This window comes from Bufo bufo, chromosome 3 (genome assembly GCF_905171765.1).
Source record: "Bufo bufo chromosome 3, aBufBuf1.1, whole genome shotgun sequence".
In the NCBI taxonomy this organism is placed as follows: Eukaryota; Metazoa; Chordata; class Amphibia; order Anura; family Bufonidae; genus Bufo; species Bufo bufo.
This window is the reverse complement of record NC_053391.1, coordinates 354,020,776-354,164,954: the sequence shown is the minus strand read 5'-3', so window position 1 is coordinate 354,164,954 and position 144,179 is coordinate 354,020,776. Positions and strand designations below refer to the sequence as shown.

Below are 144,179 nucleotides of genomic sequence, written 5' to 3'. Positions count from 1 at the left end.
TTTTAATTTCCTTTTTATTTATTTGATCTAACAGTATGTCAGACAGAGAAGTGCCAGGCCCTGCACAGGGGAGTGGCAGAGGCCTAAATGTTTTTGGCGCAAGCACTGGTTGCAGCAGAGTAAGGGGGCGTGGCAGCAGGAGTCGCAGCGAGAGGCCTGAGCTCCCGGTGTTATCGGTCATCCACTTCGTCCCAAGTGACATCAGACACCCCCAGCCAAGAGTCAGTGGGTACCCTTAGTTGGCATGGCCCGGGAGCAGGCCCTGTGCTCTCACCTTCCCTCAACCTGCCTCTATCCTTTTCTCTTCCCTCAGCCAGAGAAGTATTATATGCTGTGCGCTCAGCTCCACTATACAGCGAGGACGAGCTACTAGAGGACAGTCAGCAGCTACGGGCCAGCCAAGATGTGGAGGAGACATCCGCCGCTTCCTCCAGTAGGCGGGCAAGTAGTGATGAGGAGAGTGGCGTGGTGGCTGGTGTTGCGAGCGGTGAGGCTCCTGACCCAGAGACAGTTGAGGAGGATATCAGTGACATGCAAACAGTACTCGATGATGATGATGTAGTTGATCACACTTGGGAGCCGGATGAATTAGGGGCTTCATCATCATCGGGAGAAGAGGGTATCAGCTTGCCCGTGAGGCAGCGGCAGAGTCAGCAAGTTGCTAGCGTGGCCGGGTGTCAGCAGGGTGGTAGCAGTGGGAGGTCGGGAGCCAAACGTGCCCAGGTAGACCACCTGCTTTGCAGGAGTCTACCTGCCCGGAAAGTAGTGGTGCAGGGGTTCACGGAAGCCGCAGCAGTAGCAGTCAGTAAGTGCAGAGTGTTGGGTGTAAAATCACCTACTCGGTGGTGTGGCAGTTTTTTATTAAGCTGCCGGAGGAGCTGAACATGGCCATTTGTAGAATCTGTGGGCAGAAGGTGAATCGTGGCCAGGGTGCCAATGTTGGCACCACGGCCTTGCGTCAACATATTCAGCGTCACAATAAAGTGGTCTGGGAGAACCGTGGCTCCGATGTTGTGGTCCAGCCTGCCGCAGAAACCGCTGCATCACCCAGTGGCATGCTCCCGGTTTCAGGCAGCCAAGGCTACACCACCTCAGCTGAAGGGAGCTGTCTGTTCTTCCCATCATCTGCTGGTCCTGACGCTCCTGCTCCTCCTCTTACTCCCTGTTAGTCATTCCATCAGCAATCGATCACCGAAGTGATTGCCAAGAGACAACAGTATGCGTCCACTCATCCAACGGTGCAGAAGCTGAATGTTCTCCTGGCCAAGTTGTTGGTGCTGCAGTCCCTTCCTTTCCAAGTGGTGGGTGGACTCTGCACCTTTCAGAGAACTGATGGGTTGTGCCGAGCCTAGGTGGAGAGTCCCAAGCCGTCATTTCTTTGCTAAAAAGGCAGTACCAGCCCTGCACACATATGTAGAATAGTGTTGATCGAGCACCATAGTGCCCGAAGGCTCGGGCTGAACATATCGAGATGCTCGGGTGCTCAGTATAATGGAAGTTAATGGGAGAACCCGAGCATTAAACCAGGCACCCCCTGCTCTGAAGAGGGGAGGGTGCCTGGTTCAAAGGAAAAAATCAGAAATTGATGGAAACACCACCGAAATGGTTCGGGAATACCATGGGGAGGATGTCTGAATGCATCTTGGACTCCCAGGTTGCTGCTGGGAATGATGTTGTCTGACTAGTACGCCACTTTTACAGATTGACAATAATACGCAGAAAACCGAAGATAAAATCTATTTTGGAGGAAAAATTGCTAGGAAACATTCTTTCCTGTATATTAACTTGTATAAAAAGTGCAAGTGCTGCCAAAAATTACAAGGAAGAGGCACTCCGATACAACCTGTATATCTCATAAAGGAGGGCCTCATTCACATTGTGGTACAATTGTTCAGGTAGTGGGACTACTACACTCATAATGCCTATGCACTAAGTGAAATTACAAGGAACCGGCACTACAATACACCCTTTGTTACACATAAAGGAGGTCATCATACACAGCCTTGAAAAATTATGATTGATGGCCTGCTGGTGACCCTCAAAAACATTTGAAGCAAGGGCCTGCTGATATGACCATCTAAAACATTATGGGCGAGGGTCTGCTGCCGCTTTGGTGACTCTAGATAACCTGGGCCCGATCGCACATCCGCTTGATGGCGACAATCCATTCGGATGCCTGCCCTATCAACTTTCGATGTTATTTTCAGCGAGAACCACGGTGACCATGGGTAACGGGGAATCAGGGTTTGATTCCGGAGAGGGAGCGTGAGAAAAAGCTACGGCTACCACTTCCAAGCAAGGCAGCATGTGTGCAAATTACCTATTAGGTATAATTAGGTGAGGGCCTGCTGGTGAGCTGACCCTGTAAAACATTGTAGATGAGGGCCTGCTGGTGAGCTGACCCTCTAAAAAATTATATGCGAAGGCCTGCAGCTGAGCTGACCCTGTAAAACATTGTAGGTGAGGGTCTGCTGGTGAGCTGACCCTCGTAAAAAATTATATGCGAGGTCCTGCTGGTGGGCTGACCCTGTAAAACATTCTAGGTGAGGGCCTGCTGGTAAGATGACCCTTTTAAAAATGATATGCAAGGGCCTGCTGGTGAGCTGACCCTGTAAAACATTGTAGGTGAGGGCCTGCTGGTGAGCTGACCTGGAGAGCACCCGACAGTTATAAGGAGGGTGATGAGGGACTGATGGTTCCCCCTTCCCTTTCCCAGGTGGTAAGTGGGCCCATATTGGGTATGTGTTTCTGGAGGGATATACGGGAGATGGGAAGGAATGGGTTAAGGGGAATGGTGGTGTGGCTATGGAGGAGGAAGGGGAGGTGGCAGTTGCAGGGGTTAAATACGCCCCCCTCTGCGCCTGCCTCTTCCTCTGTTCGGTGAAGGCAAGCTGGTAGGTCTGCGAGCTGCCTGTCCCCCAAGAGATATGGCTGCAAGAGACGCTCAATTGCGTGAAGCGCTCTTGGTTAGGTTTAGTGAGGAAGGGGAAGGCTGGCTGCGCTCTTTTCTGAGCGGCCTTAGCGCTCCCGCTTCCTCCGTCCCTCATGCGCCTGTGTTGATGGATGCTGCACCGCTTGTGGCCGTTTCACCCCCCATTGCCTTATGCGACGCGCCGGCTGAGCGGCGTTCAGGACGTACTCACCGGCCTCCGGCTTGCTTGGGACATTCACCCCCCTCCTCCCTGGGCATTACGTCAGCCGCTGCGGTAGTGCGCAGGCGCGCTGCCTCTGTTCGGCGGCCGGGTTTAGACTCGCGCCGTCGGAATGTAGCTCCGCCCCTTCCGCTTCCGCCTGCTTTACCGCCCCAGATACAGAGTCCAGCGGCGATTCAGGCGGCTGGGGTGTTCAGTATGGGTGCTAATAATAGTGCACAGGATGAGGGGGATAGCCCAATGACCCCTCTGGATTCTCAGTTGGCCCCTCAGTTACCTTCTCCCCCCCCCCCTTCGGTGGTGTCTTTGCAAGGGGATATGGGGCATGCTTTGACTGGGGGGACGGGGTCAGGTCAGAATGTGGCTATGCTGCCAGCCCCTATGGTGGGTAATTTTCCTATTATGGGTACTCCGCATTTGCCCCCTCCCCTCCCATTAACTCAGCCACTTGCTGTTTCCTCCACCCAGGTTCGCTCAGGGAGGTGTCATTGTCCCCCTCCTCATCGGTTGATGGCAGGAGCAGGGGTCGGCGGGATCGACGTAGTCGCCGTCCGCGGCATGGGTCCCGGTCGTCTAGGCATAGTAGGCGGTCCAGATCCTCTCGGTGGCGCTCCCCGTCGTCTTCAGATGGGTCATCGGGCGCATCAGGGTAGTCTGCACGCACACCGCGTTCCCGACGGGATAGGCTGGTCCTGGTTGAAGTGTCCAGGGCCGCTAGCCTGGTGAATTTGGTGGTTCACAGGGATGTTGTGCCTGTACCTGCGATGGCTGCGCCAGTACCTTCTCTTGCCGGTGAGTACCAATTTGCTGGGGCATGGGGAAATAGTGGGGCTAATGCCGGGCTGGAAGTATTACTAAAATCCTTACTAGAAAGATTGCCAGCCTCATTGTCACCTGCAGCTTCAGTGGCTGTGGCACTGGTAGCCGGGCCAGTTTCTGGGGAAATAGTGTCCCCCTCGGAAAGGCCCTCCCCTCCGGTGTTGGCGGGTGTGCACAAGGATTCCTTTTTCTGTGGGGTTAGCCCTCTGGGTTCGCATTTAGAAGAAACAGTGAGGGAAAAGATTTGGTCTAACCAATATGTGGACATTTGGTCCCTGATATCGGTGGACCAACACACGGTGGATAAAGAAAAACGTTTTTTAGATAAGCCGTATGATAGGAGGATGAAAGTGTCCAGGACCATGAACAATTGGTTACAAGCGTTCGCAGTCTTGGGTTGCGTTATGGGCCAGCGTCATCCTGAGCGCTGTGCTGAGTTGTTCATATACCTGGACACTATATATAGTGCTTATAAGGCTCATGGGGGCAGTGCGTGGTGGAGGTATGACGAGGAGTTTAGGAGGCGTTTAGCGCTGCAGCCGGAGTTGGGATGGGGGGTTAAGGCTACAGATGCATGGCTTCGTCTGATGGTGTCGCAGCGTCCTCCTTCCTTTCCAGGGGGGGCCGCTGGTGTCGGGGCCTCCACAGCTCAGGGATCAGTGGCCGTTAGGCGACCAGGCGCGTGCTGGTTGTTCAATGAAGGTTTTTGCAAATATGCCGGTTTGTGCATGAATGCTCAGCTTGCGGGGGCCCTCACGCAGCAGGTAGATGTAACAAGTCCAAGGTTAGGCCCGGAAGAATCCCTCCTGTTTTTGAACAAAAGGACGCCAGTCAGCGTAGTAGAGATGGCACCGTGGCTAGACAGGTACCCCAATAGGGAGGCTGCGGTGACCCTTCGCAAAGGTTTTTCTGAGGGTTTCTTCATACCATTTATTCTTAATAGGTCCCCGGTTTACTCTGATAACCTTAAATCTGTCAGAGAAAATCCGGAAGTTTTAGAGGCGAAGTTGCGGAAGGAAGTGTCCGCAGGTAGGATGGCTTGGTTTGCTAATTTGAGGGTTTCACCGTGGGGTGTGGTTCCCAAAAAAGAACAGGGAAAATTCCGTCTCATACATCATTTGTCTCATCCTCGGGGTATGTCTGTGAATGATGCTATCCTTCATGAGGAAGCGTCGGTGACATATGTATCTTTTGATAGGGCGGTGGCGTTGGTGAGGACTGCGGGGCAAGGTGCCCTTATGGCGAAATCGGATATTGAATCTGCGTTTAGGCTTTTGCCCATCCACCCTGACTGTTTTCATTTGCTTGGCGGTTGCTTTAAGGGCCTTTTTTTACTATGACATGTGTTTGCCTATGGGGTGCTCCATTTCGTGCCATTATTTCAAGATGTTCAGCTCTTTCTTGGAATGGGTGGTTCGGATGGAGTCTGGGTTGTCGTCAGTGATTCACTATCTTGACGACTTCCTTTTTGTAGGTTCACAGGAGGTTGACAGCTGTCGGTTCCTGCTGGCCACATTTTTGGAGGTAATGGCACGTTTTGGAGTTCCTATTTCTGTGCAAAAGACGGAGGGTCCGGTGACTTGTCTTTCCTTTTTAGGGATTGAAATTGATTCGGTAGCCATGGTGTTTCGTCTTCCTTCGGACAAATTGAATACCCTGGCGGGCTTGATTGAGGGGTTTTTGGTGGTAAAAAAGGTGACCTTACGGCAGCTCCAGTCCCTCCTGGGTTTGCTCTGCTTTGCGTGTCGGGTCATGCCTATGGGTCGGGTTTTTTCGCGGCGCCTATCCTTGGCTACGCGGGGGAGCCGGTCCCCTCGGCATCGCATTCGGCTCACGAAGTCATTAAAGGCTGACCTGAGGGTGTGGAGTTCCTTTTTGGGTTCTTATAATGGACATACTTGCTTTATTACTGAGATGGTATTGAACTCTGAGTTGGAATTGTGGTCTGATGCGGCAGGCTCTTGTGGTTTTGGGACAATACTGGGTAAGGAGTGGTGTGCGTCTTCCTGGCCGCAAGAGTGGCGGGTTGTGGGCCTTATCAAGAATCTTACTCTGTTGGAGCTTTTCCCTATAGTAGTGGCGGTGGAGATTTGGGGAGGACGTTTAGCGAACCGGCATGTTTGTTTTTGGTCGGATAATTTAAGTACTGTTCAATGTATTAACTGTTTGTCTTCTTCCTCCCTCCCGGTGTTGGCGTTGCTACGACATTTGGTTCTTCGTTGCTTGGAGCGGAACATCTATTTCAGGGCCAGGCATGTTCCCGGAGTGAACAATCGGATCGCTGATGCTCTTTCTCGCTTTAATTGGCAGGTGTTTCGGGAGTTGCATCCGGAGGCGGTATCGGATGGGCTGGAATGCCCTCAGTTCCTGTGGCAAGTAGTAGCCAACAGCTGATGTCACTCGTGAGTGCGTCAGTGTTACCAGCGACATGGCAGGCGCATGGTAAGGCCTGGGCTGACTGGTTAGCAGTGTGTGGGGTAAGGAATGTTGCTGAGAGGGATGATATACGTTTGGAGGTGACTGTGGAATGTCTGTTGAGAATGAGGTCTATGGGGGTCTCTGCCCATGTTGCGCGGCGACGTCTATCCGGGGTGGCGTTTTACTTCAAATTATGTGGTTGGACGGATGTGACAAAAAATTTTGTGGTGAAACAGGCTATGAAAGGATGGCAGAGGGAATATGTGGTGAGGGATAATAGACGGCCTGTTCCTTTCGCTTTGCTTTGCAAGATGATTGAATGTTGTGGGACTGTTTGTTCATCTGATTTTGAGAGTGCTATGGTGGCGGCTAGTTTTTGCTTAGCCTTTTTTGCGGCCCTGAGGGTGGGTGAGCTGGTTGCTCCATCAAGTTCTAAGGCTGGGGGTTTGTTGCAATCGGATGTTGTGTTGGCGAATAATGCTCTCAGAGTACATATAAAAAGGTCAAAAACTGATCAATTGGGTAATGGAGTGTGGTTGCCGATATTACCGGTTTCGGGATTAGCTTGCCCAGTCAGGTTGGTTGGTGAGTATATGGCCGTCAGAAAAAGGGGAGTGAATTTTCTTGCGCATGCGGATGGGTCCCCATTTACGAAATTTCAGTTTTCTTCAGTTTTGCGCAAATGCTTGGAGCAGGCGGGGGTTGTTCCTAGTGAGTTTGGTACTCATTCTTTTCGTATAGGGGCGGCTACTGAAGCGGCGAGAGCGGGTTTGGCTGAATCTGAAGTGATGCGTATTGGTAGGTGGCGACAATACAAAGATTAACAAACATTGTAACTGAAGGAACGGTGAAAAGGGGCGTCGTTCTCTTCTCTCAGGATAATGGAAGGGAACAGGGGCGCTGACCTGGTGCAGCGTATCAATAAACCAGGATAGTGCATAAGTGCAAATTGTCCATAACATGACAGTAGAAAAATGTAGAACAATTAAAAAAGTTCTTGGAGGCTCAAGGAACAAATATGAGTCCGTACCCAGGTTTGCAAAGGTTAAACAGGGGTTTCCCGTGAGGGGCTACCTGGGCCCATGATGTAGTCCTCAAACCTCACAGGTGGGTGTCCCCTGGTAGAACGAGTGGACCTCATTAGTGGCAGGGATTCCTCCAGCCTGGACTCAGGAAGGTCAGAGGAGCTCACCGCCTCTGGAACTTCTTCAGGAGCTCTCTGGGGTAAAATGTCCTGAGATGGAGGACTAACAGGAACGGGAGCAGGAACCAGTAAATTTAACCAAGGCGTGAGGGCCCAGTGGAGCGGCTCTTTATCATGGATCAAGTTCTCCACAGCCTGCAAAGGGGCCATAGGTGGAGCCGGCAATTCTTCCTCAGAAGGCTCAGGCTCCATCTCCTCCGCCGCTGGTTCTCCTTCTATACAGGGCTTGAGGCGGTTCCTGTGAACGACTTGGGGACCTTTTCCTTCTCTGGAGACCTGGTAAATGTGGGCTGCAGCATTGGGTATGGCAGTAATAAGGTAGGGAATCCTTTCCCATTTGCTGTCCAACTTGCTGGTCCGGTGGTTGTTTTTCAACCATACCTTGTCTCCCAGAGCCAGGGGTCCCGCATGGGCAGTCTGGTCATAGTCCTTCTGCTGCCTTTCTCGAACAATCTCCATCCGTTCCTGGACAATCTCCTTAGCATTGAGGAGACGCCTTTGATGTTCCACTACCCAATCTGTCCTGGGCAGTGGGTTGATTACATCCGGTACTTGCACACCCAGGGAGTGATCCGCAGGCAATCTCCCTTGTCGGCCAAACATCAAATAGAACGGGGTGTAACCGGTGGAACAATGGATGGTGTTGTTGTAAGTGTACATGAGCTGCGGCAACAGAGTAGGCCAATCACCCCTCGTCTCAGGGGGTACTGCTCTCATCATTTCAATGAGAGTCTTATTCATTTTTTCGCAGAGTCCGTTACCTTGCGGATGATAGGCGGTGGTCCGGACTTTCTGGCAGTTGTGCAGCAGGCACATCTCATGGAACAGCTGTGACTCAAACGCAGACCCTTGGTCGGTGAGAATCCTTTCTGGGCAGCCGTAGGGCAACAGGAAATGCTTCCAGAACGCCTCCGCTGTGGTCTTGGCTGTCAGGTCTTTCACAGGCACTGCTACGACAAACTTGGTGAAGTGATCAATTATAGTCATGGCATATGTATACCCAGAGCGACTCGGCTCCAACTTCACATGATCAATCGCGACAAGTTCTAAAGGAGCTGTACTTACAATAGGATGGAGAGGCGCCCTCTGGTCATGGCGTTCAGTCCGCCCCACAGCACAGGCAGTGCATTCTCGGCACCATTTTTCGATATCCTCTCTCATCCCAATCCAATAGAATCTTCTCCGTATGGTGGCCTCAGTCTTTTGCACACCGAAGTGTCCGGACTGGTTGTGGTACATGTCCAGTACCAGGCTGGCATCCCGACGTGGCAGGAGAATTTGGTAAACTCTATCACAGGACACTGTATCCAGACTCCTTCTGAGCAACAGGCCTCTTTGAAGAAATAGTTGGTGGCGATGTCTCCACAGTCTCACTAGTTCTGGGTCTGCACTCTTCCTGCGGATTCTCTCAGGGATTTTCCCACTGGAAAGGAAGTCGAGCAGTTCACCGAGGACTCTACTTTCGGACTGGAGCTTAATCCATCTTTCTTGATCGCCTCTGGACTCAGGATCATCTGAGGAGGGAGGATCAGCAGCAGGGAGATTTTCAGTACGGATATTATCCTGCTGGGCAAATTTATTGTAGAACGCGGGCATTTCCACTTCTTCCCAGGCATCTTTTAGCTCATCTGGGGCCTCTGTAGTGGGAAGCCGCGACAGGGCATCAGCATTATCATTGGAGCGGCCTGCCGGGTACTTCACAGTAAAGTCATAGTTGGCTAGGCGAGAGGCCCATCTTTGCTCCAGTGCACCTAACTTGGCCGTGTTCAGATGCGCCAGGGGATTATTGTCCGTGAAGGCAACAAATGGTGTGGCAGCGAGATAGTCTTTGAACTTTTCAGTCACAGCCCACACTAAGGCAAGAAACTCCAGCTTGAAAGAACTGTAATTCTGGTCATTCTTTTCAGCTCCCTTCAGGGATCTGCTGGCGTAGGCAATTACCCTTTCTTTGTTGTCTTGCACCTGAGCCAACACGGCCCCCAGGTCTCTTTTACTGGCATCCGTGTAGAGGAGGAATGACTTCTGATAATCTGGGTAACCCAGAACAGGGGGTTCAGTCAACTTCTTCTTTAGGAGTTGAAAGGCAATTTCTCGTTCCTGGTTCCATTCAACAGGAATAGGAGTTTTCGGGCTCTTCTTTGGATGCCCCTTCAAAAGTTCCTGGATGGGATCCGCAATTTGTGCGAAATGCGGGATGAAACGCCTGTAGTACCCTGCAAAACTGAGAAAGCTTCTCACCTCTTTCACGGTCATCGGAGTAGGCCAGTTGCGGACAGCAGCAAGTTTATCAGGATCAGGCTGTATTCCTTCGGCACTGACAACGTGCCCAAGGTATTTGACCGCTGGTTTCAGCAGGTGGCACTTGGATGGCTTGATTTTGAGGCCATATTTAGCAAGAACTTGAAACACCTCACCCAGGTGCTTTAAATGGTCCTCATACATCTTGGAGTATACAATGACGTCATCCAGATATAAGAGTACAGTCTCAAAATTCCTATGGCCTAAACAACGTTCCATCAGCCTCTGGAATGTTCCTGGAGCGTTACACAGTCCAAATGGCATTTAATTGAATTCAAACAGGCCCATAGGTGTAGTCAAAGCAGTCTTTTCTCAATCTTCTGGGGCCATGGGTACTTGCCAGTACCCACTGGTTAAGTCCAAGGTGGAGAAATAGGCTGATGACCCCAGGGCAGTCAAGGACTCTTCAATGCGTGGCAATGGATATGCATCTTTGTGGGTGATTTGATTAATTTTTCTGTAATCCACGCAGAACCTTATGCTGCCATCTTTTTTTCGGACAAGTACTAGGGGCGCAGCCCAGGGACTGTGACTGTCCCGGATTATATTAGAGTCTTTCATCTCTTTTATCATCTCTTTCACAGACTGATAGGTAGTAGGCGGTATGGGTCTGTGCCTCTCCTTAATAGGAGGATGAGAGCCAGTGGGTATGGTGTGTTTGATTACACTGACCTCTCCATAGTCCGTGGAGTGCTTGCTGAAAGCCTGGTGGTGCTCCTTCACCAGCTTCAGGACTCCCTCTATTTGCTCTTTTGGGGTGGATTCGTTCCCCACATGTAGTTCTTCCCACCAGGATGTCGTAGGGGTGCTGCTGCTCTGTGTGGTCTGGAACGCCTCCGTGGCAGGCAGACGGATCACATCCTGGAAAGACACTTGAAAAAGCTGAGCAACGGGGCAGTGTTTAAGGAGAGTAACGGGATGATCACCAAAGTTAATTAAGCGGACAGGCACTTTACCTTGAGACACGGTCACCAGGCTCTTGGCTGTCCGTATGAAGGGATGATTTTCAAAGGGAATAGGTTCCACTAGGGCTTGATAGTCCTGGCCCTGGATCCCCAACACAGCACGGCACCACAGGATGATCTGGGAATTTGGAGGCAGAATTACCAGCCAGTTATCCCGGATCCGGACAGTGGAAATTTCTCCTTTCTTGTTGGCGAACCTTTGCTGAGCACACAGCACACTAGTAGTCTTTTGAATAACCCTTCTGGAAGCAGGTGAGGCTGAAGATATAGTTTGATTCAATGCTTCAAGCACTTCGGGGTAACAATTTTTTAGAACGTTAGTCCCTAAGATTACAGGGTGTCCTCCTTTATATCCTGCTTGTACCACAATCACGCCTTGCTGTGGCAGGGTGGCATCTCCCACCTGCAGGGTAGGTTCCCAATACCCATGCACTTTCACGGGCTTACCGTTGCTGGCAATGATATCAAGCCAGGACTCTGGTGGCTGGGTGAGGAGACTTGGATCCCAGAATTTGTCAAAGGCAGGCCGTTGAATGGTGGTGACCTGTGACCCAGTGTCCAACAGGGCTTCAAAGGGTATCCCGTTGATACATATATTAATTTTCGGACGGGATCCTACATACTTAGGCATCCAGCTTGGATCCTTTGGACCTACTGTTCTACCTCCCGAGGGGCGGTCCTCTGCCTCAGGGGTTGCCCGGTTTAACTGCCAGCACATTGATTCAGTATGTCCATATTTTTTACAATCATGGCAGACAGGCTGCTTTCTACTTCTGGACCGGTAACTCGGTCGCCCATCAGGTTCTTTTGGATATACATCCATATAGGCAGGTGGGAGCCTTGGAGGAAAAGGGCCTTCATCCTCTAGCAACAGTGGTCTCTCCCACTCCGCTATCTTCTTACACACCTTCTCTAAGCTGAGAGTAAGATGGTTCACTTGCTCCATTAGCGCTGCCACTACATCTGTGACTGGAGCCTGGGTGGCCTGACTGACTTCTGCAGGCCCCACATTAACAGTCTTTGGCTGACAAGCCTGAGGTTCAGGGAAGGCTGCTGGCCCTGGAGCAGGGTTCTGGCCTAGTATACTGATGGCCAATTCCTTAAAATCCAAAAATGTACAATGGGGGTGTTGAGCTGACAACATCCGTAGCAGGCCCTTTAAATGCTCAGTACTTATGCCCGCAATGAATTGCTCTCTAAGAGTCCGGTCCTGATCCTCAGCTTCTTTGGGATCCACTTGGACTACAGCTCTCAGTGTCTCTTGTAAGGACAGGGCAAAATCGCGGAGCGACTCTCCAGGCTGCTGTTTTCTGCTGAAGAAACGCATTTTAACTTCTGACACCGTTCTGGCCTCAAATGTGGTGCCCAAGCGATCAAAAATCTGTTCCAGGCTACTCTTCTCAGAGCAGGGCCACGACATGACTTCCCTGCGGGCGGCCCCTTCTAACTGATCTAAAAGGATCTCCATTTGCTGTTCGGCAGTTATGGGATAAAGCCGGAACAAGGCCAGTATCTGTTCCCTAAAGTCCTTTAACTTGTGGGCTTCCCCTGAATAACGTGGGAACCAGGGGGCCCCAAAATAGTACGGCATAGTTAGCGGCATCAGCATTGGCGGTGCCGCGGCGGCAGGGGCCCTAGGGTCGGCTGTGGATACTTCAGAAGGCACGACTGGGGCCACCTGTCCGATTTCCTCAGGTGTGGACATGGCGTTGCTAGGTGGGTATGGCCCTTTAAATGTAGCAGAGCGGACCGGAGCGGCAATGATAATAACTTTTTTTTTTTTCACAGAAAAGTCTTTTGTCACTAATGGGGCTCCCTCCGGTGCCCTGGCAAGGGTCGGGAATGTTCCGGTAAGGTAAACAGAAGAGCCGGCAACAGTTCAAAGTCTGTACTTACTCTGGTGATGCTCGCTCCAAGTCTCGCGAGATGCGTGGCTACGGGCGTTGAGCGTCCTGCGTACAGCGTCAGCAGGTGGGCGCGGCCTCTCGTAGCTCCGGGACTCAGGTAGGCGGCACCTTTTCCTCCAGACAGGGCGGCGTTCTTCCTCCTTGCTGGCCGGGCGATGACTCCGCCTCGTTCTTTTCGCGCCAAGCGGTTCACCAGGCGCACTTGCAATCCACCTCAGGTTTAAGTGGCAAAATCGCTGTCTATTCACTGACAGCAAGCGGTGGCTCAAATAAGCAGCAAACAGTCCAGAAAATATTATCTTCACACCGCTAATTAGCACAGTTCTTTGGCCCAGCACTTTTTTAATAAAACAATAGGGCTTAGTCACTTTAAGGCAATTTTCAGCACACAGTTTTATATCCGCAATGTGTCGGTGGGTAATAATTCAATTAAGAATTATTAATTATGGTCATAAAAATAATTTATCATAAAAAAAATTAAATTTATAAAATTTGTCATAAATTTTTAAAATCATGACCTGGTGAATTGTAGACAACCTAATTGATACAATTCACATCTGAGTCCGACTATTTCCTCAGATAAATAAGTTCTTTTTGACGTGAGATGACGTTAATGATAAAATGTAGTTCTGCATTATACAATAATACACAGGTATTATAAAAATATGCAGATTTATTGGTTACAAGGTTATAAACATATATAAGTAAATAAACACAATGATACATGCAAATGAATATATATATAGCATTAATATAAAGCATTACAAGCTTAACAATACATGTGAGTGGAAATAACTTGTCACATTATAACCAAGCTGTTATTAGGTTAGGATATCAAAATATGAACAGAAGTTATATACATTACTTCTGTTCAGAGAAAACCTCATGATATCAGGATGGGCATGTCTAATCCTAGACATCATTATAGAATGCTAAATACATTCCGCCCCCCTCTAACCAACTACACATCACATGGCTTCAGGCATGGGCAAATCCATCCAAGGATATAATTTAGAAGAGATAACTGTATCCTTCCGCCCCATCCTGGACTGTTTTCACATATATAACTTTGGTAAGACTATTAAGACAAATAACAGGGATCTAGGATCTTAAATGGAAAGGATTTGAAATAAATCTTTCCTGTGGGAATCCATCGCTTAGCTTGGCGAAGAATGTTCTATCAATATATATATATAAGCAATTATTTAATGCTTTGCTAGATTATGAGTCTAGATTCTTCTGCAGGTAGAATGAAGCCTCACAATATCCTAAGACTACATCTCAATATGGAGATGATCAATTAATTTAATTATTTATTTATTCGCCAATCTAGATGGTATAATTTCACCCACACTATCAAATTAGTCTTAATAAAATGAAATATCATTTTCTGTGTCTCTTACCAAGTCCTAGTAGGAATCTCACTTCTGCTCCTAGGAAAGCTGGGTGGTCCATCATAGCACATCTCATTATGGCTTTCATCTTGATAGACCTCAACTTCTCCTCTCCTTCCTTCTTTCTCTCTCTCTCTCTCCCCTCCTGTGTATGGCTTATGATCACAAACTTATCAGTTAGACACACCTTCCTAATTTGGAACTTTCCAATCATTGTCGGATGGGCGTGACCATTGATAAAATGTGACATCATAACCCTACCCAGAATGCATTTTTGCTACTGTTGTAATGTCACCTACTGATACATAGGTGGCACTGCTGTATAAGCTATCTGCATCATAGTATAAAGGGTTAACTTATATAAGTCTGAATATACATTTTGACCTTAGAAGCTTTAATTCAAAGCCATAGGGATTAATTCTGACACTTGTAGCAATTAGAGACAGACCTCTTGGCGTCTCTCTGAACGTCTCTCACACTTAATTTATGGATCGTAAATGTCCTTGTTTTCTCACAGAGATATCAGTACCTCCTCTGTCATACCAAAGATGTGATTAATTGTTACAAAACACACATCTTCACAGACACTCGTTTTGAGACAGATATTCTGCTAATGAGAAATATATATATAATATACTGGATACATGTTGTCTTCGTAACATATAACAATATAATATAAACAAATATATATATGTCCTACTGATTGTCTTATGCTAAGGACTAACTAAGGCTCAATAAATGAATACACACATATTATATATTTTGCTTCATTAATAAATGCCTAATTGTATAGGTAATTATCACCAGCTGCATAGAGCTCATCTTTTCTCCCGTCATAAATTTAAAAGTAGACAAGGAGAGGCCTCTTCTCAGACTGGTATATTCATGAGAAGAATAACACTGAAGTAGAAACCTTTGTGTGACCTTAATTTGGCCTACTCAAGACATACAAAATTGCAACTATAGTCGAGCATGGCTCTTAAAGGCAATGAACATCCATTTTGACAATAATGAATTGGATATGAATGCATTTACCTATGAAAAGGCACAACAAATGGCGCAGGAATGTTCGCAATCCTGTTCGTGACGCCAATTTATGCAGCACGCCAGACCTGCAGGGTATAGCGAAGTGAGGTCACGGTTATGGGCAATCGAGGGTTGCTCACTGTTTTGGAGAACCCTGGGCAGGCATGCGGCAGTGAAGGAGAGGTAGACACAGTTCCTCTGGGGCACACTCGGTATGTATGGACCAGGCCTGATGGTGGATGAGGTGCCCTGGATGTTACAGGTATTTTGAGTGCCTGGGGCAAGGTCCCTTTTGGATTCGTGACGCCAGTGCCTGTAACGGTGGCACACCGATTTATAGTTGGAATAACTGAGGTACACAGGTGGTATAGTGAACCAAACGTTGCTTTACTTAACAGTCCAACTTTGTACATGCAGATGGTAATACAGTCCTTTAGATCAAGTACTTCACAAGCAGGCTTTATTCCACGAGCTGGCAGGTATTGATTATGCAAGATACTCAGAGGGTAAATCCACAACACACTCAGAATCAGGTTGTACCTTTCCTCAGAAATAGCGTACACTGTTCCTTTCTAGAACTCCTGTCTGGTTTCAATCCCAAGGCCCAGATGCCTAAATGGTGGCTTAAATCCTTGGTATATATATCTTCCTCTCGTATTAAATCCTTGCTTTGCTCCCTAAAGCATCTGCCCATCAGTGTTACTTATCTTTGCTTGTAATATCCTGACTTGTCTTGATAATGACTGTAGGTTTCTCCCAGGAGGTTCTGTCCTGCAACTGGGGTGTCTCTACTGAGCTAATCCTAGCCTCAGGAGCTTCAGGTGGACGAAGTAACTCCTCTAGTCCGCTGGAATGAACTAACTTCCCCTGTCTGGGCCTACCTATCTATATATCTAGGGCTCTCTAGCTCCCTCTAACGTCTGGGAGGCTAAACTGCACCCTGACAGGCCTGACACCAGTTAACACAGGGAAAATGCATACATATGACATTAAATGCAATTAAGACACATTAACCCCTTTTATGCAGTGCCCACCTTTACCTAGTGGGACACTACATAAACAACACATTTAAAGTGCCTTTATGTTCAGCCACTTTCCTCTGGTAGAGTAGAGAAGTCATGGTCAATCCAGGCCTTGTTCATTTTTATAAGAGTCAACCTGTCAGCATTTTCAGTTGATAGGCGGATACGCTTATCTGTTTTAATGCCACCAGCAGCACTAAATACCCGCTCAGACAAAACGCTGGTGGCAGGGCAAGCCAGCACCTCCAAGGTGTAGAGAGCCAGTTCGTGCCACATGTCCAGTTTGGACACCCAGTAGTTGTAAGGCACTGAGGGATCATTGAGGACGCTGACACGGTCTGCTATCAACTCCTTCACCATCTTCCAAAAATTTTCCCTCCTTGTGACACTAGGCCGTGCATCAGGGTGAGGGTGCTGGCGGGGTGTCATGAAACTGTCCCAGGCTTTGGAGAGTGTTGACCTGCCTCTGTTGGAACTGCTATGTGTTCCCCTGGTCTCCCCTTCTCAGTTGGCGAAGGAACTACGGACTCTGCCGCCAGCGTTGTCAGATGGAAATTTCTAGAGCAATTTTTCAACAAGGATCTTCTGGTATTGCACCGTTTTGCTCATCCTGTCCACCAGAGGAATGAGAGATGAAAAGTTTTCTTTGTAGCGGGGGTCGAGAAGGGTGAACAACCAGTAATCCGTGTCGTCTAAAATGCGTATAACGAGCGGGTCGCTGGAAAGGCAGCCTAACATGAAGTCAGCCATGTGTCCCAGAGTACCAACAGCCAAGACTTTGCTGTCATCATTAGGAGGATCACTCTCAATCTCCTCATTCTATTCCTTCTCTTCTGCCCACCCACGCTGAACAGATGGAATTAAACTTCCATGGGTACTACCCTCTGTAGCGGAGGCAACCATCTCCTGCTCCTCCCCCTGCTCCAATTTACGCTGAGAAGACGAACTGAGGGTGGTCTGGCTATCACCCTGTGTAATGTCTTCCCCCATTTCCACCTCTTCCACATGCAAAGTGTCGTCCTTAATTGTTAGCAGCGAGCGTTTGAGTAGACACAGAAGTGGGATGGTTACGCTAATAATAGCGTTATCGCCGCTCACCATCTGAATTGATTCCTCAAAGTTTCTTAAAACCTCACAGAGGTCAGACAACCATGCCCACTCCTCGCTTGTGAATAGCAGAAGCTGACTGGAAAGGTGATGACCATGTTGCAGCTGGTATTCCACTACTGCCCTCTGCTGCTCACAAAGCCTGGCGAACATATGGAACGTGGAGTTCGAGCGCGTGCTCATGTTGCACAACAGCCGGTGAGCTGGCAATTTCAAGCTCTGCTGCAGCATTGACAGACCGGCTGAAGCTGTCGATTACTTGCGGAAATGTGCACACACGCGGCACACTTTCACCAGTAGCTCAGGCAAATTGAGGTAGGTTTTGAGAAACCGCTGAACCACTAAGTTTAAGACGTGGGCTAGGCATGGGATGTGTCTGAGCTTGCTGTGCTCCAAAGCCGCCACCAAGTTACAGCCATTATCAGACACAACCATGCCTGGTTCTAGGTTGAGTGGCAAGAGCCACAGCTCAGTCTGGTCTCCTATCCCCTGCCACAGCTCTATGGCAGTGTGCTGTTTGACCCCTAAGCATATCAGCTTCAGCACGGCCTGTTGCCGCTTCCCCACTGCAGTGCTGCACTGCTTCCAGCTACCGACTGATGACTGACTGGTGCTTCACGCGGATAATAAGGAGGTGGAAGTGGAGGAGGAGGCGGAGGAGGAGAAGTGGGGGTTGGAGCCACTAACGTAGGTGCTGGCGGAATCCCTGATCGACGTATGGGCCCGCAATCCTTGACGTCGGTAGCACCTGTGCCATCCCAGGGTACGACTCACTCCCGGCCTCAACATCAGGGAAATGTAGCATCCCTGGCCAAATGCACTTGTCCATGTGTCCGTGGTTAAGTGGACCTTCCCAGTAACTGCATTGGTCAGGGCACGTGTGATGCTACGGGACACATGTTGGTGTAAGGTGGGCATGGCACACCTTGAAAAATAGTGGCGGCTGGGGACTGCGTAACGTGGGACGGCCACCGACATCAGGCGTGCTATGGCCTGTGGGTGGGTGACTGGGTATTTGCACTTGCATTCAAATGCCTGGGGTAAGGACATTTGTACGGTGCGCTGGGATGCAGAAGTGGATGTGGTCGCTGATGGTGCTTGCGAAGGTCCAGGTGCAGGGCGGGAGGCATGTGTCTTGGACAGGTGATTGGCCAGCATGTAACACCGGGGAAGCGGAGGCAGTGGTGTGACCCGCAGACACAGATTGTGGACCCAGGCTTTCGGCCCACCTATTACGGTGCTTTGATGCCATGTGGCGGACCATGCTGGTGGTGGTGAGGTTGCTAGTGTTCACGCCCCTGCTCACTTTTGTATGGCACAGGTTGCAAATTACAATTCTTTTGTTGTCTGCACATTTTTCTCAAAAAAGCGCCAGACTGCGGAACACCTACCCCTTGGCAAGCTAGATTTCCGCAAGGGAGTGCTCCGTGGAACAGTTGCGGACCTGTTTGGTGTGGCCCGCCTTCTCCTTTTTGCCACCCCACCGCCTCTTCCAGCCTGTTGAGATACTGCAGATCCCTCCCCCTCTGTATTGCTGTCCTCGCTTGGCTTTCCACCTTCCCAGGTTGGATTAGTGACTTCATCGTCCACCACCATCTCTTCCACTTCCTCACTCTGCTCATCCTCCTGACTTGTTGACCTAACCACAACCTCAGTCATTGACAACTGTGTCTCATCCTCTTCCTCAACCTCTTGAGACAGTAATTGCCGTTGAGATATTGGCAACTGTGTCTGATCATCATCCACCTCATTAAACAGTAATTTCCGTTTCCCACCGTCATCTTCTTGTGACTGTGGATGCTCAAGAATTTGGGAATCAGGGCACAAGATCTGCCCCTCCTCAAGCGTGCTTGGCGAGAGGGCCAAATCAAGGAATGGCGAGGAAAAGAGGTCCTCGGAATATCCGAGTGTGGGATCACTTGTTTGGCAAGACTCTCCATGGTGGGAGGATAGAGTATCAAGACTGGACTTGGTGGAAGACAGGGTGGTGCTTAACTGACTAGAAGCATTATATGCACTGGTCTGACTTCAAGAGTGGTGTCCTGCGCCGCCCTGCAAACTGGGATATGAAGCTAGGTATCGTGTTTTTCTTGTGCTCTAGCAGCAGGCACAGTTTCAACGTACACAGGGCCACGACCCCTGCGTGCATCAGTAGCATCACAGCCAATTCCCTGTCCCTTACTGCTCGCCTTATTAATTTTAAATGTGATATATGCTTGAAAGCTCGTCACACAGAGAGTAGTGTAGGATTTGGAAGTGTATGCGCAAAAAAATAAAAAAAGGTATTTGGGATGTGGAAACATCACACAGGAGATATTCCGCAGATAATGTCAATGCTGTCACCACCGGCTAATAAAAAATTAAAGGGAATGTTACAGGTATTTGGGATGAGGAAATGTTATACATGAGAGGTATCACCGGTAATGTCACTGTCCAAAGCGTCTACGTAAAAAGTACACTGTATGTCACAGATAAAAATTTTAGCCGCACACTTTACACTGGAGATGTGGCACTGGTAATGTCACTGTCCGCAGCGGACACCGTCTATTGAAAAAGTACACTGGATGTCAGATTTTTTTGGATGCTCACACTTTACACAGGAGATGTGGCGCAGCTAATGTCACTGTCCGCTGCAGACCCAGTCTATTAAAATAGTACACTTGATGTCACAGATATTTTTTGGATGCTCACACTTTACACTGGAGATGTAGCGCAGCTAATCTCACTGTCTGCAGCGGACACCATCTATTGAAAAAGTACACTGGATGTCACAGATATTTTTTGGATGCGCAGACTTTACACTGGAGATGTGGTGCAGCTAATCTCACTGTCTGCAGCAGACACTGTCTATTGAAAAAGTACACTGGATGTCACAGATATTTTTTGGATGTGCACACTTTACACAGGAGACGTGGCACGGATAATTTAACTGTCCGCAGCAGACACCGTCTATGGAAAAAGTATACTGGATGTCACTGATATTTTAGGGAGGCGCACACTTTACACAGGAGATGTGGCATGGAAAATTTAACTGTCTGCAGCGGCCTATTAGACGCTATTTAGCGCAGGATGCGCTAAAAATATATATTGCTGCTGTCACACACAATAGTCCTTAAAAGGACTTTTGGGCCTCTGAAAAGTTTTTCTAATAAAAATCTTCCAAAAACACTGCCTACACTTTGTCCCTTCCTATGCACAGCTCTCCCTAAGACTGATCAATTTAGCGCAGGTTGCGCTACAAACATATATTGGTGCTGCCACACACAATAGTCCTTAAAAGGACTTTTGGGTCTCTAAAAAGTTTTGTAATAAAAAATCTTCTAATAACACTCCCTACACTGTCTTTCCCTTCCTATGCTCAGCTCTCCCTGACTAAGACTGAGCCGAACACGTGTCATCGGGTGCTTTATAGCACCCGATGACGCTTTCCGGCCAGCCAACCACTGTAATGCCAGTAGCCAACATGGCTACAGTATTACAGTGCGTGCCAGTACCTCCCTGTACGTTTATTGGCTGCATAGCAACCAAGAAACGTGCAGGGAGGAGACTCGAGCATTGCGCTCGAGCACATGCGGTACTCGGTGCTCGATCATCACTAATGTAGAACAGAAAGTGGGCCAGTCCTTGAGACTGTCGGTGTCTGCCAAAGTGCACAGCAGCGCCGACATGTGGAGCTATAACTACGGTCAGGGACAATACATATCCTTTACAGCCCACTGGGTGAATGTTGTCGGGTATATAAAGCAAATGCTTTATATAAATATAAAAAAAATAATAATTAACGGATCAAAAGAAAAATTATGCAAACGATATTGACCCGTGAGATGGACATAAACATCTCAAAAGAGTTCAATTGAGAACCTGATTATTTTGTGCAATCAGTAAAACAGGGTACAAGCGTCTATGCAAAAATATAAATGGTTTATTATACAATAATTTAAAATACAATCAAAAATTAATCAACGAAAATTTAAATAATATACAATGACATGCAGTACCCAGAATTCACCACTATATGGTGCCAACAAAACACTACTCAACCAACACAAGAATATTATGCAATACGGATTTAAAATTGTGAGAGATATACAATCAATGGATTATGCGAAAAACTCAATCAAGAAGATGACAGATACGAGCCCTTGCTGTCACGGCGGACGGGATCTCAGATACACAGATAAACCAACAAACCAGTTTCTAGACGAGAAGCAGGGGAAGGGTCACCTCCTAGCAAATCCCTGACTTCTCTCCCTACACTGCTAAGCCCACATTCAGACCTTGATAGTAGGAATAATGTGTCCTCGTGCCTGGGCTAAAATACCCTAGAATCCCTGAGATGGTGAAAAGAGGAATAGGAGCAGCCTGCTCCCTCAGAACCTGGAGGGGACAGATGACACACAAACAACCTAGACAGCAAACAAAAACAGAAACCACACTTATCTTATCTGAGCTGGAACAGACAATCCTTCCTTCCTTGCTTCCAAGGCCAGGCTGATTTCTATAACCCGCACAGAACACTGGGATTGAGTGATATTTAAACCAATGACCCCACCCAGTGCACCTGAAGGGAGGCAGATCCAGCACGACTCCAACACAAAACAAAAAACTAAACACGTGCTGCTATTCTGGCCGACCTCCGCACATAGTCAGAGCAGGGCATGACACTTGCTCTGCCCAAAAATGACGACCAACCTCAGATATGGGGTAGTATTGCCACAAAACTTATAAATTATTGGCTTGATATCAAACTAGGGAATATAAACAGAGAGTTTCTCCAATATTATCCCCTTTATTCAGTTATATGCATCGTAACTGAAATCAGAGAAAATATTGATGTAGCAACTAACGTTACACGTCTGCAAATGAGCGGGTATCTGGCTAAGTATCAAGCCAATTAATTTATATCAATACTACATAAAACAAAAATATACATTACCCAAGGGTCAAGTGATGTGCAGAGTCTTGGGGCAGTCAGCTCTCAAGAGTTTTTCCGATAATGCAAATGTTTCTCCAGAGATTTTCCTTTCTTTCTTTCTTTGTTTTTTTCTTTCTGTCCCTTTTTTTTTTTTCCTTTTTGGTATCTGGTTTTTTAACCCAAAACTTATCAGATGAACACACCCTCCTAGTTTGGAACTTTCCAATCATTGTTGGATGGGTGTGTGCATTGATAAGGAGCGTGACTTCATAATACTACCCAGAATGTTTGAGGTATACTTTGAGGAACATCTAGACAATTCTCACACTGTGGAATTCATGTTCAGATAAGAAATACAATAAGGCCTCTAAATCTGCAGGTGCGGTGTATCTTCTAACTGTCTAAATGTATAATATATTGTTACAATAACACTAGCTTTTTGAAGGACACAGTAATCTTCCCATGGACTTACTTCGGCCTACATGAAAATCCATACAAAATAGTGAATATAAATCAACATTGCTCTTAAAGGCAATGAATATCTATCATAATTAGAATAAGTAGATATAACTGTTTACACTCATGAAAAGGCACAACAATGTGGTTCCTGCACAGCCACACCAGCAACTTGGCTAGGTGACGCCGCTTCTGCCTCCACATTCTCAAGCCATTATTCCTGCGACAATGTCCGACTCTGCCTCCTCATCCTCCACCGTGTCCTCAGCCTCCACAGCAGGGACAATTCACAGTGCTCCTCCAGCATACCATATGTGCAGGGCACGGCGGTTTCACGCTGTTCTGCACCTCGTTTGCCTGGGCAAACGGAGTCACACAGGGGAGGAACTGCTCCGTGTCCTTCATCAAGAAATCCTGGCTTTCCCCGCGACAACTCAAAATCAGAACCATCGTGACTGACAACAGGAAGAATATGGTGTTGGCGCTGCATTAAGGAGGGCTGAGCCATGCGCCCTGCAGGGCACACGTGTTCAATCTGGTTGTCAAGCGGTTCCTGAAGTCTTCCACCCATCTGCAAGACATCCTAAAAATGGCCAGGAAATTTTGCATGCACTTCAGCCACTTGCACACCACAAAGCACACCCTCCTTGAGCTGCAGCGGCAGAAGGGCATCCCCCAACATAGGCTGATATGCGACGTTTCCACCCGTTGGAATGCCACCCTCCATATGTTTGACCGACTATACGAACAGAGAAAGGCCATAAACGATTTCTTGATGATCCAAGCGGACAGGAGTACCCCCCTGTGTAACTTCGATGTCAGCCAGTGGCAGCTCATGCGTGACACCTGCTGTTTGCTCAGGCCCTTTGAGGAGGCCATGTTATTTGTCAGTCGCCAGGACTACGGGATGAACAACGTCATTCCACTGCTTCATGCCCTGGAACAGATGCTGGTAAATCTGGCTGGTCAGGGGACTGGAGAAGTGGCACCTAGATCTCAAGGCCACATTAGCTCTGTGGGGGCTGAACTGGAGGAGGAGGAGGAGGAGGACATTGGAGCATATGCAATGTGTAGCGAAATGGGTGGTTTTTCTACATAGGTGACAGGAGAGGAGGAGCAGGAGCAGCCAGAGGAGCTACAGGGTGATGAGGAAGATGAGGCAGAGGACCCAGACACACCGTGGCAGTATGCAGTGGAGATGGAAGCAGGGAGTCCCTCCAAGTCACTTGCACAAATGGCCCGATGCATGCTCACTTGCTTGCGTAGTGAATGGTAGCGAATTGTCAGCATTTGGCAGAGGGATGACTTCTAGCTCTCCACCTTGTTTGATCCTCGCTACCATTCCAAAATGAAGGCCTTTTTTACACCCACTGAGAGGGAAGACAAACTGAACTACTATAAAGACATCCTATGTAGTCAGTTGGCCGCTACCTATCTGCGCCATCGTCCATCCTCTCGCATGTCTGACCGGGGGTGCCCTCTGCGCTCCCGTTTCTCTGCCATGGCTGCTGTGGCAGGGTGGGGGGGGGAGGAGAAGTTCCAGCTCCATCAGCAGCAACATGAGTCTAGAGTTGCTGATGAGCAGCTTTCTTCACCCGCCTAGTAAAGAAACTACTCACCAGCAGCAGCAGCTAGACCTGGAGCATGACCGGAACCAGCAGGTGGTGGCATGCTTGGACAGCACCCTGCCACCCCTCATTGAAGATCCGCTGGACTACTGGGCAGCCAAGCTGTATTTTTGGCTGCAACTGGCAGAGTTTGCCCTGGAAAAGCTGTCCTGCCCATCAGAGAGGGTGTTTAGTGCGGTGGGGCCATAGTTACCCCAAGAAGAACTCCCCTGTCCACCCAAAATGTAGAGAGACTGAATTTTGTCAAGATGAATCAGGCGTGGATAAGCCAGGATTTCCACCAACCAATGCCTGATGCATCAGACTGGATCATCCATGGTGCCACACCAACACTTTGACAAAAGAGACCGGTTTCTTCTGACTACCTGCCTCAGCTACTATTCTGATGCTGCCACCCGTCTGATGCCACACATCTGATGCCAAGTGCTCATTCTTTCACCCACCATCTTCAGCTGGTACTGGTAATGCCACCCACCTCCCCACTCTGTCAACGGCTCACTCTGTGGTCTACTGAAGCTGCTGTCAACTCACCACTCATGTCTTCTGATGCTGCTGCTGCCACCTTCACACTCTGTCATGGTGCCATCCTGTGGCCTACTCCTGCTGCTGCCGCCACAGTCATTGTGCCACCCTGTGGCCTCCCCCAGACGCTACCGCCACCTCCACACTCTGTCATTGTGCCACTCTGTGGCCTCCTACTTATGCTGCTGCCACCTCCAGACTCTGTCATTGGGCCATTCTGTGGTCTCCTCATGCTGCTTCCACCGCACCACTATGTCATAGGGCCACTCTATGGCCTCCTCATTCTGTTCCCACCCTCCCTAGTACAAGACTGGGCCACTATTTTGCCTTTCGGCCTGGCTGACATCATCATTTATTTGACCCTTCTTCTGATCTGTCATCTCTAGTTATAGTCAACAGCAATGAAGAGCAATGTTTGGTAATGCTTTCTAAGCTAAGCCATGACAAATGATTTGTTTGTTTTTCTCACACTGCTTTGTTCATTATAATATGGAGTCTTTTAGAAAAGTAAAATATCTCACCTTCAAACCTTTTCCTTTCTGCACAATATCTGCACCAGTTCAACTTGTGACATTTTCTGTCTTTAGCTTTTTTATACTATAAAGTTCTTTAACCTCTTAGTAACCAGCTTGTTTGGGGCCTTAGACAGCAAGTAAATTTTTTTCTTTTTTTGTCACGTTCCAAGAGCTATAACTTTTTTTTCTTTTTCAGTCAATATAGTCATATAAGGGCTTGTTTTTTGCGGGACAAGGTATAGTTTTTAATGGCACCATTTGGGGGGACATATAGCTTACTGATTACTGGTAACTTACTGTTAACTTTTATTAACTATTTTTTGAGGGAGTGGGAAAAAAAACAGTAATGCTGCCATTGAGACCCATAACTTTATAATTTATTGTTCTACAGAGCTACATGAGGGCTTGATTTTTGCGGGACAACTTGTAGTTTTCATTGGTATCATTTTGGGATACATAGCATACTTACATACTTTGATCTCTTTTTATACCATTTATTTTTGTGGCAATATGAAAAAATATAGCTATTTTGGAATTATTTGTTTATTCACTTTTTTGGTGTTCACCATATGGGATAAATTACATGAAAATTGTATAGCGCAGGTCATTAAGGAAACGGCGATACCAAATATGTGGTGAAGATTTTATTTTTGTAATTTTTCCATCTAAATGCTTTTTTTTTTTAATGGAAAAAGGTGTATTTTTTTAACTTGGAGATTTTCTTTTATTTGATAACACTTCATTTAACTTTAATCGGCGATCTTTTGATCACTTCTATAATACCCTGTACTGCTTATGCAGTAAATCGTATTATACTGTCAGTGCTATACTGCCAGTCACCAGCAGGCTGTATATATTGTATATCCTGATATGGATATACTGCAGGCAGTCCTGGGGCCTTCATTAGGCCCCAGGCTGCCATGCAACTACATCGGTACCCCATGATCTATGCTACTTAGATGCTATGGTCAGTATTGACTTCAGCATCTAAGGGGTTAAATGGCCCGGATCAGTGCTTCTGTCAATCTCGACCATTAAAGCAAGAGCCCAGCTCTCATGTGAGGGCTAAGCCCCCGATTTCCACTGTAGAAAGGCGGAGGCCTAGCCTAAGCCCCTTAAGCTAGGACTCTGCCCACTACTGGTGGTTACTAAAGGGTCAAATAATTTTGATAGATTTCAACAAAATGACCATGGAAATGTGTAGTGAAGACCACTGGTAGACGGGTGAAGTTAACCACCTCAGCCCCTATAGCTTAAACACCCTTAAAGACACTTTTTACACTTCTGACCTACACTACTTTCACCGTTTATTGCTCGGTCATGCAACTTACCACCCAAATGAATTTTACCTCCTTTTCTTCTTACTAATAGAGCTTTCATTTGGTGGTATTTCATTGCTGCTGACATTTTTACTTTTTTTGTTATTAATCGAAATTTAACGATTTTTCTGCAAAAAAATGACATTTTTCACTTTCAGTTGTAAAATTTTGCAAAAAAAACGACATCCATATATAAATTTTTCTCTAAATTTATTGTTCTACATGTCTTTGATAAAAAAAAAATGTTTGGGTAAAAAAAAAATGGTTTGGGTAAAAGTTATAGCGTTTACAAACTATGGTACAAAAATGTGAATTTCCGCTTTTTGAAGCAGCTCTGACTTTCTGAGCACCTGTCATGTTTCCTGAGGTTCTACAATGCCCAGACAGTACAAACACCCCACAAATGACCCCATTTCGGGAAGTAGACACCCTAAGGTATTCGCTGATGGGCATAGTGAGTTCTTAGAACTTTTTATTTTTTGTCACAAGTTAGTGGAAAATGATGATTTTTTTTTTTTTTTTTTCTTACAAAGTCTCATATTCCACTAACTTGTGACAAAAAATAAAAACTTCTATGAACTCACTATGCCCATCAGCGAATACCTTGGGGTGTCTTCTTTCCAAAATGGGGTCACTTTTGGGGTAGTTATACTGCCCTGGCATTCTAGGGGCCCAAATGTGTGGGAAGTAGTTTGAAATCAAAATGTGTAAAAAATGACCGGTGAAATCCGAAAGGTGCTCTTTGGAATGTGGGCCCCTTTGCCCACCTAGGCTGCAAAAAAGTGTCACACATGTGGTATCTCCATACTCAGGAGAAGTTGGGCAATGTGTTTTGGGGTGTCATTTTACATATACCCATGCTGGGTGAGATAAATTTCTTGGTCAAACACCAACTTTGTATAAAAAAATGGGAAAAGTTGTCTTTTGCCAAGATATTTCTCTCACCCAGCATGGGTATATGTAAAATGACACCCCAAAACACATTGCTCAACTTCTCCTGAGTACAGCGATACCAGATGTGACACTTTTTTGCAGCCCAGGTGGGCAAAGGGGCCCAGGAAGTTTTTTTCCAGGGGCCCTAATGTGTGGTAAGTAGGTAAATGACCTGTGAAATCCTAAAGGTGCTCTTTGGAATGTGGGCCCCTTTGCCCACCTAGGCTGCAAAATAGTGTCACACATGTGGTATCGCCGTATTCAGGAGAAGTTGGGCAATGTGTTTTGGGGTGTCTTTTTACATATACTCATGCTGGGTGAGAGAAATATCTCGGCAAAATACAACTTTTCCCATTTTTTATACAAAGTTGGCATTTGACCAAGATATTTATCTCACCCAGCATGGGTATATGTAAAATGACACCCCAAAACACATTGCCCAACTTCTCCTGAGTACGGCGATACCAGATGTGTGACACTTTTTTGCAGCCTAGATGCGCAAAGGGGCCCACATTCATTTTATGAGGGCATTTTTAGACATTTGGATCCCAGACTTCTTCTCACGCTTTAGGGCCCCTAGAATGCCAGGGCAGTATAAATACCCCACATGTGACCCCATTTTGGAAAGAAGACACCCCAAGGTATTCAATGAGGGGCATGGCGAGTTCATAGAAATATTTTTTTTTTGGCACAAGTTAGCGGAAATTGATATTTTTTTTTTCTCACAAAGTCTCCCTTTCCGCTAACTTGGGACAAAAATTTCAATCTTTCATGGACTCAATATGCCCCTCACGGAATACCTTGGGGTGTCTTCTTTCCGAAATGGGGTCACATGTGGGGTATTTATACTGCCCTGGCATTCTAGGGGCCCTAAAGCGTGAGAAGAAGTCTGGAATATAAATGTCTAAAAAATTTTACGCATTTGGATTCCGTGAGGGGTATGGTGAGTTCATGTGAGATTTTATTTTTTGACACAAGTTAGTGGAATATGAGACTGTAAGAAAAAAAATAAAAATTTCCGCTAACTTGGGCCAAAAAAATGTCTGAATGGAGCCTTACAGGGGGGTGATCAATGACAGGGGGGTGATTAATGACAGGGGGGTGATTAATGACAGGGGGGTGATCAATGACAGGGGGGTGATCAGGGAGTCTATATGGGGTGATCACCCCCCTGTCATTGATCACCCCCCTATAAGGCTCCATTCAGATGTCCGTATGTGTTTTGCGGATCCGATCCATGCATCAGTGGATCCGTAAAAATCCCACGGACATCTAAATGCAGCCTGACAGGGGGGTGATCAATGACAGGGGGGTGATCAATGACAGGGGCGTGATCAGGAAGTCTATATGGGGTGATCACCACCCTGTCATTGATCACCCCCCTATAAGGCTCCATTCAGATGTCTGTATGTGTTTTGCGTATCCGATCCATGCATCAGTGGATCCGTAAAAATCATACGGACATCTGAATGCATCCTGACAGGGGGGTGATCAATGACAGGGGGGTGATCAATGACAGGGGGTGATCAGGGAGTCTATATGGGGTGATCACCCCCCTGTAAGGCTCCATTCAGATGTCCGTATGTGTTTTGCGGATCAGATCCATGCATCAGTGGATCCGTAAAAATCATACGGACATCTGAATGCAGCCTGACAGGGGGGTGATCAATGACAGGGGGGTGATCAATGACAGGGGGGTGATCAGGGAGTCTATATGGGGTGATCACCCCCCTGTCATTGATCACCCCCCTATAAGGCTCCATTCAGATGTCCGTATGTGTTTTGCGGATCCGATCCATGCATCAATGGATCCGTAAAAATCATACGGACATTTGATTGCAGCCTGACAGGGGGGTGATCAATGACAGGGGGGTGATCAATGACAGGGGGGTGATCAGGGAGTCTATATGGGGTGATCACCCCCCTGTAAGGCTCCATTCAGATGTCCGTATGTGTTTTGCGGATCCGATCCATGCATCAGTGGATCCGTAAAAATCATACGGACATCTGAATGCAGCCTGACAGGGGGGTGATCAATGACAGGGGGGTGATCAATGACAGGGGGGTGATCAGGGAGTCTATATGGGGTGATCACCCCCCTGTAAGGCTCCATTCAGATGTCCGTATGTGTTTTGCGGATCCGATCCATGTATCAGTGGATCCGTAAAAATCATACAGACATCTGAATGCAGCCTTACAGGGGGGTGATCAATGACAGGGGGGTGATCAGGGAGTCTATATGGGGTGATCACCTCCGTCATTGATCACTCCCCTGTAAGGCTCCATTCAGATGTCCGTACGTGTTTTGCGGATCCGATCCATGTATCAGTGGATCCGTAAAAATCATACGGACATCTGAATGCAGCCTTACAGGGGGGTGATCAATGACAGGGGGGTGATCAATGACAGGGGGGTGATCAGGGAGTCTATATGGGGTGATCAGGGAGTCTATATGGGGTGATCACCCCCCTGTCATTGATCACCCCCCTATAAGGCTCCATTCAGATGTCCGTATGTGTTTTGCGGATCCGATCCATGCATCAATGGATCCGTAAAAATCATACGGACATCTGATTGCAGCCTGACAGGCGGGTGATCAATGACAGGGGGGTGATCAATGACAGGGGGGTGATCAGGGAGTCTATATGGGGTGATCACCCCCCTGTAAGGCTCCATTCAGATGTCCGTATGTGTTTTGCGGATCCGATCCATGCATCAGTGGATCCGTAAAAATCATACGGACATCTGAATGCAGCCTGACAGGGGGGTGATCAATGACAGGGGGGTGATCAATGACAGGGGGGTGATCAGGGAGTCTATATGGGGTGATCACCCCCCTGTAAGGCTCCATTCAGATGTCCGTATGTGTTTTGCGGATCCGATCCATGTATCAGTGGATCCGTAAAAATCATACAGACATCTGAATGCAGCCTTACAGGGGGGTGATCAATGACAGGGGGGTGATCAGGGAGTCTATATGGGGTGATCACCTCCGTCATTGATCACTCCCCTGTAAGGCTCCATTCAGATGTCCGTACGTGTTTTGCGGATCCGATCCATGTATCAGTGGATCCGTAAAAATCATACGGACATCTGAATGCAGCCTTACAGGGGGGTGATCAATGACAGGGGGGTGATCAATGACAGGGGGGTGATCAGGGAGTCTATATGGGGTGATCACCACCGTCATTGATCACGCCCCTGTAAGGCTCCATTCAGACGTCCGTATGCGTTTTGCGGATCCGATCCATCTATCAGTGGATCCGTAAAAATCATGCGGACGTCTGAATGGAGCTTTACAGGGGGGTGATCAATGACAGGGGGGTAATCAATGACAGGGGGGTGATCAGGGAGTCTATATGGGGTGATCAGGGGTGATCAAGGGTGATCAAGGGTGAATAAGGGGTTAATAAGTGACAGGGGGGGGTGTAGTGTAGTGGTGCTTGGTGCAACATATTACTGAGCTACCTGTGTCCTCTGGTGGTCGATCCAAACAAAGGGGACCACCAGAGGACCAGGTAGCAGGTATATTAGACGCTGTTATCAAAACAGCGTCTAATATACCTGTTAGGGGTTAAAAAAATCACATCTCCAGCCTGCCAGCGAACGATCGCCGCTGGCAGGCTGGAGATCCACTCTCTTACCTTCCGTTCCTGTGAGCGCGCGCGCCTGTGTGCGCGCGTTCACAGGAAATCTCGGCTCACGCGAGATGACGCATATATGCGTGACTCTGCGCAGGGCTGCCATCTCCGGAACGCGAATCTGCGTTAGGCGGTCCGGAGGTGGTTAAAGGCTATGTACACTTTTGGGGGCAAATCTTTTTATGATTGCATTTTACTCGTTTTGGGGTAAAAACATTTTTTTTAATTGGTCTTTATTGAAAATATTGAGCTGTTGTGTCACAAAAGGTTAACAGTTTTTTCTAGCTATGTGAATCCAACTTTCACTTTCACTTTGTGACGTTCATCTTATAACCCTTATCTCTAAATTACCAAAAGGTCATAAACACTTATTTAAGTCACATTCTTATGAGTAAGATAAGGATTGAGCTATATAATGAGTGTTTATAAGGTTAGAGATCAGAGATAAGGAGCCCGTCAGGTGAGCTGGCTGACAGAACAGAGAGAAAATTCAGATCCTGCTACTAGAGCATCTGAGCCCTGTACAGAGAAAAGTGCTCCAAATTTTAAATAAATTAATTAATAATTTTAGCTCAAAATGAGTACAATGCAATTATTAAAAGAAATTACCCCTAAAGGTGTACATAGAATTTAAATGCATTGGAATTTACTATCATCATTGCATAATAAAACAAGTGAAACAAAATTAATAGCAAATTTTATCTTTATTCCTATGCATTATACATAACAAATCATGCGTTTATTTTTTTTAGCATTTGCTTTTGACAGAACTTTCTAGAACTACATGCATATGTGATTTAGACAAAGAAACTAAAGGCTCTTTAGTCTGAACCTTGTTTTGAGGATTTTAAGTTATCAGAACTAAATTTGAAACACCTTCCCACTAATATAAAATATAACTTTTAATATTTCCTTTAAAAATAAGCTCAGATCAAGCCCAGACCCCGTGGGTCATAAATACAGATCCTAGCTTAAGTCTCCCAGTGGGTCCTGATTGATGGGCACCACTGTGAGAGTCTTTATCTTGAGACTCCAGTTAAGTATATATATTCCAATATACAATCCCCTGACAAACCGGTCTCTACATTAGGGACTGAGGATATCTTTTTGTTATATACCTACCAATATCACCTGGTTTAGCCTTTTAGTGGTACACTTATTTATTATACTCAGCGGGCCGCATTAGCCTTTTCCACTCTACACCCTATGTTAGACATAGGGCAAAATCGGGATTTATAGGTTAGGTACGAGGACGGGGAATCCCTACCATCAAGGGGTGTCCCTGGGCTGAGGCTTAGGAAGGGACGTATAGGGAGAACCTAGGTAATGATATCCTTCTCTTCCTGGCCCCCTATCTGCATCCTGAAGTATCAACTTACAGAGACTCTCATCTACATCTTGAAGTATCTACCTACAGAGACTCTTAGGCTACTTTCACACCTGCGTTCGGGTGTCCGCTCGTGAGCTCCGTTTGAAGGGGCTCACAAGCGGCTCCGAACGCAACCGTCCAGCCCTAATGCATTCTCAGTGGATGCGAATCCGCTGAGAATGCATCAGTCTGCCAGCGTTCAGCCTCCGCTCCGCTCAGCGAGCCGACACCTGAACGCTGCTTGCAGCGTTCGGATGTCCGCCTGGCCGTGCGGAGGCAAGCGGATCCGTCCAGACTTACAATGGAAGTCAATGGGGACGGATCCGCTTGAAGATGACACCATATGGCTCAATCTTCAAACGGATCCGTCCCCCATTGACTTTCAATGTAAAGTCTGGACGAATCCGTTCAGGCTACTTTCAGACTTAGTTTTTTTTTTCAAACTATAATGCAGACGGATCCATTCTGAACGGATACAAACGTCTGCATTATAGGAGCGGATCCGTCTGAGCAGACATCAGACGGACCCGCTCTGAACGCTAGTGTGAAAGTAGCCTAATCTGCATTCTTCAAAGGCTGTAAAGCTGCAGCAATTTTGGGTTATGTCAACAAACCGTGAGCAATCTCAGTAAAACCATTCAGTATATTGTTCTGAGATAACAAGTGTGCCATATAAATCTGTATTTATGACCCACGGGGTCTGGGCTTGATCTGAGCTTATTTTTAAAGAAAATTTTAAAAGTTATATTTTTTATTAGTGGGAAGGTGTTTCAAGTTTAGTTCTAGTATATACTCCCCCTGTATTGTAATACACCGCCGAGGCGGTTTGTTCTTGTTGATTTTAAGTTATCACTACAAAATGCTGAAAGAGAAACAAACATCTTTCGTATGGTTAATTGGGCTGGTTCAGCAAGCTTGTCTACAGGTAATGGCAGAAACAGCTTATGCTTCATTTTCCACTTAATGGATAGGCTGTGGCCATTGAACAGAATACGCTTTTTTTGGAGGGATTTATCATAGTCTGGCGGCATACGTTGGCATACCCAGGCGCTCTGCCAGATGCTGGATCCGGCAGTCTGTGCACCTCATCTGAGTGTTCTTCTAACGCCACAAAATTGGCATAGGATGAAAAATGTGGCGGGGCCGCTGGACTTGCCCTCACGACGCCCCCTTTTTGGGAAAGTGGTAAGGCTGGAGGAGAAACAGCACTTGTGCAAAAAAAAAATTGTAGTTGCGTTGAAAAATTAACACTTAGTTTGCAACTTTTTCACTCCACAAATGTGGTGGACCTCAGAATAAATTTTCAATTCATGTACATTTCTTTCCAATTAACATGATTAAAAAGTACCTAGCTTTTAACTGATTTATAATATTTATACTTCCCTTTTTGTGGGTGGTTTGATATATCTTTAGCTACACTATATATAACTGGCCTTTTTACATACAGCGATACAATTTTATGCTGCTTGTACGTCATTGTTTTTGTTAACTATGGATCACAATAATCTGTCTCTTTGTTCACCCAATTAGGATATACATTCGGCTTGGCTGTGCACATATTATGTTTAAAGGGGTTTTGTCACTTCAGCAAATAGCATTTATTATGTGGAGAAAGTTAATACAAGGCACTTACTAATGTATTGTTATTATCCATATTGCCTCCTTTGCTGCCTGGATTCATTTTTTCATCACATTATACACTGCTTGTTTCCATGGTTACGACCACCCTGCAATCCAGCATCAGTGGCCATGCTTGCACACTATAGAAGAAAGCATCAGCCTATGTGCGCTCCCACGTTCCCGGCCACTTTTTCATATAGTGTGCAAGCATGGCCACAGCTGAGGATTGCAGGGTGGTCGTAACCATGGAAACTAGCAGTGTGACGCTAGTGATGGAAAAATGAATCCAGCCAGCAAAGGAAGCAATATGGACAATCACAATACATTAGTAAGTGGCTTGTATTAACTTTCTCTATGATAAATGTCACTTGCTGAAGTGATACAATCCCTTTAAGGAGGTAGGATCAGGGATGACCATACACATTTTACTCCATATTGGCCATTGCAGTTGTTCAAACTCCATACATGTTCAGTGACACCTGGTGAAGGAAGAAAGATCTTTCTGGGAATGTTCTTCCAAAGAAAGATCTTTTGTCCATGAATGATCTTTCTTTGACCAAAAGTTCTTTCATCTGACTTTCTGATGAAAATGTTAAACCCGGCCGACTTCTTTTTAGATGATGATGGTCTGTCATCAGTGGGCTACAGCGATCTTTGGTTGTTAAATATCACCAGACAAATGATCATTTTGATTGAAATTGATCATTTAGCTCAACTTTACACTAATGTCTATAGGTAACTTTAGGAGAGCAATAAGGGACTGATGAAGTTTGGTGACATAGACACATATGAGGTGGTGAGTCGAGAAAAAACTAATGTGTATTAGGTGCTTTATGTGCAAATAGATGTTTACCTACTTGCTAAGAATGTGTTATATAGCATAGTACTGTAGTACTTGTCTGTTCAGATATTTGACGATCCTCTTAACAATACAGTACCTTTGGGGTGAGGCCTAATAGCATAATGGCAAAGGTGACATCACTTTTGACAGTACTAAATCTTCTGACATGCAAAGAATTGGAAAGGTCAGATAATATGACAGAAAACACAAATATGTAACAGGGGCTGAACTTTCACAGATGGACTCGATATAAATGAACTAATAGTAGTACCATTAGAAATTTACTTATCAACTTTGTAGGCTCAGTCCATATGCAGTCTTTCAGTCTAATAGATACAAATAACTAGTGTTGGGTGCGAATATTCGAATCGCTAATTTTAATCGCGAATATCGCCACTTTGAGAATTCGCGAAGATTTAGAATATAGTGCTATATATTCGTATTCGCAAATATTCTAGATTTTTTTCATCTGAACCCATGATCCCTCCCTGCTTCTTGCTTGTGGGCAATGAGAAGGCTGCAATGTCTTTGTCTGAGCTTAGCAACATCCCTAGCAACCAATAGGAAATTTGCCTACCCCTTACTATATAAGAAACTCCCCAGCAGCCATTTTCTGTAGTTTTATGGAGTTCTGAGAGAGACAACAGTGTCATTGCTGTGCTCTGTGCTTTACTGTTTAATTACATTAGATAGTTAGTTAGTTAGCTCATATATATAATACAGATAGTTAGTGGGAGATAGTCAGTGTAGGTAAGATAGTGATAAAGTGTAGCTGATAGGTTCTGCTGTCCATACATACATGCTACATACATAGTGCTGTGATGTCACAAGTTCACAACAATACTTAGTGCACCAATCAGTAATATGTAGTCAGACCTGCTAAAATGTTGCAAGTATTGTGCCAAAATATGCGCATCATGAATTGCCGATTTGCACAATCTCGAATATATTGGAGCACTCTATCTGCATATAAAGCTATCATAATGTTCTGCCGTGCCAACCATTTTCTCCAGTCTCAGGAAACTTCTAGCAGCTTGAAAAATGTAGGAAAATTGATCCACGCCTGTATTGCGAGCGCAACATGCGCATATTACATTGCCGATTTTCACAATCAAGAAAATAATTGCGAATTCTTGAATTCACGAATTTATGATGATTATTTGCCCAAATATTCGTGAAATATCGCAAATTCGAATATTGCCCCTGCCGCTCATCACTACAAATAGCACCTTACAAAATAAAGAGGTTTCATGAGATTAGAGAAAAACTTATTTTTTCCACAGAAAGCGTGTCCCTCTTGAGGCTGTGTATGGCACTGCAGCCCAGCCCCATTCACTTAAAGGCTGAGCAGCAATACCAACTACAGTGCATGGACAGGAAAGCAGAGCCTTGCTTTGTATTAGTTATGTTCACAAACGATTTATGAGGGTGACAGATGATTCTAAGCGATACAGTTTAATGCCGATTACAGTGTTAAAGCTATTGTTACAGTATAAAAGTCTAATGTGTAGATTTCTTCTTCTCTAACTTTAAGATTTTAGAGCTTCCACTTGAAGCCACAGTCCACCCTCTGCTCTTAAGATCAACTCCGGCTTCCTGCGGACTACTTTGTTGGGATCCAAGGCCACCTTAAAGTTGAGAAGTGTAAGAGCAAGCACCACTTTCATTTCAGCCATGGCAAAGTTTTGTCCAATACAATTCCTACGAATTAAAAAGCATATGTTATATTAAGAAATTTAGGGGGAAACAGAGGACATTGTACTGTAGTCTTTTAATTATGTACATTTGTGCAACTATAATGTTACCCTAAACACTGCAACTTTATGGTATTCAATTTGATGACCAATCTGATGTAGGAAGTATTTAATGATTTGCCACTGCTCAAAAAATGGAGCATCTGGCACCCATATTCTAATCCAATATCTATCTAGTATTTTGTGAGAGCATATTCTAAACCATATCTATAGGTTATAACTGGAAATCTTATGGAGTAGCCCATAACAAGCTGTACAAGGTAGCTAAGTAAGCTAATTTTGAGCACAAATAGGTAATATCATTGTAGCTTAGAAATGGTGATGCTTAAATGTGTTTTCCAGGACTCCTATACTGTTGACCTATCCTCAGGTTAGGTCATCGATATCTCCTGGCACTCCACCAATCAGTTCTTTGAAGAGGCAGTGGCGCTATGGTAAACGCTGCCGACTTCTCACACTATGCCAAGCTCAGCACTGTCCATTGTATAGCGGCTGTGCTTGGTATTGCAGCCCAGATCCATTCACTTGAATGGGACTGTGCTGCAACTAGAACATTTGACCAATGAACGCGATGTCACTGACCTAGGTAGAGGCCGCAGCGCTCACTGGAGCACCACAACCTCTTCAAACGGCTGATCGGTAGGGATGCCGAGAGTCGGACCCCCACCAATCAGATATTGACAACCTACCGTATCCTGAGGATTGGTTCAGCAGTATATAAATTTCAGAAAACCCCTTTAATAAATAAACATGGATGCCTAGAGATTATCACCATGGAAATTTGTGATAAACAGAAGAGCCATTAAAGGATAAACGGCAAAGGTCTTTAATTGCTAGGAATAAAAAAAAATATCATTCATTGTATAATCCTTACCTAGGTCCAGCAGAGAAAGGTACAAAAGCATGTGAGGACCGCTGATCTGTGGAGCTGGGATCAAATCGATAAGGATCATAGACCTAACAGAACAGAGGTGGTAGTTCTGGTAAACGTTTTAATAAATGGTAGCAAAGTAATATGAATATTAATAAAAGCAAAAACATTTGTACCTCTGGATTCGGCCAAACTGCAGGGTTGTGGTGAGTTCCATAAATACTGATCAGGCTGATGTTCCCTGAATTTGACAAGCATTAGCAAGTAGTTGGTGAGATTAAAAACAAAAAATCTCCATCCATATGAATGCATATATAATATTTGCACAAGTGGTATAAAAAGAGACAGATTTTTGTATTTTCGGCTATTTTTTTGATTAAATGGTTCAGAAGATCAAATTTAAGCTGCCTTCACATGGGTTTTTGTGGCTTTTTTTGACTATTCTATTAATTGAATTCATTTTGTACAAGAGTTTTCTTGGTCACATCTTTACGTGTGTTTTTTCCAGTCCTATAGAGAAGCCTATAAAAGCAACTCTGGGTTACCCAAAAAGTGAAGAAAACCCCTACAAAAAACTTTGTAATGCATTTTATATTCCCCTATTGACTTCCAGATAACATCTGGCGGCAGCATTTTTTAACCCCTTAAGAGCACCTGTTACCACTAAATGCAGTACAATCTGCAGGCAGCAGACTATAGAGCAGGAAAAGTTGAGCAGATTGATATATAGTTTTGTGGGAAAAGGTTCAGTAAAACCTGTATACATTAAACACCTGATCTTTCTATACTTAAAGGGGTTGTCCATATTGCTTCCTTTGTTGGCTGGATTCATTTTTCCATCACATTATACACGGCTCGTTTCATGGTTACTACCACCCTGCAATCCAGCAGCAGTGGCCGTGCTTACACACTAAAGGAAAAAGTGTCGGGCCTCTCTGGTGGCCGGGACCATAGAAGTTCACAGCTGGTGCTTTCTTCTATAGTGTGCAATATTTTGGGGGAAATGGAGACCAGAAATGGAGAATTGTACATTTTTACAATTTTCAGCTACAGCATTCACTGCACAGGGAATGTATTTCTAAGTTTTATTAGTTCATACATTGTTTGAAGCAGCTATACCTATTATGTTTTTTTTTATTGTTTATTTATTTTAAATGTAAAATTTGGAAAGGGGAGAGATTTGAATATTTATCTATATTTTTACTGTCTCTTTTAGTTCCCTTAGGGGACTTGAACATGTGATTTTCTGATCATTTGTACCATAGACTGCAAATAGAATACTATTGTGCTCTATGGTATTTTTACAGGCTGCCTTCCAGGCTGTGTCTCTGATACCAACCAAATGGAGCTCAGCAATTACACCATTGGGGCTCCAGTCGCAGGACAGAGGAAGCCCCTATCTAACCGCTCATATGTTGCAGTTACTATTGACCGAGGCGTTAATTAACTTGGTTAAATGACTGGGAACAAAATTATATCCTATCCTGCTCATTACAGCTGTATTATACAGCTGGTACCTGCTCCATATGGAGTGAGCTCAGCTTGTGAGCTTTCTGCATATACCGGTATTCCCTTAAAGAAAATTACATACATTTACAACATTTTATATTAAGGGGTTAAATGCAAGGAAAAGCACTGCAAAAAAACCCTGCATTTTTCCTAAAAATGGTATATGTGAAATGACCCCAATTGAGGTTAATATTCTTGCAGATGCTGAATTAATGCAGTGTTACAGTTGAATATCCACTCATAGGTTGAACAACCTACTGTGCTTACAGGAGTATTGTGCTGGTACCTATAAGATACTATGTGTTGAGCTTTTATCCACCTAACATTGTTGTAGATATCATAGTTTGAAATGATTACTTCATGAACCTGTAGTGATACAAACTAGACTATACCTTTTGGAATGACTTTCCCATCGGGCATCGCAATATCCTCAGTACATCGTCTAGACACTGCTGTTACTGGGGGATGTAATCGGAGGCTCTCCTTGATGCACATGGTGGTAAATGGCAGCAGAGACAAGTCATCCCTAAAGAGAAAAATGAATGGCACAATTGATCAAGAGAACTACAAAACTCACAAATAAAATTGGGGTGTACTAGTAGTTCCTACATTTATATGAAGTTCTTTGTAGGGCACCAAAGAAACAGTAAACACACAGATTTAGTCATGTATGACCCAGTGACATAACGAATGGGGGACACGTCACCGCAGTGGCTAGTCATTGGCTGCAGCGGCCACATGACCCACGTCAAACCAGATGTTGAAGCGGGGAGACCGTAGAGCCGTGAGGGAGCAAATATACCTGAATCCACTGGCGGGGATCAGGTGAGTATTTTTTCCTCTGCAGGACCATGTTGTGGGGGTCCAAAGATGATGATAAAACGGGTGCTTACATAGAAGTATACATCAGGGTAGTTTTTAGTTGAAGGTTCATTTTAGGTCCAATTACCTTCTTGGTATATCTTTATAGTAGTAAGAGCTCCTTTTTCTGACACAGAGCTCCAAATTTCCAGCATGGATAGAATTCAAGACGTTTAAAATTTTTTCCTAATTAAAAAGTAACCACATTAATTCCAATATACGTTTTGTTTCATTTCCTCACTATTTTAAAGGTAATTGTTTGCTGTCAGTGAATGAGAACATTCTTGTTTACACTCAGAGGCAGCTCTAAAGACCTAGTCCTGCTCTTTGCTGAGATGTGTGTACAATTGCATCGATCCAAGGCAATGACCTGTGAGTAGAGTTGAGCGAACACCTGGATGTTCGGGTTCGAGAAGTTCGGCCGAACTTCCCCGAAATGTTCGGGTTCGGGATCCGAATTCGACCCGAACTTTGCCCTGAACCCGAACCCCATTGAAGTCAATGGGGACCCGAACTTTTCAGCACTAAAAAGGCTGTAAAACAGACCAGGAAAGGGCTAGAGGGCTGCAAAAGGCAGCAAAATGTAGGTAAATCCCCTGCAAACAAATGTGAATAAGGAAATGAATTGAAATAAAAATAAAATAAATAAAAATTAACCAATATCAATTGGAGAGAGGTCCCATAGCAGAGAATCAGGCTTCATGTCATAGCAGAGAATCAGGCTTCATGTCACCCACCACTGGAACAGGCCACTGTCAGATATTTTTAGGCCCATGCACCCAGACAGAGGAGAGAGGTCCCATAGCAGAGAATCTGGCTTCATGTCATAGCAGAGAATCAGGCTTCATGTCACCCACCACTGGAACAGGCCATTGTCAGATATTTTTAGGCCCCGGCACCCAGACAGAGGAGAGAGGTCCCATAGCAGAGATTCAGGTTTCATGTCATAGCAGAGAATCAGGCTTCACGTCACCCAACATTGGAACAGGCCACTGTCAGATATGTTTAGGCCCCGGCACCCAGACAGAGGAGAGAGGTCCCATAGCAGAGAATCAGGTTTCATGTCATAGCAGAGAATCAGGCTTCACGTCACCCAACACTGGAACATGCAACTGTCAGATATGTTTAGGCCCCGGCACCCAGACAGAGGAGAGAGGTCCCATAGCAGAGAATCAGGCTTCATGTCATAGCAGAGAATCAGGCTTTACATCACCCAACACTGGAACAGGCCACTGTCAGATATTTTTAGGCCCCGGCACCCAGACAAAGGAGAGGTTCATTCAACTTTGGGTTGCCCCACAATATAATGGTAAAATGAAAATAAAAAGACGATTGAATGAGGAAGTGCCCTGGAGTACAATAATATATGGTTATGGGGAGGTACAAACCGGATTCCAAAAACGCTGGGACACTATACAAATCGTGAATAAAAACTGAATGCAATGATGTGGAGGTGCCAACTTCTAATATTTTATTCAGAATAGAACATAAATCACGGAACAAAAGTTTAAACTGAGAAAATGTACCATTTTAAAAGGGAAAAATATGTTGAATCAGAATTTCATGGTGTCAACAAATCCCCAAAAAGTTGGGACAAGGCCATTTTCACCACTGTGTGGCATCTCCCCTTCTTACAACACTCAACAGATGTCTGGGGACCGAGGAGACCAGTTTCTCAAGTTTAGAAGTAGGAATGCTCTCCCATTCTTGTCTAATACAGGCCTCTAACTGTTCAATCGTCTTGGGCCTTCTTTGTTGCACCTTCCTCTTTATGATGTGCCAAATGTTCTCTATAGGTGAAAGATCTGGACTGCAGACTGGCCATTTCAGTACCCGGATCCTTCTCCTACGCAGCCATGATGTTGTGATTGATGCAGAATGTGGTCTGGCATTATCTTGTTGAAAAATGCAGGGTCTTCCCTGAAAGAGATGACGTCTGGATGGGAGCATATGTTGTTCTAGAACCTGAATATATTTTTCTGCATTGATGGTGCCTTTCCAGATATGCAAGCTGCCCATGCCACACGCACTCATGCAACCCCTATACAATCAGAGATGCAGGCTTCTGAACTGAGCATTGATAACTTGGGTTGTCCTTGTCCTCTTTGGTCCGAATGACATGGCGTCCCAAATTTCCAAAAAGAACTTTGAATCGTGACTCGTCTGACCACAGAACAGTCTTCCATTTTGCCACACTCCATTTTAAATGATCCCTGCTCCAGTGAAAACACCTGAGCTTGTGGATCTTGCTTAGAAATGGCTTCTTCTTTGCACTGTAGAGTTTCAGCTGGCAACGACGGATGGCACGGTGGATTGTGTTCACTGACAATGGTTTCTGGAAGTATTCCTGAGCCCATTCTGTGATTTCCTTTACAGTAGCATTCCTGTTTGTGGTGCAGTGTCGTTTAAGGGCCCGGAGATCAAGGGCATCCAGTATGGTTTTACGGCCTTGACCCTTACGCACAGAGATTGTTCCAGATTCTCTGAATCTTCGGATGATGTTATGCACAGTTGATGATGATAGATGCAAAGTCTTTGCAATTTTTCGCTGGGTAACACCTTTTATGATATTGCTCCACTATCTTTCTGCGCAACATTGTGGGAATTGGTGATCCTCTACCCATCTTGGCTTCTGAGAGACACTGCCACTCTGAGAAGCTCTTTTTATACCCAATCATGTTGCCAATTGACCTAATTAGTGTTAATTGGTCTTCCAGCTCTTCATTATGCTCAAATTTACTTTTTCCAGCCTCTTATTGCTACTTGTCCCAACTTTTTTGGGATTTGTTGACACCGTGAAAATTGGAATCAACGTATTTTTCCTTTAAAATGATACATTTACTCGGATTAAACGTTTGATCTGTCATCTACGTTCTATTACAAATAAAATATTGACATTTGCCATCTCCACATCATTGCATTCAGTTTTTATTCACAATTTGTTTAGTGTCCCAAATTTTTTGGAATCCGGTTTGTAGTTATAAATGTCTAATCTGCACAAGGGATGGACAGGTCCTGTGGGATCCATGCCTGGTTCATTTTTATGAACGTCAGCTTGTCCACATTGGCTTTAGACAGGCGGCTGCGTTTGTCTGTAATGACGCCCCCTGCCGTGCTGAATACACGTTCAGACAAAACGCTGGCCGCCGGGCAGGCCAGCACCTCCAAGGCATAAAAATAGAATAAAAGCACAAAGTCTCTGTATAGGGAATAAGTCCACTCAAGCGCTGCAAATCCCAAGACAATGTGGGTAAAAGTCTAATAAGTAAAATGATATAGAAAAGGATTGCGCTACAAGAGAGGATTCTTTTAAATGTTCCTATTATATTCTCTTTCTTACGTTCGGAAAAATCTTCAGTTAGATGGACCACATTCAATCATAAATTTTCAACAGTTGCATGGAAACCTGAAATGCAGTGGAAAAAACGCACTATGGTGTAGTATGTTCAAACACCTGTCGCATCAGATGTATGCGATATACTCAGTGGCGTAACTAGAGTTCCATGGGCCCCAGGGCAAACTTTGAAATGGGCCCCCCCCCCCCGGGCCCGACCCCCCAAACCCTCCCCCTCGCACATCCCCACCCCCCGGTCGCACCCTCTCATTACGCCCCGGGACCCATCACTACAGAACATACAGGCTAATACAGCACCCCATACCACTTACATCCAGTGACGTCTCCTTTGATGTAGATGTTCTGTCCTCATCTTCTCCTTTTAGATCTTCAGACCAGACACCATTTTCAGCCATTTCTCATCTCTGCAGTTTGACAAAACATATCTTAGTTTACTACTTCAATCACCCTACCACCCTGTGCTCCCCAATATTATACTGCAGAAACAGTTAAACCCCTGATAATACTAATACCATGCAGATAATCCCCCATGCAGTAATTATTGGCACACAGCACCCTAAAATAACTGCACATTTGGCACCCTCTGTATTTAGTTGAATAATTGCCCCCTCACTCAGAATACATTTTATTTTGCCACCTCTCACTCAGAATATATTTTATTTTGCCACCTCTCACTCAGAATACATTTTATTTTGCCCCCTCTCACTCAGAATACATTTTATTTTGCCCCCTCTCACTCAGAATACATTTTATTTTGCCCCCTCTCACTCACAATACATTTTATTTTGCCCCCTCTCACTCAGAATATATTTTTATTTTGCCCCTCTCACTCAGAATATATTTTTATTTTGCCCCCTCTCACTCAGAATATATACAATGTGAGAGGGGGCAAAATAAGATATATACAATTTTGCTCCACAGGTGGGGAAAGTGGAATATCGATAAAGAGGGGAAAATGGAATATATACAGAGGGGGCAAAATGGATATAAATAGAGGGGCCCTGTATATATCCATTTTGCCCCCTCTGTATATATTCCATAATCATTTATCCCCTGTGTGTATATATTGCATTTTTGCCCCCTCTGTTATCTGTTTAATTTTTTTTCCATTTTTTTTGCCTTTTTTTCTTATTGAAATATATTTTTGTTCCCCATTGGTCCCCTGTGGAGGATTTCTTGCCTGACATTTAGTTCCATGCCAGGTGCCCCCCTGTGAGTTATAGCCAGGCAGTGGTGGTGTGCACATTTAAAAAAAAAATACTTACCTCGTCAGACTGCTCCGCTCCCGCCTTCTTGCTCTTGCTTGCAGCCCACAATCCTGTCTTCCAGCGTGCGTTGTGTGATCCCGCGAGACCTGGCTGGCGCGATATCACAGCGCCACCAGGCCTGAATGGGTGGAGGCGGAGCCCGAATGGATGGAGGCAGGGCTGGGGTTGGTGGGGCGGCGCAACTACTCACAGAGGCCGGGGGCCCAAGCGACCAGCCATTTACATAAAAATGTTAAAATTACTTGCGATGGGGCGACGGAGCTGCGGGCCCCCCCCACCGCCGGGCCCGGTCGCGGTCGCATCCTCTGCGACCGCGATCGTTACGCCCCTGGATATACTCACAAAGATCGCTTGTAATGCGCATAGAGAGAGCCCGGTGTGCCTTCAGTCAGGGAGCTCTGGTTGTAGGGCAGGTAAGGACCAGGAGCCGTCAATTCAGAAGATCTTAGTCTGAACTGTGATCCTACCAGGAGAGCGTCACTTCGAGATGTCACCCGTCTCACACTTCCATAAAGCTCGACAAGGAAGGAAGGCGCAGAAATGGTGAAGTACGTACCAGTGGTTGCAAATGAAAAGGGTTTATTGTACTTACAAAAAACACAGGAATAAAATCGTGTTTAAAAACAATGTATGCTGCCCGACCCGGGTTTCGCCATAATGCTTCGTCTGGGGCGTTGTTGAGTGGAAACAGCTGAATTTAAAGAGGACCTTTCACCGATTCTTACCCTATGAACTAACTATACAGATATGTAGAGCGGCGCCCGGGGATCTCACTGCACTTACTATTATCCCCGGGCGCCGCTCCGTTCTCCTGCTATGCCCTCCGGTATCTCCGCTCACTAAGTTATAGTAGGCGGAGATACCAGTCCCTAAGTTATGGTTGGCGGAGTCTGCCCTAGCGCTGGCCAATCGCAGCGCAGAGCTCACAGCCTGGGAGGTTATTTTGTAAGCTCTGCAATGCGATTGGCCAGCGCTAGGGCAGACTCCGCCTACCATAACTTAGGGAACGGAGATACCGGAGGACATAGCAGGAGAACGGAGCGGCGCCCGGGGATAATAGTAAGTGCAGAGAGATCCCCGGGCGCGTGTATACTTAGTTCATAGGGTAAGAATCGGTGAAAGGTCCTCTTTAAGTTCACACAAGGTACCTCCCTTCTGGTGTGCGGCACCGTGACCTCTCAACATATTTTAAAACATTTCATTGTGATACATAAAAAAAGGGTGGAAAAAAGAACTACCAGGTTCCAACTACACATATGTAAAATCGGACATTAAACATAAGGACATTCAGCTGTTTCCACTCAACAATTAACGCTCCAGACGAAGCATTATGGCGAAACCCGGGTCGGGCAGCATACATTGTTTTTAAACACGATTTTATTCCTGTGTTTTTTATAAGTACAATAAAGCCTTTTCATTTGCAACCACTGGTAGGTACGTCACCATTTCTGCGCCTTCCTTCCTTGTCGAGCTTTATGGAAGTGTGAGACGGGTGACATCTTGAAGTGACGCTCTCCTGGTAGGATCACAGTTCAGACTAAGATCTTCTGAATTGACGGCTCCTGGTCCTTACCTGCCCTACAACCAGAGCTCCCTGACTGAAGGCACACCGGTCTCTCTCTATGCGCATTACAAGTGATCTTTGTGAGTATATCGCATACATCAGATGCGACAGGTGTTTGAACATACTACACCATAGTGCGTTTTTTTTTACTGCATTTCAGGTTTCCATGCACCTGTTGAAAATTTATGATTGAATGTGGTCCATCTAACTGAAGATTTTTCCGAACGTAAGAAAGAGAATATAATAGGAACATTTAAAAGAATCCTCTCTTGTAGCGCAATCCTTTTCTATATCACTCCGAGGCATAAAAGACTAGCTCTGGCCACGTGGACAATTTGGAGACCCAGAAGTTGAATGGGGCCGAACCATCAGTCAGTACATGGAGGGGTGTGCACACGTACTGTTCCTCCATGTTAGTGAAATGTTGCCTCCTGCTAACACGTTCCGTATCAGGTGGTGGTGCAGTTAGCTGTGGCGTGTTGGCAAAACTTTTCCACATCTCTGCCATGCTAACCCTGCCCTCAGAGGAGCTGGCCGTGACACAGCTGCGTTGGCGACCTCTTGCTCCTCCCCTGCCTTCGCCTTGGGCTTCCACTTGTTTCCCTGTGACATTTGTGAATGCTCTCAGTAGCGCGTCTACCAACGTGCGCTTGTACTCGCGCATCTTCCTATCACGCTCCAGTGCAGGAAGTAAGGTGGGCACATTGTCCTTGTACCGGGGATCCAGCAGGGTGGCAACCCAGTAGTCCGCACACGTTAAAATGTGGGCAACTCTGCTGTCGTTGCGCAGGCACTGCAGCATGTAGTCGCTCATGTGTGCCAGGCTGCCCAGAGGTAAGGACAAGCTGTCCTCTGTGGGAGGCGTATCGTCATCGTCCTGCGTTTTCCCCCAGCCACGCACCAGTGATGGGTCCGAGCTGCGTTGGGTGCCACCTGTGAACATGCTTCATCCTCATACTCCTCCACCTCCTCCTCATCCTCCTCGTCCTCCTCCAGTAGTGGGCCCTGTCTGGCCACATTTGTACCTGGCCTGTGCTGTTGCAAAAAACCTCCCTCTGAGTCACTTCTAAGAGACTGGCCTGAAAGTGCTAAAAATGACCCCTCTTCCTCCTCCTCCTCCTCATCCTGGGCCACCTCCTCTTCCATCATCGCCCTAAGTGTTTTCTCAAGGAGACCTAGAAGTGGTATTGTAACGCTGATAACGGCGTCATTGCCACTGGCCATGTTGGTGGAGTACTCGAAACAGCGCAACAGGGCACACAGGTCTCGCATAGAGGCCCAGTCATTGGTGGTGAAGTGGTGCTGTTCCGCAGTGCGACTGACCCGTGCGTGCTGCAGCTGAAACTCCACTATGGCCTGCTGTTGCTCGCACAGTCTGTCCAGCATGTGCAAGGTGGAGTTCCACCTGGTGGGCACGTCGCATATGAGGCGGTGAGCGGGAAGGCCGAAGTTACGCTGTAGCACAGACAGGCGAGCAGCGGCAGGATGTGAATGCCGGAAGCGCGCACAGACGGACCGCACTTTATGCAGCAGCTCTGACATGTCGGGGTAGTTGTGAATGAACTTCTGCACCACCAAATTCAGCACATGCGCCAGGCAAGTGATGTGCGTCAAACCGGCTAGTCCCAGAGCTGCGACGAGATTTCGCCCATTATCGCACACCACCAGGCCGGGCTTGAGGCTCACCGGCAGCAACCACTCGTCGGTCTGTTGTTCAACTCCTTCGCGGTGTGGGGCCTGTCTCCCAAACATTTGAGTTTCAGAATGGCCTGCTGACGTTTACCCCGGGCTGTGCTAAAGTTGGTGGTGAAGATGTGTGGCTGACTGGATGAGCAGGTGGAAGAAGAGGAGGAGGAAGACGAGTAGGAGGAGGAGGCTACAGGAGGCAAAGAATGTTGCCCTGCGATCCTTGGCGGCGGAAGGACGTGCGCCAAACTGCTCTCCGCCTGGGGCCCAGCCGCCACTACATTTACCCAGTGTGCAGTTAGGGATATATAGCGTCCCTGGCCGTGCTTACTGGTCCACGTATCTGTGGTTAGGTGGACCTTGCCACAGATGGCGTTCCGCAGTGCACACCTGATTTTATCGGATACTTGGTTGTGCAGGGAAGGCACGGCTCTCTTGGAGAAGTAGTGGCGGCTGGGAACAACATACTGTGGGACAGCAAGCGACATGAGCTGTTTGAAGCTGTCTGTGTCCACCAGCCTGAATGACAGCATTTCATAGGCCAGTAGTTTATAAATGCTGGCATTCAGGGCCAGGGATCGAGGGTGGCTAGGTGGGAATTTACGCTTTCTCTTAAATGTTTGTGAGATGGAGAGCTGAACGCTGCCGTGTGACATGGTTGAGATGCTTGGTGATGGAGGTGGTGGTGTTGGTGCTACATCCTCTGTTTGCTGGGCAGCAGGTGCCAACGTTCCTCCAGAGGCGGAGGAAGAGGCCGAGGCAGCAGCAGAAGAGGTAGCAGGGGGAGCCTGAGTGAGTTCCTTGTTTTTAAGGTGTTTACTCCACTGCATTTCATGCTTTGCATGCAGGTTGTGCTAAGGTTCAGAACGTTATTGCCTCGCTTCAGGCTCTGATGGCACAGCGTGCAAACCACTCGGGTCTTGTTGTCAGCACATTGTTTGAAGAATTGCCACGCCAGGGAACTCCGTGAAGCTGCCTTTGGGGTGCTCGGTCCCAGATGGCTGTGGCCAGTAGCAGGCAGACTCTCTTGGCGGCGGGTGTTCTGCTTTTGCCCACTGCTCCCTCTTTTGCTACGCTGTTAGCTCGGTCTCACCACTGCCTCTTCCTCCGAACTCTGAAAGTCAGTGGCACGACCTTTATTCCATGTGGGGTCTAGGACCTCATCGTCCCCTGCATCGTCTTCCACCCAGTCTTCCTCCCTGACCTCCTGTTCAGTCTGCACACTGCAGAAAGACGCAGCAGTTGGCACCTGTGTTTCATCATCAGAGACGTGTTGAGGTGGTATTCCCATGTCCTCATCATCAGGAAACATAAGTGGTTGTGCGTCAGTGCATTCTATGTCTTCCACCGCTGGGGAAGGGCTAGGTGGATGCCCTTGGGAAACCCTGCCAGCAGAGTCTTTAAACAGCATAAGAGACTGCTGCATAAGTTGAGGCTCAGACAGTTTCCCTGATATGCATGGGGGTGATGTGACAGACTGATGGGCTTGGTTTTCAGGTGCCATCTGTGCGCTTTCTGCAGAAGACTGGGTGGGAGATAATGTGAACGTGCTGGATACACTGTCGGCCACCCAATTTACTAATGCCTGTACCTGCTCAGGCCTTACCATCCTTAGAACGGCATTGGGCCCCACCAAATAGCGCTGTAAATTCTAGAGTCTACTGGGACCTGAGGTAGTTGGTACACTAGGACGTGTGGCTGTGGCAGAACGGCCACGTCCTCTCCCAGCACCAGAGGGTCCACTAACACCACCACGACCATGTCCGCGTCCCTTACTAGATGTTTTCCTCATTGTTACCGTTCACCACAATAAGAAAAAATTTTTTGGCCCAATGTATTGAATTCAAATTCAGGCCTTTTTTTACAGGCACCTAACACTATCTGGCTATCTACTTAGGTACCGTATTACACTAATACAGGCACAGCAGTAACCACAGATTTACTGTAGCTGAATATAAATTGTAGGCCTAGTATTTAGGCGGTGGATGACAGGTATACGTTTACGGACAGAATTAGACTTGGTGATGCACGGTAGCGTTTGAGTTATTGAGAATGACCCTATCCGCACCTTCAATCTAATATACCTTTTTATGGATAGATTTAAACTTGGCCTGATACAGCAGAAAACAATTATTTAGGGAATTGCTAAGTTGTGAATTGTATTTCAACCCAGAACAAAATATATCCTTTGCCAGACAGCAGACAGTATTACAATTGGCTAGCCACATCTGAAACACAAGATTTAGGGTACTGCTATTTTGGCAATTGTATTTTACCCCTCAATAAAATAGCAAGCACAGCCAAGCCCCTGATGTAGGTTATAGCAAAAAAAATAAAACACACTATTGATGGTTAAATGTACTTGGTGGCAGCTTGTGCTGGCGCACCACAAGACACAAAACGGCCGCCGATCACCCCAGAAAAAAGTGACTGAAAAACGCTCTAGGCAGCCTTAAAACAGTGAGCAATAGAATAGCAGAGGTTGTATGATACACAGCTGTACATCGATCACTTCAGTAAGTAAATCACTGCCTTATCTGGCCCTAACAGCAGCAGCTGCATCCTATCCCTACACTGATCAGAGCAGAGTGACGTGCGGCGCTACGTGACTCCAGCTTAAATAGAGGCTGGGTCACATGCTGCACTGGCCAATCACAGCCATGCCAATAGTAGGCATGGCTGTGATTGGCTGCTTTGCAGCCTTTCAAAAAGCGCCAAGAAAGCGCCGAACACCGAACCTGAACCCGGCCTGTGAGCTAAACACATCAGCAGCACCTGCACAAATCTCTCTGTTAGGGTCCATTCACACAACCAACAAAACATGGAGACCAGCAGAGTGCATTCGGCATTTTGAGAATCAGCACATCCCGCCCTTTGTTAGAAATTCCTATTCTTGTTCACAAAACGGACATTAATGGACCAATTAATGACTTATGGTCATGTGAATGGACCCTTGGTTTGTTACAATGTATCAGGTTGGAGTGCAGGCTGCTTAGTTTATACAGCATTGCTACATTTGCCAGGAGCAATTGTATCCATTCCCCAGCAGAAAGCTGGACACAATGAATAATTGAAATTGGTGAAGGACTGATACAAAGGTATCTTAGAAAGTTGTAGAATATTTCATGTGATTAACCCCTTCCCAACCGGCCACTGTTGATTTATAGCAGAAGTTGAGTACTTATAGTGCCTTGCAAAAGTATTCACCCCCCTTGACTTTTTCTGTATTTTGGTGCCTCACAACCTGGAATTAGCATGGATTGTTTGAGGATTTGCATAATTTAATTTACAGAACATGCCCACAACTTGAACATGCCCACAACTGAAGATTTATTTATTTTTTATTGTTAACAACAACTAGGACAAAATAACAGAAAAAGTCAATGTGCATAACTATTCACCCCCCTAAAGTCAGTACTTTGTAGAGCCACCTTTTGCGGCAATCCCAGCTCCAAGTCACTTTGGATAAGTCTCTATGAACTTGCCACATCTTACCACTGGGATTTATGCCCATTCCTCCTTGCAAAACTGCTCCAGCTTCTTCAAGTTGGATGGTTTACGCTTGTGAACAGCAGTCTTTAAGTCTGACCACTTTCTATTGGATTGAGATCTGGGCTTTGACTAGGCCATTATAACACATTTATATGTTTCCCCTAAACCACTCAAGTATTGCTTTAGCAGTGTTTTTGGGGTCATTGTCCTGATGGAAGGTGAACCTCCGTCCTTGCCTCAAATCACACACAGAGTGCTACAGGTTTTGCTCAAGAATATCCCTGTATTTAGCACCATCCATCTTTCCCTCAACTCTGACCAGTTTCCCAGTCCTAGCTGCTGAAAAACATCCCTACAGAATGATGCTGCCACCACCATGTTTCACTGTGGGGATGGTGCTCTTTGGGTGATGTGATGTGTTGGGTTTGCGCCATACATAGCGTTTTCCTTGATGGCCGAAAAGTTAAATTTTAGTCTCATTAGACCAGAGCACCTTCCCTCCATAGATTTTGGGAGTCTCCCACATGCCTTTTCACAAACTCACAACGTGCCTTTTTGTTTTTAGCTGAAAGTAATGGCTTTCTTCTGGCCACTTTGCCATAAAGCCCAACTCTATGGAGCGTATGGCTTATTGTCGTCCTATGTACAGATACTCCAGTCTCTGCTGTGGAACTCTGCAGCTCCTCCAGGGTTACCTTAGGTCTCTGACTTGTACTTCTCAACAACATTGTCCCTTACTTGTTTGGAGAGTTCCTTGGTCTTCATGGTAGTGTTTGGTTAGTGATGCCTTTTGCTTAGGTGTTGCAGCCTCTGGGGCCTTTCAAAAAAGGTGTGTATATGTAATGACAGATCATGTGACACATAGATTGCACACAGGTGGACATCATTTCACTAATTATATGACTTCTGAAGGTAATTGGTTGCACCAGAGCTTTTTATGCGCTTCCTAATAAAGGGGGTGAATACATAAGCACATGCCAATTTTCTGTTTTCTATTTCTAAACAATAGTTTTATTTATATATTTTTCTCATTTCACTTCAGCAACTTAGACTATTGTGTTCTGATCCATCACATAAAATTCAGATTAACAAAACATTGAACTTAAGGCTGTAATGTAACAAAATGCAAAAAATTCAAGGGGGTGAATAATTTTGCAAGGCACTGTAAATATGGTGCAGCAGGCACCAAAGCACACTTTTTCCTATGGTATGCAAGCATGACCACCACTGCTGGATTGCAGGGTGGTCATAACCATGGAAACAAGCAGTGTATAATGTGATGGAAAAAGGAATCCAGCCAGTCACAGTACATAAGGACAGTCACACTTGCATTAGGAAGTGCCTTATATTATCTTTGTCTACATGATAAATGCCATTTCCTGAAGCGAGACAACTCCTTGAATATGGCGATACAAAGAAAAAATATGTTTTTTCTCAACTTTTTCAGTATTAAAACGCAAGAAAAATCATATACATGTGGTATCATTGTAACCATACTAACTCTGAGAATGAAGGTAACAGGTCAGTTTTACTGCATAGGAAATGTTGTAAAAACAAAATGCTGGAATTCTATTTTTTTTTTTTTATAATTCTACCCCATTTGAATTTTTTTTCCAGCTTCCCACTACATTGTATGCAACAGTAAATGGTGCCAATAAAAAGTACAACTTGTTCTGCAAAAAAACAATCTATGTAAATGGAAAAAATAAAATAAAAATTATGGTGCTTGGGCAAGCAATGAAGCCTCTTCATAGTATACCAGCACTATGCGTTCACTAGCGGCTGTGCTTGGCATTGACTCTCATTCAAATTTAATGGCATGAGGGATGGCAGACTGGCGAGACAATGCCCATCAGACACTTCCTAAAAAGCAGATTTAAACCTTGGCTTTTCAGGGATGCTACCATTATGACCAGGAAAATAGCTTTACACTTGAATTCATGTCACTTAGACTGTAATGTTAGCGGTTTGTTTGGTTAAATTGACACTCCCTTTAAATGACAAAATTCTAGCTGCTGGGAAAAATATCATTTAGCTGAAACATTTTCTGGCATGTTACCAATTAATTGGGTTTCTCAGACTCCGACTCAGAGACATGTCGAGTAAAATCCCTTCCAATGCGTATGACTTTATGTTAGGCACCAATACACACAAGGAAAGTGCGAAAAATTGTGTCTAAAAAAAGAGTCCTCTCCAAGACCTGGACAAAGGAATTCCCAATTTCAGAACTCCCTCTCAAGATTGTGTGTGGATGGTCACGAGTTTGTCGTATTGTGACAAGCCAATTATGGCTTGAATCTCACTTTACATGATTCCATGTCCCGCAGACCCAGGGCGTCCCAAATGCCATCAGAAGGGTACTGATTTGGTTCATGGCATTTGGTCTTGCCTGGAGACCATGAAGTTCTGGAAGATGCTATGGAATCTAATCAGTTTACGTATAGAGATTTGTGTTGCACAGGACATGATTCTGTTCCATGTCCACTTGTCTGATGAAAGCACTCACCCTATAATCCACATTATTTTATACTGGCTGCTAAGAGATGTCTGGTTAATACATTGGCTTAAGCCGTTACTCCCTCAAACTCTGAAATAATATCCCAGACTAGGATCTTCCAGGATATGACTGTCTGGAGGTAGAACGCCAGAGAGACTCAATATAGTGATGAGTGCCTTAGTTGCCCAGTATGAGGGACAATTTTATGCTGTCCATGAAATGTGGTGCTGGTGGGAAGGGGGGGGGGCAACTTTTTTTTATTGTTTGGTGCACTTGCAATACTTGCATTTAATGATAAATGCGAAGCTTTGTTTGATGTTCTTTTGATTTCTAATCTAATGTTGTATTGTTAAAAGTTAATAAAAATGATGTTTAAAAAATATATTCAACAGTGTTCAAACCAGCATCTCTGAATACTTTTGTAGTTGTATGACATTCAAACATCTAGTATAGGCACCGAGTTATTCAATCAAATCTATCTGTATGGCGCCACCTGCTGTTTCACTAAGGCTACTTTCACACTCGCGTTTTGGCTTTCCGTTTGTGATATCCGTTCAGGGCTCTCACAAGCGGTCCAAAACGGATCAGTTTTGCCCTAATGCATTCTGAATGGAAAAGGATCCGCTCAGAATGCATCAGTTTGCCTTCGTTCAGTCTCCATTCTGCTCTGGAGGCGGACACCAAAATGCTGCTTGCAGCGTTTTGGTGTCCTTCTGACGAAACTGAGCTGTTCTGACACACAATGTAAGTCAATGGAGACAGATCCGTTTTCTATGACACAATCTGGCACAATAGAAAACGGATCCGTCCTCCATTGGATTTCAATGGTGTTCAAGACTGATTCATCTTGGCTATGTTAAAGATAATACAACCGTCTGCATCCGTTCAGAACGGATCAGTTTGTATTATCTGAACGGATCCGTCTGTGCAGATCCATGACGGATCCGCACCAAATGCAAGTGTGAAAGTTGCCTAAGTGTCACGGAACCATGAACCAGACGTACAACAAGAGATAAGTGAAAATAGAAGGCTTTATTGAAAATAAAGCTGTAAAGCAAAAGTCCAAACGGATGGTGAAACCGAGCAGAGTCTTTGCGAAGCCAGAGGTCAGGAACCAGAAGGGTAGTCAGACGAAGCCAGGATCAGGAACCAGCAGGGTAGTCAGACGAAGCCAGGATCAGGAACCAGCAGGGTAGTCAGACGAAGGCAGGATCAGGAACCAGCAGGGTAGTCAGACGAAGCCAGGATCAGGAACCAGCAGGGTAGTCAGACGAAGCCAGGATCAGGAACCAGAAGCAGCAGCAGTCTTAGAAGCATGTGAACACAAGAGGACCAAGCAAGGAACTAAAGCCACAGACCTCCTATATATATGAGCTAGGCATCCAGCTCCTCCCAGGGGAAGGAGGAGCCGCAGGGTGGAAGGCTACAAGAAACCCAGGACCCAAGATGGCCGCCAGCACATGTCAAACGAAGGAGAGCAGCAAGCAGGTAAGACCATGACAGTACCTCCCCCTCAAGGGCCCCTCCTCCGCGGAGCACAAAACGGTTTCTGAGGGAAGCGTGCGTGGAAGGCTCGGAGCAAGGCAGGAGCATGGACATCTGCGGAGGGAACCCAGGAACGCTCCTCTGGACCATAACCACGCCAATGGACCAAAAACTGCAACCGACCGCGGACCAGGCGTGAGTCCAGGATATTGCTCACCTCATATTCCTCACGATTGCCCACTTGGACCGGACGAGGCCGAGGAACCGAGGAAGTGAAACGATTACACACCAGTGGCTTCAACAGGGAGACATGAAACACGTTGGAGATCCGCATGCCAGGAGGAAGCGCAAGGGCATAGGCTACCGGGTTTACCCTGCGAAGCACTCGGAAGGGACCAACAAAGCGAGGCGCCAGCTTGGGAGTGGGCACTCGAAGGTTGAGGTTGCGGGTGGACAACCATACACGGTCTCCGACCTGGTAGGAAGGAGCAGGCGCACGTCTGCGATCAGCCTGGAATCTCTGGCGCTGCGCAGAGACCTCAAGGGACTTCTGGATCTGTACCCAAGAAGCACGTAGGACGGAAAGGTGATCCTCCACAGCCGGAATATCCTGGGGAGAGAATACCTCCGGTAACACGGCAGGTTGGAACCCATAATTGGCCATGAAGGGAGACGTCCCAGAGGAAGAGTTCACCGCCGTGTTCCTGGCAAACTCAGCCCAAGGCAGGAGGTCAACCCAATTGTCTTGGTGATCGGAGACATAGCAACGAAGGAATTGCTCCAAGGCCTGATTGGATCGTTCTGCGGCCCCATTGGACTGAGGGTGGTAGGCCGAGGAGAAGGAGAGATGAATCCCCAACTGGGAGCAAAAGGCGCGCCAGAACCTGGACACAAACTGACTCCCCCGATCCGACACAATCTCCTTAGGCAAACCGTGCAACCGGAAGACCTCCCTGGCAAAAATCGTGGCCAACTCTTGTGCAGAGGGTAACTTCTTGAGAGGAACACAGTGGCACATTTTGGAAAACCGATCCACAATCATGAGAATGACCGTATGGCCTCGGGATGCAGGGAGGTCCACAATGAAATCCATCCCCAGGTGTGACCATGGGCGCTCCCCGGTGGCTATGGGTTGCAGAAGGCCCAACGGAAGGTGCCGAGGGGACTTACTCTGGGCACAAACGGAGCATGCCGCTACATATGCGGCGATGTCGGAACGTAGGGAAGGCCACCAGAACAGACGTGAAACAGCCCAGGACAGCTGATTCTTTCCAGGATGCCCCGCGGTCTTGGAGTTATGGTAGGTTCGCAACAACCGAGTGCGCAACTCCTCAGGCACAAAACATCTGCCGTTGGGTCTCCCAGAGGGAGCACCAGATTGAGCCGCCAAAATCTGCTCACCCAGGGGAGAGGTCAGGCTGGTGCGAATGGCGGCCAGGATCTGATTCGGAGGTATGACCGAAGTCGGAATCGACTCCTCCCTGGACAGCTCGGAGTACTGCCGTGATAAGGCATCCGCCCTGATGTTCTTGGAACCGGGTAGGTAGGAGACCACGTAATTAAAACGTGACAAGAACAGAGCCCATCTGGCCTGACGTGGTGTCAATCTCTTGGCCTCAGAAAGGTAGGTCAGATTCTTGTGGTCCGTCAGGATGAGAACCGGAACCACCGAACCCTCGAGCAAGTGCCTCCATTCTTTAAGGGCCTGCACGATGGCCAATAACTCCCTGTCACCAATCTGATAGTTGCACTCCGCGGAAGACAGTTTCCGGGAGTAAAACCCACAAGGAAGCAGAGGACCCTCTGGTGTTCTACGCTGAGACAGAAGGGCGCCTACTCCCGTCTCAGACGCGTCCACCTCGAGGACAAAGGGCAACCCAGGGTTGGGATGCGACAGAATCGGAGCCGACACAAAGGCGGACTTTAGGGCCTCAAAAGCTCGGATGGCCTCGAGCGGCCAGACCTGGGAATTACTGCCCTTCCTGGTCAGATCCGTGAGAGGCTTGGCCAGCATGGAAAAGTCCCTGATGAACTTCCGATAATAATTGGCGAAGCCCAAAAAGCGCTGCAGGGAACGAAGACCACTGGGCTGGGGCCACTGTAAGACAGCCGAAACCTTCTCAGGATCCATGGAAAACCCCTCAGCGGAAATGATGTAACCTAAGAAGGTTACCTGGGATCGGTGAAATTCGCATTTCTCAAGCTTACCGAACAGCTTGTTCTCTCGTAACCGTTGCAACACTCGTCTGACATCCAGAATGTGGGCCTCCATGGATTCAGAATATACCAAGATGTCATCCAAATAGACTACCACACACTGCTGCAACAGGTCACGGAAAACATCGTTGATGAATTCCTGAAAGACTGCGGGCGCATTGCACAACCCAAAGGGCATAACCAAGGATTCGTAATGACCGGTCCTGGTGTTAAACGCGGTCTTCCACTCATCGCCCGCCTTGATCCTTACCAGGTTATATGCCGCCCTCAGGTCGAGTTTGGTAAAGACCGTGGCCCCTTTAAGGCGATCGAACAGCTCGGAAATCAAGGGTATCGGGTAAGCGTTCTTGATCGTGATGCGATTGAGACCCCTGTAATCGATGCAAGGCCTCAACTCACCGCCCTTCTTTTTCACAAAGAAAAATCCAGCCCCTGCCGGGGACGAAGATTTGCGAATGTGTCCGCGTGAAAGCGCCTCCCTCACGTACTCCTCCATGGCCTCATTCTCCGCTACCGACAGTGGATAGACTTTGCCACGAGGAGGAACGGCACCAGATTGTAACTCTATGGCACAATCGTATGGGCGGTGCGGAGGTAGGGCAACCGCGCGCACCTTATCGAATACATCCCGGTACTCCTCGTATTCAGGAGGCAACAGAGAGTCCGAGGAAGTACACAGCAACTTGACAGACCCATGGATGCAACTAGCCCCACACTGCGGTGACCACGAGAGGATCTCGACCGATCTCCAATCGAAAGTCGGATTATGCTTCTGGAGCCAGGGGTACCCCAAGACCACCGAGTAGTGTGGAGACGAAATAACCTGGAGGCAGACCGACTCTCTGTGAACGGCACCAATGGCTATCCCCACTGGAAGGGTCTCATGAGTCACGTGTGGCGGCAGAAGGGGTCTGCCGTCTATCGCCTCAAGAGCCAGTGGGGAACCTCGAGCCTGCAGAGGAATGGAATTGGCGGCAGCGAACACACTATCAATGAACAAACCACCAGCACCAGAGTCCACCAACGCCTGGGTCGTCACCGAGCCCCCGACCCAGGAGAGGACAACAGTGATCAGTGGTTTGTCAACATGGGAAACCGGGGACGAGGAGACTCCACCCAAGATCTGCCCCCGACAGGATCTCAGGGTACGAGCGTTTCCCGGACGTTTCGGACATGCCAACCGAAAATGCCCACCGAGACCACAGTACATGCATCGGCCCTCGCGTCTCCGGAGTGCCCTCTCCCCCTCGGACAGGCGAGCAAACCCCAGCTGCATGGGTTCACCCCCAGACAAGTCATCCCCAGGAGGCGTGGGAGGAGAGGGAGGCACGGGTGGGACAGCAAACGTAGGCACCAATCTGTTAGAAGACCTCCGCAGGTTCTCCTTAAAGGAAGGTCTCTCCCTGAGTCTGGTGTCAATCAAAATCAGGAAAGAAATAAGAGACTCGAGCTCAACTGGTAGGTCCTTAGCTGCAACCTCATCCTTCAAGGCATCCGAGAGACCATGAGAGAAAGCAGCGACCAGAGCCTCATTATTCCAGCCCACCTCTGCTGCCAGGGTACGAAACTCAATGGCGTATTCAGCTACGGATCGTGAACCCTGTCTGATGGACATAAGGAGCTTCGCAGCAGAGGCAGCACGAGCCGGCACATCGAATACCTTCCGAAGAGAAGCAACAAAACCGGAAAACTCGGCAACCACCGGATTTTTGTTCTCCCATAAAGGGCTGGCCCAGGCCAAGGCCTTGTCCGAGAGCAGCGAGATCAAGAAGCCCACCTTTGATCTCTCAGTAGGAAAGGCATGTGGCAGCAACTCGAAATAAATGCCCACCTGGTTAAGGAAACCTCGGCACTGAGTTGGCTCTCCCCCAAAGCGCTGTGGAAGAGGGGCAGAACCGGTCATACCCCGAAACACCGCAGGCGCAACAACAGGTGTCGGGGTAGACTCTGGCGCAACAACCGGAGCGGCAGTAGGAGCGAGCCCAGGAGCGACAACCGACCCATCGGCAACGGGAGCGAAATGAGCCGTGCGTTCAAGCAGGGTTTGCAACGCCACAGCGAACCGACCCAACAGGTGATCCTGCTGATCAAGTCTGGCAACCAGCGTGGGTAGCGAGGATGGCCCTGTACCGTCAGAATTCATGGCTTGGTCCTAATGTCACGGAACCATGAACCAGACGTACAACAAGAGATAAGTGAAAATAGAAGGCTTTATTGAAAATAAAGCTGTAAAGCAAAAGTCCAAACGGATGGTGAAACCGAGCAGAGTCTTTGCGAAGCCAGAGGTCAGGAACCAGAAGGGTAGTCAGACGAAGCCAGGATCAGGAACCAGCAGGGTAGTCAGACGAAGCCAGGATCAGGAACCAGCAGGGTAGTCAGACGAAGGCAGGATCAGGAACCAGCAGGGTAGTCAGACGAAGCCAGGATCAGGAACCAGCAGGGTAGTCAGACGAAGCCAGGATCAGGAACCAGAAGCAGCAGCAGTCTTAGAAGCATGTGAACACAAGAGGACCAAGCAAGGAACTAAAGCCACAGACCTCCTATATATATGAGCTAGGCATCCAGCTCCTCCCAGGGGAAGGAGGAGCCGCAGGGTGGAAGGCTACAAGAAACCCAGGACCCAAGATGGCCGCCAGCACATGTCAAACGAAGGAGAGCAGCAAGCAGGTAAGACCATGACACTAAGATGGACAGAGATGCTCAGTTCCATCCTTTAACTGCCAACAGCAATGAATGGGGAGATCTCTTGATCCATGTGAGGTACAGGGCTGGTTCTAGCTTTGTTAGAAAGAGATTGTCATGTACCATATGATGCCTGATTTTTTTTTTTTACATTAATCATGGGATAATCCTTTTGGAATAATATGCATAAGATGTAAGCAACACACCAATACATATATTCATGCCCTTGCCCCAAATTATATGTCGGGAAGACGACACAAGAATTATGGCGACGTATCTCAGGCCATTTAAGTAAAATAGAAACAGAGAAGGACACGCCAATTTCAAGACATATAAGATATGCCCATGGTAAAAATGCGAATGTATTGAGTTTTTGGGGAATACAAAAAATGAATGTGGGACCTAGAGGTGGGAATTTGGACAGGAAATTATTGCAATGTGAGGCTCGCTGGATTTACCGACTGAATACAATGAGTCCAGTTGGATTAAATGAAGGATTCTCTTTTACAGCATTTATTTAGAAAAGGAAGGGGGATAGGGATATTAAACAACATATCCCTATGATGATATCTCTATATTGATTATGAATTATAAGTGATACGGTAGGCCAATAAACTAGGGGATAATAGGCCTAAACATCTGATGGGTGCTATTTAAATAAATAGATATATTAATGTACCTCTCCAATGAGTATGATCTAAATTCGATGAAGGCATGAATTGTGATAATTTTGCAACTAATATATATGGGTGATTTGACTCTATATTAATAGAGAAGGTAAAATAATTTTATAAAGATTACAGTAAAAAAATCACAAACTCTGTTATGATGGAATAATGACTAAAGAAGATGTGAATAGTGATTACAATTATTAATAAAAATAAAAATAGAAAAGGTAATATTAAAATAATTATAATAGTACATGATAATAATTAATTAATAATAAATTTTGTCTATATCACTAATCATAATATACTTAATTAGGACACCATCAGTTTAATAATCACTATGTAGTATTACTAATAAGGGTATATTTTATGTAAATAAAATTATGGATAGTAATTATTTCTATAATCAATAGGATAATTGAAATCATAAATAAGGGGTATAGTATTACATTATAGAGTACTGATGACAAAGTATCATATTTTTTTATGTTTATTAACTGTTCTATATTATTTATTATTATATTGTTTAATTCATACATATATTCATTTAGTAATTTATATGTTGGTTTATATATAGAAAACAAAAATAAAATTCGATTACTATGAATTATTCACATTATTGCTTGAGGAATCATGTATTAACAATTGATTATGACATGAGAAGTGGAATTATGATAAGGTATATGTTACGCTGAGCGCTCTGGGTCCCCTGCTGGTCTCGGAGCGCTCACAGCGTATGTCCCCAGGCAGCACTCCAGTGTCTCGGCGTGTGCGTCCTCGCTCTCTAGGGCGCGCACGCTCTGGGACTCTTAGATTCAAAGTACCAGTGCACCAGTGATTGGTGCCTGTTCCAATGGGGTTATTAAGGGTTAAGGTTGTGAGAGGCAGTGCTGACTTAATTAGGCTGCACCTGTGCACTGCCCATTTATACCTTCTCCTCCCACAGCCTTCTGCCGGATCTTTGTGCCTTGTGCCTCAGAGAAAGCGTTCCCTATGATGTTAGTTTGCCTTACCTGTTGCCGTACCCGTTGCTACCGTCCACTCGCCTTTGAACCTTTGCCGCCTGCCCTGACCGCTGCTTCGTCCGACTACGCTCTTGCCTTCTCCCTGTGTACCACGCCTTATCAGTTGCCAGAGAGGTCGAGTTGTTACTAGGGGACACGACCTGGTAGTTACCGCCGCGGCAAATCCATCCCGCTTTGCGGCGGGCTCTGGTGAAGACCAGTGACTGCTTAGAACCGGTCCTCTAGTACAACCCGCGCCATCGCCTCTCTGGTGCACAGGATTCACTACCTGTCCTGCCGGTTCGTGACAGTAAGATCCGGCCATGAATCCCACTGATGTTCCCCTGCCAAGCCTGGAGGACCTCACCACCATTGTGGCCCAGCAGGGTCAACAGCTGGCCCAGTTGACCGCTATGTTGCAGCAGCTCCTGCCTTCTCTGCAACAGCCAGCTCCTCCGTCTGCTCCTGCTGCATCACCTCCGCCTGCAGTTACCACCGGTTCCAGAATCCGTTTGTCCCTACCAGACAAATATGACGGAGATCCTAAGCAGTGCCGTGGGTTCTTGTCGCAGTGCTCTCTCCACCTCGAGCTTCTGTCCGACCAGTTTCCTTCTGAACGAGCCAAGGTAGCCTTTATTCTCAGTTTACTGTCTGGGAAGGCTCTGGCCTGGGCTACACCACTATGGGACCGCGCAGATCCTGCCACCGCATCCGTCCAGAACTTCTGCCTAGAGTTCCGGAATGTTTTTGACGAGCCTGCCCGGTTACCTCCGCAGAGACTGCCTTACTAAATTTGACCCAAGGAGGTTCTTCCGTGGGTGACTATGCCATTCAGTTCCACACTCTGGTCTCTGAGCTGAACTGGAACAATGAAGCCCTTTGTGCCACCTTCAAGAAAGGACTTAACAGTGAAGTAAAGGACGTTCTGGCTGCACGTGAGCTTCCTTCCACTCTTTGTGACATCATCTTGCTGGCCACTAGGATAGACAAACGTTTCGCCGAAAGACAGGAGGAACTCCTCCTTGAAAAGGAAAAAGCTCGTCCTAGACGCTTTCCTCGTCTGGCTCCCATTTTTCCGCATCCACCTCAACCCGCTACTGGGTTTTCCGCCGTGGAAGCCATGCAGGTGGATCGGTCACGCTTGACTCCGCAAGAACGAAGCCGCCGCAGAAACGAGAACCTGTGTCTGTACTGTGCCAGTACCGAGCACTTCCTTAGAGATTGTCCTCTCCGTCCACCGCGTTCGGGAAATGCTCGCGCCTAGTAAGCGTGGGAGAGGCGTTGCTAGGTGTGGATTCTTCCTCTCCACGTCTCATCATACCCGTGCAGTTGATCATCTCTTCCAAGTCCTCTTTCTCCGCAGCCGCCTTCTTGGATTCCGGTTCAGCTGGCAACTTCATTCACGCCACCTTGGTTGACAAGTACCGTATTCCAGTAATCCGTCTACCCAAGACGTTTTTCATCTCTACTGTTAATGGTGAGAGACTCTCTGCCACCGTGCAGTTCCGTACCCAGCCTCTACAGATGGACATCGGAATATTTCATACCGAGACTTTAGAATTTTTTGTCCTTCCCTTCTGTTCTTCCGAACTGCTCCTGGGTCTGCCGTGGCTTCAACGTCATAGTTCTGTCCTGAATTGGTCCACCGGTGAGATCCTGCGTTGGGGCTCCTCCTGTTCGGACCGCTGTCTCAAGCCTGCTCTGGTCAAACAGAACCCGCAAGTTTCTCCGCCTTCTGGGCTGCCCAAGCCATACCATTCCTTCACGGATGTCTTCTGCAAGAAACAAGCTGAGGTTCTTCCTCCTCACCGATCCTATGATTGCCCGATCGACCTGATACTCGGTTCTACTCCACCTCGGGGCAGAATTTATCCTCTCTCACCTCTTGAGACTCTTGCCATGTCCGACTATATACGTGAGAACCTACAGAGAGGATTCATAAGAAAATCTTCTTCTCCTGCTGGGGCCGGCTTTTTCTTCGTGACAAAAAAAGACGGCTCCCTCCGCCCCTGCATTGACTACAGAGGTCTTAATAAAATTACCATCAAGAACCGTTACCCTCTGCCTCTAATCTCTGAGCTATTTGATCGTCTCCGAGGGGCTAAGATCTTCACTAAATTGGACCTCCGAGGGGCCTATAATCTGATCCGTATCCGTGAGGGAGATGAATGGAAGACCGCCTTTAACACAAGGGACGACCATTTTGAGTATTTGGTGATGCCCTTCGGCCTCTGCAACGCACCTGCTGTCTTCCAGGAATTCGTCAATGACATTTTCAGGGACTTACTTTACACCTGCGTGGTCGTATACCTGGATGATATCCTCATCTTTTCCTCCAATTTGGATAAACACCGGGTCCATGTGCAACAAGTTCTTACTCGTCTCAGGAGAAATCGCCTATACACTAAACTTGAAAAATGTCTATTTGAACAGACCTCCCTGCCTTTCCTGGGATACATTATCTCAGCCAAAGGACTTCAAATGGACCCAGCCAAACTCTCGGCGGTCCTGGATTGGCCACGTCCCTCTGGTCTCCGAGCCATACAAAGATTTCTGGGCTTTGCGAATTACTACAGGCAATTCATCCCTCACTATTCCACTCTGGTAGCTCCTATCGTGGCCCTCACTAGAAAAGGAGCTAACCCCAAATCCTGGCCTTCCCAAGCCGAGGAAGCCTTCCAGTCCCTGAAATCCGCCTTTGCCTCTGCACCCGTTCTCTCTAGACCAGATTCCACCAAGCCCTTCTCTCTTGAAGTGGATGCCTCCTGGGTGGGAGCCGGAGCCGTCCTCACCCAGAAGTCTTCCCGGGGCAAGACTTCAACTTGTGGCTTCTTTTCAAAAACATTCTCTTCCGCAGAGAGAAATTACTCCATTGGGGACAGGGAACTGCTGGCTATTAAATTGGCACTAGATGAATGGAGACATTTACTCGAGGGCGCCACACATCCTGTGTACATCTTCACGGACCACAAGAACCTGGCTTATCTCCAGTCTGCTCAGAGATTAAATCCCCGTCAGGCTCGTTGGTCTCTGTTCTTCGCCGCTTTAACTTTGAGATCCATTTTCGTCCGTCTTGCAAGAACATTAGGGCAGATGCTCTGTCTCGCTCCTCTGATGTGGTGGGCGACGAGTTAACACCTCAATATATTATCCCTCCAGAACGCCTTATTACAGTCGCTCCCGTGGACCTGCGCCTTCTTCCTCCTGGCAAATCCTACGTACCTCTACGTCAGCGGCTGCGAATTCTCAAGTGGGGCCACGCCTCCCCTTTTGCCGGTCATCCAGGGGTGCTAAAGTCTCTCCAACTTATCTCCCAAAGGTACTGGTGGCCTTCTCTGGAGAAAGATGTCTCGGACTTCGTCCAGGCCTGTATGATTTGCGCCCGGGATAAATCGCCTCGCCAGAGACCAGCGGGTCTCCTCTTGCCTCTACCTGTTCCTGAAGTTCCCTGGTCTCACATCGCCATGGACTTTATTACTGATCTTCCCTCCTCCCATGGCAAGTCCGTTATTTGGGTCGTGGTGGATCGCTTCTCCAAGATGGCTCACTTTGTACCCCTGTCCGGTCTACCCTCTGCACCCATGTTGGCCAAACAATTTTTCCAACACATCTTCCGTCTCCATGGCCTTCCCAAACATATTGTCTCGGATCGTGGGGTACAATTAGTCTCCAAATTCTGGAGGGCTCTATGTGCCCAGCTCGGGATCAAATTGGACTTTTCTTCTTCATTCCACCCTCAATCTAACGGCCAAGTAGAACGAGTGAACCAGATTTTGGGTGACTATCTGCGTCACTTTGTATCCTCTCGCCATGAGGACTGGGCTGATCTACTTCCCTGGGCAGAGTTCTCCTACAACTACAAACAATCCTCTGCCTCTAACAAGTCTCCTTTCTTTGTAGTTTTTGGCCGTCATCCTCTTCCACCGCTGCCGCAGTCTCCCACTCCTTCTTCTGTACCTGCCGTTGACAGTCTTGTACAGGATTTTTCCTCCATCTGGCGAGAAACCCACGCTGCTCTCCTCAGGGCTTCCGCCCGTATGAAGGTTCAAGCTGACAAGAGACGCAGATCTCCACTGGAATTTCGCCCGGGTGACAAGGTGTGGCTCTCTTCTAGGTACATCCGATTTAGGGTCCCAAGTTACAAGTTGGGCCCTCGTTTCTTGGGACCCTATAAAATCAAGAGTCGTATCAATCAAGTTTCTTATCAGCTCCATCTTCCTCCGTCCCTCCGAATCCATAACTCCTTCCATGTCTCCCTTCTTAAACCTGCTATCTTTAACCGTTTTTCTCCCAAGCTTGTTTCTCCCACCCCTGTCGCCGGTACCTCCGATATATTCTCTGTCAAGGAGATCTTGGCGACCAAGATCTCCCGGGGGAAAAGATTTTTTTTGGTCGACTGGGAGGGCTGCGGTCCTGAGGAGAGGTCATGGGAGCCGGAGGAGAACATCCTGGACCGCAGTCTCATTCGCAAGTTCTTCGGTACCAAAAAGGGAGGGAGACCAAAGGGGGGGGTACTGTTACGCTGAGCGCTCCGGGTCCCCTGCTGGTCTCGGAGCGCTCACAGCGTATGTCCCCAGGCAGCACTCCAGTGTCTCGGCGTGTGCGTCCTCGCTCTCTAGGGTGCGCGCGCGCTCCGGGACTCTTAGATTCAAAGGACCAGTGCACCAGTGATTGGTGCCTGGTCCAAAGGGGTTATTAAGGGTTAAGGTTGTGAGAGGCAGTGCTGACTTAATTAGGCTGCACCTGTGCACTGCCCATTTATACCTTCTCCTCCCACAGCCTTCTGCCGGATCTTTGTGCCTTGTGCCTCAGAGAAAGCGTTCCCTATGATGTTAGTTTGCCTTACCTGTTGCCGTACCCGTTGCTACCGTCCACTCGCCTTTGAACCTTTGCCGCCTGCCCTGACCACTGCTTCGTCCGACTACGCTCTTGCCTTCTCCCTGTGTACCACGCCTTATCAGTTGCCAGAGAGGTCGAGTTGTTACTAGGGGACACGACCTGGTAGTTACCGCCGCGGCAAATCCATCCCGCTTTGCGGCGGGCTCTGGTGAAGACCAGTGACTGCTTAGAACCGGTCCTCTAGTACAACCCGCGCCATCGCCTCTCTGGTGCAGAGGATTCACTACCTGTCCTGCCGGTTCGTGACAGTATATGATGGTGTCATGGTAATAATGATTGATTAATAATAATAATCTCCTCTAATATAAAGTCATCGAAATGTAACAGGGAATGAATGAAATAACATCAGGAATAGTAGCAATAGTGAAGAAGGAGAAATATAAACTATGTCCCAAGTCACGTGTAATGGAAGATCAGGGTATATCGGTATGTAAAAGAGTCTAAATTGGGACGCACAAGCATCAGAGATACTGATAGCTGAATCAGTCTAAGTCTTATTGCAAGCGCGGAGTGGTGAACGGAGGCAGAGAAAGTATTAGGCTGAGTTCACATGGGCGAGATTTCCGCGCGGGTGCAATGCGGGAGGTGAACGCATTGCACCTGCACTGAATCCGGACCCATTCATTTCTATGGGGCTGTGCACATAAACTGTGATTTTTACGCATCACTTATGCGTTGCGTGAAAATCGCAGCATGCTCTATATCACGCAACGCAGGCCCCATAGAAGTGAATGGGGCTGAGTGAAAATCGCAAGCATCCGCAATCAAGTGCGGATGCGGTGCGATTTTCATGCATGGTTGCTATTCACTGTATTATTTTCCCTTATAACATGGTTATAAGGAAAAATAATAACATTCTTTAATACAGAATGCTTAGTAGGTGGTCAATTGAGGGTTAAAAAATAAAAAATAATTAACTCACCTTCCCCTCTTGATCGCGTAGCTGCGAGTCTCTTCTTACTTCTTTAATCATGAGCTGCCGGCTAAAAGACCTGTGGTGACATCGCACCACATGGTCCAATCACATGGTCCATCACCGTGGTGATGGACCATGTGACCTGACGTCACCACAGGTCCTTTAGCCGGCAGCTCATGATTAAAGAAGTAAGAAGAGACTGGCAGCTAAGCGATCAAGAGGAGAAGGTGAGTTAATTATTTTTTATTTTTTAATTCTCAATTGACCACCTACTAAGCATTCTGTATTAAAGAATGCTATTATTTTCCCTTATAACCATGTTATAAGGGAAAATAATAACATCTACACAACACCGAACCCAAACCTGAACTTCAGTGAAGAAGTTCGGGTCTGGGTACCAGTCAGTTTTTTATCACGCGCGTGCAAAGCGCATTGCACCCGCGTGATAAAAACTGAACAACGGAACGCAATCGCAGTCAAAACTGACTGCAATTGGGTACCTACTTGCGCGGGTTTGCCGCAACGCATCCGGACCTTATCCGGACACGCTCATGTGAACTCAGCCTAAGTCCCGGAGTCTGTGCTATGAAGAAATAATAGGCAAAATAATTAAAGACGGGAAACATGCACACTAGATAGGTATCAATGGTGAGCACCTATCGGAGGTAAGAGAAATGGTATGAGTAGGTATTATTGGTCAATCCCCATGTAGGTTAGACAGGAGCGCTCCCGTATTGGACAATGATGAACAGGAATCCGCCTTTCAGGTTTAAAATACACCTAATGGTAGCGCTCGTGTTAGACTACTTTCACACTTGCAGCAGAGTGATCCGGCAAGCAGTTCTGTCGCCGGAACTGCCTGCCGGATACGTCAAAACGTATGCCAACTGATGGCATTTGTAAGACTGATCAGGACCCTGATCCGTCTTACAAATGCATTAAAATGCCGGATCCGTCTTTCCGGTGTCATCCGGAAAAATGGATCCGGCATTTATTTTTTTCACATTTATTTCGGTCTGCGCATGCACAGACCGGAAGGACGGATCCAGCATTCAGGCAAGTGTTCAGTTTTTTTGGGCCGTTGATAAAACCGTAGCATGCTGCCGGTATAGAGCCCCTAGGACGGAATTCTATGCCGGAAAAGAAAAACGCTAGTGTGAAAGTACCCTTAGGCTACTTTCACACTAGTGGCACGGACCTTTGGCAGGCTGTTCCCAACGCGTTTCCCCAGACGTAATAAAGGCTGGTTCATCAGGGGACTCAGGATAGTTAATAGGTTCTTGCAGGTTTCATTAGATGAATGCCCAACTGATAATGGTGGGCAAAACTCTAAAAATTGCATAGCAGACCTCCTGGTGTAGTAAGGTGCTATGCAATTATCAGAGTTTTGCCCACCATTATCAGTTGGGCATTCATCTAATGAAACCTGCAAGAACCTATCAACTATCCTGAGTCCCTGATGAACCAGCCTTTATTACGTCTGGGGAAACGCGTCGGGGACAAACTGCTAAAGAAGGGACGAACATCATCGATCCTTACAGGCAGGGTAACATTAGGCGACAGCGAGGGCTTAGCCACCGAGAGGTGGGTTCGCCCCTTTCGGGGCGGGTGCTCCGCCTGTAGGCAGGGGTACATTGAGGGTTGTATTAGGGATATTGTTCCCTTCCCCTTATCCACCTCCTCTCTTTTCACCGTTTGGCCAGGTCCACAGTCATCTAACTGTAAGTTGCCGTAAATTTTTCTATATATCGGACTTCACTATCCTGATACGTCCAAGTAAGGCCTTGTCTATTTCATTTGACGTAGCCTAACATACAGTCGTGCCAAAAGTTTTGAGAATTACATAAATATTGGAAATTGGAAAAGTTGCTGCTTAAGTTTTTATAATAGCAATTTGCATATACTCCAGAATGTTATGAAGAGTGATCAGATGAATTGCATAGTCCTTCTTTGCCATGAAAATTTACTTAATCTCAAAAAAAACTTTCCACTGCTTTTCATTGCTGTCATTAAAGGACCTGCTGAGATCATTTCAGTAATCGTCTTGTTAACTCAGGTGAGAATGTTGACGAGCACAAGTCTGGAGATCATGATATCAGGCTGATTGGGTTAAAATGGCAGACTTGACATGTTAAAAGGAGGGTGATGCTTGAAATCATTGTTCTTCCATTGTTAATTATGGTGACCTGCAAAGAAACGCGTTCAGCCATCATTGCGTTGCATAAAAATGGCTTCACAGGCAAGGATATTGTGGCTACTAAGATTGCACCTCAATCAACAATTTATAGGATCATCAAGAACTTCAAGGAAAGAGGTTCAATTCTTGTTAAGAAGGCTTCAGGGCATCCAGGAAAGTCCAGCAAGCGCCAGGATCGTCTCTTAAAGAGGATTCAGCTGCAGGATCGGAGTGCCACCAGTGCAGAGCTTGCTCAGGAAGGGCAGCAGGCAGGTGTGAGCGCATCTGCACGCACAGTGAGGCGAATACTTTTGGAAGATGACCTGGTGTCAAGAAGGCCAGCAAAGAAGCCACTTCTCTCCAAAAAAAACATCAGGGATAGATTGATCTTCTGCAGAATGTTTGGTGAATGGACTGCTGAGGACTGGGGCAAAGTCATATTCTCCGATGAAGCCTCTTTCCGATTGTTTGGAACATCTGGAAAAAGGCTTGTCCAGAGAAGAAAAGGTGAGCGCTACCATCAGTTCTGTGTCATGCTAACAGTAAAGCATCCTGAGACCATTCATGTGTGGGGTTGCTTCTCATCCAAGGGAGTGGGCTCACTCACAATTTTGCCCAAAAACACAGCCATGAATAAAGAATGGTACCAAAACACCCTCCAACAGCAACTTCTTCCAACAATCCAACAACAGTTTGGTGAAGAACAATGCATTTTCCAGCACGATGGAGCACCGTGCCATAAGGCAAAAGTGATAACTAAGTGGCCCAGGGACCAAAACGTTGACATTTTGGGTCCATGGCCTGGCAACTCTACAGATCTTAATCCCATTGAGAACTTGTGGTCAATCCTCAAGAGGCGGGTGGACAAACAAAAACCCACTAATTTTGACAAACTCCAAGAAGTGATTATGAAAGAATGGGTTGCTATCAGTCAGGAATCGGCCCAGAAGTTGATTGAGAGCATGCCCAGTCGAATTGCAGAGGTCCTGAAAAAGAAACATAGAAACATATAATGTGTCGGCAGATAAGAACCTTTTGGCCCATCTAGTCTGCCCAATATACTAAATACTATGAATAGCCCCTGGCTTTATCTTATCTGAAGGATGGCCTTATGCTTATCCCATGCATGCTTAAACTCCTCCACTGTATTTGCAGCTGCCACTTCTGCAGGCTATTCCATGCATCCACTACTCTCTCAGTAAAGTAATACTTCCTGATATTACTTTTAAACCTATTGCCCCTCTAATTTAAAACTATGTCCTCTTGTAGCAGTTTTTCTTCTTTTAAATATTCTTTCCTCTTTTACCTTGTTGATTCCCTTTATGTATTTAAAAGTTTCTATCATATCCCCTCTGTCTCGTCTTTCTTCCAAGCTATACATGTTAAGGTCCTTTAATCTTTCCTGGTAAGTTTTATCCTGCAATCCATGTACCAGTTTAGTAGCTCTTCTCTGAACTCTCTCCAAAGTATCAATATCCTTCTGGAGATATGGTCTCCAGTACTGAGCACAATACTCCAAATGAGGTCTCACTAGTGCTCTGTAGAGCAGAATGAGCACCTCCCTCTTTCTACTGGTAATTCCTCTTGCTATACACCCAAGCATTCTGCTAGCATTTCCTGCTGCTCTGTGACATTGTCTGCCTACCTTTAAGTCTTCTGAAATAATGATCCCTAAATCCGTTTCCTCAGATACTGAGGTTAGGACTGTATCACTGATTTTATATTCTGCTCTTGGGTTTTTACGTCCCAGGTGCATTATCTTGCACTTATCAACATTAAATTTTAGTTGCCAGAAGGGCCAACACTGCAAATACTGACTCTTTGCATAAATGTCATGTAATTGTCGATAAAAGCCTTTGAAACGTATGAAGTGCGTGTAATTATATTTCACTACATCACAGAAACAACTGAAACAAAGATCTAAAAGCAGTTTAGCAGCAAACTTTGTGAAAACTAATATTTGTGTCATTCTCAAAACTTTTGTCCTCGACTGTACATACTAAGATGGGGTATTATTTTAACCAACAATAGTAAAAGTTATGTTCTATATGAAAATTCATTTTTCTCTGCGATTTCTATATTGACACTTTTCGTAACCCTATAAATTCCACTGTGATTTGTTTTTCAGAATATGCAGACACATAAGCGTGATTTATTATGTAAACTGAAAAAAAAAAAAAAAAATAGACATATTTGGTATCGACATGTCTGTGTCCTGCTCTATAAAAATAGCACATGATCTAAACCAGGCACTCAAACTGCGGCCCTCCAGCTGTTGTAAAACTACAACTCCCACAATGCCCTGCTGTAGGCTGTTCGGGCATGCTGGGAGTTGTAGTTTTGCAACCGCTGGAGGGCTGCAGTTTGAGGATGCCTGGTCTAAACTGTCAGATGAACTTCGTTAAAAAAATAAATAAAATAAATAAATAAATAAAATGGTGCCAGAAGAGCTTTTTTTAAATTGCTTTGAAAATTCTAAGCATTCTAATGTCTTTAAAAACTAAAGTGACGTTTACAAAATAATGGCAGCATAAAGTAGACATATGGGAAATGTAAAGTAATAACTATTTTGTGAGGAATCACTATCTGCCTTAAAAGCAGAGAAATTCAAATTTTGAAAATTACTAATTACAGTTAAGACTATTTGTAGCGTTAAAGGGAACCTGTCACCAGTTGTATGGTGTCCTAACTAAGGGCATCATAAATAAGTGACTGATTCTCTTAGCCAAATGCTGGGTCACTTTCTTTAAATTGACCCAGTCAATCTGCCAACATCTTGTATTGAAAAGCTCCAGCTGATAATGATGAGTCCTGAATATTCATGAGCTCCTGACTCTCCCTGCCCACCTGCTGCTGAATGACAGTTTTTTTCCATATGAATCAGCAGCAGGTGGGCGGGGGAGTGGCTATAGCTTTGAATTAAAAAAACGCTGGACTCACTGACATCACGCTGGACTCAAATCAGCTCATTAGCATGCGGCATGCGGCATCTTTGTGTGAATATTATGAGGTAACCATCTGTCACACCAGTAAGTGAATACATCTAAGGCACTTTTTAGTAGTTAATGATTGTATATAATTAGTTATATTATAATCAAATATCCACATGACAGGTTCCCTTTAAGTAAACAGCAACTATGCAATCCTGTATGTCTCCATGGTAACAGACAAAAAACAAACCCTGTGTAGTCTGATCATTTATACCCCCTCGCATATTCCTTCTTCCTTCCTTAACCCTTGCTAATTTATTTGGTAGGTTAGCACTAGGTAGGGAATACATGGTTGGAAATATGACCACATGGGAACATTTACACATTTTGTTACCAAGGAAACACATAGGTGTGTGTATAGGACTGTAGACACAAAATAGGATCATTTTAATTAAGATTGTCTACTCATTTTTAATGCTTTGGAACAATAAAATCCTTGTAGAGAAAACAAGAATCCTTCTGTTTTATTATAGGTGGTATATATACATACACACACACACATTTTATACCATTCATTGCAATATTAGCCCTAATCTTCCATAAATAAATATATTTGTTTCTCCATATTTAATATTTCCTTGACATGCAAGTCCTCAGTGTGTAATCTGAACTGCAGTCTTTATGTGCGTTTTCATCTTCTGAAGGGGATTTGGAATCAGACTTTTTATAGTCTGTATGGCATGAGTCCAAGTCGTCCTCAGAGTCTGTGCAGTACTGGTTATCAGATTCCCCATCTGAGATGTCCATAGGATCATTATTGCCCCCTATACACAATGTATCAAAGAGCACGTTCCCTAAGGAATTAGAGACTGATGTAGGGAGACTGTCAAACCGGTTGCTCTCAGAAATGGATGTAGAGGGAAACATTTGAACATCTCTTGAGACATCTATATTGATCTCATTAGAACAATCGCTAGTTTGATCATTCTTTGCTTCGAAGAACATGTTTGTGACTGATCCTGATGTATTTGGGCAGGTACAGCCAGATGAAGAGTTGTCACTGCTGGAATTGAACTCCAAGCCTTTAGAAGAAAAGTACAGCTGCCTATGAGGATCTAAAGTTTGCATAGAGGGTCGCACCATGTATCCTTGGCCTTTGGTTGGGTAAATATTGTCCCCATCATCATATATATCAGGAATCTGAAGTTTGATTGAGAAGTCCTCTTCTGCCTTATTACAAATGGTAACTGAATGATATATATTGGGGTCCAGTTCTGGCAAACATGGATTCTTCTGGCAATATTTGTTATTTGAAAAATCCTTTAAAAAAAAGTATAGTAAAGTAAAAGCTAAATAAGAATAAAATGCAGGAATATACTTAAGGTTTGATTTAAGCTGGAGTATTTACTTTATGATGTATTTTGTAGTGTTTATAGGACTTATTGAGCTAATATACAGGTGTAGTTCCATCCATGCATTGCTTGATGGGGTATCATATTTAGTTGTCATGCTCCATATATATTAGCATAGTGACTCTGTATCAGAAAAACAATATAAAAGGTGGGCTGCCAGACTCATTTAACAATATGTGAGCCAGACAACTGGTGCATATTATACCAGAAATCTGAGCTAGGTACCTTGCTGGCGTAGATGTCTCTTTCTGGTACATAAAACTCCGAAATATGGACTAGAATTATAATTGCTTAACAATTTGGGTGTATTATATGGGGTTTGTTATCATGAATGCTGTAAGAATTGCCACTTCTAATATATTCCCCCAATACAGTTAAAAGTGGTTATCCAGTTCTTTAAAATACTAGATCGGCAGGGGTCCCACTCTCGGGACCCTTGCCGTTTGTCAAACACAGCTCTGTACGATTAGCAGTAGCTGTTTCTGATTTTGCAGGTCAGTCCTATCCACTTGAATGGAATTGAGTTCTTCTTAGTTGTAATACCACACACAGCCATTACTAAGGGTATGGAGTTGTGCCTGATAAACAATAAAGGGGATGTGTGGTTACAGAGAGCTAGACGCCCACTGCCCTAATATTGATAGGCCAACAGGTTTAAAGGGAGTCTGTCACCAGTTTTATGGTGTCCTAACTAAGGGCTCATGCACACACAAACGTATTTTCTTTCCTTGTCTGTTTAGTTTTTTTTGCAGACCGTATGCAGAACCATTCATTTCAATGGGTCCGCATAAAAAACGGAAGTTACTCCGTGTACATGTCCATATTTCTGTTCCGCAAAAAAACAGAACATGTCCTAATATTGTCCGCATTACGGACAAGGATAGTCCTGTTATATTAGGGGCCAGCTGTTCCGTTCCGCAAAATACTGCCGTCATCCGTATTTTTTGCGGATCCGTTATTTGCAGACCACAAAATACATACGGTAGTGTGCATGAGCCCTTAGGGTGACAAGTCTCCTTATCAAGATGCTGGGTCTCCTTTTTTTGGTTGTTCCAGCCATTTTGCCAAAATAGTGTATTTAAAAGGTCCAGTGCATAATGATGAGTCCCAAGTACTCATGAGCTCCTGGCTTTCCTTGCCCACCTGCTGCTAATTCATACAGAAAAAAACCTGTCAGTCAGATGCAAGTGGGCGGGGACAGCCAGGAGTTTATGAATATTGGGACTCATTAGCATGGGCTGGAGCTGTTAGGATTTATAAGTAAGGGCAGCAGAAAACTGCTGACAGGTTTCCTTTAGAGAACGGAATAAACCCTATTTTAATCCCTTGAGCCATAACTTTTTTATTTTTCCGTGAACATAGCCATATGAGGGTTTGTTTTTTGTAGCCCAATTTGTACTTTCTAATGGCACTATTTTAATATTGCATAAGATGTAGTAGGAAGTTGGAAAAAAAAATCCAAATGGGGTGGAACTGGAAAAAAAAAAAAATTCATGGGTTTTGTTTTTACAGAATTCCCTATGCGGTAAAACTAATCTGTTACCTTCATTCTCCAGGTCAGTATGATTACAAGGATACCACATTTATATAGTTTTTCTTAATACTAAGAAAGTAAAACGTTGAAAAAAATATATATTTCTTTTCATTGCCATATTCTGACCGCCATAACTTTTATTTTATAATTGGGTCTATAGATCTACGTGAGGGCTCATTTTTTGATCTGTAGTTTTTATTGATACTATTTTGGCATTTGTATGAGTTTTCAATAATTTTTTTGCGATAAAACTCTAATTTACCACTGTCATGAAGTACAATGTGTCACGACAAAACAGTCTCAGAATGGCTTGGATCAGAAAAAGCGGTCCAAAGTTATTACTACATAAAGTGACATGTCAGATTTGCAAAAATCGGCCTGGGATTTAAGGTGAAAAGTGGCTTGGTACTGAAGGGGTTAATGTCCAAGATGTTTATTTTTTATTTTTATTTTTTATTTTGGGGATTTGAATTTTTAGATTTTCTTTTATATTAAATATTTTGTAACTTTTTTTTTTTATATACTTTTTTACCTTAGGTGACAATAGCAAGCAGTTATTAGATTGCCATTTCTATTTTGTAACGGAAATTGATCCATCACTTAATATGGAATTTAGTATATTCCAATGCAGTGCTGCTACCTACAGGCTCAGACCTATCATTACAAGGTAACTCTGATCTTAGTGAGAGGAAGCAGTTACCAGCGCTGGAACGCATTGCTCCCACATTTTCAACACTCAGATGCATTTGAGGGGTTAAAAGGCTGCAATCGGCTAATTGCCGATAGCAGACATTAGCCCTGGACGTCTGCTGTATGTAACAGTGGAAACCCAGCGGCTATGGCACCTGCTGAGCTTGTGAGCGGGCACTATATTTAAAGTGAAAGCTTTTGCCATCTACTAGAAGATGTGACTTTTTAAATAAAATTGTCGCACAACCCCACACAAAGCAGACTAACAAAACGACACCACCCCAGGAGTGGAGTTTCAGCAAATTTATACCTTAAAAAGGAGAAACCACATAAATTGGTGGGGAAAAAAAACAAAACGCATAAAAACACATAGCTGATTGCACACATTTCCCCCTGGTCTCTGCGGTTTGAAACAGAAAACCTGAAAATGGCTGGGCAATCTAAAGCTACCTGTACAAGCTCAAGTTTTGATGAGGTTTTCTCGTTTTGGGTTCAAAAACTGCATCAGAAAAACTGAATGTGTATGGGCAGCCTAAGGCTAGGGCTACACAGAGACATTTGTTGCGCGACTCCTTGACGCCGAAAAGTCGCGCAACATTCTTTATAAAAAATGGTAAAGCAAAAAATCTATCCAAGTTGGATGGATCGCAGTCGCAGCATTTCGCAGTGCGACACCATTGACTATCATTACAAAAAATGTGCGACATGAATATCATGTGACACATGTTGCAATGTAGTTGTACCCTTTTTGTCGCACGACTTATTGTCACACAACACATGTCGCTGTGTAGCCCTAGCCTAAGGCCTCTTGCACACAACCGTATGTATTTTGTGGTCCACAAAAAACGGATCCGCAAAAAATTCAGATGACGTCCATGTGCATTCTGTATTTTGCGGAATGGAACAGCTGGCCCCTAATAGAACAGTACTATCCTTGTCCGTTATGCAGACAATAATAGGACAAGTTCTATCTTTTAGCGGAACGGATATACGTAAATACGGAAATGAAATGCACGCGGAGTACCTTCCGTTTTTTTTGTGGACCCATTGAAATTAATGGTTCTGTATACGGTCCGCAAAAAAACAGAACGGACACGGAATGAAAATACATTTGTGTGCAAGAGGCCTAAAGCTGGGGCTCTATCTAGATTTTTTGTAGCACTTTTAACTATCAAGTGACAGCAGCAGTACACAAGATTGCATACAAGTCAGTTTACTGCTTTGAACTACAGCTGGAGCTTAATAGTTAAAATCAATGAAAAGTGCTACAAAAAGTCTAGATATAGCCCCAGCGTAAAACAATTTATGCAAACCACTTTCTTGAAACGTAAATGGGGCACATTTACTAAAGTGTCGCTGCCTGTTTTCATGAGTAAAAAGCCTGTTTACGATTGTCTTATTTACCAACAGTTTTTGTGCCCGTTTTGACTTTTTGACTGATGAGGATGTGGAGTCTCAGCCCAGGAGGAGCGTGCTTGGGCTCTGCTGGAGGGCAGGGCTGGGCACTGGATGGGGACGTTCCTGAGCACTGTTCAAAGAAAACAACGCCCCTCTGGACAGCTTACTGCCTAATTTGTATATCATACAAAGATGATTTCCGCAGGATAGAAAACAAGAAACGCTGAATAAGGCCTCATGCACACGACCGTTTTTCGGGTCCGCATCTGAGCCGCAGTTTTTGCGACTCGGGTACGGACCCATTCACTTCAATGGGGCCGCAAAAGATGCGGACAGCACTCCGTGTGCTGTCCGCATCCGTTGCTCTGTTCCGAGGCCCCGCAAAAAATATATAGCATGTCCTATTCTTGTCCGTTTTGCGGACAAGAATAGGCATGTCTACAATGGGCCGCAAATTGTGGAAGGCGCATGAGGCCTAAAAGGTATATCAGGGAATGAGGTAGTATGTTCTACATGACAATAGTTTTACTTTATTAGTGATAATCCATGTGACAGATTTCCTTTAAGGTATAATAAATGTGGTGCAAATTGAATACAGACTTTGCCAATACGCCAGTTTTTTTTTTTCTACAAAAAAGGCAAGCTTAATAAATGTGCCCCAATACATTTTCCATTTTAAATATTACACAGAGAACTCTTGCAGAACTTACCAAAACTTGAGGCATCTTGAAGGTTACTCTTATCTTATACCAGACCAGACAAGTTATAATAGCAATACCACTGCAAATTAGAAAAAGTGCTGGCACAGCAAGTAATACTGTGTGATAGCGCCCATCTAAAAAGAAAAGATGTAATATTTTACATATAAAACATCACACAAACTAATAGCAAGGACAGAAAGGAGAAAAACCTATTAAGACCTCATGCATACAACCGAAAATTTATATCTGTGTGCTGTTCACTTTTTTGCAGATAGCACCCTGAGCCATTCATGTCCAAGGGGTGTGACACAGTGCAGGGTATGGTCTGGGTAAACAGGTATTTTTCTCCCAGCGTGTGCTGCTGGGCTGATTTGCAGCCAGGTGGGGTCAAACACCGGACTGGATTTTAAGTGCCGGTCCGGGTTTTGGCAGTACCGAGCTGTCCTTTACCACTTAACCCCTTAAGGACCGGGCTTATTTTCACCTTAAGGACCAGGCCATTTTTTGCAAATCTGACCAGTGTCACTTTAAGTGCTCATAACTTTAAAACGCTTTGACTTATCCAGGCCATTCTGAGATTGTTTTTTCGTCACATATTGTACTTCATGACACTGGTAAAATGAAGTCAAAAATTATTATTTTTTGCACAAAAAAATACCTAATTTACCAAAAATTTGAAAAAAATTAGCAAATTTCAAAGTTTCAGTTTCTCTACTTCTGTAATACATAGTAATACCCCAAAAAATTGTGATGACTTTACATTCCCCATATGTCTACTTCATGTTTGAATTGTTTTGGGAATGATATTTTATTTTTTGGGGATGTTATAAGGCTTAGAAGTTTAGAAGCAAATCTTGATATTTTTCAGAAATTTACAAAAACTCAATTTTTAGGGACCAGTTCAGGTCTGAAGTCACTTTGCGAGGCTTACATAATAGAAACCACCCAAAAATGACCCCATCTAAGAAACTACACCCCTCAAGGTATTCAAAACTGATTTTGCATACATTGTTAACCCTTTAGGTGTTGCACAAGAGTTATTGGCAAATGGGGAGGAAATTTGAGAATTTCATATTTTTGTCAAATTTTTCATTTTAACCCATTTTTTCCACTAACAAAGCAAGGGTTAACAGCCAAACAAGATTGTATCTTTATTGCCCTGACTCTGCCGTTTACAGAAACACCCAATATGTGGCCGTAAACTACTGTACGGCCACACAGCGGGGCGTAGAGTGAAAGGTGCGCCGTTTGGTTTTTGGAAGGCTGATTTTTATGGACTGTTTTTTTGACACCATGTCCCATTTGAAGCCCCGCTGATGCACCCCTAGAGGAGAAACTCCCTAAAAGTGACCCCATCTAAGAAACTACACCCCTCAAGGTATTCAAAACTGATTTTACATACGTCGTTAACCCTTTAGGTGTTGCACAAGAGTTATTGGCAAATGGGGATGAAATTTGAGAATTTCATTTTTTTGCCTAATTTTCAATTTTAACCCATTTTTTCCACTAACAAAGCAAGGGTTAACAGCCAAACAAGATTGTATCTTTATTGCCCTGACTCTGCCGTTTACAGAAACACCCCATATGTGGCCGTAAACTACTGTACGGGCACACAGTAGGGCATAGAGTGAAAGGTGCGCGGTTTGGTTTTTGGAAGGCTGATTTTGCTGGACTGGTTTTTTGACACCATGTCCCATTTGAAGCCCCCCTGATGCACCCCTAGAGTAGAAACTCCATAAAAGTGACCCCATCTAAGAAACTACACCCCTCAAGCTATTCAAAACTGATTTTACAAACTTTGTTAACCCTTTAGGTGTTGCATAAGATTTAATGGAAAATAGAGACACAATTTCAAAATTTCACATTTTTGGCAGATTTTCCATTTTAATATTTTTTTTCCAGTTACAAAGCAAGGGTTAACAGCCAAACAAAACTCAATATTTATGGACCTTATTCTGTAGTTTACAGAAACACCCCATATGTGGTCGTAAACCGCTGTACGGGCACACGGCAGAGCGCAGAAGGAAAGGAATGCCATACGGTTTTTGGAAGGCAGATTTTGCTGGACTGTTTTTTTTTTACACCATGTCCCATTTGAAGCCCCCCTGATGCACCCCTAGAGTAGAAACTCCAAAAAAGTGACTCCATTTTAGAAACTACGGGATAGGGTGGCAGTTTTGTTGGTACTAGTTTAGGGTACATATGATTTTTGGTTGCTCTATATTACACTTTTTGTGCAGCAAGGTAACAAGAAATAGCTTTTTTGGCCCGTTTTTTTTTTTTGTTATTTACAACATTCATCTGACAGGTTTTATCATGTGGTAATTTTATAGAGCAGGTTGTCACGGACGCGGCGATACCTAATATGTATACAATTTTTTTTATTTATGCAAGTTTTATTCAATAACTTCATTTTTAAAACCAAAAAAATGTTTTAGTGTCTCCATAGTCTAAGAGCCATAGTTTTTTCAGTTTTTAGGCGATTATCTTGAGTAGGGTCTAATTTTTTGCGGGAGGAGATGACGGTTTGATTGGCACTATTTTGGGGTGCATATGACTTTTTGATCGCTCGCTATTACACTTTTTGTGACGTAAGATGGCAAAAAATGGCTTTTTTTACACCGTTTTTGTTTTTATTTTTTTACGGTGGTCACCTGAGGGGTTAGGTCATGTGATATTTTTATAGAGCCGGTCGATACGGACGCGGCGATACCTAATATGTATACTTTTTATTTTATTTATGTAAGTTTTACACAATGATTTCATTTTTGAAACAAAAAAAATCATGTTTTAGTATTTCCATAGTCTAAGAGCCATAGTTTTTTCAGTTTTTGGGCGATTATCTTGAGTAGGGTATGATTTTTTGCGGGATGAGATGACTGTTTGATTGGTACTATTTTGGCGTACATGCAACTTTTTTGATCACTTTTATTACCTTTTTTGGGAAGTAAGGTGGGCAAAATTTCAATTTTCTCATAGTTTTTATTTTTTTATTTTTATGGCGTTCACCGTGCGGGGAAAGTAACATGACCATTTTATAGATCAGGTCGTTACGGACGCGGCGATACCTAATATGTGTAGTGTATTTTATTTTTTTTATTTTTATTCAGTGATAAATGTTTTGTTTTTTTTATCTTAACTTTTTTCACTTTTTTTTACATTTTTGTGACCCAGACCCACTTGGTTCTTGAAGATCCAGTGGGTCTGATGTCTGTATAATACAGTACAGTACAATATATATTGTTCTGTACTGTATTTTACACTTGTCTGAACAGATCTATGCCTTTTAGCATAGATCTGTTCAGCACCATGGACAGCAGGACGCCTGAGCAGGCGTCCTGTTGCCATGGGAACCTTCCCCGTCTGCCACAACTTCGCAGACGGGGAAGGGTAAGCACAGGGCTGAGGGGGGCTCTCTGGGGGCTCTCTCCCTCTCCATCGGGGGGCTGCAAAGGCACAGCAGCCCCCCGATGGAGAGGGAGGGAGCTCCCTGACCGATGACAGTTAACTTTTTCCATACAGCGGTCCGTACGGACCGCGGTATGGAAAGGGTTAAACGGCTGACATCTTCACAGATGTCAGCCGTTTATACCAGGGTGCCAGCAATGTGCTGGCACCCTGGTATACCCACTAGAAGCCAACGATCGTTCATGGGGAGGCGGGCGGGGGATCGCGATCCCGCCTGCCGCACCGCCCGCCTCCCGCAACGCCCCCACTGCATGCGACACTTCCCCCGCACCACCCTCCGGCATAAAATCGTGCAGGGGTGCAGGGGGGGGTGAAAAATATTGATTTTAGACACTCTAAAGTTTCTGATCCCCGCGGTCAGGGCCCGCGGGGATCAGAAACTGCAAAAAGCGCAGCAAACCGCAGGTCTGAATTGACCTGCTGTTTGCTGCGATCGCCGATATGGGGGGGTCAAATGACCCCCCCCTGCATTGTTACGGGATGCCGGCTGAATGATTTCAGCCGAAATCCCGTTCCAATTAACCCCTGGGGCGCCGGAATACAGATTTTAAGTCAGGACGTACCGGTACGTCCTGGGTCCTTAAGGACTCGGGAAATAGGGCGTACCGGTACGTCCTGGGTCCTTAAGGGGTTAAGGACCACAGGTTTATACCCCCCTAAAGACCAGGCCCTTTTTTACAAATCGGCACTCCACAAATTTAGCGGTTTATTGCTCGGTCATGCAACTTACCACCCAAATGAATTTTACCTCCTTTTCTTCTCACTAATAGAGCTTTTATTTGGTGGTATTTCATTGCTGCTGACATTTTTACTTTTTTTGTTATTAATCGAAATTTAACGATTTTTTTGCAAAAAAATGACATTTTTCACTTTCAGTTGTAAAATTTTGCAAAAAAAACGACATCCATATATAAATTTTGCTCTAAATTTATTGTTCTACATGTCTTTGATAAAAAAAAAATGTTTGGGTAAAAAAAAAATGGTTTGGGTAAAAGTTATAGCGTTTACAAACTATGGTACAAAAATGTGAATTTCCGCTTTTTGAAGCAGCTCTGACTTTCTGAGCACCTGTCATGTTTCCTGAGGTTCTACAATGCCCAGACAGTACAAACACCCCACAAATGACCCAATTTCGGAAAGTAGACACCCTAAGGTATTCGCTGATGGGCATAGTGTCACGGATGGTGTACAGGAAACAAGATAATACAATACAAACAATGACTCACTGGACCCACAACTAAGGAACAAAAGGGAGACCCCTGCAATCGACCTGCCGCTCTCCCTTATTGCTCAGCCTACACAGACACGGAGGGAGTCAGGGTCACCTGGATCCAGAAAACAGAAAATCATAAATACATAAACAGAACTTATCTTGCAGACGACTGTGGACAGGGAACTGGGAACTGGGAGCTGGGAGCTGGGAACTGGGATCTGGGAACTGGAACAGCATGCACACACACTCCAGGAGGTTGTATCAGCCGCACACTACTGCCATATGGGTAGGAATTTAAAGGGAAGTAATCAGTCTGACTGCATGACAGCTGAGATAGACTAACGAGGTGAGGAACAGAAACCAAAACAAAGAAACTCAAGGAGGAGGATCTGGACGGCTCCTGTCAGAGCTTCTCAGCTGTCTGGTTGTGACAGTACCCCTCCCTCTAGGAGTGGACTCCGGACACTCAGGGCCCACCTTCTCAGGATGGGAACTATGGAAAGCCCTGATGAGACGAGAGGCCTTAATGTCCGCCACTGGGACCCACATCCTCTCCTCAGGACCATAACCCTCCCAATGAACGAGGTACTGGAGGGAACCGCGGACAAGACGAGAATCCACAATCCTAGAGACCTGAAATTCAAGATTTCCATCAACAATAATCGGAGGAGGAGGCAAAGGCGAGGGTACAATAGGTTGAACATAAGGTTTCAATAAGGACTTATGGAAAACATTATGGATCTTCCAAGTCTGAGGAAGATCAAGACGGTAGGCAACAGGATTGATGACAGACAGGATCTTGTAAGGCCCAATAAACCTAGGACCCAACTTCCAGGAGGGAACCTTCAATTTGATATTCTTGGTAGACAGCCACACCAAATCACCAACATTCAGGTCCGGACCAGGCACACGTCTCCTATCCGCCACACGCTTATATCTCTCACTCATGTTCTTTAGATTATCCTGAATCTTTTGCCAAATAGATGACAAAGACGAGGAGAATCTGTCCTCATCAGGCAAACCAGAAGAGCCCTCTCCAGAGAAAGTCCCAAACTGCGGATGAAACCCATATGCACCAAAAAATGGTGACTTATCAGAGGACTCCTGACGACGGTTATTTAAAGCAAACTCAGCAAGGGACAAAAAAGAACACCAATCCTCCTGATTCTCCAGATTCTGATTGACACGCTCTGTCTGGCCATTCGACTGCGGATGGAAAGCAGAAGAGAATGACAAGCGAACCCCCAAGCGAGAACAGAAGGCCTTCCAGAATCTGGAAACAAACTGCGTGCCCCTATCAGAGACTATGTCTGAAGGAATCCCATGCAATTTGACAATGTGGTCAACAAATGCCTGCGCCAGCGTCTTAGCATTGGGCAAACCAGGAAAAGGGATAAAATGCACCATTTTGCTAAAACGGTCCACCACCACCAGAATCACAGACTTCCCCGAGGAACGAGGCAAGTCCGTTATGAAGTCCATGGACAGATGTGTCCAAGGACGGGAAGGAATGGGCAAAGGAAGGAGAGGACCTGATGGCCGTGAATGAGGGACCTTGGCACGAGCGCAAGTCTCGCAAGCTGCCACAAAACCCTCAACCGACTTACGAAGCGCAGGCCACCAGAATCTCCGGGCAATGAGATCCAGTGTGGCTCTTGTCCCCGGGTGCCCAGCAAGGACCGTATCGTGGTGTTCTTTAAAAATCTTGTGTCTCAAAGCGAGAGGCACAAACAACCTCCCAGGAGGACAAAGATCAGGAGCTTCTGACTGAGCTGCCTGCACCTCTGCCTCCAATTCAGGAAAAAGAGCAGAGACCACCACACCTTCAGCCAAAATGGGACCCGGGTCTTCAAAATTCCCACCTCCCGGGAAACAACGTGATAGGGCATCTGCCTTCACATTCTTAACCCCAGGGCGGAACGTAACAACAAAATTAAACCTTGAAAAGAACAAAGACCATCTGGCCTGTCTCGGGTTCAGACGCTTGGCTGACTCCAAGTAGGCCAGATTTTTATGGTCAGTAAACACAGTAATAGGGTGTCTGGCTCCCTCTAGCCAATGGCGCCATTCCTCAAAAGCCAACTTGATGGCCAACAATTCCCTATCTCCCACATCATAATTTCTCTCTGCGGAGGAGAGCTTCTTTGAGAAAAAGGCACACGGTTGCCATTTGGCAGGAGAGGAACCCTGAGACAAGACCGCACCCACCCCTACCTCAGAAGCATCAACCTGAACTATGAAGGGTAACGAAACATCAGGTTGTACTAGGATGGGAGCGGAAGCAAAACTCTCCTTGATATTAGAAAAGGCCTTACGCGCCTCTACCGACCAGGAAGAAAAATCTACCCCCTTTCTGGTCATATCAGTGAGTGGTTTAACAACAGAGGAATAATTCAAAATAAATTTCCTGTAATAATTAGCAAAGCCCAAAAAACGCATCAGCGCCTTCTGATTCTCAGGAAGCTCCCACTCATGCACAGCGCGAACCTTCTCGGGGTCCATGCGAAAACCAGAAGCGGAGACAAGAAACCCCAGAAATTGGATCTCTGGAACCGCAAACACACATTTTTCCAGTTTCGCGTATAATTTATTCTCCCGCAGGATGAGTAAGACCTGACATAAGTGTTCCTTATGAGTCTTGAAATCAGGAGAAAAAATCAAAATGTCATCCAAATACACTAATACAAATTTTCCCATTAAATGATAAAAAATGCTGTTGACGAAATGCTGAAAAACGGCTGGGGCATTCATCAAACCAAAAGGCATAACTAAATTCTCAAAATGGCCCTCAGGGGTATTGAAAGCCGTCTTCCATTCGTCTCCTTCTCTGACCCTAACCAGGTTGTATGCCCCTCTTAGGTCTAATTTGGAAAAGACTTTCGCCCCAACAACCTGGTTAAACAAGTCCGGGATCAGAGGAAGCGGATAAGGATCACGAATAGTGATACTGTTCAGCTCCCTGAAATCCAGACAAGGTCTTAAAGAACCATCTTTTTTCTTAACAAAGAAAAAACCAGCGGCAACAGGTGACTTCGAGGGTCGTATGTGTCCTTTTCTCAGACTCTCAGAGATATAAGCACGCATAGCGACCCTCTCAGGTTGGGAAAGATTGTATAAACGAGATTTAGGCAGCTTGGCGCCTGGGATGAGATCAATAGGGCAATCATACTCCCTGTGCGGAGGTAAACCCTGAACTCCACTCTCAGAGAAGACATCCAAAAATTCAGAGAGGAAAGGTGGTACAGTTTTAGTAGAAACCTCAGAAATAGATGTTATGAGGCAATTCTCTCTGCAAAAGTTACTCCAACCATTTATTTGCCTCGCTTGCCAATCAATGGTGGGGTTATGTTTAGTGAGCCAGGGTAGCCCCAACACTAGAGGAGTAGGCAAACCGCTAAGGACGAAACATGACACATCCTCAACATGAGCATCATTCACAATTAAACGGATATTGTGAACTATGCCCTTTAATGATTTCTGAGAAAGTGGAGCTGAATCAATAGCAAAAACAGGAATATCTCTTCCCAAAGTGCATACCTGGAAACCATGAGTTATTGCAAATTGATTATCAATGAGGTTGACAGCTGCTCCACTATCCACAAAAATCTCACAAAAAATGCTCTTGCTCTCTAGCGCCACCCTAGCAGGCAGGACAAAAAGGGAACTACAAGCAAAAGGAAAACCTTCAATTTCCGCCTCAACCCTGCCAATAGTAACAGACGGAACATTCTTAAAAGATTTCTTCCTTTTTGTCTCTTTATTACTCCCAGAAAACTGCCTGAATCTCCTAGAGGGACAAACATTTGCCAGATGATTTATACCTCCACAACAAAAGCAAACCCTCCCCTGCGGGCTGAATCTTCTATTGTCCGAGGCAATCAACCCCAGCTGCATGGGCTCTTGCTCAGAAGGGGCTGACAGCGACTGAGACCCCTGTGCACAGAATGAGACCGCTGCACTGTCCCGGGACTGACAGGAAGGAGAGATCTCTCCTCTCTCTCTAAGACGCCTGTCAATACGAACAGCCTGAGACATAGCAGAATTCAAGGAGGTAGGTCTTTCATGAAAGGCAAATGCATCTCTCAATCCCTCTGAAAGACCATAGCAAAATTGACTTCGGAGTGCAGCATCATTCCAACCCGTATCTGCTGCCCATCTCCGAAATTCTGAGCAGTAAATCTCTGCGGATTGTTTACCCTGGCATAACAGACGTAGTTTAGACTCAGCCAGAGCAATACGATCCGGATCATCATATATCTGACCCAGGGCTAAAAAGAATTCATCCACTGAACGTAGGGGCCGTGCCCCCTCCGGCAGCGAAAAGGCCCAGGACTGAGCGTTACCCCTGAGCAGCGATATAATGATACCCACTCTTCGTTCTTCATCACCAGAAGAATGGGGAAGAAGGCGAAAATGGAGTTTGCAAGCCTCTCTAAAACGTACAAAATTCTCACTACCCCCGGAAAACGTATCCGGGAGCGAAATCTTAGGCTCAGCACAAACTCCATGAACGCAAGCTGAACCGGTCACTTGAAACTGAGAAAAAGTCTTACGGAGATCAGCTACCTCCAAAGCAAGACCCTGAAAGCGTTCAGCCAAAAGTGTAACCGGATCCATGCTTGAGACGGTTTTGGCGGCTGATAATGTCACGGATGGTGTACAGGAAACAAGATAATACAATACAAACAATGACTCATTGGACCCACAACTAAGGAACAAAAGGGAGACCCCTGCAATCGACCTGCCGCTCTCCCTTATTGCTCAGCCTATGCGACCACCCCAAAGGTGGATGGGCGCATATCCACGTACCTCGGCTATCTTAGACCTGAAGGCCCTACAATAGTGAGGGGACACGACCACCGGCTCCCTACACAGACACGGAGGGAGTCAGGGTCACCTGGATCCAGAAAACAGAAAATCATAAATACATAAACAGAACTTATCTTGCAGACGACTGTGGACAAGGAACTGGGAACTGGGAGCTGGGAACTGGGAACTGGGAACTGGGAACTGGAACAGCATGCACACACACTCCAGGAAGTTGTATCAGTTGTATCAGCCGCACACTACTGCCTAGAGAGAGGAATTTGGCCTATAGCAACCAATCAGATGGCAACTAGGGGTGACTAAGCCAGTTCCAGTTTTTGTAAATCTCCCCATTATGTCTGCGTCTGTTTTTAGTCTAAAAAATGCTATTTTAGACAGTCTTATTTTTTTCAGTCACATTTACTACTGAAATTGATCCTGTTTTGAAGGCTTTTGTGCCTTGTTTGTCTATTTTGAGTTTTTAGACTAATTCAGAAGTTTTCAAACTTTTGTGACTTTTTTCCAATCTGTTTATGAACTGTAGGTGCGCCATTTTTTGCATTTGAATTTGTCCCAAAAACAGTCTAATTTCTACTTCACTCCAGGACTTTTTTTGCATTAAAAGTCGCACTTCCCAGGAGACTTACAACTTTTTTCCGCAACCTTTTTTATGTGCAAATAAATAAGAGCAGTCTAAGGCCTCGTTCACACTTGTTTGGTCAGTGATTTCCATTAGTGATTTGTTAGCCAAAATCAGAAGTGAAGCCTACACAGAGATAAGGTATAATGGAAAGATCTGAACCTGTTCTGTGATTTTTGACCGGCACCTGGTTTTGGCTCACAAATCCCTTACCGAACACTGAAGTGTGAACGAGGCCTAAGTGAAAATTAACCTAACTGAAAAACAACCACCAGAGGTCAGACTAATAAAAAATACGCCATCAACAGCTGTGCGACTAAAAAAAAAAATACTTGGCAAAAGAGAGACAACCGAATGAAATAAGTCTGTCTAATTTTATGGGCAAAAACAGACGAGCTTGATAAATGTGCCCCAATGTATTTCAATGGTGTCACAATGCGGCATGCTGCAACTGCGATGTACTATTTCACCCTGCATAATCCAGCTTGGTACAAGTTGTCATAGTGCCAAAGTAGGGGGTCTAGTTATATGTGGTGACACACATATAATAAATTCGGAGTATGGGATGTACACCGCTTTTGGGTGCCAGAAGTCAATTTTCTTTTAAAAATAATCTGATGTACTTCATTCACTGCTCTCAGCACTTTATTTTATTTTTTTACCTTTTTGGGTGAAATTGAGGCAAATTGGACAAGAGAACTTGCTCGTTTTAACATTAAAAAGTATTGTTTTGGCAGTAACACAATATTCTCCATTGTATCCAAGAGTTTTGATTGTGATTGAAGGCTCATCCAGTTCTTGTTCTATGACCTAATAAGAAAGAGCATATGAAAAAGAAGAAAATCCATTCAATGTTCAAAAGGCAATTCTGCCTACATATAAAGGTACATGATTTGCACCAACAGCTATTTCACGATGTGAAGTGGAGTTGTTAAATTCTGGCATCTTGTTACTCCGTTAAATCCGCTTGTAGCTATGAGATTTTTACATTTAGTTATCTCTTAGAGCTGTTACAATTATGGTCAATCTTCACATTAATTGAATAATGGGAGAAAAGAAGAAATGAATCGCACATCCACTGCTAATGCTATGATCTCATCACTGCATTTCTGCAGGAGACAGCACTAAATAGCGCATGTGTACTACCTCCATGCTACATGCTAAATGAGGCATTAGTGTACATTTTGATCAAAAGGCATAAGCCCACTCACCAGGCCAAGGTTGCCTCTGTGAGTGGGTCCTAACCTTAATGTTTCTGTATTCAGTGTGCTGAAATGTAGTATTTATACCTCATTTGTATTGTATTTATTCTGGATCATCACGAAATATGTCAAAGCCCTAGAAATGATGTATGGTCGTACACAAACTGGCATCTGTGTAGAGGCATTAACAGTTATAGAGTCATCTCCTTGAGTTACAGTTAGATTTGGAGGGTCCGGGTCCACTGCAAAGATAAAGTATGCATTACATTCCATTACACATCCATTGAATATAACCTGTGCAAAGCCCAACATGCTTAAAGGTGTTGTCTGAACGTACATACTGATGACCTATGCTCAGGATAGGTCATCAATATCTGATTGTTGGGTCCAACTCCCAGCACCTCTATGGTCAGCTTTTGGAAGGGGTTGTGGTTCTCGAGCATGCGCTGCGGTCTCTTTTTCAGCTGGTGACATCATGTTCATCAGTCACATGGTCTTTCTGCAGCTCAGTCTCATTCAAGTTAAAAAGAATTGAGTTGCAATACCCTATACAATGCATGGTGCTGTGCTTTGTTTACTATAAAGAGGCTGCAGTGCTTGTCTGAGCGCAGTGCTGCCTTCAAACAGCTGATTGGCGGGGGTAATGGGAGTCAGACCCCACCAATTTGATACTCATGACCTATCTTGAGGATGTCATCAATAAGTTCTGTATACCTTTAAACTAAGGAACTCAAATGCTAAAAGTAAATGCTTTTGACGGTGATGGCAACTTTATGGATATATAGTTGGCCACTAGGGGCAGATATGAGCAATTTGCATGTCTTTTGCCTACTGTCTCATAATGAGCTGTCATCAGGTCTTAGTGATACAAAAGAGATGAAGGGGAGTTACTAGATTGCAATGATATGTGTCATTCCTGCCTTCCGCTACAACAAGAAAACCACATCTGACCATAAAAAATTCTTGTAAATTTGGGTAATATAAAAGATAAATATAAAAACAAAAACAGCATTAGTGTAGGATAGTGTCATGGTGGGGAGTGGGGGAAACCCCCCCACTGTACAATGAAGAGCAACTAGGCCTGAGAGATAGGATAAGGGAGCAGGTCACCTCCTATTGCTTCCCTAATCCTCGCCCTTTCCTCTTACCATAGGGCCAGGATTAGGACGGCTCATACCCAGGAATCTGGGACCCTGAGTCGCCCTGATAATCCCTCAAATAAAAGAGCTGAGACTACCTGTTCATCCCAGACACGGATGAACAGGAGTCTAACTGGCCTAGCTACCAGGGAAGGGACAGACAGTGCACAGCTACTGAATCGGCAGGCAAGTGCCCAGAAACAACACGCACTTACCTGCCGCGGCACCGCGGCAACAACGACAACCGGAGCCCCATGCGGACAGGATGCATGGCTGCCTCCATGGCAGAGCTGCACACTGACTTTTAGTTCCCCCTCTGGGGAACCCTGAGACCCCCTTCAGGAGGCACAACACACATGTCTAGCAAACATGCTGGAATACAGACACCAACAGACCAGACATGTAACAACCACTAGACCAGACAACAACCACCCATACATAAACATCACCAAACCTATGCAAGGGTAGTGAAGGGAAGGTAGACAATGGGATGGCATAGAAAACATCAGAGAGACATCAATATCCCACTAAGTGGTCCTCAATGACTGGGCAGATAAAACACCCAGGAAAGGAGCAAAGCTCCAGCACCAACAAAGGCTGGCGTACAACTGACTCCAGCCTGGAAGCCACAGGTGATAAAACCCTAGTGGCCACACCAAGCCAGGAAGTTAACCCCTCCAGCACCAGACAGGGGAGGGAGCAGGAGAAGGGGAGCAAAGCCCATACATGCTGCAACAACAATGCGTTGCCCCTGGCAACCAGCATGTACGGCTAATGTGTCATGGCCCACAACAAAGACCGTGACAGTTATTTTTGTTACTTACATTTATGGATGAGAGCTCATCTTGTGAAGTCTCAAATAATATAAGTGTCCCTTTATTGTAAAGATGTTTTACATCTTAAAGGGGTTGTCCAAATTTTGTGAGGATGGGGAAACTGTTTAGAAGAAGCAGAAAATAAAAAAAAATTCACTGGCATCTGCACAGACTAGTATCTGAGTGGCACGTGACCACAGAGATGTGACAACAGATGGTAGGTCATCCCTTCTGGTCCACCAAGGGAAGGGGGGGGGGGGGAGCCTCAGAGCTGGAATGGATTGGCATTCATTAGAGGTTTTTTTTTTTTTTCTTATTTCTTCCAGGCCCTCACTAAAAAACTTTTGTGGTCAGACAACCCTTTTAAGGCCAAGTTTAATTATTTGGTCAGTTATTGCCATCAGTTATTGTGAGCCAAAACCAGTAGTGAACCGCCTCAGAGATCAGCTGTAATTTAAAGATCTGCACCTGTTCTGTGTTTTTGACCTGCTCTGGTTTTGTCTCACAATAACTGATAGAAATAATGAACCAAATAACTGAAGTGTGAACTCAGCCTAAGGGCTTATTCAGGCGGCCATATGCTGTCCGCAAAAATGCGGATCCGTTTTTTTGCGGAAAGTTCAGCATGTCCGCAAAAAAACGGATTGCATTCCGTTTTTTTGCTGATCCATAGACTTCAAGAGGGACATGTCCTGATTTTTACTGACAAGTACAGGATATGATTAAATTTTTTGCTGAGCCGTCCAATGGAAGAAAAGGGCTCCATAGAAGTGAATGGGACATCCTCTAATCCGCCAAAAAACGGATCTGCATTTTTGCGGACAGCATACGGCCGTCTGAATGAGCCCTAACACTGATTTGAGAAATCAAATATTCTATCAAACCAGAGCATAGCAAACCTTATAGTATAAATATTGTAACAAGGTGTGTGGAAAAGTGCTGGAGGGGGTGTATATTTCACCCAGAGTCCTCAGCTGGAGGAGATGAAAAGAATCCAGAAAGCTGTATTTGCTTCAGCAAAGTGTAGTTTGCTGGAGTTGTTTTGTTCAGACTCTGTTGTGTGCAGGATTTTTTTTTGACTGGTAGGTAGGTTTGGTAGTGGGATTTACCAGTCCACACCATTAAGGTTTATTTACAATTGCAGATTATTGGCCAGATGTGCCCATCTAAAGGTGTTGGCGATCACCCAACGAATGAGTGAAACGCTCTTTCATCGGGTGATCCTGTCGTTTGTGGAGGCACCTAAATTATAGTTTCTGGGCAGCAGACCGTGCTATCGAAATCTGCTGCCCATAAACAAAGCAGCTGTATGAGGACGAGTGATCGCAATAGCGATCCTTTTTCCTCATACTGTGGAGGTGATAGCTGCATGTAAATGCAGCGGTCTACTCCACTGAACGAGCAGCCGACTGTCCCAACAATCTGCTGCTGCTCGGCATGTGTAAATGCACCTTTACTCCAGCACGGCTATTTTCCCTGGCCTGAGGAGATCCCAGGTAGAGCTACTCGGAATGTTGCTGGGGAATAAATGGAGGCCTCAGAGCTTCAGTTAGGGTCAGAGCATGGTGGCTGTTAGACCGTGTGGCTATGCAAAGTCATATCCCTCCTGACATGCTGAAAGCATAGGTGAGAGAGAAGTTCCCTGTATAGTTAGCGCTCAGATGGGCAGGTGTTCATTTCATGTTTTGTTAATTAATTTCTTGATCGTGAAAAATCAGCAATGTAATATTCGTGTAATGACCTCGAAATACAGGGGTGGGTCACTATAGCTACATCTTTCAAGCTGCTAGAAGTTTCCTGAGACTTGAACATGGTTTGCACGGCAGAACATTACAATAGCTTTATATGCAGATGGAGTGCTTCAATATATTCGCGATTGTGAAATCGGCACCAATGATGCAAATATATTAGCGCAATTCGTGCAACTTCACATTTTAATAGGTCTGACTACTTATTAGTGATTGGTGCACTAAGTATTGTTGTGAACTTGTGACATTACAGCACTATGTATGTGTGCAGCATGTATCTATGGACAGCAAGAGAGCACAGCAACAACACTGCTGTCTCTCTCTCAGATCTGCAAAATACTGCATACAAGGGCTGCTGGGGAGGTTCTTATATTGTAAAGGGGTAGGCAACTTTACAGGGTGGGCCATTTATATGGATACACCTTAATAAAATGGGAATGGTTGGTGATATTAACTTCCTGTTTGTGGCACATTAGTATATGTGAGGGGGGAAACTTTTCAAGATGGGTGGTGACCATGGTGGCCATTTTGAAGTCGGCCATTTTGAATCCAACTTTTGTTTTTTCAATAGGAAGAGGGTCATGTGACACATCAAACGTTCTCTGTGTACAGCCATTGACATGTTGCCGAGGTTAACACGTGAGGAGCGGATAGAAATTGTGTTGATGTCTGGTGAACGCAGTAACCAGGTCATTGCAGCAGATTTTAATGCAAGACACCCTACGAGACCACCCATCTCCCATGCAACAGTTAGCAAACTGCTTGCTAAGTTTTGTGAAACTGGTTCAGTGTTGGCTTTGCCAAAATGTGGATGCATGAAATCTGTCACTAATGAAGAAACATCAGTGGCTGTCCTAGCTTCATTCAGCAAGAGCCCACAGCATAGCACTCACCGCATGTCACTGGAGAGTGGCATTAGTCTAACATCCCTTCGGCGGATATTAGCTACTCACAAATGGCACCCTTACAAACTCCAGCTACTGCAGCATCTCAACGAGGATGACCCAGATCGGCGCACTGAATTTGCAGAATGGGCAAAACAAAAATTGGAACAGGACCCTCAGTTTACGCAGAAGATTTTGTTCAGTGATGAGGCAAACTTTTATGTGAATGGTGAAGTTAACAAACAAAACCACCGCTATTGGTCTGACCCTAACCCACATTGGATAGATCCCTCCAAGACTGTTGGAACAAAAAAATTGATGGTATGGTGTGGTATATGGGGTACAAAGATAGTGGGGCCATTCTTCATCAATGGAAACCTCAAGGCCACTGGATATGCGAAATTGCTACATGATGAGGTGTTTCCCTCTTTATGCACTGAAGCTGGCACGTTCCCGGAGTTTTTCCAGCAAGATGGTGCACCACCACATTATGGGTGTCAGGTCCGAGCATTCCTAGATGAACAGTTTCCTGGAAAGTGGATTGGTCGTCGTGGGCCAGTTGAATGGCCCCCAAGGTCTCCCGATCTGACCCCCTTAGACTTTTATCTTTGGGGTCATCTGAAGGCAATTGTCTATGCTGTGAAGATACGAGATGTGCAGCACCTGAAACTACGGATACTGGAAGCCTGTGCTAGCATTTCTCCTGCGGTGTTGCTATCAGTGTGTGAAGAGTGGGAGAAGAGGGTTGCATTGACAATCCAACACAATGGGCAGCACATTGAACACATTTTATAAATGGTCCGAAACTTGTAAATAACTCATGAAAGAATAAAGTAATGTTAAAACCAAGCACACCATTGTTTTTCTTGTGAAATTCCCAAGAAGTTTGATGTGTCACATGACCCTCTTCCTATTGAAAAAACAAAAGTTGGATTCAAAATGGCCGACTTCAAAATGGCCGCCATGGTCACCACCCATCTTAAAGTTTCCCCCCTCACATATACTAATGTGCCACAAACAAGAAGTTAATATCACCAACCATTTCCATTTTATTAAGGTGTATCCATATAAATGGCCCACCCTGTACGATTGGTTGCTAGGGATGTTGCTAAGCTCAGACAAAGACATTGCAGCCTTCTCATTGGCCCACAAGCAAGAAGGGAGGTTAATGTTGAAAAAAAAATCTAGAATATTCGAAATTACGAATATATATCACTATATTCTAAATATTCTTGAAGTGCCGATATTCGCAAATGATATTCGCTATTCGAATATTCGAACCCAACACTAGTAATGAGTAGTAGCAGCAGTAGTGTCTTAAATGAATATAATGTATGTAAACATATGGAAATAGTGGATAACTGAATTATTACATACCTGTAAACATGTATTCTATATTTTGAATTTGAACCCATGGAGATCTGGCAGGAGAAACAGTTCGCACTTGTACTGTGTGGTTCCAGTCCCAAAATTTCATAAGGATACAGCTAAAGTCACACTCTGTAATGGAGATATTTTCACATGCAGGGACGGGTGTCCATCTTAAGAATGAAACAAATGAGTGTTTAATCAGATTTAATTTAAAAAAAAGTTGAATAACCGATATGGGTTATAGAAGTAACAGAGCCCATTTATAAAAATATAGCAGAAAATCAAGCACACATCGTTAACACATTTATAGGGTTTGGCATATTAGCACATTTACAATGCAAATTTGATTTAGACATTATTTGTTACTAATCTCATTCAGTTCCAGCGGCGTTTACATCAATGCTGCAGAGGAACCAGACATCGACTGTCATATTACTGTACAACCAGATGCCACTACTTCTGTCCCGCTCTTCTTCTGGACATGCAGGTCTTCTTTGTGCCACAAGCAGTGTTGGGTGCCAGGGCAACTAGTGCTCTCAAATGACATTAGGACTGGAGGCCTAATTAAAAATGACTGTAGACTACACTCGTCAACTGAAGATTAAGGTACATCCTTGCAGGTTTATTGTTCCAGCTTATTATATAGACTTTCTTTCTGACTTTAATCATGACCCTTGCCTCGACCTTGGCCTGGTTCTAGTATCTTTCTTCGGTCTTGTCACCTCCTTCCTTCTGGTATAGACTCCTGTTTCCTGATTTCGATTCCATCTCATCTTCTGCCTTGTTGCATTTTCATCGATTACTATTGGCTACACTCCTTCGATACAAAATGCATCTATCAAACAGTCAGGTGAGAAGAATGGTGAGATTCCTTATACTCTACACCTCAGTCTAGCCAGCGCTAAGCTGCTTGAGCTTAGAGATTCACTACTCTTGTGATAAACATAAAACTTGATTACAGAAGCACATGACAAACAGGATTTTTTTTTAGATGAAGTGGTTAGTTTCTTATATTTTGCAACATTTCTTACTGATAGGCACATAGTAAATTTATATCTGTTTTGAACATTTATTCAACAGCTTTGTGCATTGCTGCATCTGATCTATTATCCCTCTGGAGGACGCACCATGTCCATACATTACATTGTCAGCCAAATAGTGTCAATATCAACTTTGTCCTTTTTTGTTTCCCCTGCAGGAGAACTAAATGCTATCCTACAGCAGTCGTTTCAGATTACAGGTAATTCTGGCGGTGCCATCAATGGCATTGTCCAAAGTAGAGAGCCATTTAAGGTTTATGGCCCAAATTTACTAATTTTAAAGATAGTGTAAGCTTAGACCGGCTGCCTAGACCTGCACCAGATTTATCACAGGGGCTCAGGCTGAATGATAAATGTGGTGCAGGGATAGTCACTTTTCTCTGACTTTATACCAACTATTGGTTGGTTTACTTTAAAGGGAACCTGTCACCGGGATTTTGTGTATAGAGCTGAGGACATGGGTTGCTAGATGGCCACTAGCACATCTGCAATACCCAGTCCCCCTAGCTCTGTGTGCTTTTATTGTGTAAAAAAAAAACTATTTGATACATATGCAAATTGACATAAAAGAGTCATATCTTACTTGTGTGACCAGAGAAGTCATATTTTCAAGCTCTGACTCATCTCAGGTTAATTTGCATATGTATCAAATCGGTTTTTATACACAATAAAAGCACACAGAGCTATGGGGACTGGGTATTGCGGATGTGCTAGCGGCCATCTAGCAACCCATGTCCTCGGCTCTATACCCAAAATCCCGGTGACAGGTTCCCTTTAAGGGCTTGTTTACATCACCGTTATGTATTCCGTTATAACCATGGTATAACGGAAAGCCATAACGGAAAATAACAGAATCCATAAGACGGAAGTCAAAAGTAAAACCTTTAGAGGCATTCGTTTTGATCCGTCATAATAGAATTATATGCGCAAGCATAACGATCTGTCTGGTTTCCGTTATGCTGGACGGAAAACAAAGTTATTTCGACAGAACTTGGGAATAATAGGAAACTATGTAATAACTAACAAAAAGCAACTGCAAAATGCAGTGCCTCAGAATAGGGTACTTGCAAAATCGTTTCTTGGTATTTAAATGTTTTTTAATGTTCTAATATATTGTACTGTCCAGTATAGTTTTGTATGGATAAGTCATGATTAACAATCCAGACTCTCCCCTTGTAGGAAGCTAGGTGATGGACTTAGGGCCACCACTAATTCAGTCAGGGTGTTTCTAATGCTAGCTGATGAAGTGAGAGGCGCTACATGTAATCACTCCTTGGAGTTTTGCATCAAGAAAGCCATCTCTTCCTTACAGTACTCCAGAAAGAGAGAGAGAAAATTAACCAGGAAGATCCAGAATCTGTAGGGCTGAGCACTGGGGTCAGTCAGAAAAGGATTTCCTGTTTAAGGCTGATAATAATTTACTGCATTGAGAGGGACATTGCTAATACAGCCTTCCACACTGTGAAATGTTCCTGGCCAGGCATATTCTAAACCTGTACCCCTCAGCTGGGAATTGCAGACAAGTTTGCGCAAATCTTTTTGCCAGCCTTAGATTCTGCAGGCAGGGAGGCTTTGGAGAGATAGACAGAAGAAGTACTACAACTCCCTCCTTGCTAATATCCATACATCACTATCTGGGAAGAGTGCATTGTGAATCGTTTGGAACTGTGATACTGTTGGATGTACTACCACTCCCATTCTGCACTTTAGTAAAAAGACACTTGTTTTCTACAACTGGGCTGGTTACTGACTCCAGCACCACTCGCTGGCCACAGCACTTACATCTCCTGCTTTGCACCCATACAACACTTTTAACACTAAGGGTACCCCAACTACCATCATACAGGAGCCCTAAGGGAAGAAGGGGTTCATCCCCTGCCACTGCCCAGCCCTACGGAGCATCAGTGTTAGGAATGCCATTGTGAATAACTGATCGAGCCAGTTATACCACTCCCATCCTCCACCCCTACAGTGCTTGCAGAAAATGCATTACCTTTCACATCGGAGAGCTGCAGAAATCTTAATTATAGGCATAGGGTGCACTTGCTGTCAACTAATGGAAATAACATGTGTTTCTATGAAGCCATATCTTCTTTCTTCCATTAACCCGTTGTGGTGACTAGTGACCCATGCAGCATCTTACATGACAGCTTGCATGTTCTGACTGAAGATTTATCGAAATGGCATATATCATTATAATTGGTCACGTCCTTGAAGCCAGTTTAGCCATTCACATTCAAGTATGGTTCTGCCTAACAAAATATATATTGTACCAAAAACACAACATGAGGACTGGTTCCAGACAACCTCTTGAAGTCCTATGAATTGAAGAAATAGGAAGTGGCAAATCACTACATCATTATTCACAAACACAAGGAAAAATAACTGAGAAATCTGTATTATGAGCCGCACATACAACTGCTATGAGACGATGGGGCTTTACATGTATGTATGCCCCTTATCCCAAGGTTTATGAACTGACAAATATGACAATTGGCTGCTCACCAGATATAAAAGTATACAAGTATGAACTAAATACCTTTTACTTGAAAAAATATATTGCTTAAAATTCTTATATCTAATACCATCTCTGAAACCATTTTCCATTCTTTGCATCTCTGTAATGGTACTGTAGGGAATGACCTATTTACTAATTGTGCTTAGGGCTGGGCGATATGGCCTAAAATCTATATCTCGATATAATTTGAAGCATGTGGGATCTAACCATATATCGCAATATATTATTTTCTTCTGTATGTATACAAATTACATGGCTATCATCATCCATGTCCCCCAGCCAGCACCATCAGCCCCATGCGATTGCCACCATCATGTGCCCCAGCCAGCGCCATCAGCCACATCATCCATGTCCCCCTGCCAGCGCCACCAGCCCCGTGGCATTGTTACCATCATGTCCCACAGCCAGCGCCATCATCCCCATGCTATTGCCACCATCATCATGTTCCCCAGCCAGCGCCATCAGCCCCATGCCATAGCCATCCACCCCCCCCTTTGCTGCAGGGTGCGCGGCTGGCTGATGTAGTCCGCAGGAGACGGGCCGCGTCTTTTTCCCAGCATGCACTGGGAGGAACCTGACGTCACACACGGCGTCAGCCAGCGCGCTGAAGATGTGTGCACGCAAGGCCCTGGCCAGTGCAGGCCACAGAGTGGTGAGTGAGAAGCTTCTTCAATTCACTACCACTCCGTGGTCATCTATCGCAATAGGGCGATATAGCTAAAATCTATATCGTCGCCCGAATTTTTGTCGATAATATTGTTTATATCGCCCACCCCTAATTGTGCTTCCACAGACAGGCTTTGTCAAGCCATTGTGGTTACCAAAATCTTTAGAACTCCCATGACTTCACCCTTTAAAGCAAACCTGTCACCATGAAAATGCACTGCAATTTGCAGTCAGCATATTGCAGGAGGAGTTGAGCAGATTGATATATAAGTTTGTATAGGGAAGGCTGACAATCACTGATAAGTCCACCTCCTTGACTCCAAAACCCAGAATGAGCAGGAATTTAAATGAAAACTGTTTTACTCACACATTTGGAGCACCTTCTACTGCCTAGAAAATAGTCCCTCACGTATAGCCTCTGAGATACATATGGTATGTAATGCCTCCACACAGGGGCGTAGATAGAAATGCATGGGCCCCATAGCAAAAAAAAAATGATGGGGCCCCCCCCCCCCCCACATATCTTTCGGGCCTCCCACCACCCCTTCCAGAGCTCCCACCCAAACACCCATCCTAGTTCTCCCACCGCTCAATGGGGACAGAGCAGCGGTCCAGCGAAATAGCGGCAGGATGGATCCGACAGGCTGAACAGCCTGCCGGATCCGTCCTGCCACAAGTGTAAAAGTACCCTTAGTCTGTCATATAAGGGGGGGAAGAAACCCCAGAACTAGAGTGTGCCCCCCAAAAGAAGGAAGGGGCGCCCTCCTTATCACTGCTGGCATCTCTTTTTAACTTCAGATCATCAGACTCTCACTTACTAATTACAGCACACACCCCTGTAGTGTCCACCATCAGACAGGGGAGGGAAGAAAACAAACCCCAGAACTAGAGTGTCAGTGTGTCCCCCAAGTTGGGGGCACACTCTAGTTCTGGGGTTTCTTCCCTCCCATGTCTGATGGTGGACACTATAGGGGTGTGTGTGCTGTAAATTTGTAATTAGTGAGTCTGATGATCTGAATTCTGAAGTTAAAAAGAGCTCCTAAGATGATAAGGAGGGCGCCCCTTGCTTCTCTTGGGGGCACCACTCTGCAGGCAGCTCTTTTTAACTTCAGAATTCAGATCAAGTATCTCGTATATCATAAGTTCTCACTTTCTTTCACTTACTTTTATTTAGAGCACACTAGTCACAGCAGGCACAGACTGGCAGGACTGGAGACTGGAGTGGAGACCAGTTGAGGAGGAGGCAGGAGCACCGAGCAGAGAGAAGAGGACCGGCCCCCTCCACCGCCTGAGTCCACCTCCCTCTGCTGCTTCTCCAACCTGGTGGCTGGCTGGCTGAAGTCCCTCCTCCCTCCACTCAGGTACGCCCCCGGTCCGGCCCCCTCCACTGCCTACCTCTATCTGTGCTGCTCTGACTCCTCCCCAGCCAGGCCCGAGCCGGCCTGGGCCACGGATGGACCACCCACTAATTGTGCCCGCCCTCGGCCCTCCCCTAGCCTGCCCTGCAGCTCACAATGGCGCCGCAAGTCGCCGGCAGCATGCCCCATTCCCCTACTCACGCCCGCCACGGCTTCAACTGAAGATCCGTAACTTAGGATTCCTGCGCTGTGGGCCTGCGGCGCTGGTGGCTGGCTCTGTCCCTAAGGTACACCCCCGGCCCCCTCCACCGCCTACCTCATCTGCTGCACGTGCGCCCTGCTCCAGTCCTGACTCCTTCTCCCCAGCCAGGCCCGAGCCCCGCCCACTACACTAGTCTGGCTGCCTGTGTGTGTAAATAAAATAAAAAATCAACAGAAGGCGGCCCGGACGGGCCCCCAGTGGCGTAGGGCTGCATAGCCACTGCTATGGTTGCTATGGCGATCCCTACGCCACTGCCTCCCACAATTTCCTTCTCCATTGTCTAGATCAGGGTTTCTCAACTCCGGTCCTCGGGACCCACCTACCAGTCATGTTTTCAGGATTTCCTTAGTATTGAGCAGGTGATATAATTAGTGTCCATGCATCAGGACTTACCACAGGTATTCATTCTGTGGGATATTCTCAAACCCTGACCGGTAGGTGGGTCCCGAGGACCAGAGTTGAGAAACCCTGCTATAGATAGAGATATCACTAGATATTTCTATGAATTTAGAAGTAGAGATGAATGAATTAGGTGTCTGAGGTGCCTTCACTATAAGAGCACTATGTTGGTACTGAGAGAATGAAGAGAACAGGGAACCTACTGACCATGCTAGTCAATCACTAAATGCAGAGGATACTACCTTCCCTGTGGAGCATTACAAGAAAATGGCTTCCTAGTCCCAAGCTTGCCAGCTGATATACTGCCTGCCCCCTGTCTCTCTGCAGTCACCGTCCCCACGCCCATACTTATGCCGTTTACTTCCCATTATGTCGAGCCTCGAGTCCCTGTCCCTCTCCAACTTGGCGACATTGCTGTACAGGCTGTCTCCCCACTCCTCTTCAATCTAGCGTCACTATGTTGGAGGGAATTGGGGAGAAGCCTGTACAGTAGCATCACTAGGAAGTTAGAGAGGTGAGGAATATTGCTGAGTCAAGAGACGGGAGGTCACTCTGAGTCACTGTGACTCCTAGTGGCCTCCCCACCCCCTGACTGTGTCCTCCTGCCACTCTCTAACTGAGCGACGTTGCTATACAGGCCTCCTCCCCACTCCACTCCACCCCCATAACAACATTTACAGTTGCAAAAAAAAGTATGTGAACCCTTTGGAATGATATGGATTTCTGCACAAATTGGTCATAAAATGTGATCTGATCTTCATCTAAGTCACAACAATAGACAATCACAGTCTGCTTAAACTAATAACACACAAAGAATTAAATGTTACCATGTTTTTATTGAACACGCCATGTAAATATTCACAGTGTAGGTGGAAAAAGTATGTGAACCCTTGGATTTAATAACTGGTTGAACCTCCTTTGGCAGCAATAACTTCAACCAAACGTTTCCTGTAGTTGCAGATCAGACATGCACAGCGGTCAGGAGTAATTCTTGACCATTCCTCTTTACAGAGCTGTTTCAGTTCAGCAATATTCTTGGGATGTCTGGTGTGAATGGCTTTCTTGAGGTCATGCCACAGCATCTCAATCAGGTTGAGGTCAGGACTCTGACTGGGCCACTCCAGAAGGCGTATTTTCTTCTGTTTAAGCCATTCTGTTGTTGATTTACTTCTATGCTTTGGGTCGTTGTCCTGTTGCAACACCCATCTTCTGTTGAGCTTCAGCTGGTGTACAGATCGCCTTAAGTTCTCCTGCAAAATGTCTTGATAAACTTGGGAATTCATTTTTCCTTTGATGATAGCAATCCGTCCAGGCCCTGACGCAGCAAAGCGGCCCCAAACCATGATGCCCCCACCACCATACTTCACAGTTGGGAGGAGGTTTTGATGTTGGTGTGCTGTGTCTCTTTTTCTCCACACATAGTGTTGTGTGTTTCTTCCAAACAACTCAACTTTGGTTTCATCTATCCACAGAATATTTTGCCAGTACTGCTGTGGAACATCCAGGTGCTCTTGCGCAAACTGTAAACGTGCAGCAATATTTTTTTTGGACAGCAGTGGCTTCCTCTGTGGTATCCTCCCATGAAATCCATTCTTATTTAGTGTTTTACGTATCGTAGATTCGAGATGTTACAAAAGTCTCTGGCATATGCTAAGTCTTTAGCTGACACTCTAGGATTCTTCACCTCCATTGAGCAGTCTGCGCTGTGCTCTTGCAGTCATCTTTACAGGACGGCTACTCCTAGGGAGAGTAGCAGCAGTGCTGAACTTTCTCCATTTATAGACAATTTGTCTTACCGTGGACTGATGAACAGCAAGGCTTTTGTACATACTTTTATAACCCTTTCCAGCTCTATGCAAGTCAACAATTCTTAATCGTAGGTCTTTTGAGAGCTATTTTGTGCGAGGCATCATTCACATCAGGCAATGCTTCTTGTGAAAAGCAAACCCAGAACTGGTGTGCGTTTTTTATAGGGCAGGGCAGCTGTAACCAACTCATCTCATTGATTGGACTCCAGTTGGCTGATACCTCACTCCAATTAGCTCTTGGAGATGTCATTAGTCTAGGGCAGGGGTGTCAAACTCAAATTCATCGGGGGCCGCATCAGCAGTTTGGTCACCCTCAAAGGGCCGGAAAACTTAGTTACTAGGCTTGGCCCTTGGGGATCTCGGACGCCACTTCCACACTTTGGCCAGGGGCTCGGTGGAGCTGATGAGGTGTTTTATCTTAATGAGAAAGATTTCATAATAAGTATTTGGAGATAATAGCAGCCCCCAGTAATAACAGCCCCCTGTAATAACAGCCCCCCCTTTGCCAGTAATAACAGCCCCCCCCTTTGCCAGTAATAACAGCCCCCCCCCCTTTGCCAGTAATAACAGCCCCCCCCCCTTTGCCAGTAATAACAGCCCCCAGTAATAACAGCCCCCAGTAATAAGAGCCCCTCTGTGTCAGTAATAACAGCCCCCAGTAATAAGAGCCCCTCTGTGTCAGTAATAACAGCCCCTCTGTGCCAGTAATAACAGCCCCCAGTAATAACAGCCCCTCTGTGCCAGTAATAACAGCCCCCAGTAATAAGAGCCCCTCTGTGTCAGTAATAACAGCCCCCCTTTGCCAGTAATAACAGCCCCCCTTTGCCAGTAATAACAGCCCCCCCTTTGCCAGTAATAACAACCCCCCCTTTGCCAGTAATAACAGCCCCCCCTTTGCCAGTAATAACAGCCCCCCCTTTGCCAGTAATAACAGCCCCCGCCAGTAATAACAGCCCCCCCTTTGCCAGTAATAACAGCCCCCAGTAATAACAGCCCCCCCTTTGCCAGTAATAACAGCCCCCCCTTTGCCAGTAATAACAGCCCTCCCTTTGCCAGTAATAACAGCCCCCCCTTTGCCAGTAATAACAAACAGCCCCCCCTTTGCCAGAAATAACAGCCCCCATTTGCCAGTAATAACAAACAGCCCCCCCTTTGCCAGTAATAACGGCCCCCCCTTTGCCAGTAATAACGGCCCCCCCTTTGCCAGTAATAACAGCCCCCCCTTTGCCAGTAATAACAGCCCCCCCTTTGCCAGTAATAACAGCCCCCCCTTTGCCAGTAATAACAGCCCCCCCTTTGCCAGTAATAACAGCCCCCGCTTTGCCAGTAATAACAGCCCCCGCCAGTAATAACAGCCCCCCCTTTGCCAGTAATAACAGCCCCTGCCAGTAATAACAGCCCCCCCTTTGCCAGTAATAACAGCCCCTGCTTTGCCAGTAATAACAGCCCCCGCCAGTAATAACAAACAGCCCCCCCTTTGCCAGTAATAACAGCCCCCGCCAGTAATAACAGCCCCCCCTTTGCCAGTAATAACAAACAGCCCCCCCTTTGCCAGTAATAACAGCCCCCCCCCTTTGCCAGTAATAGCAGCCCCCAGTAATAACAGCCCCCAGTAATAAGAGCCCCTCTGTGTCAGTAATAACAGCCCCCAGTAATAAGAGCCCCTCTGTGTCAGTAATAACAGCCCCTCTGTGCCAGTAATAACAGCCCCCAGTAATAACAGCCCCTCTGTGCCAGTAATAACAGCCCCCAGTAATAAGAGCCCCTCTGTGTCAGTAATAACAGCCCCCCTTTGCCAGTAATAACAGCCCCCCTTTGCCAGTAATAACAGCCCCCCCTTTGCCAGTAATAACAGCCCCCCCTTTGCCAGTAATAACAGCCCCCCCTTTGCCAGTAATAACAGCCCCCCCTTTGCCAGTAATAACAGCCCCCCTTTGCCAGTAATAACAGCCCCCCCTTTGCCAGTAATAACAGCCCCCAGTAATAACAGCCCCCCCTTTGCCAGTAATAACAGCCCCCCCTTTGCCAGTAATAACAGCCCTCCCTTTGCCAGTAATAACAGCCCCCCCTTTGCCAGTAATAACAAACAGCCCCCCCTTTTGCCAGAAATAACAGCCCCCATTTGCCAGTAATAACAAACAGCCCCCCCTTTGCCAGTAATAACGGCCCCCCCTTTGCCAGTAATAACGGCCCCCCCTTTGCCAGTAATAACGGCCCCCCCTTTGCCAGTAATAACGGCCCCCCCTTTGCCAGTAATAACAGCCCCCCCTTTGCCAGTAATAACAGCCCCCCCTTTGCCAGTAATAACAGCCCCCCCTTTGCCAGTAATAACAGCCCCCCCTTTGCCAGTAATAACAGCCCCCCCTTTGCCAGTAATAACAGCCCCCGCTTTGCCAGTAATAACAGCCCCCGCCAGTAATAACAGCCCCCCCTTTGCCAGTAATAACAGCCCCTGCCAGTAATAACAGCCCCCCCTTTGCCAGTAATAACAGCCCCTGCTTTGCCAGTAATAACAGCCCCCGCCAGTAATAACAAACAGCCCCCCCTTTGCCAGTAATAACAGCCCCCGCCAGTAATAACAGCCCCCGCCAGTAATAACAGCCCCCCCTTTGCCAGTAATAACAAACAGCCCCCCCTTTGCCAGTAATAACAGCCCCCGCCAGTAAAAGTATTGTACATAATACATTTTTTTAAAAAAAACACATACTTACCTCCATGTCAGTGATGCGATGCAGGCCTCTTCTGGCCTGTGTCCCACGCTGTATAACTCAGGCAGCGCGATGACTTCATCGCGCCGGCCTCTGATAGGCTGCCGGCCTAGTGTCTGCAGCCTATCAGAAGAAGGGAAAGGGACACTCCTCTCCCTCCCCTACCGCAGCACAGGCAGGCATCTGTATCGCTGTCCTGAGGACGGCGATACAGATGACTGGAGATGACGCTTCCACAATGGAAGCGCTCATCTCCCTGTGCCCAGCAGCCGCCGCCAGCTCGCTCGCCTGCCGCATATCGGCGGCGGCTGCGCGGGCCACATGACGAGGTCTGGCGGGCCGGATTCGGCCCGCGGGCCTTGTGTTTGACACCCGTGGTCTAGGGGTTCACATACTTTTTCCACCTGCACTGTGAATGTTTACATGGTGTGTTCAATAGAAACATGGTAACATTTAATTCTTTGTGTGTTATTAGTTTAAGCAGACTGTGATTGTCTATTGTGACTTAGACGAAGATCAGATCACATTTTATGACCAATTTGTGCAGAAATCCATATCATTCCAAATGGTTCACATACCTTTTCTTGCAACTGTATTTGGAGAGATGTGGGAGGAGGCCTGTACAGCATAATCACTACATGGATTAAGTTGGAGAGGGGATCAATGATCAGGGGTTTCTGTTCAACCCTATGCCCTTAATCTATCATATGATCTGTCATTTGTATGGGTGTCAATTTCTGAAACATATTATTGTATACTGTGCAGATCAAAAGAGTAGTATTCAGTTGTAGTACAGCAGTACCTGTATATATCGTTGGTGTACTGTACTTCATAGGTTACAAAAGAAGGATTTTCAGGAGCTGGAAGCCATGTGAGAAAGAGACTGTAGTTCCTGGACTCTATTTTCACATTTCTAGGTTCATCGAGTTGTCCTAAAGCCACAAAAATACATACGTTATAGTAAAAATTAACTACATGCAGTTAACATTTAACAGTTTTTTTAATATCCTTCTAAAATATGAATATTTTCCCAACATCTACAACAATTACTATTTATTTGACTCAAGCGAAGCAAAAAAGACATGAGCTCCTGAATAGTGTTGAGCGAACCTGAACTGTAAAGTTCGGGTCCGTACCGAACTTTAGGATTTTTGGTACCCGGACCCGAACTTTGCCGGAAAAGTTCGGGTTCGAGGTTCGGGCATTTAATAAAGCTTGTTGAAAGGCTGCAGAGCAGAAAATACAGACCAACTCTAGAGTTCCAGGATTAAAGCATCCCCTGAGAATCCATCTGTGAGATAAATCCAGAGTCTTAGGAGAAGCCTATTCCTCCTCAGCTAGTCTGTCCCCACACAGCCGAAGGTACCAGATAAGTGCAGAAGCTAATCCAGACACAGTTACAGAGCTATCAAGCAGAAGTTTACTCTGCAAGCTCCACATTTAAAACAGAAGTACTCATGCCTGCCAAACATTGCTAAAACCTGCTGGGACCAAGAGACTGTATACTGTTTGGATGCAAGTTATTTCAAGTAAAGCAACGTTTGAACTTCATCTAAAGGTGTGGACATTATTTATTCTGCAAAGTTCCTCTATTATTCCTACTATCACTACACTCAAGCACACTGGAAGCACAAGGCGAAGGAGGAGGAGGAAGAAGTCGCCAACGCAGCTGGGGCAACTCCAGTACCTCAGAAGGGAAGGTTAGCATGGCCGAAATGTGGAAAAGCTTTGTCAGCACGCCACAACAACCAGCACCACCAGGTGATATGGATCGTCTTAGCAGGAGGCAGCATTTCATCAACATGGTGGAGCAGTATGTGTGCACACGCTTACACGTACTGACTGATGGGTCTGCCCCATTCAACTTCTGGGTCTCCAAATTCGGCACATGGCCTGAGCTTGCCCTTTACGCCTTGGAGGTGCTGGCCTGCCCTGCGGCCAGTGTATTGTCCGAATGTATGTTAAGCACGGCAGGGGGCATCATCACAGATGTGGACAAGCTCACGTTCATTAAAATGAACTAGGCATGGATCCCACTGGACTTGTCTGTACCTTGTGCTGAATAGACCAGTATATCGGCCGCACCCAGCCATTGTTATACTCCAACACACTTTCTCTTTGTTTTCTTTTTTATATTTCTCAATGTTTTGGTCTTCCCAAATTTATAGAAAAAAAAAACTAAAATAGTGTTGGCTACCTCCTCCACCACCGCTTTCACCGCCTCCTCAACCTCCTACTCCACTTTGACCTCCGCCTCCTAGTTCAAGATCATTATTTTTTACTTAAAATGTATTGTTTTTTTTAATTAATTTCCCTATCCACATTTGTTTGCAGGGCAATTGTCCTGCTCTTACCCCTATTTCTCTTCCTTTTGCACCCCTTTAGCCCTTTCTATGACTTTTAGAGCCATTTTAGTGCCCCAAAGTCCGGGTCCCCATTGACTTCAATGGGGTTTGGGTCCCAAACCCGAACTTTGCTGAGAAGTTCGGGCAAACCCGAACTTCCAGGTGTTCGCTCAACCCTACTTCTTATTTTATTCTAAGCAAACTGGTCAGACTTTTACCCTCCTGTTCTCATTGCCATTAGTGTTGATTCCAAATATTGTAATCGCAATATTGGCACTTCGAGAATTCGTGAATATCTAGAATATAGTGCTATATCTTCGTAATCGTGAATATTCTAGATTTTTGATCAGCACCCATGATCCCTCACTGCTTCTTGCTTGTGGGCCAATGAGAAGGCTGCAATATCTTTGACTTTAGGAGTAATGTTGATCGCAAATTTTCGAATCGTGAATTTTCCGATTGGAAATGACTTGAGATCACAAATTCTCGAATATATGACTACTATTCACCCAAATATTTGCGAAATATCGCAAATTCGAATATTGCCCCTGCCGCTCATCACTGAATTAGGAACACACATGGGTGTTTCTGTTAGGGTTTCCATCACACTTCCTGGCACAATTAGCTCAGCATGCAGTGCCTACTGTCAAATCAAAGAAAACCCTCATAGAACCTCAGTGGACCCCATTATAAGTCATGATGCTTGTTGCTGGTTAAATCCATTCTATGATATATAGGACTACAGTTTTTTAGTTCACTACTGGTTTTGGCGTCCAAAACTCCACCAGGAAACCTAACCGTGTGGCCGTACTCTTAAGTCTCAAGGAAGTCACAGCTGTGAAAGACCAATCATAAAATATGGTCAAACATGCAATTTTAATTACAAAGTTGATTTCTTTAGCAATGTATATTAGGAGTATTAGTACGTGATCTATTGGTAGACATTAGAAGCCCACAGCCCAGCCACATCTTTGCCCACTTTTGATTGGCTGTGCCTGAGAAAGCAGTGAGCAGTTAGTGACAGTTGGGTGAGTGGCTAGAGCAGAAAGCTTGGGGGTCTCTGGGTCTGGAAAGAACCTCAACATCAGTAGCAGTCTATGACTGTCAAGAGACCACAAACTGCACCTACACTGGTCCTATACTGACCTACTGATACATAGGTGCAACTTTTGGGCATATAAGCCAAACTGTTCATGTCCTTTTGTTGTTATAGACTTACAGATGCGGCACTGTGAGGGCACAGTTTTAACGACTCCTTTGATACGTTCAGCGCTGTGATATTTCCTAATAAAAAGTAATTTGACAATAAATTTGGTGTAGTTTGGAGACTCCTCATTATGGCTTACCATTTCCCCACTCTCCAATACATATAGTAAACATAGCAGTCAGGCTCACCTATCTGTCCGTCTACTAAAAAATGTAAACTTACCTCTGTCACTCTATATCTCTTCACTCGTTTCTGTCTACCACCCTAATCATGTTCTCAGTTCTTCCTATGAAAAACCTCCTCCATAATTCGAACCTCCTACTCCCATCTCCAAGTCTTCGAGCTGACCATTTCTCTAGAATGCATTACCCCCAAAAATCTGATTCATTTCCTATATCCATAGTTTACTGTTCCTATTACACAGGCTTAGAATCGGTGTAATTAGCTGGAATGAGTGTTTGTACAATAATTGCCCTGTGTAAATGTGACACCAATCCTCAACAAAAAGCAAACCAGTGGTGTACCTACCACAGAGGCAGACCACATGACTGCTATGGGGCCCAGGGGGAGGGGAAATTCTTTAACTTCACTACATTTTCTGTCAGCCGCCACTATGGGGTGCTCAGAGATTCTATAGCTTTTATTGATTTCAATAGTAACTCTATAAATATGCACTGAGCTCCCCCTTGTGGTGGCTGCAGGCAGACAGTTTCATAGTATACTGTGTGACGGGAAGCAGAAGATTTATCACGCCGCCCGCCCGTCCTCCCGGCCTGCCTCCTCCCTCCTCTCTGCTACCTACCGAGCGCTTGTAGTTGTAAGTAGCGCTGATTATGCGATTACATTATATACACAATTAACTATTACAGAATACAGATACGATTATACAGTGAGCGGGGCCCGTGTAGTAGAATACAGTCACTGCACGGGCCCCGCTGTCATTATAAATGCAGATGCCGGCCCCCAGCCCCTCCTCCCTCACAGCTGATACACCCGCCGCGCTGCATCGGCATTGAAAATACGGCAAAATCAGCAGCATTCGCCCCATAAGACGCACTGCTATTTTCCCCCCACTTTTGGGGGGGAAAAAGTGCGTCTTATAGGGTGAAAAATACGGTAATAAGAAATATGGTGGCCCTCTTTTTCCTACACAGAAGTCAGATGGGTGAGGCAGAGTGTGACTTTTTTTTATTACACTTTTTATTAAAATTATTTCCTCTTAATAAAAGAATAGTAAATTTGTCAGAAACCTGGGGCATTGCACTTTACATCCCATGTTGCCTTGGAGTTTTTGATGCATGTGTAACGGGAAACTGAGTGGTGCTGGGGGACCCATGCTAACTTTTGCTATGGGGCACTGTGAGATCTATGTATGCCCTTAAAGCATACTGGTGATCACATATTTCATGCTGCACATAAAGTGCTGTGTAATCAGGGATGTGCTGCCGACAATCTATGAATCTATGTGATCACTACTACAGACAGAGGAGAGGATTGCTGCATGCAAATGTTGCTCTAACTCAAATCAACAATGAGGCGATTTGAATGACTTTACAAAACTAACAGTCTAGAGGACCAGTTACTCTGGAGCCCGGCCTACTGACCACCCTGCAGTGTTAATACAGACCCAGCAAACAATGAAACGATGGCTGGCTCACAGTAATTTGAATGTACTTTTACTAAATCCTATACATAATATAAAATCCAATGCATGAAAAACAGCCTTTACATATTACATGAATAACTAAAAAACAAAGTTCATACAATCTATTTCATAGACACGGTCCCTTTAAATACGTAGCTCTCTCATATATAAAAGATAAAAAAAATTATTTTCCAAACTAAATACAAACTGACACTACTAACCATACGTCCAAAACAAAAGAAATTATACATTTTTTGTATTTTATATCTTTTATATATGCGAAAGCTCCGCATTTAAAGGGACCGTGTCTATGAAATAGATTGTATGAACTTTGCTTTTTAGTCATTTATGTATATGTAAAGGCTGTTTTTCATGCATTTTATATTATGTATAAGATTTAGTAAAAGTACATGCAAATTACTGTGAGCTAGCCATCTTTTCATTGATTATTGGCATGAATGGCTCATTCCCAATAAGTACACGTGCATTGGACCATGTAAAAGGGCCCTACAGCACTCACACATCAATGTGCAGTACCCTAAAACAGGGTTACTGCAAAAGGGCAATTGCTGTAATGTTATACTGTTTGGTGAAATGTTCTGATTTATTGCATTTGTATACCTAATAGCATTGTATATACAGTTTAGAGTTAACAACTTTGGATCATCCTCTTAGATTTACAGGAGATTGGCTTGGGTCCGCCTCCTGGTTAGTAAATAGAGAGTATAGCACATTTGGAACTCAAGTGAGGACCTACATGTGCAACTCCCCAGAGCTAGGCCCGAGCTCAGAGAACCTTCATCTCTGAGACTTCTACAGCCAAGGAAGCTACTTTATCATCAAAGTGCTCCAAAGAGAAGGAAATCAGAAGGTCCAGAATCTTCAAGGCTGTGCATTGAAGTCAGCCAGCAAGGTATTGTGCATGTTTATGGTACAGAGACTTTACTACTGTGAGAGGGAACATTGCTAACACACCCTGCCACACTTTGAGATGGTCTGGCCAACAGTATCTTAAATCTTCACCCCTCAACCAGGGGTACTACAACCTTCATCATTGCTGCTGTCCATATGTTATTATTGGGAGGAATTGCACTGTGATCTACTTGGAATTGTGTCTTGTTACTGTTGTATGTAATACTACTATCCTGCGCTTTAGTAAAGAGAGGCTTATTTATTGATACCAACTGGCCTGGTTACTGACAGCACCATTCACTGGTCACTACACTTGCTCTCCTGTTGTGCATCCAGACCAACACCTAACACTGAGGGCACCCCAACTACTACCAAGCAGAAGCCTCAACACCAGGGTCTTCCCAAGGGAAGGAAGGGTGCACCCCCCTGTCACTGCACGGCTCTAGGGAGTGCCAGTGTGAAGATTGTGGGTTCAACTACCACTGCCAGAGCCACTACCACTCCCATACACCATCCACTCCTCCTGGGCTCGCTGCAAGTGTTTGTTATCAAAAACTATATAAGGAAGGAACCAAAACACAGAACCAGTGTAGATCTTTCAATTATATCTATGCATTCTGGGCTCAGCCAATCCTGCATATATAGTAAATGGTGACAGGAGAGAAAGCTGTTGCAAGACACCTCTACCAGTAGATTATCTTTCCGAGAACAAAGCTAAAATCCAGCTTTTCCCATTCGTACCTCCCCGACATCTGATGTTAGGGGAAGGTCGAGAGTCCCCATACACCTTAGATTTGGCTGACATTGATCTTATGTGTATGGCCAGCCTAATTCGTGCCCTAAAACCATATTTTTTAGGCATGCCTATGACATTTCATAATCTAATTCTTCTACGCTGACACTCCCTATTGTAACCCATACATTCAAATGCACTTCATTCATACACAGATACTGGCTGGGTCACTGGCTCATGCAGCTTTATGTAAATTACTTTGTGTTTTTTTCCATAAAAGATGACCGGACCATTGTACAAAAAACAATGTGCCATCCCAATTTGCTCATAGAGTGTAAGCTTTTGTGAGCAGGGCCCTCTCTCCTATGGTTGAATTGCTGATTAGTTTGATTTTGTTTGTACAGTCTGAATTGTATCATACTGCGGAATATGTCGGTGCTATATAAACAGATTATTACTATAATCATGTGATGTCATTCTCAGAATTTGGTTCATTCACGTAATACAGGCTGCTGTAAACGATGCCGCAATTTGTTGATGGTGCCTGCAGTCTGGAAGGTCATGAGAAACACAAGATAGAAAGCAGCCATCTGACAGTAATTGTGACTAAAAGATTTACACAATTGTAAGACAAAGATCATTAATAGCATCTCAATGACTTTTGCAGAGAGAGAATACGCCAAATTCCACTGTATTATGTAATGCAGCCTATTAGCCAAATTACACACTCATTTTTTGTGCCATTTGGGCTAATGAGAGAGTGGCACTATCCCCATACTATACTGTATAGGCTGAGGACAGAATGGCTTTAGCCCTTTCAGGGTGCAATTTTGGAAATTACAGGGGGGTAATTTATCAAACTGGTTTAAAAGGAAACTGGCTTAGTTGCCCATAGCAACCAATTAGATTCAACCTTTCATTTTCCCAAGGAGCTCTGAAAGAAGAAAGGTGAAATCTGATTGGTTGCTATGGACAAGTAAGCCAGTTTTCCTTTATAACTGTTTTGATAAATCTACCTTTATGTTTTAATTTTTCTCTCCTCACCTTCCAAGGGATATAACTTTTTATTTTTCCATTGACCTAACTGTATAAGGGTTTTCTTTTACTGGAATGAGTTGTAATTGTTAAAGGCCCCATACAATGTATTGCAAAACTGTAAAAACATTTCAGTTAGTTCGGGTGGCTTTCACTATGATGACCTTGTGTTTGACATGATCAAAAAACATGTCCATGTTTTTCTTTATGGCATTTACCATGTGTGATACCACGATATTTTATCATTGCAATACTGTTTATGTTTAGCTTTTTAATCATTTTTATGTGATAAATGGGAAGAGGGTGATTTTGAACTTTTAATATTTTCATGTTTTTATGACTTTAAAAACTTTATTTACCTTTTTTCTTTTTTTTTGTTCCCTCAGGGGACTTGAACCTTCTGTAGTTGGATTGCTTGTATTAGTCAGAATAACGCTTTTGTATCCCGGAAATTGCGCCAAGAAGAGACATGTCCCTTCTTGGGGCGGGTGTGGCTTTAAACCAGAATCTGCAGCAAAAATTTTGGCAGCAAAAGCTGGATTGTGAATGGGCCCTTGCAATGATTTTGATTTGTTTTTACAAAAATCAGAAACCCCAATTAAAGGGTTTCTGTCACCACAATTTTTGCTATTAAAAAGGCTGACATTATACATGTGCAAATGTCACCTGAATTTAACTCTGCTATTCTTTTTTTTTTTCTGTGTGCCCCCCGTTTTTGTGCAATTATAACTTTTATTATATGCAAATTAGCCTCTAGGAGCAGGGGGGCGTTGCACCTGCTCCTAGAGGCTCCGTTCTCCCACCTCATGTCACCCTCTTCTACTTGTGATTGACAGGGTCAGGCCAGCGTTGGTCTCCTCCTGCCGGCCCTGTCTGCCGAGGAAATCACACGCCTGCGCCGTCCCGTTCAGTATTCGGCGCAGGTGCAGTGAGGAAGCCGGCAAGTGTCCTTCCTCACTGCGCCTGCGTCGAATACTGAACGGGGCGGCACAGGCACAAGATTTCCCCGGCAGGAGGAGACCAACACTGGCCTGGCTCTGTCAATCAAGAGTAGAAGGGCGTGACATGAGGTGGGAGAACAGAGCCTCTAGGAGCAGGTGCAATGTCGCCCCCTCCCCCCCCCCCCCCCCCCCCCCCCGCTCCTAGAGGCTAATTTGCATATAATAAAAGTTATAATTGCACAAAAACGAATAGCAGAGTTAAATTCAGGTGACATTTGCACATGTATAATGTCAGCCTGTTTAATAGCAAATGATCTGTTTTCTTTGAGCCTATGACAGCACCCCTGGAGAGACTGCCTTCACCTCCTCAGGACAGGAAACAGGAACCAGAACCGCCTTTTTAAGGGTCCATTCACACGTCCGTGTGTGTTTTGCGGATCCGTGGATCTGCAAAATACGGGCATCGGCGATGTGTATTCCGCATTTTGCGAACCACACATCGCTGGCACTTAATAGAAAATGCCTATTCTTGTCCGCAATTTTGGACAAGAATAGGACATGTTCTATTTTTTTCGGGAACGGAATTGCAGACCCGGAAGTGCAGATCTGAAATTCCGGATCCGGGCAGCACATCGTGCTGCCCCATAGAAATGAAAAGGGTCCACAATTCCGTTTCAAAAACTGCGGAACAAAATTGCGGACGTGTGAATGGACCCTAAAGGAGGGATCATCCCCTCTAACTCCAGTCCTTTTCTCAAGAATTAAAAACAAAACATCTTAACAACACACCTTAATATCTCTCTATCTTTTTTATATACCTATGTACATATATACACCCCTCTACCTAAACTATCTGGGGTCGGGAATTAACCAGGTGCTGTCATAGGCTCAAATAAAACCGATTACCGGTAAGTGTAATCCAATCATTCTTTCTCGCCTATGACAGCACCCCTGGAGAACAATATTTTTTTTTAGGGTGGGACCCACAGCCTGAAGTACTTTACGACCAAATAAAAGACCTTCATTAGAAGGTAACTGTAGTCTATAGTGCCTAAAAAATTTATGTGGATATCTGTCACGACCGCTATCCCAGCAGCAGTCGTGTCGCACCAGACGGAGGGGAAGGGGGACCCTTATCTACGGATGGGAAATAGAATGGCCACCCCTGACTAACCCTAAGCTGGCACCTGTCTGCCCTGATACCCTAGACGGGGTGTGAACCCGTGCGGCGAGCAGGATGCCTAAACCCTCAGTCGCCCTAACAAGACTGGACTGGGGAAAGGCAGATGGGAGCGCTAGTCACCATCACTCACGTCTAGGAAAACAACAGGAGAAGAGAGCAACAAACAAACAACAGCAGAGATAGACTTATCCAGTCACGAGCAGAGAAGGCGATCCCAAACACGACAGTCCACGCCGGACAAGAGCTCCACAGCAACACCATCAAACGATCTCCTTCCAAGGTCAGAGTAGCACTGGAAGTAAGGACTATATCTGGCAATGACTGCAAGTGAAACTGAAACTAATATAGTAGCTGGGAGTGGCAGACAGGACTCACCTGAGAAGGATGCCTACAAACTCCCAGTCAGGACAAAAAGGTTCACAAGGCAAAACCCAGATGACATACCCTGAACCACGGAGCAAACTCACAAGCTATCGCGAGTAGCAAGTCGCTGCGACCTTCTCCTCCCAGACCTGTCTGGATCAGTCACAGTCATGACAGTACCCCCCTTTCTACGAGGGGCCCCTGGACCCCCAAGACCAGGTCTCTCCGGATGGGAGCTATGAAAAGCCCGAATGAGTCTGTCCGCTTTTATCTCTGATGCTGGAACCCACATTCTCTCTTCGGAACCATAACCTTTCCAGTGCACCAGGTACTGAAGAGAGCGGCGAACATATCGTGAATCAACAATCTTTTCTACCTGAAACTCAAGACTGCCATTAACAACCACCGGTGGAGGCGGTAGTGGCAATGGTTCAGGAGGTTCTACATATCTCTTAAGCAGAGATCTGTGGAAGACATTATGGATCCTTAGAGTCTGAGGTAGCTCCAGACGAAAAGCCACCGGGTTAATGATCTTAATTACCCTATAAGGACCAATAAATCTCGGACCTAATTTCCATGAGGGAACCTTCAACTTGATATTTCTGGTAGACAACCACACCAAGTCATTTACCCCAAGGTCCGGACCTTCAGAGCGCTTCCTATCAGCCGCACGTTTGTATCTACCACCAATTCTCTTCAAACTTTCTTGCACACTCTGCCACACTGAAGAAAGTGAAGACGCAAATCGTTCCTCCTCGGGAATCCCAGACGGCCCCCCCTCACTAAACGTACAAAACTGAGGATGGAAACCATACGCACCAAAAAATGGTGACTTATCGGTGGATTCTTGACGACGATTATTAATGGCAAACTCGGCTAACGGTAAATAAGATGACTATTCCTCCTGATTTTCGGAAACAAAGCATCTCAAATATGTCTCTAGGTTTTGATTGGTACGTTCAGTCTGACCGTTGGACTGTGGATGGAAAGATGAAGAAAACGACAGATGAACCCCTAAACGAGAACAAAAAGCTTTCCAAAATTTAGAAACGAATTGGGTACCACGATCCGAAACAATATCGGAAGGGACCCCGTGAAGCTTCACGATGGGGTCAATAAAAACCTGAGCCAGTGTGTTAGCATTAGGCAATGCGGCAAGAGCAATAAAGTGCACCATTTTACTGAATCTGTCAACAAGTATTAAGGCATTTGCCTGGATTTGTGGGAGGGGCTGAGGTCCGCCTCCAGCCTATTTAGGGCACCCCCCTTACCTGGCTCCTGCACCGTCTGAGGTCTGAGCTTTGTGAGAGGAAGTCGCTTGTTGGAGTTCTGAGGAATTTACCTACGAGCCGCTGATTTTCTGAGAGCCTTTTTTCGTCGCCGTCTGGTTCTGGTTTTGGAGCATTGCTGTTCTTTTCCCAGCTTCACTCGGTTCACTGTGGGTCGCGTTTGCCCGTCAAACTGTGAGTTATTTCGTACGGGTCAGCAGGGCCTCACGGTTGCCCCAGTACCGGTTTATCTCATTTCATCAAGGCGCACTAATGTCATGGTTCATACAAGTCACCATCATTCATTTCTGTCACACCTGTTCATACGTTCTCATCCACGATTTGCACCATCATTCTGGTCACACTCTGGCAGCAGGCGGCAATGGTTCCTGGTTTAAAACCCCCTCTTTTTTCTGATGTTCTTTCACACGCTGCATTCATGTCACGGCTGCCCAGTCACCAGCAGCTCATTTCTCAGGCCCTCTGTCATCTCCCCACAGGACCGTTACGCCGGCCAGCAACCTGCTAATCTCAGCCCACTACCCGGTCTGGTTCACCCCAAACATCATGTACATCACAAGGGCAGCTGCGGTGCACCCCCCCCCCCCATTCACTTCACTTTCTCTAGCGATCGTCCCCTCCCCGTCGCCTCCTGCCTGTTGCCGCTCCGCCTGCCGCGCGGCCGATGGCGCCCGACCGCGTCCTGGGGCCTGGTCTGCGCATGCGCGGCCGGGGTTCTGCGCATGCGCGGCGATTTCGTCGGCGCATGCGCAGTGTCCCGACGACTCCGGACACATATGTTCAAATACATGGATTTCCCTGGCTCCATGTCACCCCCCCCCCCCGGTCAATCACGGGCGCAGTCGCGGGGGCCAGAGGCGGTGATACCGCACACCCCCACCCCCCCCCCCTCTCCTCCCATTTATTTACCATGCACTGGGCTCACCGCGGCCGAAACATCCCCTCACCACCTCCTGGCTGGTACCGCTCCCCCTGCCGGCCGCATCCTTGGTGCGTGGTCTGCGCGTGCGCGGCCGGGGTTCTGCGCATGCGCGGCTATTCCGTCGGCGCATGCGCGATGTCCCGGCGGCCGTGCGCGCGGCGCTTGTGTTCGGGGGGCCGCCGTCGGGCAGCACTGATTCTTCCCAGCCCCCACATGTCACTCCTCAGTCACACCCCCCCCCGGTCATTCATGTGCGCAGTCGTGGGGGCCAGCAGCAGTACAACCACACAATCTCCCCCCCCCCCCTCTTCCATTCATTACCTGCACTGGGCTCACCATGGCCGTAACGTCCCCTCACCACCTGCTGCCTGGTTGCCGCTCCCCCTGCCGCGCGGCCGCCCGCGTCCTGGGGCCTGTTCTGCGCGTGCGCGGCCGGGGTTCTGCGCATGCGCGACGGCATGTCGGCGCATGCGCGGTGTCCCGGCGGCCGTGCGCGCGGCATCTGTGTCCGGGGGGGCCGCCGCCGGGCGGCAGGGGAGGCCACAGCATGCCCCCCTTGTTACACATTCCCCAGGAGCCCCAATAAAGACAGGGAAACACATCACACCCATGAAATAAACAAACAGGGAATCATGAGCAGGCCCCTCTTGGCCAAAATCGTACATGATCTCACCATGCTGATCGCCGGAGGGGCATAGACTTCCCATCCGCATTCAGCTACAAGTGACTGTCTCCAACGGGGTCGTCACCTTTTTCACAACCATGTTCAAAAAAAAAAAAAAAAAAATAATAATATATATTTTGCTTCATATTCAATAAACATGTGGGAATTGCGGGGGCACGGTCCAGAATGTTCCAAAAAAAAAAAAAAAAAAAAGAGGAAAATATTTTGCAGGCGCACACTTTCCGCCAGCCCATGGCCACGGCACGCACTGGTCTCGTTCACATCAGGCGCAAGCTATCATTTCATGTGTAACCGCCATGATCCTCCCGGTCATACATATGTACCACATGCATTTACGCTTTTCATCACGCTATGTCATGTTTACCCTCCCCCTTATTTTTTAGGCGGTCAACCTATACTGTTTTACACTACCGTGTATCCGGAGAATTTTTCTTGGTACCAGGTACGTTCACCTGCTCATTTACCAAAATCTTCCTTACATTTCGGATGGTCCCGTTAGGGTCAGCGTGCTGGCTTTAGGGGCACGATCATCCCACTAGGTAACCCCCCCCCCCTTTCTTGGCTTCGCCGACAGTTAGTGGTCCCGCGAGGCCGACACCCCGCCTCAAACGTACGGAGGCACCTGCCCAACGCGCCACCTCGTTAGTAAGCCGCCTCGCATGTTGCATAGAGAGGGCCTCACCTGTCACTCCCTTCCCCTAGTCCTGTCTTACAGTCACCGAGAGGCCAACGCTCCTGCCACTACCACGAGTGGCCTCATTACCCCCTCGCGCCAAATCATAGGTAGAGCCTCTCAAAGCCGCTTGGCAATTAGCAGGGCCTCATCTGTCACCATGCAAGTGTAATTTTTTCGCCATTTGGCCTAGCTAGCCAGCACGATCCTGCATGGCCTCAAATTAATCAACTTTTTTTATTATAGTATGTCGCTGGATGGGTTGGGAAACTTCTCCCTACCTGGCACCCCTGCTAGATCTGTCACTGCCACTTCGGGAGACGATCTAGCCAGTCCAGCGTCCATCCGGTCCTGGACAATTCCTCGCATCACGGCGGAGTTGAGGAAACGGCATGTTCCCTTCCCCGCCACGGCTAGGAAAGCGGAGCTGTTCCGGCTGTTACGCGCTTCAACCGATACTAGCGATGCGGGGCAAGGACCCAGCCAGTCCGGCACCGGGGACATCCATGCCATGCTGGCCTCTCTGATGACATCCATGTCAACAATCAACGCCAGGCTGGAGAGGCTGGAAACGGTCACCACGACCCTCTCCTTGGCGGGTCCGCCACCGGCGGCATCACCGGCACCGGTCGGTTTGCCGGTGGTCACACCATCCACTAACGTGGAGGACCGGGAAGTCAACCCGGCGCATATGATTCCTGAGCACTTGAAACGGGATATCCTGGAAGGTAAGGATATAAACCTGGCCTCCCTTCTGATTGCCTCCCAGGACGTGGTCGAAAACACGACGTACGCCTATGACGAGGTGTCAGTTGTGGTCAAGTCCAGGGATGCCCGGCTCAACAGGAAATTGACCATTCCCGAATTCGTGCTGGCCTTCGGAATCTACAGAGAGGTCATCTGTGCGGTCTACCCCAACAGAAGGGAGGAATTCGACCTCTACTTACACAAACTGGTGGATTTGGGCAACAAATACGGAGGGTCAGCGTTTTATGACTATCACAGGTCTTTTTCGGCAAAGGTGGCAGGGGCTTTCTCCCAGTACGGAGTCCGCTCCAACTGGGCGAGGATCGACACGGTCATTTTTTGTCGCCACTTCGCAGGCCTTAGGACCCCAGCCTGTGCGCACTGCTCCTCCACGGCCCACACCACCAATTTCTGCCCGAACACGTCGGTCAGACAGGGCCCCTCCCAGGCAGCTGGTCCCTCCGGGGTCCCGGAGAGACTGGCCCGGGACAAACTGGGTCGGCCGATCAAATTTCTAGGCAAATCGATGATTTGCAATAATTTCAATGAGGGGTCCTGTAATTATAACGGATGTAAATTGTTACACATATGCACCAAATGTTTCCGGGCACATGCCAAGTCCATGTGTCCAAATAAAATGTTTACCAAACCGTATCTAACGACCATCAACATGCCAGTTTTTACCGCGCTCATGTCGCAACACCCCTCCAGGCATCTGTCAGATTTCCTCGTTTCAGGATTGACAGAAGGATTTCACACGGGCATCCTGTATATGCCAACAGGCACCCTGGAATGTCCCAATCTTTTATCCGCTCTACACAACCCCACCGCCATTGACGCCCTCATAGCCCAAGAGGTAACAGAGGGTTTTGTGCTAGGTCCTTTCAAAACTCCCCCATTCGCCACATGGCGCACCAACCCCATTGGCGTCGTCACTGGGAAATCTTCCCAGAAACAGAGGCTCATCATTGACCTATCGGCACCTCACGGGACGGGCAACCCCAGTCTCAACTCCCTCATTCCCTCGGAGGAATTCTCTCTGCAGTATACCACCATAGATCACGCCATCACGGCCATCAGTCAAGCAGGGGTGGGGGCATGGCTCAGCAAAACCGACATCGCCAACGCCTTCAAATTACTTCCGATTCACCCTACACTGTGGCACCTGCATGGCATCAAGTGGTCTGGGGATTATTATTTTTTCTCCCGATTGACCTTCGGGTCCAAAAGCAGCCCGGCCATCTTCGACGTGTTTGCGGAAGCATTATGCTGGTTGCTATTGAATATAGCAAGGTGCCCGCTGGTTTTACATTACCTTGATGACTTCCTATTGGTGGAAGAAAACACTTCCCCTCCTTCCAGCCTCAGAGCCACCATCAAGCTGTTCAAGGAACTGGGGGTCCCCCTCTCCACCAAGAAGACAGAGGGGCCGGACACGATCATCACCTTCCTGGGTATCCAGTTGGATTCAGCTTCGATGCAAGCCAGTTTGCCGTCCGGGAAGATCCAGGACATCCTCACCCACATAGACGGCTATCTTCAACTCGGCACCTGCAACCGCAGAGAACTACAGTCCCTGCTGGGCTCCCTGAACTTTGCCATGCGCATCATACCCCAGGGTCGCTCGTTTATTTCACGGCTTCTGCACCTCTTCCCCTTGTTCCTACACGACTCGCACAGATTGTCCCTGGATGCCCACGCTGCGGCGGATCTGGGTATGTGGAGGAGATTTCTGTCCACCTGGAATGGTAGGAGCTTGTTTCTCCCTCAGCTGTCGGACTCTTCCCCCTCTATCTGGTCAGATGCGGCATCTACCACAGGCTTTGCGGCCATATTTGGGGACGATTGGCTGTGGGGCAGCTGGCCTCCTGAGGTCCAGGGTCTGGAAGGATTCTCCACTACCTCAGCGCTTTTTGAGATCTATCCCATCGTAGCGGCTGCCGTGGCGTGGGGTCATTTATGGGCAAATCTGGCGGTCCGCTGCTACTCGGACAACCAAGCAACCTGCCAGATTATAAATAAAGGTCGTTCCAAATCCCTCACAATCATGAGGTTCATGCGAAGACTTACTTGGCTGGCCGCCTGCAACAATTTTTTCCTGCATTGTTTCCATGTCCCAGGGGTGTGCAATTCGGCTGCTGACAATTTATCTCGCTTCAAATTTCAGGCTTTTCATCAGGATCTCCCATCAGCATCACCCACTGCCTCCAGCACCCCGTCATTTCAGCAACTCATTCTGGACTAGAGGCCATCATGCGGCATAGCCAGTCTTTGTCCCACTTTTCACTATCAGTCAATACACATAGAGCATACAACAGAGCATTCACGCTGTTCAACAGATTCCTGGTAGAACACAACATCACGCACCCTTTCATCATGACGTCTGTTTTGGGATTTGCTTCCTTTTGCCACCTCAAACTAAAAATGTCATACAACACCATCAAACTGTATCTTACTGGCATTCAACATCATATGCTAATCTTGCACCCTAACTACACCAGCTTCATGGCCTCCCACCAAATCAAAACAATACTCAGAGGCATTCAGAAGACGGAACCCGCACGTCCAGCCCAAAGGCTGCCCATCAACAGTCATGTTTTCAAGGCATTATCCGACCTGCTGGACGCCACGCCTTTTGATACGAATACCAACACGGTCATCAAAGCTGCTATTTACTTGGCCTTCTACGGGTTCCTGAGGCCCGGGGAATTCACTACCACCTCCGCATCCCAAACCTCATCTTGTCTTCTTGTCTCCCACTTATCTAAACACCTGGATCACTACGTCCTGACCTTACCTCACTCCAAGAGTAGTCAGCGTTCACCTGTCAACATCTCATATTACCCCACGCACAACAAATGGTGTCCGGTGAGGGTGCTGGACACATACAGTCAGCTTCACAGGTTCCTACCCTCTCAACCGCTACTTCAACTTCATGGATCGGTGCTCACCACGACCACCTTCATGATCCATGTCAGATCATTTCTCACCCAACTGGGCCTGGACGCGGCCAACTACTCGGGGCACTCCTTTCGCATCGGAGCTGCATCCACGGCCTCCAGTGCCAACATCCCTGCCCATGTTATCAAGAAATTGGGACGCTGGAAGTCGTCCGCTTACGCACGATACATTCCCAATCCAGCGCAAGAGTTAAGGGTGGCTTTCCAAAGCATGTCGGGTTGAGCTGTTTACATGTTTTATTGGTTACAAATAAACTGGTTTATTTCCATTTTTGCCCTCTTCTTTCTTAGGCCTACCTCGTCCTCGGTTTCGGCACACCACAACCGACTGCATTTCTTTCCCTGCTTCCCAGGGCTCTTCTCTGTACTACCGTAAGCACCTAACACAAGTATTAAGGCATTTGCCTGGATTTGTGGGAGGGGCTGAGGTCCGCCTCCAGCCTATTTAGGGCACCCCCCTTACCTGGCTCCTGCACCGTCTGAGGTCTGAGCTTTGTCCCTCCCACCACTCCACTCATTTACAACTCATTTCTTTTATGTCTTTTCCTTGGGTGGGCCCTCTTCTTTCTTAGGCCTACCTCGTCCTCGGTTTCGGCACACCACAACCGACTGCATTTCTTTCCCTGCTTCCCAGGGCTCTTCTCTGTACTACCGTAAGCACCTAACACAACTACAAGAATAACAGTCTTCCCCGCTGATACTGGTAGATCCGTAATGAAATCCATTGACAGGTGCGTCCAAGGCCTGTTGGGGATGGCCAGAGGTAAAAGACGCCCTGCCGGACGAGTATGATCTACCTTAGAACGAGCACAGGTAGCACATGCAGACACAAAATTCAACACCTCCTGGCGCCATTTAGGCCACCAGAACCGACGAGACACTAACTCAGAGGTTGCCCTACTACCTGGGTGTCCTGCCAGTGTGGAGTTATGGTGTTCTTTTAGTATCTCCAGTCGTAAATTTTCTGGCACAAACAGTTTACCCGAGGGGCAGGAGGCCGGGGCGTCCCCCTGAGCTTCCAACACCCTCCCCTCCAAACCTGAGTGTAATGCAGAGACCACCACCCCCTTTTGCAAAATGGGCTCTGGTACCTCAACATCACCCCCTCCAGGAAAACTTCGAGACAATGCATCCGCCTTAGTATTTTTTGCCCCCGGGCAATAGGTTATTACAAAATTAAACCTAGTAAAAAATAACGACCACCGAGCCTGTCTAGGGGTGAGACGTTTAGCAGACTCCAGATATAATAAGTTTTTGTGATCAGTAATCACCGTGACGGGATGAACCGCCCCCTCCAAAAAATGACGCCACTCCTCAAAAGCCAACTTAATAGCCAAAAGTTCCCTGTTGCCAATATCATAGTTCCTTTCTGCAGTAGACAATTTCTTCGAAAAGAAAGCACACGGACGCCATTCACCAGGGGACGGGCCCTGAGATAGTACCGCTCCCACCCCCACCTCTGATGCGTCAACCTCTACAATAAAAGGAAGCGAGACATCTGGCTGTACGAGAATAGGGGCCGAGGTGAATCTCTCCTTCAGAGATGCAAAGGCAGTTTTGGCTGCATGTGACCATTTGGAAAAATCGGATCCCTTTCGGGTCATGTCCGTCAGTGGTTTGACCACCAAGGAATAGTTCTTTATAAACTTTCTATAAAAATTGGCAAACCCCAGGAAGCATTGCAATGCCTTCAGGTTCTCAGGCAGATCCCAGTCTATAATCGCCCGGACTTTCTCTGGATCAATGCGGAAACCTGAATCTGACAACACATACCCCAGAAATGGCAGTTCTTTTACGGCGAACACACATTTTTCTAACTTAGCAAACAATTTGTTGGCCCTTAATATCTGCAGCACTTGTCTCACATGGATCTTATGTGTATCCAGATCCGGGGAATAGACCAGGATGTCATCAAGATATATCACAACAAATCTCCCGATAAGGTGACTAAAAATATCGTTGAAAAATGTTGGAATACCGCAGGCGCATTAGTAAGACCAAATGGCATGACCAGATTTTCATAATGCCCTTCCGGAGTATTAAAAGTCGTCTTCCACTCATCCCCCTCTTTGATGCGAACCAGGTTATAGGCTCCTCTGAGATCCATTTTGGAGAACCATTTAGCACCAGCAACCTGATTAAAGAGGTCGGGAATGAGAGGAAGAGGATAGGGATCTCGGATAGTTATCCGGTTTAATTCCCGGAAATCCAGGCAAGGACGTAGGCCCCCATCTTTCTTTTTAACAAAAAAGAACCCTGCAGCCACAGGTGAAGAAGAGGGTCTGATGTGTCCCTTAGCTAAACTCTCCGAAATATAATCTTTCATAGCCTTCCTCTCCGGGCCGGAAAGATTGTATAACCGGGTTTTAGGTAGTTTTGCCCCAGGTAATAGATTAATCGGGCAATCATATGGACGATGAGGTGGTAACCCCTGACAACCCTTCTCAGAGAACACATCCATAAAATCTGACAGAAAGGCAGGTAAAGATGTTACAGAGAGTGTAGAACACCTACTACTCAAGCAGTTGTCCTTACAATGTTCACTCCACTCCACAATCTCCCCGGCCTGCCAATCCACCACTGAATTGTGAGTCACCAGCCAGGGAAGCCCCAATACCATAGGAGCCGGAAGACCGTCCAGGACATAACAAGAGATATGCTCTTTATGGAGGTCCCCTACCTGCAGATGGATATTATGGATGATCTGAGTTAACTCTCTCTGAGTAAGAGGGGAGGAGTCGATGGCAAACACAGGAATAGTTCTGCATACCGGTTCCGGAGTAAAACCCAGAGCCTGAGCAAACCGTGAATCCACCAAGTTGACCCCCGCCCCACTGTCCAAAAAGACGGAACAGATCTCAGTTTTATTGCCCGCCTCAACGGTAGCGGACAACAAAAACTGAGACATGCGTATGGAGGAAACGAATACGCCCAGACTGTTCTCCTCCGCACAATCTGGGGACTCTAGTTTTCCGGCGGCTCCTTTGTTTGTGGTCTCTTGAGTTCTGAGGGACAAACCTTTACAAAATGACCCCTCCCCCCACAACAAAAACAAACCTCTGACCCGGATTCACCCGTCTAGTGGCGCCCCCTATTTGCATTGGTTCGACTGGACCATAACAGACCGATCCCTGCCCTATAGAGGCCTCCGTAAAATTTAATAGTCTCTCCCTGAGTCGTCTGTCGATTCTTATGGACAGAGACATAGCAGCCTCAAGAGACCCAGGGACCTCGTATACCGCCAGCGCGTCTTTTAATTTTTCAGACAACCCCTGGCAGAACTGACTCCTAAGGGCCGAGTCGTTCCATAACGTATCAGTAGCCCACCTACGGAATTCGGAACAATATAGTTCAGCAGACCGGTTCTCTTGCCGAAGTCTACGTAGCTTAGACTCAGCCAGTGAGACCCTGTCCGGGTCATCATATACGAGACCCAGGGCTTCAAAAAACTCCTCCACTGATCGTAAGGCCGGAGAGTCTGATGGTAGGGAGAAAGCCCAAGCCTGCGGATCTCCATGCAGGAGAGAAATTACAATGCCCACCCGTTGTTCCTCACCGCCGGAGGATCTAGGGCGCAACCTGAAGAACAATTTGCAAGCTTCTCTGAAGGTTACAAATTGGTCTCTCCCTCCAGAGAACAGCCACTTTTGGCTCAGGAGTACCTTGGTTTCCCGTAGCAACGGTGGAACCCAAGGATTGCTGCTGCAGCACTGTTGCTTTTAATCCTGCCACTTCAAGGGATAACCCCTATAATTGTTTCGCCAAAACCGAAACCGGATCCATAGTGGAACAGACAAAATACAAAGCAAAACAGCAAGCAAAAAAAAAAAAAAAAAGAAATGTCACTTTTTTTTTTTTTTTTTTTAAAAGGCCAGATATACTGTCACGACCGCTATCCCAGCAGCAGTCGTGTCGCACCAGACGGAGGGGAAGGGGGACCCTTATCTACGGATGGGAAATAGAATGGCCACCCCTGACTAACCCTAAGCTGGCACCTGTCTGCCCTGACACCCTAGACGGGGTGTGAACCCGTGCGGCGAGCAGGATGCCTAAACCCTCAGTCGCCCTAACAAGACTGGACTGGGGAAAGGCCGATGGGAGCGCTAGTCACCATCACTCACGTCTAGGAAAACAACAGGGGAAGACAGCAACAAACAAACAACAGCAGAGATAGACTTATCCAGTCATGAGCAGAGAAGACGATCCCAAACACGACAGTCCACGCCGGACAAGAGCTCAACAGCAACACCATCAAACGATCTCCTTCCAAGGTCAGAGTAGCACTGGAAGTAAGGACTATATCTGGCAATGACTGCAAGTGAAACTGAAACTAATATAGTAGCTGGGAGTGGCAGACAGGACTCACCTGAGAAGGATGCCTACAAACTCCCAGTCAGGACAAAAAGGTTCACAAGGCAAAACCCAGATGACATACCCTGAACCACGGAGCAAACTCACAAGCTATCGCGAGTAGCAAGTCGCTGCGACCTTCTCCTCCCAGACCTGTCTGGATCAGTCACAGTCGTGACAATATCTCCAGGTTAGCTGCCTTACAGATCTGCTCTATAGAGACTGAAGCTCTCTCTGCCCATGATGTGGAAACTGATCTCCTAAAATGAGCCCCAACCCCTGAGGGCAGAATAACTCTCTTAGAAGAGTCAGGGCCGGTGCTACAATAAGGCAGACCAAGCGGCTGCCTTAGGGCGCACTCTGGGGAAGGGCGGAAAAATGAACCTTCTTGTGTTTAAGAATGTGTTTAAAAAAAATAATTACAAAAACAACAATCATAAATGGAGGGGGGGGGGGATGTTGACCGTGACATGATTGGAGTCTGTAGTTTGTGACATGGGGATAGGGCTGGCCAGGGGGGGGGGGGATGATGTGACATGGGGAGGGAGAAATGTGATACAATAGGGGGTAATGATGTGATCATGATGTGACACGAAGGGGGTGATGTGACATGGTTTGGAGGGGGAGAAATTTGAAATGGATGGAGGGGGAGAAATGTGACATGGAGTGCTGATGTGACATAGGTGATTTGACATGGAGGAGGAAAATGTGACATTGAGGCTTTGAGAGGGAGAAATGTGACACTGAGGGGGTGAAATGTGACATGGAGGGGGAGATATCTGACATGGGGGGAGAAATGTGACATGGGGGTGATGTGACAGAGGGGATTATGTAAAAAGGAGGGGGGAAATGTGACATGGAGGGCTGATGTGACATGGGGGCATGATTGCTTACATAGGGGCAGATGGCTGACATTGGGGGCTAATGGCTGACATGGGGGGATTAATGGCTGACATGGGGGGATTAATGGCTGACATGGGGGGCTCATGGATGGGAGCTGATATCTGACATTGGGTTCTGATCTGAGGTCTGATTAACATTGGGGGTCTGATTGGGGCTGTGAGCTGAGGTCTGATGAACATTGGGGGTCTGATTGCTGGTCTGACCTGAGGTGTAATGGAAAATATGTTTTTATTATCCTCCTCTAAAACCTAGAGGGCGAAGAAAACGGTCCTCAAACGAGCGATTGTCTGAAGAAGAGTGAAGATACCAGGACCAGAGGAGAAGCCAGCTGCTGCAGACGGGACCAGGGCCAGGTGAGCTGCGAGGAGGGGCGCCAAAATGTAGCTTCGCTTGTGTTGGCAAAAATCCTTGCACCGGCCCTGGGAAGAGTAGGCCAAGGAAATGGCCTGTCTAATTCACCTAGCAATAGTCTGAGAGGAGGCTGCCAATCCTTTCCTTGCTCCCTGAAACAAAATTAACAGACGTGAGGAGGATCTCCAAGGCTGAGTGACCTGTGGATATTGCAAGATACATCTCCTAACATCCAAACAGTGGTATTCAGACTCATTTTTTGGTGAAGCACAGAAGGAAGGTAACACTATCTCCTGAGAACGATGAAAACGTGAAGAGACTTTTGGAAAAAAAGAAGGATCAGGCAAAATCACTACCCGATCCTCCACGATCACCAAATAGGGAGGGTCAACCGAGAGGGAAGCAATCTCACTGATCCTTCTAGCTGAGGTAATGGCCAGAAGGAAGGCAAGCTTAAGGGTTCATTCAGACGGCCGTATGCTATCCGCAAAAATGCGGATCCGTTTTTTTGCGGATTAGATACTGACCCATTCACTTCTATGGGGCCCTTTTCTATTCCACGGTTCCGCAAAACAAATGAAACATGTCCTATACTTGTCCGTGAAAATCAGGAGATGGCCCCATTGAAGTCTATGGGTCCGCAAAAATACTGAATGCTATCCGTTTTTTTGCGGATCAGTTTTTTTGCGGATCCGCAAAAAAACGGATAGCATTCAGTATTTTTGCGGACAGCATACGGCCGTCTGAATGAGCCCTAAGGCTACATTCACACGTCCGCAATGTGTTTTGCGGAAACACGGAGTCACGGATCCGCAAAACACGGAAAGCGGCAATGTGCGTTCCGCATTTTGCGGACCGCACATTGCCGACATAATAGAATATGACTGTTCTTGTCCGCAATTGCGGACAAGAAAAGGACATGTTCTATTTTTTTGCGGAAACGGAAGCACGGATGCGGAAGTGCGGATCCGCAAATGTGGATGCGGACAGCACATTCCGTCCCCATAGAGAATGAATGGGTCCGCACCCAAAATTGCGGAAAGGATGCGGACACATTTTGCGGACGTGTGAATGGAGCCTTAGGGTGAGCAACTTCAGGGAGATTTTATCGATAGGCTCGAAAGGGTCAGAAGTGAGAGCAGAGAGGACCAATTTTAAATCCCAGAGGGGAATTCTATTTTTACATACCGGAGATAATTTAGACACTGCCGTTACAAATAGTTTAATCCATGTGTGATCTGCTAACTTAAATTCAAACAAGGCGCTGAAGGCTGAAATCTGGACCTTCAAAGTGCTAGGCCTAAGTTTTTTATTCCACCCCTCTTGTAGGAAATCTAACACGAGCGGGATGTCAGGTGCTTCTAGCACATCCACAGGTTTTTTGGCGAATTTGAAAAAGGTCCTCCAAACCTTAAGGTAGATCTCGGTAGTGACCCTTTTCCGACTGGCCAACAGAGTGTCTACTACTTCCTCAGAGAGACCCCTTTTCTTTAAAATCTCCCTTTCAATAACCAGGCAGTCAGGTGCAGATTTCTCACCTCTGGGTGAAAAACTGGACCCTGAGATAGAAGCTACTGGGATTATGGAAGCACCCAAGGTGTTGCTATTGACATTTTGCGGAGCCAGGAAAACCACACCCTTCTTGGCCAAAAGCTATCACTATTACTGTGGCCTTCTGCTCTCTGATCTTCTTGAGGACCCTTGGAAGCAGCTTTAGTTGGGGAAAGGCATACAGAAGACCCTGCCTCCAAGACTGGGCCAGAGTATCCACTGCTCTCGGATGTTCCTCCGGAGAAAGAGAAAAGAAGACTACTTTTCTATTTGACCTGGTGGCAAAGAGATCTATCTCTGGAGTACCCCACAAAGCTGCTACTTGGTTGAAAATCCCCTGATCTAGGGACCACTCTCCCTGGTATATCTGATGACTACTGAGGTAGTCTGCTTTCACATTGTCTGAACCTCTTAGATGAACTGCAGAAAGAGATAGTAGAGAAGCTTCTGCTAGGCTAAAAATCTGATAAGTGAGAGACATTAGGCCCTGAGCTCTTGTCCCTCCCTGTCGGATGATCTAGGCCACTGCTGTCATGTTGTCCGAATAAACTTTCATGTTTCTGTCCCTGATGACCGGAAGACTCTGTATCAAGGCTATCCTGATCGCATCCAACTCCCTGAAATTGGGAAAGAGATCTGCTGTCCCAATTGCCTTGCAACAGCAGGGACCCCACATGGGTTCCCCAACCGGAGGGGCTCGCATCTGTGGTTAAGGGGAGAACCGCCTCCCTGGTCCAAGGAACTCCTCTCTAAGTTCTTTAAATCCATCGACCAGCCCAAGGAATCTAGGGTTTGGGAGGACAGAGACATCTCCATGTCCAGAGAGGGGACAATCCGGTCCCAGTGCTGCAGGATCTGTAGCTGAAGAGACCTTGAATGGTACTGGACCAATTACACTCCTGGAATAGCGGATGTCATGAGACCCAGCACCGACATGGCCTCTCTTATGGTGACTGACAGAGATGAATGAAGAAGCTGAACTCTTGACCTGATCAGTAAGGCTTTCTGCAGGGGTAGTAGGCACTTCTGGGAAGTGGAGTCCAGAATCATTCCCAGAAAACTGCATCTCTGGCTTAGGCATCGACTGGATTTTTCTAGGTTTATCTCCTATCCCAGCCTCTCGAGAACTTCCCTCAATCAGGCAATCTGACCCTGAAGAATCTGACCTGACCGGGCCACCAGCAGAAAATTGTCCAGGTATGGTATAATGATTATGTCCTGCTCCCTGACGCGGGCCATCATTTCCGAAATAATCTTTGTAAAGACCCTCGGAGCCTGAGAGAGTCTGAAGGGTAATGCTCGGAACTGAAGATGCAGAATCTCCTTCTCTAACTGGACCGCTACCCTCAGAAACCTCTGGTGGCTGGGATGAATGGGGACATGATAGTATGCATCTCTCAGGTCTACTGTGGCCATGAAGCAGTCCGTAAAAAGATTGTTCACTACTTATTTGATGCACTCCATACGAAATCTCTCGTACTGCAGAAATTGTTTAAACACTTCAAGTTTATTATGCTCCGAAAACGAGCCATTTAGTTTTTGGACCAGAAAAAGAGTCGAATAAAACCCCTCTGTCAATTCCTGCTCTAGGACTTACGATCACCTTTTTCTCAATCAGGAAAAAAAAACTCTGATATGATAGCAGAATGTTTTGCGGGATCTGACCGGAATCTGTAATTACAAAATTTTCCTACTGGAACACTCTGGAATTTTAGTTTAAGGCCCTCCCCTATCACTGACTTTATCCAGGGGCTGTTGGAGATCTTCTGCCACTGATGTACGAAGAGGGACAGATGACCCCCAACAGGTGCCCTGGCTTCATTGGGACTGCTTTTTTGAGGCATCTGACCCGGAAAAAAAGAAATCCCTTCTTGCTCGGACCTGAAAACTGTCTTGCTCTATCTTTCCCCTTAAAGGACCCTTTGTTAAATCTTGGACGGAAATATCTTTTGGGTGGCTGACTAACAGAGGGAAAGCCCTTCTTCTTGTCTGAGGCGTTTTCTAATAAATCATCAAGAACAGGCCCAAACAAAAATTCTCCCTGACAAGGGATATCGCACAGTTTTGCCTTGGAACTGCCGTCTCCTTTCCAGCCCTTTAACCAAGTAGCCCGCCGGGCAGAGTTGGATAAGGCTGAGGCCCTAATGGAAGAAGTCAAGGTATCCGCAGAAGCGTCAGCTAAAAAATCCAAGGCATTGTTTATAATAGGGAAGGAAGATAGTAATTGCTGCCTAGAGGTACCCCCTCTAATGTGAGCCTCTAACTCCCCCATCCACACTTTCAGGGACCTGGCAACAGATGTAGCGGCAATGGCAGGTCTAAAAGTTGCCGCAGAGGCTTCCCAATTTTTCTTTAAATAAACCTCTGCCCTTCTGTCCATTGGGTCCATGAGTGAACCCAGATACTTCCGCAATCACCTCCTGAATATTCTTGTGCACATCAAACACTTCCACCTTTTGGGGCCTAACCCTTCAAAACATTGAATTCTGGACTGAATGCTGTGGCTTATGATCCTCCAACCCCATCGTAGCCCTAACCGCCTTTACTAGAGAGCTGGTGTTCTCCACATTAAAAAGTTGTCTCCCTGCGGCCTCGCCTTCAGAAGAATCATCTGATGACCCCCACTCTCCTTCTTCCTCCAGATCCGAAAGTATCTCACTGTCACTGTAGGGGGAGTCCTTAGCAGTAGCAGAAGAAGTGCCGGGACGGTGCTTTATCAAACCGCTAACCAGCTCTCTGACTTCTTCATGTATCATTTGTTTAATGCTGCCCATTAAAGACGGAGTTTCCTCCTCCATTAACTTGCTGATACATGCTTGACATAGGGGTTTTGCCCAGGCAGAAGGGAGCTACTTCTTACATACACCACATCCCCGTTCCTTTACTCTGGAGGTCTTCCTAGAAGACTCCTTTGATACCTAGGCAACAAAAATGACCCCATGAGCATATAAATAAATAATATTCATGCTGGGGTAAAACTCCTCTTACCCCACCCTGGTACCGATGTATCATTGGTGGTCTCAGTGGGTTCTGCGCGCTGAGCCTGCTCCATGTGTCACAGCCAACACAGCCTGAATGGAGGTACTGCACACGCTCTTCTCACCCAGCGTGTCAGTGAGCTGGCTGGGCTTTTCTCCTCGGTGTGCGCAGTTAGCATCCCTCCCCTTCCGGTCCAAAGCATAGCTTCCGCCCAACGCCACAAACCGGAAGTAAACGCTGAAGCACCCGACAGTGAACGCATTGGCCGGCGGCCGAACATGCGAACACAGCCGAAGAGGTTCGCAGGAGCCCAGGACCCACTCAGGAACTGGGAAGGAGGACGGAAGGTGTAAGGATAGAGAAGGGAGCCCAGACTTTTGCAGCGGCTCCCGGAGGAGAACTTACACCGCACGGGGTAACCCTCCACACACTGTTACAATAGCTGGGGCACCCGCAGCTCTCTTTGCCAACGCCTCTTCCAGCGGATCCGATTCCCTCCTGCGCCTTAGGACAGGAAACAAAACTGGAGATAGAGGGGATGATCCCTCCTTTAAAAAGGCAGTTCTGGTTCCTGTTTCCTGTCCTGAGGAGGTGGAGGCGGTCTCTCCAGGGGTGCTGTCATAGATGAGAAAGAAAATGACAGAAACCCTTTAAGGAAATCATCCCAATCATAATATTAGGGACTTGCCCTTTTACACTATGTATGGTGACTTTAGACCAAGGGCACCCAATAGTTTTATTCCAGGTAGTTTTATTGTGGCACGTGGACCAGAAAAAGTTGCGCACATGATTTCACTTGCTGGGTTTTAAGGTGATATATAAAAAAATCTATCTGGTACAGAAATTTCATGTAATCCTATTGCCAGACATTACATTCCGCAGATCCTTTATATCATTTCTGTATATTGCAGAGGCGCTCAACTTTTACGTCACGAGCAGGTAGAAGGTAACGTAAAGAGTCAGGTCTCTTGCACACGAACGTTGTGCATCCGTTCCGTGCACGGGCAACGTCAGTGCAGCAGCCGGGACGGATCCAGACCCATTCAACTTGAATGGGTCCGTGATCCGTCCGCACCGCAAAAAAATAGAACAAGTTCCATTTTTTTGCGGTGCGTTGGTACGGACAGAAACACCATGGAAGCACTCCGTAGTACTTCCGTGGGGTTCCGATCCGTGCTTCCGTTCCGCATCTCCGTGATTGCGGACCCATTCAAGTGAATGGGTCCACATCCATGATGCGGAGTGCACACGGGCCGGTGCCCATGTATTGCGGGCTGCAATACGGCCACGGGCACACAAGGTTCGTGTGCAAGAGGTCTCACTATCAGCTCTAACGCCTATGTGCTATCATAAGAACGACTTCCTTGTTGTCATATCTTTCATAGGAAATTCATGTATAAACTTACAGGTATGTGCCTAGCGCAGATATAGTTGTCCTTTGTCATGAAGGCACTTGTCTGTGTTAACTCTAGGTGTTTACTGACATCTGTAATGAAAGAGTCCCTATAGTGAAAATCAAACCATGTACTGTATGCAATACTTTTCCTTTCACCCTATTTTTTAAGTGACTCTTGTTCCCTATTTGCTTGTTCAATGTAGTAGAGCTAAAATTGTCATCAGGCACAAGTTAACTCATTATCATATCACATTGCATAGCTGACTGTTTTCACATTGAAGTGCAGGTGCTTCAGTGAAATATCAAGTTCAGCTCTGCTACATGGAAAATGGTTGCTTCTTCGTCATGTTGCGTCCTGCTATAGCGTATCACATGAGACTACAATGTATAAAGAACTTACCTGCAAGGTGGCCCGCCATGGAGCTGACAATCAAGAGGGTCCACTTCAGACAAGCAGACATGGTTACATTACGGTCCCCTGGTATACATGTCTTATTTCTTCGTGATCATTTCCTGACTCACTAAGTAACCACGCAGCACCTGAGCACTCCCATAGTTTCTATCCGCCTACCAGGGAAGTCCATCTGGGTGTGTGCTCTGTGCCTGCAACCCTTTGCTGTCAGGTTTTCAGAGGGCTTGAAGGGTTTTTCCCATCTCAGATATGTTATTGCATCTCACTTGTACATAAACAGTGTAGCACGGCTGTTTCCATAGTCCGGACCATGTCTAGCAGCGGATAGACCTGACCCCCATCTACCAGAAAATTCAGATCAAACCCCTGGAAGAAGGGGTGTCTGTTTGTTACCCATTTGGGTCAGTATTATTTTATACTGCGAGAGGGCTTAGTTGTATTACTATTCTTTCAGAACCTGGTTATGATATGATATATATTTATTCTGTGGGGATATCATTGTTACTAATAACCTATAGCCCTCTATTTGCACTTTATTGTACCTCATATGATGCCATTATTAATGCGGTCGAGGTTTCTGTCCGTTATTATATAGGCTTTTAAACATGATGTATTAAATAAAAATGAATTTTATATGTAATTGGCAGTGTGCTGTTTTGTACGTTTGGCATTTATTAGACCTTTCCAGTGTCGGACTGGGGTGCCTAGGGCCCACCAGTAAAATTCATTCTGGGGGTCCACTGCTCATATGCCTGCAAATATTACCCGTTCACACAGTGGCAGACAGCAGCAAGACGTTACATGGTGTTTGATTATAGGGGTCTCTGCAGTGACTTCAAGAAGGCGGGTGCCTAGGAAACAAGGACACTGGCTGGCCTGCCCCAGCGTCTAGACGTCATCTCAGCCACCCAATCCATCTGTAATAATAAACTGTTAAATAATTTAGTCAGTGTTATTATTTGGACGTTTAGGCTGGTTGAGATGTTGTATTCTGCCTATCTATACCTAGTGCAGTCACTCTACTTTGCCATGTGCCAGGTGTCCAGAAGGTGGGGGACTAGTCACCTGTAGAGTTGAGCGAACACCTGGATGTTCGGGTTCGAGAAATTCGGCCGAACTTCCTGGAAATGTTCGGGTTCAGGATCCGAACCCGACCCGAACTTCGTCCCGAACCCGAACCCCATTGAAGTCAATGGGGACCCGAACTTTTCGGCACTAAAAAGGCTGTAAAACAGCCCAGGAAAGGGCTAGCGGGCTGCAAAAGGCAGCAAAATGAAGTTAAATCCCCTGCAAACAAATGTGGATAGGGAAATGAATACAAATAAAATAAATAAAAATTAACCAATATCAATTGGAGAGAGGTCCCATAGCAGAGAATCAGGCTTCATGTCAGCAGAGAATCAGTCTTCATGTCATAGCAGAGAATCAGGCTTCACGTCACCCAAAACTGGAACAGTCTATTGTCAGATATTTAGGCCCCGGCACCCAGGCAGAGGAGAGAGGTCCCATAACATAGAATCTGGCTTCATATCAGCAGAGAATCAGTCTTCATGTCATAGCAGAGAATCAGGCTTCATGTCAGCAGAGAATCAGTCTTCATGTCATAGCAGAGAATCAGGCTTCACGTCACCCAAAACTGGAACAGTCCATTGTCAGATATTTAGGCCCCGGCACCCAGGCAGAGGAGAGAGGTCCCATAACATAGAATCTGGCTTCATGTCAGCAGAGAATCAGTCTTCATGTCATAGCAGAAAATCAGGCTTCATGTCATAGCAGAGAATCAGGCTTCACGTCACCCACCACTGGAGCAGTCCATTGTCAGATATTTAGGCCCAGGCACCCAGGCAGAGGAGAGAGGTCCCATAGCAGAGAATCTGGCTTCATGTCAGCAGAGAATCAGTCTTCATGTCATAGCAGAGAATCAGGCTTCATGTCACCCACCACTGGAACAGGCCACTGTCAGATATTTTTAGGCCCCGGCACCCAGACAGAGGAGAGGTTCATTCAACTTTGGGTTGCCCCGCAATATAATGGTAAAATGAAAATAAAAATAGGATTGAATGAGGAAGTGCCCTGGAGTACAATAATATATGGTTAAGGGGAGGTAGTTAATGTCTAATCTGCACAAGGGATGGACAGGTCCTGTGGGATCCATGCCTGGTTCATTTTTATGAACGTCAGCTTGTCCACATTGGCTGTAGACAGGCGGCTGCGTTTGTCTGTAATGACGCCCCCTGCCGTGCTGAATACACGTTCAGACAAAACGCTGGCCGCCGGGCAGGCCAGCACCTCCAAGGCATAAAAGGCTAGCTCTGGCCACGTGGAAAATTTGGAGACCCAGAAGTTGAATGGGGTCGAATCATCAGTCAGTACGTGGAGGGGTGTGCACAGGTACTGTTCCACCATGTTAGTGAAATGTTGCCTCCTGCTAACACGTTCCGTATCAGGTGGTGGTGCAGTTAGCTGTGGCGTGGTGACAAAACTTTTCCACATCTCTGCCATGCTAACCCTGCCCTCAGAGGAGCTGGCCGTGACACAGCTGCGTTGGCGACCTCTTTCTCCTCCTCTGCCTTCGCCTTGGGCTTCCACTTGTTCCCCTGTGATATTTGGGAATGCTCTCAGTAGCGCGTCTACCAACGTGCGCTTGTACTCGCGCATCTTACTATCACGCTCCAGTGCATGAAGTAAGGTGGGCACATTGTCTTTGTACCGTGGATCCAGCAGGGTGGCAACCCAGTAGTCCGCACACGTTAAAATGTGGGCAACTCTGCTGTCGTTGCGTAGGTACTGCAGCATGTAGTCGCTCATGTGTGCCAGGCTGCCCAGAGTTAAGGACAAGCTGTCCTCTGTGGGAGGCGTATCGTCATCGTCCTGCGTTTCCCCCCAGCCACGCACCAGTGATGGGCCCGAGCTGCGTTGGGTGCCACCCCGCTGTGAACATGCTTCATCCTCATCCTCCTCCACCTCCTCCTCATCTTCGTCCTCCTCGTCCTCCAGTAGTGGGCCCTGTCTGGCCATATTTGTACCTGGCCTCTGCTGTTGCAAAAAACCTCCCTCTGAGTCACTTCGAAGAGACTGGCCTGAAAGTGCTAAAAATGACCCCTCTTCCTCCTCCTCCTCCTGGGCCACCTCCTCTTCCATCATCGCCCTAAGTGTTTTCTCAAGGAGACATAGAAGTGGTATTGTAACGCTGATAATGACGTCATCGCCACTGGCCATGTTGGTGGAGTACTCGAAACAGCGCAACAGGGCACACAGGTCTCACATGGAGGCCCAGTCATTGGTGGTGAAGTGGTGCTGTTCCGCAGTGCGACTGACCCGTGCGTGCTGCAGCTGAAACTCCACTATGGCCTGCTGCTGCTCGCACAGTCTGTCCAGCATGTGCAAGGTGGAGTTCCACCTGGTGGGCACGTCGCATATGAGGCGGTGAGCGGGAAGGCCGAAGTTACGCTGTAGCGCAGACAAGCGAGCAGCGGCAGGATGTGAACGCCGGAAGTGCGAACAGACGGCCCGCACTTTATGCAGCAGCTCTGACATGTCGGGGTAGTTGCGAATGAACTTCTGCACCACCAAATTCAGCACATGCGCCAGGCAAGGGATGTGCGTCAAATCTGCTAGTCCCAGAGCTGCAACGAGATTTCGCCCATTATCGCACACCACCAGGCCGGGCTTGAGGCTCACCGGCAGCAACCACTCGTCGGTCTGTTGTTCTATACCCCGCCACAACTCCTGTGCGGTGTGGGGCCTGTCCCCCAAACATATGAGTTTCAGAATGGCCTGCTGACGTTTACTCCGGGCTGTGCTGAAGTTGGTGGTGAAGGTGTGTGGCTGACTGGATGAGCAGGTGGAAGAAGAGGAGGAGGAAGCTGAGTAGGAGGAGGAGGAGACAGGAGGCAAAGAATGTTGCCCTGCGATCCTTGGCGGCGGAAGGACGTGCGCCAAACAGCTCTCCGCCTGGGGCCCAGCCGCCACTACATTTACCCAGTGTGCAGTTAGGGAGATATAGCGTCCCTGGCCGTGCTTACTGGTCCACGTATCTGTGGTTAGGTGGACCTTGCCACAGATGGCGTTGCGCAGTGCACACTTGATTTTATCGGATACTTGGTTGTGCAGGGAAGGCACGGCTCTCTTGGAGAAGTAGTGGCGGCTGGGAACAACATACTGTGGGACAGCAAGCGACATGAGCTGTTTGAAGCTGTCTGTGTCCACCAGCCTAAATGACAGCATTTCATAGGCCAGTAGTTTAGAAATGCTGGCATTCAGGGCCAGGGATGGAGGGTGGCTAGGTGGGAATTTACGCTTTCTCTCAAATGTTTGTGAGATGGAGAGCTGAACGCTGCCGTGTGACATGGTTGGGATGCTTGGTGACGCAGGTGGTGGTGTTGGTGGTACATCCCATGTTTGCTGGGCGGCAGGTGCCAACGTTCCTCCAGAGGCGGAGGAAGAGGCCGAGGCGGCGGCGGCAGTAGCAGGCGGAGTCTCTTGGCGGCGGGTGTTCTGCTTTTGCCCACTGCTCCCTCTTTGTCTTTTGCTACGCTGTTGGCTCGGTCTCACCACTGCCTCTTCCTCCGAACTGTGAAAGTCAGTGGCACGACCTTCATTCCATGTGGGGTCTAGGACCTCATCGTCCCCTGCATCGTCTTCATCCCTGACCTCCTGTTCAGTCTGCACACTGCAGAAAGACGCAGCAGTTGGAACCTGTGTTTCGTCATCATCAGAGACGTGCTGAGGTGGTATTCCCATGTCCTCATCATCAGGAAACATAAGTGGTTGTGCGTTAGTGCATTCTATGTCTTCCACCGCTGGGGAAGGTCTAGGTGGATGCCCTTGGGAAACCTTGCCAGCAGAGTCTTCAAACAGCATAAGAGACTGCTGCATAACTTGAGGCTCAGACAGTTTCCCTGATATGCATGGGGGTGATGTGACAGACTGATGGGCTTGGTTTTCATGCGCCATCTGTGCGCTTTCTGCAGAAGACTGGGTGGGAGATAATGTGAACGTGCTGGATCCACTGTCGGCCACCCAATTGACTAATGCCTGTACCTGCTCAGGCCTTACCATCCTTAGAACGGCATTGGGCCCCACCAAATATGGCTGTAAATTCTGGCGGCTACTGGGACCTGAGGTAGTTGGTACACTAGGACGTGTGGCTGGGGCAAAACGGCCACGTCCTCTCCCAGCACCAGAGGGTCCACTAACACCACCACGACCATGTCCGCGTCCCTTACTAGATGTTTTCCTCATTGTTACCGTTCACCACAATAAGAAAAATATTATTTGGCCCAATGTATTGAATTCAAATTCAGGCCTTTTTTTTACAGACACCTAACACTATCTGGCTATCTATTTGGGTACCGTATTACACTAATACAGGCACAGCAGTAATGACAGATTTAGCTGAATATAAATTTGAGGCCTATTTTTTAGGCGCTGGGTGACAGGTATACGATTACGGACAGAATTAGACTTGGATCTGCACAGTAGCGTGTGTGTGAAGTTATTGAGAATTACCCTATCAGCACCTTGAATCTAATATACCCTTTTAGGGATGATTTAAAGTAGGCCTGATACAGCAGAAACCACTAATTTAGAGAATTGCAAAATTGGGAATTGTATTTCAACCCAGAACAAAAACTGTGCTTTGACGGACACTAAATAACTTGACCAGCTAAAGCAATAATGACAGATTTGGATGAATATAAATTTGATGCCTATTTTTTAGGCGCTGGGTGACAGGTATACGTTTACACACAGAATTAGACTTGGAATTGCACTGTAGCGGGTGTGTGAAGTTATTGAGAAAAACCCTATCTGCACCTTGAATCTTATATACCCTTTTAGGGATAGATTTACAGTAGGCCTGATACAGCAGAAACCACTAATTTAGAGAATTGCAAAATTGGGAATTGTATTTCAAACCAGAACAAAAACTGTGCTTTGACGGACACTAAATAACTTGACCAGCTAAAGCAATAATGACAGATTTGGATGAATATAAATTTGAGGCCTATTTTTTAGGCGCTGGGTGACAGGTATACGTTTACACACAGAATTAGACTTGGAATTGAACAGTAGCGTGTGTGTGAAGTTATTGAGAATAACCCTATCTGCACCTTGAATCTTATATACCCTTTATGGGATAGATTTAAAGTAGGCCTGATACAGCAGAAACCACTAATTTAGAGAATTGCAAAATTGGGAATTGTATTTCAACCCAGAACAAAAACTGTGCTTTGACGGACACTAAATAACTTGACCAGCTAAAGCAATAATGACAGATTTGGATGAATATAAATTTGAGGCCTATTTTTTAGGCGCTGGGTGACAGGTATAAGTTTACACACAGAATTAGACTTGGAATTGAACAGTAGCGTGTGTGTGAAGTTATTGAGAATAACCCTATCTGCACCTTGAATCTTATATACCCTTTTAGGGATAGATTTAAAGTAGGCCTGATACAGCAGAAACCACTAATTTAGAGAATTGCAAAATTGGGAATTGTATTTCTGTCACGACTGTGACTGATCCAGACAGGTCTGGGAGGAGAAGGTCGTAGCGACTTGCTACTCGCGATAGCTTGTGAGTTTGCTCCGTGGTTCAGGGTATGTCATCTGGGTTTTGCCTTGTGAACCTTTTTGTCCTGACTGGGAGTTTGTAGGCATCCTTCTCAGGTGAGTCCTGTCTGCCACTCCCAGCTACTATATTAGTTTCACTTTCACTTGCAGTCATTGCCAGATATAGTCCTTACTTCCAGTTCTATTCTGACCTTTGAAGGAGATCGTTTGATGGTGTTGCTGTGGAGCTCTTGTCCGGCGTGGACTGTCGTGATTGGGATCGCCTTCTCTGCTCGTGACTGGATAAGTCTATCTCTGATATAGTTTGTTTGTTGCTGTCTTCCCCTGCTGTTCTCCTAGACATGAGTGATGGTGACTAGTGCTCCCATCGGCCTTTCCCCACTCTAGGCTTATTAGGGTGACTGAGGGTTTAGGCATCCTGCTCGCCGCACGGGTTCACACCCCGTCTAGGGTATCAGGGCAGACAGGTGCCAGCTTAGGGTTAGTCAGGGGTGGCCATACTATTCCCATCCGTAGATAAGGGTCCCCCTTCCCCTCCGTCTGGTGCGACACGACTGCTGCTGGGGTAGCGGTCGTGACAGTATATCTGGCCTTTTAAATAAAAAAAAGTGACATTTGTTTTGTTTTTTTGTTTTTTGCTTGCTATTTTGCTTTGTATTTTTCTGTTCCACTATGGATCCGGTTACGGTTTTGGCGAAACAATTACAGGGATTCCTTGAAGTGGCAGGATTAAAAGCAACAGTGCTGCAGCAGCAGCAGCCATCCTTGGGTTCCACCGTTGCTACGGGAAACCAAGGTACTCCTGAGCCAAAAGTGGCTTTACCTGATAGGTTCTCAGGAGGGAGAGACCAATTTGTAACCTTCAGAGAAGCTTGCAAATTGTTCTTCAGGTTACGCCCTAGATCCTCCGGCGGTGAGGAACAACGGGTGGGTATTGTAATTTCTCTCCTGCAAGGAGATCCGCAGGCTTGGGCTTTCTCCCTACCATCAGACTCTCTGGCCTTACGATCAGTGGAGGAGTTTTTTGAAGCCCTGGGTCTCGTATATGATGACCCGGACAGGGTCTCACTGGCTGAGTCTAAGCTACGTAGACTTCGGCAAGAGAACCGGTCTGCTGAACTATATTGTTCCGAATTCCGTAGGTGGGATACTGATACGTTATGGAACGACTCGGCCCTTAGGAGTCAGTTCTGCCAGGGGTTGTCTGAAAAATTAAAAGACGCGCTGGCGGTATACGAGGTCCCTGGGTCTCTGGAGGCTGCTATGTCTCTGTCCATAAGAATCGACAGACGACTCAGGGAGAGACTATTAAATTTTACGGAGGCCTCTATAGGGCA

General features: G+C 46.2%; 3 protein-coding genes across 3 annotated transcripts; all 3 read right to left on the bottom strand.

The window, feature by feature from the left end:
* Positions 1-36,533: 36,533 nt before the first annotated feature.
* LOC120993418 (cytochrome P450 4F3-like) lies at positions 36,534-39,751 on the bottom strand. The gene is made up of 4 exons (XM_040421923.1): positions 39,598-39,751; positions 37,873-37,937; positions 37,700-37,782; positions 36,534-36,772 (listed from the first exon to the last, which is right to left on the bottom strand). Exons 1-4 carry the CDS (start codon positions 39,698-39,700, stop codon positions 36,601-36,603), a joined length of 423 nt encoding a protein of 140 aa, XP_040277857.1. The 5' UTR covers positions 39,701-39,751; the 3' UTR covers positions 36,534-36,600.
* Positions 39,752-73,099: 33,348 nt separating this feature from the next.
* LOC120993417 lies at positions 73,100-89,548 on the bottom strand. The gene is made up of 3 exons (XM_040421922.1): positions 89,430-89,548; positions 78,650-78,774; positions 73,100-74,225 (listed from the first exon to the last, which is right to left on the bottom strand). The coding sequence occupies exons 2-3, from the start codon at positions 78,662-78,664 to the stop codon at positions 73,533-73,535; spliced, it is 708 nt and encodes a 235-aa protein (XP_040277856.1). The 5' UTR covers positions 78,665-78,774; positions 89,430-89,548; the 3' UTR covers positions 73,100-73,532.
* Positions 89,549-90,050: 502 nt separating this feature from the next.
* Positions 90,051-136,369, bottom strand: IFNLR1 (interferon lambda receptor 1). The gene is made up of 4 exons (XM_040422259.1): positions 136,256-136,369; positions 107,488-107,617; positions 95,933-96,096; positions 90,051-90,211 (listed from the first exon to the last, which is right to left on the bottom strand). Exons 1-4 carry the CDS (start codon positions 136,314-136,316, stop codon positions 90,051-90,053), a joined length of 516 nt encoding a protein of 171 aa, XP_040278193.1. The 5' UTR covers positions 136,317-136,369.
* Positions 136,370-144,179: the final 7,810 nt, after the last annotated feature.

Coding starts and splice junctions, on each gene's coding strand:
- LOC120993418 (XM_040421923.1), bottom strand. CDS start 39,700: ATGTGCATCAAGGAGAGCCTCCGATTACATCCCCCAGTAACAGCAGTG. Junction 37,938..39,597: donor TGGGAAAGTCATTCCAAAAG/GTATAGTCTAGT, acceptor TGTCAAATTCAG/GGAACATCAGCCTGATCAGT. Junction 36,773..37,699: donor CCTTTCTCTGCTGGACCTAG/GTAAGGATTATA, acceptor TTTAATTCGTAG/GAATTGTATTGGACAAAACT.
- IFNLR1 (XM_040422259.1), bottom strand. CDS start 136,316: ATGTCTGCTTGTCTGAAGTGGACCCTCTTGATTGTCAGCTCCATGGCG. Junction 107,618..136,255: donor CATGGCGGGCCACCTTGCAG/GTAAGTTCTTTA, acceptor TTGTGGCTTTAG/GACAACTCGATGAACCTAGA. Junction 96,097..107,487: donor TACACCAACGATATATACAG/GTACTGCTGTAC, acceptor TTCATTCTTAAG/ATGGACACCCGTCCCTGCAT.